This window comes from Papio anubis, chromosome 6, assembly GCF_008728515.1.
Source record: "Papio anubis isolate 15944 chromosome 6, Panubis1.0, whole genome shotgun sequence".
NCBI classification, from domain to species: Eukaryota; Metazoa; Chordata; class Mammalia; order Primates; family Cercopithecidae; genus Papio; species Papio anubis.
In genome coordinates this window covers 32,773,774-32,895,669 of record NC_044981.1, presented here as the reverse complement: position 1 = coordinate 32,895,669, position 121,896 = coordinate 32,773,774, and the positions used below count along the sequence as shown (strand labels likewise).

At 52.6% G+C, this 121,896-nt stretch overlaps 2 protein-coding genes and 1 long non-coding RNA gene across 5 annotated transcripts; 1 reads left to right on the top strand and 2 right to left on the bottom strand.

Annotated features, from left to right (window-relative positions):
• The first annotated feature begins 8,066 nt into the window (after positions 1-8,066).
• Positions 8,067-28,160, top strand: SPDEF (SAM pointed domain containing ETS transcription factor). The gene is made up of 6 exons (XM_003897474.5): positions 8,067-10,019; positions 21,336-21,800; positions 24,740-24,937; positions 26,379-26,426; positions 26,545-26,691; positions 27,497-28,160. Exons 2-6 carry the CDS (start codon positions 21,365-21,367, stop codon positions 27,673-27,675), a joined length of 1,008 nt encoding a protein of 335 aa, XP_003897523.1. The 5' UTR covers positions 8,067-10,019; positions 21,336-21,364; the 3' UTR covers positions 27,676-28,160.
• Positions 28,161-30,709: 2,549 nt separating this feature from the next.
• On the bottom strand, positions 30,710-97,514 carry PACSIN1 (protein kinase C and casein kinase substrate in neurons 1). 3 transcript variants are annotated; one of them, XM_003897473.3, is made up of 10 exons: positions 97,306-97,514; positions 39,757-39,882; positions 38,668-38,824; positions 37,277-37,512; positions 36,605-36,760; positions 36,275-36,450; positions 35,752-35,872; positions 35,528-35,655; positions 34,366-34,553; positions 30,710-33,723 (listed from the first exon to the last, which is right to left on the bottom strand). In XM_003897473.3, the coding sequence occupies exons 2-10, from the start codon at positions 39,817-39,819 to the stop codon at positions 33,614-33,616; spliced, it is 1,335 nt and encodes a 444-aa protein (XP_003897522.1). In that variant the 5' UTR covers positions 39,820-39,882; positions 97,306-97,514; the 3' UTR covers positions 30,710-33,613. The 3 variants fall into 3 exon arrangements, with proteins under 3 accessions (XP_003897522.1, XP_017813304.1, XP_009203219.1); XM_017957815.2 differs by lacking the exon at positions 97,306-97,514 and adding an exon at positions 77,234-77,305; XM_009204955.4 differs by lacking the exon at positions 97,306-97,514 and adding an exon at positions 51,119-51,315.
• A 6,214-nt stretch (positions 97,515-103,728) lies between these two features.
• LOC103883623 lies at positions 103,729-106,643 on the bottom strand. The gene is made up of 2 exons (XR_645921.4): positions 104,558-106,643; positions 103,729-104,023 (listed from the first exon to the last, which is right to left on the bottom strand). It is a non-coding gene; the product is annotated as an uncharacterized LOC103883623 (long non-coding RNA).
• Between the last annotated feature and the right edge of the window lie 15,253 nt (positions 106,644-121,896).

Genomic DNA, 121,896 nt, shown 5'->3' with positions numbered 1-121,896 from the left:
TGTGATCTTGGGGCCGGGCGCGGTGGCTCAAGCCTGTAATCCCAGCACTTTGGGAGGCCGAGATGGGCGGATCACGAGGTCAGGAGATCGAGACCATCCTGGCTAACACGGTGAAACCCCGTCTCTACTAAAAATACAAAAAAAAATAAGCCGGGTGAGGTGGCGGGCGCCTGTAGTCCCAGCTGCTCAGGAGGCTGAGGCAGGAGAATTGCGCGAACCCGGGAGGCGAAGCTTGCAGTGAGCGGAGATCTGGCCACTGCACTCCAGCCTGGGCGACAGAGCCAGACTCCGTCTCAAAAAAAAAAATTGTGATCTTGGGCTGCCAGTGGGTTCCCAGTATTCATTATATTATTAAAAATTAAGAGGTGGCCACACGTGGATCCTGGGGAGTGTGTGTCATAAACCAAGGGTTACGGTGAATCCAGTGTGCACCCGAGGTCCTGAAAAAAGCCTCTGAAGTGCTTGTCACCTGCTGAGTGCCCGTCTGCATGGCCCTAAACTCCAGCCGTAATCAGTTGAGGGTGAGACAGAGGTCCCTGAGGGGAGAGAGCCCGCTGTTGACAGAGTCCCGGCTGCGTGCCAGGCGCTGCACTTCTCCTCATTCCCTCCTTACAGTATCCCTTTGAAGAAGGGATCCTTGATCCTCTTTCACCAATAAAGGAAACTAAGGCTGAGAGGGGAAGTGACTTGCCTGAGGACACTCAGCAAGAACACAGCAGAACTGGGACTTGAACTCAGTCTCCACACTCAGTGCTCTTTCCCCAACAGCCTAACTACCTTAGGCTTCTCCAACTCCATAGGAACATTGCCCTGAGGGCCTCTGAACACCACCACCTCCCCAGGGCCCAGAGGTGACAGCGCGCACAGGAGCCTATTAGCGAGCTCCCTTTAGCACCCACTTCTCATCTGTCTCCTGAAAGCTCATCCAGCAGGAGCCAGGCCCCTGGGGAGTGCCCATCCATCCTGGCTCATGACCCCACCCTCCACCATGCCCAAGGCTGCTCCCTTCTCCCCTCCAGACAATTCATCCCTTCACAGAAGGGCAGGTACATACTGGGAGTGAGAGGGTGGGAGACAGGAGGAAGGGGCCATAGAAAGGAGCTTCTCCTGGAAGAACAAGCCCTCGAGGTCAGGCCACTGGTGGACCAGAAGTGAGGGGAACAGAGGACTGACACTGGGCAGGGACTGCTGAGACTCTGAGGGAGCTGGGGTGCTGAAGCCAGGCCTCCCAGGTTGTAACGCCATCCATGTGCACTCTGCAGTCCCTGCACCAGCACCTGAGCCCCAACTCTCAGCTCCAAACAAGTCCTGCCCACCCCGCTAGGCTGCAAAAGGCGGGCAAATGGCTGTGGACATTTGTACCCCCATGCTCAATTCCCCCACCCCTCATCCCGAGATAGCCAGAACTGTCTTGCCCAGGGCCCTGACACTGCCCCAGCCTGGGGGTAGCAGGAATAGGGGGAAGAGTCCTGTCTGGGCCACTGAGGTCCTGGGCTCTAACTTCTGCTTGGTTCTGCTGCCATCATGCTGTGTGGCCTCGGGCAGCTCGCTGCACTCTCTGAGCCTCACTAAAAAAAAGAAGAAAGGAAGCATGTTAGACTGGTGGATCTCCATCTCTTGGCTCTTCCCTCCTGTGTTTGTGATTCTAACTCCACAGTGGGACAGGGCTAGACTCCTTCGGGTCTTGAATCAAACGTCACCTGAAGGCCAGCGCGGTGACTTATGCCTGTAATCCCAGCCCTCTGGGAGGCAGGTGGACCACCTGAGGTCAGGACTTCGAGACCAGCCTGGCCAACATGGTAAAACCCCGTCTCTACTAAAAATACAAAAAAAAAAAAAAATCAGCTAGGCGTGGTGGCTTAGCTGGGCGTGGTGGCGGGCACCTGTAATCCCAGCTACTCGGGAGCCTGAGGCAGGAGAATCGCTTGAACCCAGGAGGCGGAGGCGGCGGTGAACTGAGACTGAGATGGCACCACTGTACTTCAGCCTGGGCAACAGAGCAAGACTCTGTCTCAAAAAAACAAAACAAAACAAATGTCACCCCCACGCTCCACCCAACACACTTAAAATTGCCCTCAACACTTCCCACACTCCTTTCCTGCTTCATTCTGGCCCTACCGCAGCAGTTCCCACCTCCCAACAAGCAATATCCACTTCTTTGTGTTTATTTACCCCGTTTCCAGCACTAGCACGTCAGCTCCATGGGAGAGCAAGATTGGTCTGTCCTGTTCACTGCTGTGTCCCCCGTGCCCGGAGTGTAGTAGGTGCTCAATAAACATTTGCTGAAGGTGTGACGGGGGTGAGGGGGGCGAGGGGTGCTAGAATCAGGCCTGAGTTTCTGAGCAAGCTGGATAGGGGCATGAGGAGGGGGAGGAAGGTGTGCTCACCGCTTGGCTGAGAGAAGGATGAGAGTTGGGGGTGCTGCAGGCTTAGGGTGGGTGTGTGTTGTTCAGGGTAAGGAGGGAAGGAGTGTCCGGGAAGTGCCCACGTGGCAGTGATGGGGCTGCCGAAGTCCATGTGTGTGAGTGCAGGGGCCCCCTTAGGGGTTGGAGGGCCAGGCCTTCCTTCCCTGTAAGTTCCCACCACTTCTACCCCACTACCCTCCCTACCCCCAGACGTAGTCCTCTCTGAGCTGAGGCGGAAGGCAGCGGCTGGACACAAAGGCATAACAGCCCTCCCTCCGAAAGCTGGAAAGCTCGCACCTCTGATAAGTTGGGTAAATTTCAAAGGGGCTAATGGGCGGGGGGAGAAGGCTACTGATAACGGGGCCAGAGTGCTGCCAGCAGCCTCCCCCCAAACTTCCCACCACCCGGCGGGCCCAGCCCCCTAGCCGGCCTGTGAGCAAAACAGGTTCCGATTGTGCTCTTATCTGGGCCTGCGGTTTTGTAAGGCCTGGCTGGCTGTGCATTAATGGGGGAAAGGCAGCGGTCAGCTCTAGGGTGTGAGCAGTGATGTGGGGCCCCTCCACCCCCCACGACGGGCCTGCTGGGCTGGGGGTGCACCTGGTGCTCTGTTGAGGGGGGTGGGTCAGGGAGGGGCAGCAGACACACCAGACCCTATGCAGTGGTGGCTAAGAGTGGGGCTTTGCACCAGATCCTGGCTCCTCCCCTCATTGTGCAAAGTACTAAGCCCCACCCCCGGGTCTCAGTTTCCTCCCTGAGGTTAAAATAGGGATGCTAACGATAGGGGTGCTACCTCAAAGGTCCGTTAAGATAATTAAATAAGCTAACTGCTCTGAAGCAACCAGCATGGCGCTTGGCTCCCAGTGAGCACGGAGAGGTGAGATGCTTGGCCAGGGGACCCGGGAAATGCGCGGCCAGGGCTTCAAGGCCGCCACAATCTAACTCCACGGTGCCTCCTCACTTCACCTCCCGCCACCTGGAATGCACACAGAGACCTGCAGAGCTCACACCCTCGCCTCCTTTGTGCCTCGCTCAAATCCCACCTCCCCAAAGGGATCTGCCCTGACCACGGTATTCAGCGCTGCTCCCACAGCCCACCCACCGCTCCAGGCATCCTAGGCCCTTCCTGTCATGCACACATCACCCTCCAGTGTGCTATGCAATTTACTCATTTTACTCATTTGCACCTTTCCTGTTGACAGTCCTTCTCTAGAATGTAAGCCCAGTGAGGCTCTGCTGTATGCAGTGAACTGTGCCTGGCCCCCAGTAGCCCTCCAGCACATGCCTGTGGAGGGAATGGATTCATGCGGGCAGGCGCAGGCCACCCTGCTCCCCATCATAGGGTGGAGGTGGTAAAGACGATGCCATCTGTGTGTCCTGTCTGTCCCCCAAGCTAGGGCTGCAGGGTTCTCAGGCTTGGCGCCTAACTCTGGCAGGAGCCCTGCCTGGCTGTGTCCACACGGGAACTCTGAGGACCCCAAGGGCTGAGGCCCTGGCATGGGATGAGGCCTCTTCAGATGGCCTCCCAGGTGTGAAATGGCAATGGGGGTGGGTACAGTTAGCCCTTGGCTACTGGAAGAAACGGTCCATTTGCTCAGCCCCTATCAGAAGCTTGGGGTCCATTCGCTCAGCCCCCGTCAGGAGCTTGGGGTCGCTCTCTGAGGAGTCAGTCTGTGGAAGGGTAGGAGATGGCATTGATGGAACGAGGCCTGAAGCCCTTCCACCTGTCATTTTTCCCTAGAACGGAGAGGGTCACTCACTGGGACTGCATCTAGTAGGTGTTCATGAAACTAGTAAGCCCGCAGATGGCTACCCTTGGGAGTCACCACTGCCCTCCGAGGCAAGAAGACCCTGAGCAGTTGTGGCCACCAGGCCTTGAACTATCCTCAAAGGCAGGCTGTGCCCAGCCACTGTGCCTGGCCACCCTGGCCCCAGTGCCTATATAGGGCCTGGCGGCACAGAGTAGGTGCTGGTCTGGGCAGAGCAACGTGTCGTGGCCCAAGTGTGCCCAAGGGGAGCCCTGGCATGCTGCAGTTGCTGCAAGTACCTCATTGTATGGCCCTGAGAACACAGCCACCACCTCCTGGGCTATTTCCCAGTCCTTGTTCACCATCCAGCTGCAACATGGTGTCCTGGAAAGAGGATTCCAACAGATCCAGCCTGAATCCTTCCTCTGCCCTTATCCAGGCTTGATTGGGAATGTCAGTGAGCCTCTTTTCCCTGTCTGTGAGTGAGACAGGCAGTGAACCCCTCTGGCAGTAGACTCGCTAGGATTGAATGAGATAACGCATGCCATGTGGGAGCACAGATTGGGGTCTGGATTCAGATCCCAGCCCTGCTGTGTGTCCTTGGGCCTGGTGCCTGGCCTCTCTGGTCCCAAGGTCTTTGTACCACAAGACAGCTGGGTGGTTTCTGGGATCCCACCAACCAAGCTTCCTGCCCATCCTGTCCCCTCTGACCCTGTCTAGGTGACCAGCCTCAGGCTCTCCACACCCCAGCAGTGGGCACTCTCCCCCAAGCTGTCCAGCCTTTTCGCAGCTAGAGCCTGGGTCTGGGGGTGGGGCCTTGTGTCAGTCGGGAACTAACTGGCAGCTGCATGTCCCTGTGGCTGGCATGCGTCCCAGCTTTGTCTCTGCCACCATTCCCAGTCTGGCTCATCAGAGAGCAGGACGCAGCGAGGACGGGAGCGCAGACAGATGGAGGCAGAAAGAAAGCTAGGAAGGCAGGAATCCGACCAACAGACTGCCTCAGACAGACTGCCCTTTCCAAAGCGTGTCCACTTCTGCTGCCAGTTGACATTCGCTCATCACAGTGCTCCACCCGCAAGGTCAGCAGGGCAAGTGTTGTTATCGCCATTCACAGAGGAGGCGAGGGAGGCCCAGAGTGCTTGAGACTCGCTCGTGATCCCACCGCTCGTCAATGACAGCGCTGCACAGAAACCGAGACGTGGGCCTGAGTTCCACGTGGTGCTCTCCACACTGGCCTCTGATGGGCCAGTGGCCAGAGAGGACCAATGTGGGGAGGAAGCTCAGGCCAACCGCTCCAGAAATTGGTGTGTTGGGTCTGCTGCTGCCAGCTGCCCTAGAATCCCTGCCTTCAAGGAGTTAGAATCTTGGGAAGAAAGAAATAAGAAATACTGGGAAAAGAATTAGAGAGCAAAGACTTGGGACATGTGAGGTCTGCAAGGACTCGGGGGACAGGGAAAGGTTTTCTGGAGGAGAGGGCTCTTGAAACGGGCCTCTGAAGGATGGGGAGTCTCTCCACCAAAATAGGAGGGACTCAAGTCCATTTGAACGACAGAAAAAGGGAATGGCTGCTTCGTCCAGGTGTTCCCACAGCGACGTCAGGAGGGTGTCTGGCTCCCGCTGGCTCCTCCTCTTCTGGGCTGTCCATATTCTCCCTGGGGGTAACAGCTCCTGACTTAACACGTCAAGGCTTGGAAACTCTAGTGGCAAGAGAGAATTTGTTATCTAAGATTGGAGAAAAGTTCCAGGACAGAGTCACACTGGGCCAACTGGGGTTGTGTACTGGACCCCAGATCTGGAAGGGGTGGACACGGAGCAGGCATCGCCCACAACAGATGAGTGGGATCTGGATGGAGGGCAAACAGGAGGGGGCACATTTAACCAGCTGAGAGCTGGCCAGAGGAGGATTAGAGAGGAGTCCAGCCCAGGGAGCTGGAGGCAGGAAGCCTAGTGGACCCAGTGACCTGTTCCAGGGACCCTGGACTTGGCCCTGAGAGGACGTGAGAGTAGCAACAGGGTTTTACTGGGCATGGGGCAGTCATGGAAATTAGGGATTTGAGTTTGAATCTGCTTCCCAGCTATGACCTTGGGCATGTACAAGCCTGAATTTCTTCACTTGAAAAATGGGCATATGCCTGGCCCAGTGGCTCATGCTTTTGGAGGCTGAGGCAGGCGGATAGCTTGAGGTCAGGAGCTCAAGACCAGCCTGGTCAACATGGCAAAACCCCGTCTCTACTAAAAGTACAAAAATTAGCCAGGCGTGGTGGTGCGTGCCTGTAATCCCAGCTACTCGAGAGGCTGAGGCAAGAGAATCGCTTGAATCCGGGAGGTGGAGGTGGCAGTGAGCTCAGACCGGGCCACTGCACTCCAGCCTGGGTGACAGAGTGAGACTCTGTCTTAAAAAAAAAAAAAAAAAAAGAACAAAAGAAAAGAAAAATGGGCATAGCAACATCTACCTGTAAATGTTGCTGTGAAGAGTAAGATGGCATTTATCAAACACGTGGCCGGGTTCGTGGTCAGCAAGGCACTGGAACAGGGCAGCCAGGCTCATGGAGCACTTTGACCAGCATTGTCTCCCTCCTCACAGTAGCTTCAGGGTTCTCTGGATATGGGAGGTGACTGTTCAGCAGATTTCAGACACTTTCCTCAAGTCACAAAGCTGGAAAATGACAGAACCAGGACATGTACTTGATCAAATCCCAAGCTGGTGCCAAGACACCATGCCCAGTGGATCAGGGTATCAAGAGGATGTGTCACCCAGAGTTCCCTCATTGGGAAAGTTGGTCTTTCCTCCCCTGAAGCACACCAGCATTGCCTTAGATGGGCACCCAACCCACCTTGGGCACATCACTGACGTCCACCCCAGGCAGCCTCTTGGAGGCTGGGCCTGTGTGAGCCCAGCTGAGCAGATGGAGGAGCCCTCCCTTGCTCCCTCTTGGTGGACCTTTTCCAGCTTTCAGAGGCAACATTTGTTTCCCTACTCCAGGCTTAAATGGGTAGAGACCCTGTCCACAGCTGGTACAGCTTAGCTGGGCCCATCCATTCAGGAGACCCCTGTGAAGTGCTCCCTTGGGCCTTGAGTGAGGCCACACCAATAAGAATTCCCACTTAATAAAAGTGAAAAGTCCATTTATCTCATAAAAGTCCTGAGGCAGGCAGTCTGCAGCTGGTATGGAGGTTTTACATAATCCTGAGAGGCCCAGGCTCCTTCTAGCTCGCTGCTCTACTATCTTGTCCTCATGGTCTAAGATGGGCAGCCAGAATGCCAGCTATCACAGCTGCATTCCACCTAGCAAGACAGAGGAAAGATAAATAAGAATGGAGTAAATGGTACATGCCAGCTTACTTTTAAGAAAGATTCCTAGAAATCTTGGCACATAACATTCTGCTTGGTCATATAGTCACATCTAGCTGCAAGGGAGGCTGGGATAGTCTTAATTCTAGGCAGGCTTGTGCCCAGTTAAAAACCAGGCCTTGGCCAGGTACAGTGGCTCATGCTTGTAATTCCAGCACTTTAGGAGGCCAAGGTACAAGGATTGCTTGAGGCCAGGAGTTTGAGACCAGCCTGGGCAACATAGGGAGACCCTGTCTCTACAAAAATAAATAAAATACAAAATAAAAATCAAGCCTTGTTTACTGAGGAAAAGGGGAGAATGGACAGCTATGTCTGACACCTTATCCACTCAATAAACAATTTTTTTTTTTTTTGAGCTTTGCTGTGTTGCCCAGACTGGAGTACAGTGGCACGATCTTGGCTCACTGCAACCTCTGCCTGCTGGGTTCAAGCGATTCTCCTGCTTCAGCCTCCCAAGTAGCTGGGATTACAGGCACCCACCACCACGCCCAGCTAATTTTTTTGTATGTTTAGTAGAGACGGAGTTTCACCACGTTGGACAGGCTGGTTTTGAACTCCTGATCTCAAGTGATCTGCCCGCCTTGGCCTCCCAAAGTGTTAGGATTACAGGCATGAGCCACTGCGCCCGGCCTCAATAAACATTTAATTAGGTATTCATCGTACTTACGCACATTATAGTGCTTATAGTCTGATTAACAGCTTAGCATCTCATGAGTACCAAACAGTGCCAGGCATACAGTAGGTGCCTGTTAAGCAGTGGCCATTATTATTAATGCATCAGAATGCTGTGATATAAGCCAGGCTTCTGTGAGAAGAGGGAGGAGGGAGGCCTGGCCGGCAGAGAAGCAGGCACAAAAACGCACTCTAGGGGAAGGAGGTCCGCCTGGAAACATAGCGTGTCTTTCTTTATTGACCCTGGAGGGCTGGACCACTGGGGATTAGGAATGGTCGAGTGTACCATTTCAGGACCTTGTCTTACCTCCCCTTCCTCCACTCCGTCCTGCCTCAGACTTCTCTGGGGAGTGACTGATAACTGATCCTCAACCAAGGTGCCAGTGACGATAACAGCCAAGTACAGGGCACCCTGGGGGTGCAAAGTGCAACCTTACGTTGGAGAATGTGGATATTGGTGAAGGTGAGGGGCTAGTTCTAAAGGCCTTGGGATCCCCTGCAGCCCCAGAATCCTCATGCTGTGGGCAGTTACACAGTTACTCCTGAAACAAGAGAAGAATCAGCATTATCTAGAACTTTCTCCCCTGTCAGAATGGAGGTAGCAGGTACATGGAGCCCTTCTGAGATGATTTGGAGAAAGGAAGGCCCACCCTCCAGGGACAGCCCTCAGCCCACCTGGCAGGACATGGAAGAAGCCAAAAGCTGGAATGTGTGGCCCCTGCTGGGCTCAGGGAGGTGGAGGGGCTAGGGCAGCAAGCACTTGGTGGTGGGTACCTCTGTCCTGCGTGGCGTCCCTGCCATCACCCTTTGGGGCGGTGGGAGAGTAAGTTGCTGCTGGCTGGCCCCCCACTGTGGGCCTCGGAAAGCGAGCTAGGAGTCCTTCCTCACCACCACTGTGTGATAGGTCTGCATGAGGACCCTGTGGGGCATGGAGAACACAGTTCCCACCAGGTCATGGTTGGCCCACAAGCCTCGGGACCCCTCCCCAGGGTTCTCTGAAGCTCTCTCCATCCCTGGCCTGAGTAGCCAGACAGTACCTCCTCCAGGAAGCCCTCACTGATTTCCCTGGTTGGTGCCCACCCTCAGAGTCCCCTCAGCCCTCCATCAGGGCATGGGTGGCTCTGAATCTCCACTGCTGTTCGCTTCTCTGTCCCTGGCCCTCAGCTGATCCATCTTAGAACTCCAGCCCTGGACCCACTTGACGTATCTCCGGCACCTTGCACATAATATGAGCTGAGTGGCTATGCAGCAACCAATGAACGAGTGAAAGAGCAAGTGAATGAATGAGTCCGCTGGCTGTCAGGGCATGAATCCCCCAGCAAGGAGGGGGAGACCTGCAAGGGTTAACCGGGAGCCTGCCTGTGGTCTGAGGTAAGCAAGGAGTGTATTTGTTCAGGTAAATAAGGAAGGATTACTTATAATGGGAAATCAGGCCCTGGCCAACTCTTCATCTCGCGGCTGTCTGACTTCCTCCCAGCACATTCCTGCACTGTGCCGCGTCCACACTGCCCCACAGACCCAGTCCTCCAAGCCTGCTGCCAGCCCCCTGCAAACCCCTCAGGTTGGCCTTGCCACCGTGCCAGCAGGCAGCCCTGGGCTAGGAGTAGGGGACTCTCTACAGGCACGCAGCCCTGAGACCTCAGAGTGCCACCCTTTAAGGGTGGCCAGGCCCTCAGTGGCCAATCTGAGTGCTGCCTCTGCCACCAGCCCTGCTGGCCCCTGGTTCCGCTGGCCCCCCAGATGCCTGGCTGAGACACACCAGTGGCCTCAGCTGCCCACACCTCTTCCCAGTCCCTGAAGTTGGCACTGCAGCAGACAGCTCCCTGGGCACCAGGCAGCTAACAGGTGAGTCTGACGGGAGGTGTGGGTACCCTGGCATGGGGTCTTTCCCTGCCACCTTAGGGGTGGGTGACTGCAGGCAGGACTTGGAGGGGGCGCACTTTGCCAGCTCAGAGCTCATCTCCCTGTCATCAGTGACACTGTGACCTGGGTCCCTTTACCCTCAGAATTCCCTGCCCCCTTCTCATGCTCCCCAGACTGCTTCCCTGGGCCAACTCTACATGCTGGGTGAGCCCCCTTGCCTGGCAAGGCCTGGGGTACCCCACACTGAGCCCAGTGTGCCCAGCTTGAGGGGAGGCCGCTATGCAAATGCAGAGCCGCAGCCCCTGAGACCCAGCCGGTTCTGCTTGGCTGGCAAAACACAAGCGGCTTTCCTGCTGCTGCCAGCCCAGCTGCCCTGCTGAGGGAAGGGTCTTCCTGGTGCCAGGCCACCAGTGGGCAGGGGCTTGCTGGAGCCTGATGGGTCAGCGCTGAGGCTAAGGCCGGGTCCAGGTCGGGGCAGGGGAGACAGGTCCAGAGTCCAGGAGCTAGGCTGGGCAGAGACGGGCACAGGAAACGGGGCGGGGGTCACCGCCGAGCACACCGTCTGAGCCCTTGGACACCGGGGGAAGCTGAGAGCCTTGGGTCCCGGTCTTGGCACACAAGGAAAGCAACAGTAGCGGTCCCTCGAAGGTGCTCATTTATAAAATTTGCCAGATTCCTGCAGTAGAGAGAGGAAGTGGGTGGTGGGATGACAGAGTGGCAAGCTGAAGGGCTGGGGCGACTGGGTGCCCCCGAGGCTGGCCAAGGTGTGTGTGCGCATGTGCGTGTGTGTGCATGTGCATATGTGTGTGTGTGTGTGTGTGTGTGTGAATGCATGTTGGGGATGGGCAGACCCAGATCCCTCACCTCACCTATCAGCTGGGGCCACCCAGCAGCCCACACCCAGGCCATGAGCCCCGCGTAGCCTGTGTCCTTTATGATGGCCATGGGCTTTCTCCTCCTCCTCAGCCAGGGCTGGGACTTGCCTCATTTCCTGCCCCAACCTCCCCAATAAAGCTCCATCTCCCCATCACCAGCTGCTCAGCTGAGTAACAAAGCAAACAGGCGTCCAGGCTGCCCCAGGCCCAAGCTGGTGGGCAGGGATGGGGAGGAGACGCCCCACCAGGCAGGTAGGCCCAGGACATGGTTCAGCCAGGCCAGCTGGGCTGAGCTTCACTCCACCCACCTGCAAGAAGGGCCAGAGCCAAGGACCCCCAACTTGGATTCCCACCACCCCAAATTCACAAACAAATGGTGGGGGGCATCCTTGGAGCTCCCAGGCAGGTGGGGCTGTGTGGAGGAGGTGGTCTCACTGCGTAGGGGACCCACCCTCGCCTTTGAGAGGCTGACAGTGCATGTTCAAACATTTCCTCTGAGCGAGGCCCCATGAGGGGGATCCAGAGCTGAAAACTACCAGACTTGCTTATTGCACACTGTCAGCTGTAAAACACTTCGGTTTTCACAAGGACCCTCTGAATTAGTCGGACTTCTCTGTCAACCAAGTCTGAGGGAATAGGGCTGCACTCAGTAGTGCTCAGTCAATGCTCAGAAAGTGTGATGCTGGCAGGAGCAAAAACCGGGAGAACCCACTTTTTACCACTGAGGTCGTTGCAAGTATGAAGTGAATAGCCCTGAAACCATTAGAGCAGTTTTGTGCTAAATGACTTGTTGCAGCCTGAGTGTAACCTGGGGAAGTTAATTTAGGCTGACAGGGGGACAAAGACCCTCTAGGTGGAGGGCAAGAAGAAACAGGTGAGGTCCCGCCATGTGGGACCATGGGTGGGTCACTTTTCCTCACTGTACTTGCAACACCTTGTCTGTGAAACAAGAAGGTTAGACAAGGCTATTGTCTATTAAAGCAGGCTTCATGGAGGAGACAGCCTGGAGCAGGACCTTGAAGGCTGTGTAGGAGTTGGATTTGCCAGCCTGTCTCCTGGGCATTGGGCGGTGGGGGAAATGGGTGGGGCAAGAATTCTTGGTTCTGGCTCCTCCTAGAGGGCAGGGAGGGTGGGTGAAGCCTGCAGCTGCCTGGACTGGGCTAGAGAGCAGGACAGGGCCCCAGCCTCTCTCATCACCATCCTCAGCTCCCCCCGGACTCCACCCTCTGGCCCACCCCCTCTACTCTCCATCACTTCCTGCTTCTTCCTTTGCTCCCCAGTTTCCTCACCCCATTCCCTCTGTTTCCTCTTCTCCAGCTGATCCCCTCACCTGCGCCCAGGGCCCCCCTCACATACGCTCAGCCCATCATAAATGATTTCCATTCACCCTCCATCTCAATCTCCACAACCCCTTTAAGACATGCTCTTGACACCCCATTTAACAGACAAGACAACTGAGCCTCAGAGGGGGCCGAGTCACTGGCCCCAGCCCCAGAGCTAGAGAGCAGTCAGGGATCAAACCTGGGCTGGGACCCTCTCCTCGTCCCCACCCCCACCCCGTTCATGCCCCACCCTGTGCCCCCAGCCAAGCGAGTGGCCTGTCAGGTGGAACAACTCTTCCCAAAGCAAACTTTGCACAAGCCGAGTTGCCCTGGGCTCTTCCTGACATTTAATGCCAAGCTCCTTCTGCTGGCTAGTTTGCATGTTTTCAGCCTGGGAGGCGCCCCCTGCCAGATTCTGCTCTCCCACCTCTCAGCGGCTGGGGTTGGGGTGGGTAGAAGGGGGCCTCCAGACTTGGGGAGGTAGAGGCTCATCCTTCCTCCCCAGCCAGGGACCTTAGTGTGACTCTGCTGGGGGTCGGATGGGACCAGGACCTCCCCAGGATTATAACGGGGCACCACCAGGATAAAGACCCCCCTCCTTCTCCCTCTAGGTCTGGCACAGGGGAGACGTGGCTGGAGGGACTGCCCAGCCCGGGGCTCCAGCACCTGAGACTGGTTGGGGCAAGACCCAGGCCTCTCTGCTGCTGGGGTAGCAAGTTGCTCTGAGGGCTGCTGGGACCTGGCTCCTTCTGCCCCACCCCACCCTCTGTGCCAGGACAAAAGGGGGATGTGTCTCTGCTGACACTTCACAGGTGGGAACCAGTCCTGATAGCCCCTTAATAACCCACTCCCGCCCATCTCAACCTTGTTTGAAGCAATTTCTGTTCTTAGCCTGTCAGGACAGTTCTTTCTGGACTTTTCTCTTCTGTAATGTTGGAGTCCTTCACTTTGTCCTAACAACCCTCTCCAAGCCTGGAGGTGTGCTCCAGGGCCTGAGGATCAGGGCACAGGAATGTTTTTTCCCTTCAGCCCATCAAGATTTTACTGATCAACAACCAGGTGTGTGGAGGGCCTCTGCCTTCCCTAGCCTGTGCTGGGTCTGGAGGGGGCCGCAGAAACACACAAGATAGACAGCAGTCACCACTGTGGACACACACCTCTTGGGAGATGGTGAAGCCTTCTCACATCGCTGTCCTGCCTGGTGACTTCAAAATCCAGACACACAGCTGTCTTTATGAGTCCCCATTTCGCTGTTGAAGAGGCTGAGGCCGAGAGGATTGGCCAAGGTGCCTCAGGCAGGAGCAGCAGAGCTCTGGTGACATCCATGTGTTCTTATGCCCTCAATGACCCGGCTGCCTGGCTGGGCAGGGCTGTGGGGAGCAAGAGATCCAGGAAACCTCACGGCCCCTGTCCGATGGCAAGCTGGGAGGTACGGCATATGCGGGGCTGGAGGAGGGTAGGGAAGAGGGAAGGTGTTGTGGCCGGCCCTTCGAGGAGTGGGGATGTGCAGGTAGTGGGGGTGTGGCAGCCTTGGTGGGGCCAAGAGGCCTGACTGGGGCGCTGAGAAGTGAAATGTGTTTACATACACATGGGCTCAACCAGGGCTGAAGGAAGACATGAATGGCAATTTCTGGAAAGCCCTGAAAGTTGAGCAGAATTGTACTTGCTATGGTGGGAAACTGGGTTCTGTCCCCGCCCCATCAGCACGACTCACTGCAAGCCCCAGGTTTGTCTGGGCCGGGGTCCCTGCTGGCTGGAGGAGGCGGGGAGGTGCTGCTGCTGGGGTGGGAGCCAGGCCTGACGGCAGCTCGTGAGGTGCAGGACAGCCTGAAGCTGGCTCTGCTTCTTCGGAAGGGTGGGCTGAGTCTTTCAGAGCCTCCAGACACCAACTCCAGGGACAGTGGGGGACACCCAGCCACACCCCTCATCCTGCCAAAAGTGTCGGCTGTAAATGGAGTATGCCTCTGCTTACAAGGGGAGCCCCAGGTGTCCACCTCTGTGTCCCCACCATCCTTCTTTAAGTCCCCAAAGCCAGGCTGATGGCAAGATTCATGGATCATAGAATCCAGACGGTGCCCGGGCTAGAAAAGTCCTCACAGATGACTTGGCCTACAGAGCAGGAGACTGAGGGCTGAAGGGACCAGGGACTCACCCAGGGTCTCGCCTACAGAGGGAATAGGGCTGGGTGTCACCGAATCTCCTGAAGTGGAGGTCTTCAGTTCTTTCCAGTCCACATCCCCCTTTGGAGCAAACTCAGCCACGATGGTCCACTTGGGGCTGCATTGGGCCTCTGTACCTCCAGGCTGCGGGCACCTGTGCCACCCACACCCCACCAAGGCGACCGCTGTGGGGCTGGGTTGGCAGGTGGCCTGAGCAGAGGCAAAGGGGATGGTCAACAGGGGCGACCTTAGGAGCCAGAAGGTGCCGGGTCTGTCAGCACCAGCAGAAAGGAAGGTGGAGCCGAGTCTTGAGTTCGAGTCCCTGCTCGCTCACGCATGGACAGGTGCCCCATAGCAGGTCACAGCGCCCTTGTCCGTCAAGTGGGAATAATGCTGGCTGCCCCAGCTGGGAGGGCCTGGCAAAGCAGTTTATTCAGTTTGACCTTCCTCCTGTCCCAGAAAGCGCTGGACGTGGTGTCAGTGAGGGTGTGTGTGGACACCCGGGCTGCCCACGCAGCACGGCACAGGGGAGGCTTCACCGATGCAGATGTGTTCCTGTTGCCCGTGGGAACTGTGGGAAGAGCAAAACCACTGGGGTCCCCTGGCCCTCCACTTTGGCTTCCTGTGCCCCGTCCTCCTGCCACGTGGCCCCGCCCCCAGCTTCCCACCCCACAAAGCCTCACCCACTCCCCTGTACTTCCCCCCACAGAACCCAACTCCTGGGCCCACTAGCTAGCTCCCCAAGGTGAAACTCACACAGATCAGGGCTCCTGCAAAAGTTAGGGGGACAGGTGGCCTGGACAGGCCTGTGCCCAGAGGAGGTGGGGAAAGCCAGGAGGTCTAGAAGAAACCCACCTCCTCTACTCTCATGCTGAGTCCAAGACAGCAAGGTCTCTCTCACTCAGCCACCGCCCCGCTCCCTTCTTCTGCCCTGGGAGACCCTGGGGAAGCAGGCGCTTGGAGATGGCCACAATGCAGTGCTTGACAGGGCAGGAGCTGCTGGCCCAGAGGTGGCAGCCTGGGCCCCCTTCCTGGGCAGAGGAGTGGTCTGTCCAGTGGGCAGAGGCGGTGCTCTGGGCAGTGAATGGTGAGCCATGAGGAGGGGGTCTGGCGCTTCTCTTGGGTCCAGCTAGTTTGAAGAGCAGTTTGAAGGGCGAGGTTGCGGCGAGGTCCTCCCTATGGGAGGGTTGGAGGAGGAGAGAAGGGGTGGGAGGAACGACAGGGCAAGAGAGAGGCGGGGGCCCTGAGGGGATGGGGTAGGGCAGGGGTCAGGGGGTTCAGAGAAGCCAGATATGCTGCTGTGGCTGGGCCTGGTCGTGGCCTTGGCTGGGACTTCCTGCGGCCTGGGTAGCCCAGGTCTTCTCCAAGGTGCTGACCGGGGAAGGCCCGTGTGGCCCCTGCCCACTCTGCATGGCTCCTGGTCAAGTCCTGGCCCCACCTCCATGGCCCCTGACTCCAGCCCATTTAAGGGGGCCCAGAGGCTTGGATGGGTGGAGGGAGGGGCTGACAGCCAGCTCAGCAGGCCACGTGGGAAAGCCAGAGGAGGTCTGTTCCCCATCAGACCTCTTCCTCCTGGAGTGACGCTGGCTGGGGGCTGAGCACCAGGGCCAGAGTGACCATCTCTGTCATTCCCTCAGCGCTCTTCTCAGTGGGGACTAAAGCCGGGGTCCTGGGCTCTGGGTGGGCTGGCATTGGGTCTCAGGATTGAGGTGGAGGCGAGGGTACATTTACCCCACACCACCCCGCCAGGAGGTAGGGCCTGAGAGCTGGGACCAAGCAGGATGTGGAAGACAGGCTCCAACCCCCACAGCAACCTGGGTCCTTAGCAAAGGCCTCCCAGGTGACTCCATTCCCGGAAACCATGTTTCGGGAGCTGTCAGGGAGGGCATCTTTTGCTAGTGCCACTTGGGGTGTGGGAGTGAAAACCTGGGAGGCAAAGGGTTCAAGGGGCACATTCCTAGCCCTGAGGGGTGAGAGTAGGCAGAGGGTAGTGGCAGGAAAAGCTGCACTAAATCTCTCATTTTGGGTCCCTCTGCTCTCTTTCCTTAATCTTCCTTCCTGGGGGAATGGAAGGCGCTGAGAGAAGGGGCCCAAGGTGGCTAATCCCCCTGGCCGCCACCCCACCAATCTGCTCCTGTCTCTGGGCCTTGGCCTCCACCAGCTGTTACCAAACTTTCTTTGTCTGGAGTGGGATCTGGGGCCTCTGGAGCAGGAGGGAGCCAGGACACGCTGAGCCTTAATCCAGACATGTGGCTTAATCCAGAAGAGATCAACTCGAGGTTTGGGAGCTGGAGGCATCGCTCAGGAGACGGCAGCCCATGGGGCTGGCAGGCCAAGGCTGTAGGAACGCTGGGGCCTGCCATCTGAGGACCATGGACATGGCAGACGCCTGGCACGTCCCAGGACCCTCGGCCTACGGAGCAGTGGCCTGAGTGTCAGGAGGCCTCTGGTCTGGCCTTGGCTGTGCTGTGTGACTATGGGCACCTCCCTGCCATTCTTTGAGCCTCAGCTTTTCCAGTGCACATGTGTCCCCATGGGCAGACCGTCACTGATGGATTTAATCCTGGGCTGAATTGCATGGCACAGATGAGGTGAGCCTGGAAAGTCGCAGGAAGGAGCTGTTAGGAAGGGCTTGCTGGGACAGGAGGGCTTTGGGATGAATTGTGATGAGAAGGAAGGGGCGTCTTACAAAATAGCCATGTTGTGCCCACAGCACAGGGGCGGATATGAAATGCCATTCTCGTTAGAGCTTGGATTTGTGGTCACTATGTCAATCCCTGGTTCTGGTCTGGACCCTGCTGCTAAGAAGCACATGAATCGCTTCCCCACTCTGAGCTTCCTTGTTCCCATTCTATGAAACAATCACATAATATATGGCCCCTTCCAGCTCTGATTATCTGGGCTAGGTAGGAGGTGGACTCAGAGGTGGGCACCAGCCACTGGGATGGGGCAGGGGAGGCAGTGGGGAGCCATGCGAGGTTCTTGAGCACAGGGGGGTCTGATGAAAGGGTGCTGCAGGGAAGTGAACAGTGGGGTGGAATGAATAGCCAAGAGCTGGGGACAGACTTTAGAGCATCAAGGAACCCAGTCAGGAGGTGGGCAGATCCCCTAGGAAGATGGGACTGGCCAGAGCATGCGCCTCAGAGAGAGTGTGGTCCAGTGAGCAGAACCCACGCCTGGTCAGGAAGAACCCCGGGCAAGCTGCACAGACTCCCTGAGCCTCACTGTCAGCATCTATAAAGCAGGGCTCTGGAGTCCATGTCACGCTGGGGCTGTGGGTAGGAAAGCGGGTGATGTGGGTGAAAGCCCTGGACATGGCACTGGTGCTCACTGCCAGGGGCTCGCAATGCTGTCCTCTCTTCCCTCCAGAGGCCAGCCCAGAACCTGGAGATGCCTAGTTGTAGGTTGGGCACACCAGCCCTGGCTCCCTGACCAGTAAACTGAGCCCCCCTACTCCAGGCCTGGGCTGCCCTGGGGACGGAGCATTCCCCACCACCCCCAATCTGCGGAGAGTCGAACCTTTCCTCCGACCACACAGTTAACCATTAACTTATTTTTCATCAGGGAAGTGTTGGAGCTAGGACTGAGGCTTGGTGGGGAGTAGATTCCTTGGCATTTAGGTACAGGGCAAGGTCAAGCTGGAATGTGGGGTGTAGAGGGGGAAGCAGCCTGAGCCAGGAGTCAGAAGACCTGGATTTGGGGATTTACCTCTCTGCACCTTGACTTCCCCGTTAGCAGAATAGGGATGAGAATAAGAGCTGGGCCAGACGAGGTAGCTTGTGCCTGTAGTCCCAGCACTTTGGGAGGCTGAAGTGGGGGGATCCCTTGAGCCCAGGAGTTCGAGACCAGCCTGGGCAACATAGTGAGACCATGTCTCTACAACAGATTTAAAAAATTAGCCAGGCATGATGGCGCACGCCTGTAGTCCCAGCTACTTGGGAGGCTGAAACAGGAGGATCACTTGAGCCCAGGAGGTCAAGGCTGCAGTGAGCCATGATTGCACCCCTGCATTCTAGCCTGGGCAGCAGAGCGAGATCCTGTCTCAAATAAAAGAGAATAAGGCCTGTGCTGCCTTTCTACTGGTGAGGGGACGGATGTGAGGGCTTCGCACGCACTCAGCAAATGTGTCAAAGATGTGTCATTATATCCCTTCCTGGCAAATGCTGCCACCTGCCCTGCCCATTCATCCCCACCGACCCCTCACACAACCATGCCTGAAACACAGAAGCTGCCTCCCGTCCTACCTGTGGCTGAGGCCAAGCAAACAGGAGGGCCGCAAGGGAAGCGAGTTCTGCTTCTTGGAAAAGCTTCTGTCTCCCTGGCATGGCGCCCAGGGTGTTGGCAGAGACTGTCCTAACGTGGCAGGCATGGGGGCTCTGGGGATGTGGACGGGGCGGGAGGCAGGCAGGGGGTGATGAAGGAGGGGTGGGGGGCTGCAGGGGGGAGTCCCCAGGGGTGGAGCCACCTAGCGGGTAGGGCATGGGCACCGGCCAGGGTGGGGCCCAGGGGCAGAGTGAGCTGTTGGCACTGCCTGAGTCAATAATGTGAGCCCACAGCACACACGAGTGTTTGCACAGAAGGACTTGACATGATTCCAGGTCTGCCCTCTGTCCCCCACATCCCCAGCCCCGCCTCGGTCTCTGCCCACCCCACCCCACCCTGACCTTTCCTTCCTTGTCACTTAAAGGAGCCCTTGAATGGGAGAGTTGAAATCAAAGGGAACACCCTTCCCTCCTGCTGGCATTTTCTCCCCCACAGGAAGCTGCAGGGCTGCCATGTAACACTGGGAAGGTTGCACTGTACAAGGAGGGTGGGCAGAGGGAGCTGAAACTCTACCCGGGCTCCATTCGTCAAGCTATGCTATCCAGGGGGAAGGGATGTCATTTTCTCAGTTGTGTCAAATTAAATGGGTTAGCTGTGGCCCTACCAAAGGGGAGGTGTCTTCCAAACTGGCTTCTTTCCCTTGTCCCACCTGCAGAAGCAAATGCCAGCTGCATACGGAGGCTGTGCGGGTCAGTCCCACAGGGTAACTGGAGATGGATCGGGGAGCCCCCTTCCCCGCCCGCTGTCCCAGTAGGGCACCATAAATGTCACCGTTAGAGAGGATTTCAGTGTTTTGATTAAAGCCTTCCCCGACACTGGCCAGTTGCCTTTAAAGCAGAGATCCTTAAATTTGAACATGCGTGAGAATCACCCAGAGGCCAGTTAAACCAGACTGCGGAGTCTCCCCCAGAGCTGCTGATTCAGTGGTTCTGAAGTACCTGAGAATCCAGGTTTCTAGCAAGCTCCCAGGTGGCGCTGGTTCTGCTGGCCCAGACAGCACATTTTGGGAACCACCGCTTGAAAATATAAATAACCCTTGAGAAAGGACACAAATTAACTTGCCCTTAACAGGTTGATCTGCTCCTTTCCTCCTCCCTAACTGGTTCTCTGTATTATTAGGAGTGTATATCTGCTGGTAATCGTCTGCCTCTGGCTTGATGTATTCTTTGTTTTGTTGTTGTTGTTGTTGTTGTTGTTGTTGTTGTTGAGACAGAGTTTTGCTCTGTCGCCCAGGCTGGAGTGCAGTGGCACGATCTCGCCTTACTGCAGCCACCTCCTGCGTTCAAGCCTCCGGAGTAGCTGAGACAGGAGAATCAGGCACCCACCACCTGCCCAGCTAATTTTTGTATTTTTAGTAGGGACGGGGTTTCACCACGTTGGCCAGGCTGGTCTCAAACTCCTGGCCTCAGGTGATCCGCCCGCCTCTGCCTCCCAAACTGCTGGGCTTACAGGCGTGAGCTACTGCGCCGGGCCTGTCTTGATGTATTCTTAAGTCTCAGGTCCCCACATCATTACCATCCCAGAATATCCTGGGGTATCAGTGCTTGCGCACCTCTCCAGTCCCCCTTCTCACCCAAACTGTGCACTCTGATGGGGGTTCAGGGAAAAGGGCTTGGGCAGCCCTTGGGGAACCCGTGGGGAGCAAGGCCTCTGACTGCTTGTGTTGAGGCCAGATGGTTCCCCCTGGAGGGCCTTGGGGCAGCAGTGAGGAGCAGGTGACTGAGTTGCTAAGGGTTTTAGGTGTTTCCTGGAGCCCTGCCCCATCTCGCCACCACCGCTGCTCCCCCTGGAAAGCCTGGCATGTGGCACTGCCTCCGGGTGGCCACATGCTCCTCCAGGCTTCGGGGATAGTAGAGGGCTCTGGGAGCTGGAAGGGGCCCTGGGGGCAGCACCTTCCAAGGGAGGATAAGGGGAGGTGGGTACCATGCACCAACCCGGGGTATGGGGAGACGCACACCCGTGAGCTCTTGCTCAGAGGCCACCTCGAGAGTGCTGAGTTTACTTAGATCCCCCAGATAGCCCCGTGGGAGGGCAAGGGCTGGCCAACTGCCCGGCATGTGGGAGGGTTTCTACCTCATCACACCCCCGCCTTGTTCCTCTCTTCTTTCCCCTGCTGGTGAAGATGATGGCCACCTTTAGGATGGTGGCCTCTGCCTGCCACCTCCACTCCTATCCTTGTCAAGGGCAGAAGAAAAACAAGCTTTGCTACAGCAGGAAAGATGTGGACATTGAGGGCCCCTTGTCCCCACCTCAGTTTGCTCATCTGCCAAATGGGGCAATCATGCCTTCCATTGTGAGGGCTGAATGAGGTCAGGAACCTCAGAAGGCTGTTTTAAGCACAGTATGTGTGGAGCTTTGCTGTTCCCAGCCAGCCTGGCTTCCTTGGGGATCGAGGGAGCGATCCATTTCCAGTCCTGCGCCCACTCCTACCTCGCTGTCTTTCCCAGACAGAAGGCCTGTCTGCCCAACCATGTCCTGGCTGCCCAGTGACCCGGAAGCCCCGAACTCTGTCCCAGGCCCAGCCTACTGTCCACAGGGCCCCTCATCCCCATAACCAGCTTAGCGGCCCCCACAGGGATGGAGAAGCCGTCAAACCTGAGTCCTCTTTCATTTCCGTAGACACAGCCGCCAGCCCGAACAGCAGCGGCATGGGCAGCGCCAGCCCGGGTCTGAGCAGCGTGTCCCCCAGCCACCTCCTGCTGCCCCCCGACACAGTGTCGCGGACAGGCTTGGAGAAGGTGGCAGCGGGGGCAGTGGGTCTCGAGAGACGGGACTGGAGTCCCAGTCCACCCGCCACGCCCGAGCAGGGCCTGTCCGCCTTCTACCTCTCCTACTTTGACATGCTGTACTCCGAGGACAGCAGCTGGGCAGCCAAGGTGCCTGGGACCAGCAGTAGGGAGGAGCCACCTGAGGAGCCTGAGCAGTGCCCGGTCATTGACAGCCAAGCCCCAGGGGGCAGCCTGGACTTGGCGCCCGGCGGGCTGACTTTGGAGGAGCACTCGCTGGAGCAGGTGCAGTCCATGGTGGTGGGCGAAGTGCTCAAGGACATCGAGACGGCCTGCAAGCTGCTCAACATCACCGCAGGTGAGGCCCCTCCCTGTGCCCGCTTTCACCGCAGGTGAGCCCCCTCCCTGTGCCCGCTTTCACGCGGGTGAAGCCTCTCCTGTGCCGCTTTCACGCCCAGGTGAGCGCCTCTCCACTGTGCCGGCTTCCGTGGAGAATTAGGCAGGCAAGGCTGAGGTTGCTGGGGTGGGTCGGGGTACTGCTGGATGGACTCTGGCCACCTCTGGCCCAGCCACGGGCAACTTCAGGGATGCTGGCACTTCTACACACAGTCAGCTGTGAGCCAGGGCTGGGAAGGTTTCTATCCATCTCTAGTGTCCCAACCATGCCAGCCTAGTGTCCCCACTTGTAGGTGCTGAATGATATGAATTCAAGCTCTGTGCCCCCCCCACCTCCTCTTGGACTCTGCTCTCCCCTCATTCACTCTGCTCCAGCCACACTGGCCTCTTTGTTCCCACAACACTCACTACGCTGCTGCTGCTTCAGCCTAGAACGCTCTTCCCCCAAATATCTGCGTGGCTCACTTCCTTCAGGTCTTGGCTCAGATGGCACCATCCGCCTGAGGCCTTCCCTGACCCCTCCATTAAAATTGCTGCCCAGGACATGGTAAAGAAAACAAACAAAAAATGGAAAAAAAAAAAGAGAAAAGAAAGAAGAAAAATTTCTAAAATTTCTGCCCACACCCCTACCTCCTGTTCCCACCTGCTTCCTCTCATAGCACTTACTCTCCTCAGTCGTGCTGCACCATATCTATTGACCTCGCTCACTCTCTGTGTCCTCTACTGGAATGTACACTCCACAAAGGCAGGGATTTTCATGTGTTTTGTTCATCACTCCATCCCCAGATGCTAGGATAGCACCTTGAACATAATTGATGCTCAATAAACAGTTGTTCAATAAGAAGCATTTCTTCCTCCTTCTTCCTTCTTCCTTCTTCCGTCTTTCTGAGACAGAGTCTCGCTCTGTCGCCCAGGCTGGAGTGCAATGGTGCAATCTCGGCTCACTGCAAACTCTGCCTCCGGGGTTCATGCAGTTCTCCTGCCTCAGCCTCCCGAATAGCTGGGACTACAGGCGCCCACCACCACGCCCAGTTAATTTTTGTATTTTTAGTAGAGACGAGGTTTCACCGTGTTAGCCAGGATGGTCTCCATCCCCTGACCTCATGATCCGCCCACCTCGGCCTCCCAGAGTGCTGGGATTACAGGCCTGAGCTACCGCGCCCGGCCTCTTTTTTTTTTTTTTGACAGGATCTCGCTCTATCACCAAGGCTGGAGTGCAGTGGCGTGATCTCAGTTCACTGCCACCTCCGCCTCTGGGTTCAAGCGATTCTCCTGCCTCAGCCTCCTGAGTAGCTGGGATTACAGGTGCCCACCACCACACCCAGCTAATTTTTGTATTTTTAGTAGAGACGGGGGTATCACCATGTTGGCCAGGCTGGTCTCAAACTTCTGACCTCAGGTGATCTGTCTGCCTTGACCTCCCAAAGTGCTGGGATTACAGGCATGAGCTACCTCTCTGGGCCAAAAAGCAGTTCCTAATATGTCAAGCCTTATTCTAGGACTGGGGAATTGAGTGGTGAACAGAACACAAAGTCCCTGTGTTTGTAGGGCTGACATTATAGTGAGGGAAATAGATCACAAATAAATAGAGAAATGTGTCACTGGTCTGGTGGGGTGGAAGGCCCTGATGAGGAGGGGACCTCCCAGGGCCTGGCATACATGTGTCTATCAGCCAGACCTGGAAGGTGTGATTATGGAGCTGATGCTGTGGGCGGCGGGGCTGCTGAGTCTCTAGTCCTCTGTCCTGCCGTCACCTCTCCAGCTTCAGGCAGGCCTGACCCATGTCTCTCGGTCTTCAGGCCCTGACATTGCAGCACTCAACTCTGTGCACCTTTCCCTGGGAAGCAGGGGTCTTCACACATTCCTCAGGCCTGGCCCCTGTCCCCAAAGCTGCCCCGTTGATGTCCTCATTTGAAGCTGCTCCTGCCGATGCCCCAGTCCTCCAGTTTCCCAATGCCCATGCCAGGCCGGCTCCAGGAGTTCTCCCACAGACCTCCTCCCCACCCACAGGGCTAGGGAGGGGAGGGCCCTGCTCCCTGAACAATGGGAACAGGAACAAATGGCTTTGACCTCGGGGAGGAAAATGGGCTTATTAAGTGGGGGCAGCCCAGCCTGCAGGTCACTCAGCTGGGACACTGGCTGGACCATGGTGTTCACTTGGAGGCCCTATTGTGACCATGCCCACCAGCCTATCCCCCACCTGTAGGCCTATGAGGCTCACCCCAGGGGAGCACCCCAGGGGGATATCTAGGACCTAGCCGAGGGCTCCCCTCCTGGCCTCTGGGGCCTGTGGCTGCCCCATGACCATCCTGTGCCCTGCCATTTACTTATTTAACACGTGCACGGAGCAGCTCCTGTGCGTCCAGCCCTTTATTCCGTGGAGGACAAGGGGATAGAGTGCCCTGTGCCTCAGTTTCCTCATCTGTAAGATACAGGGGCTGGAGGGAATGGTGGGGCTCTAAGACTAATTCCCAGATAGGTGTTTCTCTGGTTCCTTGAGGGGTTTGGGAAAGGCAAGAAGTACCTGAGGGAGAAGCCCAGGTGTTTCCGGTAGAGTGTCACTGTCCCTCCGGGGCTGGGGCTCCCTCGAAAGGTCCTTTGGAGAGGCTGGAGGGATCTGGGAGGACCCAAGGCCTGAGTGAGGCGGGCAGTACAGATGCACCAGGTTACCCTGCCCTGAACCAAGTTCATTTTTTAGGGCCCTGGTTCCTTCCTCTCGCCCCACTCTCTTCTTGGGTACCCACTTCCACAGGGGCCCTCAGGGGCTGACCTACCCCCACCCCCAGGAGCACAAGGTCTCAGGCCACAGGTTCCCGTGGGTGCCCCATCACAGCAGGGGGGGCCATATTTGGGGTGGTGCTCTCAGGCCGCCCCTGAGCTGAGGGGATGCCTCTTGCCCAGATCCCGTGGACTGGAGTCCCGGCAATGTGCAGAAGTGGCTCCTGTGGACAGAACACCAATACCGGCTGCCCCCCGTGGGCAAGGCATTCCAGGAGCTGGCGGGCAAGGAGCTGTGCGCCATGTCGGAGGAGCAGTTCCGCCAGCGCTCGCCCCTGGGTGGGGATGTGCTGCACGCCCACCTGGACATCTGGAAGTCAGGTAGGATGTGGCGTGGGTGGGAGCAGCCCCTCCCAGGCTCCAAGCCAGGGACAGGATGCTGGCCAGGAGTTTGCCCTCTGCTGGGGCAGCAGCCCCTTGGCCCCCAGCTGGACTCCACTCTGAATCTCAGCCCCAGTTTCAGCTGCCTCCTGGATCCCAGTGCACTCTTCACCCCAACCCACTCCCAGTCCTGGTCAAGGCCCCAGAGCTTTGGGACAGAGCACCTGGGAGGTTAAAAGGTAGAAGTCAGACTGTGAGGATGCAGGATGTCAGAGCTGGGGACAACCGTGGACACTAGGAAGTCCTTTTTCCTTTTAAAATTTTGTTTTTCCTTGTTTTTGTTTGTTTGTTTGTTTTTTTATTAAATAAGTAATAAACGTGCATGTTATAAAATAGACTATAGTGAAAACTAGTGTACCATAAACAGTTTCTCCCTCCTGCTCCTGACCCCCAGCTTCCAACCCCCTCCCTAGAGGCAACCACTCTTACCAGTTTCTTGAGTATCTCTCCAGGGAAAGTCTATGAATATTCAAGCACATACACATATATGCAGTTCTTCTTCTTCTTATTTTTTTTTTTTTTTGACATAAATAGTAGCAGAGTATTATACTGCTCTGCACACCACAGTATGTCTTGGGTATTGCCCCTGTCAGTCTGTACACAGCGGCCCTGCTTTAATTTTAGTTTTTGTTTTTTGAGACAGGGTCTTACTCTGTTGCCCAGGCTGGAGTACAGTGGCACAGTTACAGCTCACTGTAGCCTCGACTTCCTGGTTTCACTGGATCCTCCCACCCCAATCTCCTGAGTAGCTGAGTCTACAGGTGCACCACCACACTGCTCACTTTTGTATTTTTTGGTAGAGACGGGTTTTCACCATGTTGGCCAGGCTGGTCTCAAACTCCTGGGCTCGAGCAGTCCACCCACCTCGGCCTCCTGAAGTGCTGGGACTACAGGCGTGAGCCTCCGCGCCCGGCCTGCCCTAAGTTTCTAATGGCTGCGTGTCAGCCCCTGAGTGTCTAAATTGTCTCAATCTCACTGGGCACCCACTGCTGCCTGCACAGGGCCGGGTGCTTTGGAGGAGATAGTGCCTGCTGGATGAGTCAAGGAGTAAGAAGCAGGGCCCACTCATATGACCCTGTCAGAGACGAGTGCCCTGCCCCAGCCCCGGCAAGCCCTCATGTCAGATGTCCTCATCTGAACAAGCGGATGCGTGCAAGCCCTCTACGGCCCCTCCCAGCTCTGAAATCCTGAATTTTCTTCCAGGAAGCAGCTTCTTGTAACCAGCTTGCCTCCCCAGGTTGGCAGGAGGCAGGGACTGTGGCAGGGAGCCTCAGGGGCAACCCCCAGCCACAAAGGGGCTCCTGTGGCCCCACAGTCCCACCCAAACGCCTCCCCTCCTCCACCTCTCCTGGGTCCCCAACCCCCTCTCCTTGCCCTGCAGCGGCCTGGATGAAAGAGCGGACTTCACCTGGGGCGATTCACTACTGCGGTGAGCCAGGCAGGGGCAGGGCGGGGGCGGGGGCTCGGGTAGGGTGGAGGGGTGGCTGCCACTGAAGCAGGGACTGGCCTCCCCTTCCCACTCACTGCCCCCCTCCCTGGCCACCCAGCCTCGACCAGTGAGGAGAGCTGGACCGACAGCGAGGTGGACTCGTCATGCTCCGGGCAGCCCATCCACCTGTGGCAGTTCCTCAAGGAGCTGCTACTCAAGCCCCACAGCTATGGCCGCTTCATTAGGTGGCTCAACAAGGAGAAGGGTGAGCAGGGTGCCCAAGGGGCACTGCAGGGCCAGTGAGCATGGAGGTTGTGGGGGCTCCTGCCAGGCACTGTGCATGGGGGCAGGGGCGGGCAGAGGGGTGAAGCTGATCTCCACCTTTGTCCTGGATGCCAAATACACAGCTTTCATGAGATGGCCCTGGGGGGTCTGTGTGCAATTTGTGTCCATATCTGTCTCCTGCTAGACTCTGTCTCACTTAGGAGCTTAGTACAGCACAGCTCCTGGAACAAGCTCCAAATCGACTCTCCCTCCACCGTCTCGTATTAATTAATCCCACCAGAAAGGGCTGCGCAGGCCAAAACTGCCTGGGAATAGCAAAGATGTTGTTTCAGGCTTGGGAACTACAGGGACACCTGTAATGGGGGAGGAGTGCTCTTGCCAAGTGAGCTGTGGGCACTGCTGGGAGCCACACAGGACTTTGGATTAGGGCATGCAAACCCCACACAGGAGCAGGGGCTGGCAAGAGCCAGGCCTGCAGGGCCCCAGGGAACCCACTAAGGTACACAGACTCACCTGTGCCGGGAGGTTTGTGACTCCAGAGTATTCTCTGCCATTCACTGGGGCCTGTGGCACCTGCTTTGCACACATCTCTTTAACCCTAACCGCAACTGCACCTTGGGAGTAAGCATTCGGGTCCCTGGTCACCCCGCCCCACCCGAGCAGAAGGAGGCCTCTGCACGGGGTCTCTTGGTTCGCCATGAGGCTGACCTGGTGGTCTGCGTCTTTCTCCTTCCTGCCGACTCACTCATACCGCTGGCTCTCTCGGGGCCCTCCTACTCTTCCAGGCATCTTCAAAATTGAGGACTCAGCCCAGGTGGCCCGGCTGTGGGGCATCCGCAAGAACCGTCCCGCCATGAACTATGACAAGCTAAGCCGCTCCATCCGCCAGTATTACAAGAAGGGCATCATCCGGAAGCCAGACATCTCCCAGCGCCTCGTCTACCAGTTCGTGCACCCCATCTGAGTGCCCGGCCCAGGGCCTAAAACCCGCCCTCCGGGGCCTCCCTCCTGCCTGTCCTGCCTCAGCCAGGCCCTGAGCTGGGGGAAACGGGCAGTCTGCTCTGCTGCTCTGACCTTCCAGAGCCCAAGGTCAGGGAGGGGCGGCCCGCTGCTCTCAGGGGGAGATGGGCCTTCTGGGGCCTTCGGGACCCCAGGGCAGGGGTGCTTCCTCCTCAGGCCCAGCTGCTCCCCTGGAGGACAGAGGGAGCCAGGGCTGCTCCCCAACAAAGGATCCCTCCACCTGCCTCTGACCCCAGCATTTCCAGAGCAGAGCCTACAGAAGGGCAGTGACTCAGCGAAGGCCACAGGCAGTCCAGGGCTCTCTCTGCTCCATCCCCCTGCCTCCCAATCCTCACCACACCTGGCATGGTGCAGGGAGACATCTGCACCCCTGAGTTAGGGAGCCAGGAGTGCCCCCGGGAATGGATAATAAAGATACTAGAGAACTGACATGTCCCCAGTGTCTGCGCAGTGAATGGCACAGCCCCGAGGTCATCAATGGTCAAATGTGGTTGTGGTCACAGGGCCTGGAGTAGTCAAGGGAGGCTTTCTGGAGGAGGCGGCTTTGGGCTGAGCCTAAAGGGAAAGGGATAATTGACTGGTAGATGCTTCTGGGAGAGAGAGAGTGAGCCTTCAAAGTCAAGGAGGGGCTAGAACAGCCACCTTATCTTCCCTATCCCTGTTCGGGCTGAGAGGCGGGTGGTAAGGCTGGTGCTAAAGAGGTTCTTCATGCAGGACCCGAATGGGGAAGGTATCTTTCGCATCCTTTTGCTCTGTTGCAGAGCAGGGCTTTGCAGCTAACAGGGTGGAAGAGAGGTTGGTCGGCTCCCGTTTCTGTTTCCTGAAGGCCTCAGCAGTACCGTCTGTGAAGATGTGAGCTCCTGTGAGTGGGTGTGAGACCCCCGTGCGTGATGGAAGAGGGTGTGCATTGGTGTCTGTGGGCATGCTGGGGGTGACCAGGACCCGCCACCCACTCTCCTGGGCAAAGCAACTCATCCAGCTTCCTCCCACTTCCCTCACATTTATCATCCGGCTCAGTGTCCTTATGGTCTACTGTGTGCCAGGTGCTTTGTCATTTATCTTCCCAACAAAACTATGAAGTAGGGGCTACTCCCCCATTTTGCAGATGATGAAACCGAGGCTCAGAGTGCTGCAGTGACTTGCTGATGGTCACACAGCTGATTGACAGAGTAACTCATACCTGTCTTTCCACAAGAACAGGGCTCTCTCTGCCCCTCCAGCCCTCCGGCTTCCTGACTGGTCAGCACCCTTGGTCCTCTTTCACCCTTATCCTCTGAGGCCTGGCTTCCAGGAAACAGCAGGGGAGCCAGCACCACCCAGACCACCAAGGGTTAATTGCTACCCTGTACTGCTGCCTTCCGCCCTCAGCAATTTTGTTGTCCAGAAGAAAGTTTGCTCCTAGCAGTGAGCAAATAGCACCTTGGCATCTGTCAGCTGGGCTTGCACTGCAGGGAGGAGGGGGCCCTGCCCCAGGCCTGTGCCTCGCTGGGCCCCTGCTGTCTCTCACTCCCTTGGAGGGAGGAGTGCCAGGGGGAGCCTGGGACCCTGGCCAGAACCAGGCTCTGCTGAACTGGTTTTGTCTCCAGCCAGCCTGGCCTGCTCCTGACTGAGTCCCTGGAGCCACTTGCTTGTATGTCCCCAGCTGGGCCTGGGCCTGGGCCTGGAAAGGCCTCAGATCTCAGTCAGGGTTTGGACAGGAGGATAGGTATGGGCAGTGGATGCTAGGAGTACAAAGCTGGAGCAGCTCTGGAAAGGGTAGATGTGGGGGCCCGGGTGAGGCAGCTCCCTGCCCATGAACCTTGGCAGGCACACGCCCATCCAGTGACACCTTGTGAGCTGGCAGCGATCTGCAGATTCCTCTCCCTCCTCCAAACACCTCCCCAGCAGAACCCCACCTGGCTGGGGATTCTCTGACCCTTCTCCATGGGGGGCCCACCCTCAGGGCCCCCCATCACTAAATGGAACAGCCTGTGCAGGTAAGACAATACAACAACCTTTTGTCTTTATTTGAAGATTTCTCTGTTTGGCTAAAACCGGGCTTCACATGGAGGTAGGTTTGGAGGAGTAAGGAAGATGGGGTGGCTGATAGATTCAATCTCCATCTCAACCTTTTTCCCTGCCTGGCACACCCTGAGGCTGGGGCACGGGGTGTCAGGGAGGGGCTGGGGTATATTTGCCCTGAGTCATGGGCTTGTGTGACGGCCCTGCCAGGCTGCCAGGGCCAGAGGACCCTCGGAGAGACATCTCACCCGACTGGGGAAGCTGAGACCCGGGTGAGGGTGGGAACACAGTGAGCTGATGGCAGAACTGGGACTGGCCCTTGGACTCCTGCGCTGCCCCAGAAGAGATCCCCAGAGGCTGGGGTGCAGGGGGAGTCAGGGAGCCGGAGCAAGAGCTGGGCCTGGGGCTGGAAGAACAGCCGAGAACCCAGAGCTCTGGTCCTGCCTATGCCCCTGAGAAATTCTCCCCAAGGAGCCCTCCCACGGGTCCCACACAGAAATGCCTTCAGAGCCAGGCTGGGTGCAGGAAGGTGTGGCACGGCCCAACGTCACCACACAGGGAGCTTGGCACTGTGGACAACCAGGAACCATGGGCCTCAGCGGTCACTTTTAGAATTCTGCTTTAAAAAGCAAAACCTATTTGAGAGCTTCATTCACTCTTAATCCATGAGTGTGGAAACCTGAACGCCCCAGCTCTCCTGGTCAGGGCCTGTCACCAGGCACCCGGAACCTGAATGGGCCAGAGCTCTAGGAGCCTCCAGTATCACCCTCCCCAGTCCAGACAAGACCCAGGCCCCTGCAGGGTGAAGGGACCAGGCCTCAGTGGCCCAGTCTATGGATGGTCGGCCAGGACAGCACCCAGCCCTGCTCAGGCACCACCCCTGCCCTCCTGCATCCCAACCACAAATAGCTCTCAGAGGGCTCAGAAACCCCCAGGACTGAAGAAGGCGCACAAGACTCAAGATGACAATGCGCAGCCAGGTTGACACAGTTCTGGATTTTATCCACAGTCATACAATCACAACTGATATATATATATATTTGTATTTATATACCTTTAAATTACACAATCATGTACAAAACAGGTGCATTGCTGAGACCACAGCACTTCTCGGAGTTTCACAAGTGTCGGAACTAATGGGTTCAGGAAGCCTAGGGTGGCAGACGGCGGGTGGTGGGGCAGCCCCGGTTCCTTACAGAACCAGGCCGCAGAATGGTGGTTAACTCGGGACAAAACACATTACTCGCCAAGCCCCGCCAGGGCGGGCCCGTGCAGCATCGAGGATGCGGGCAGGGGCTACAGGAGGAGGCCGTGGGCATGGCAAGGGGCGCGGCCCCCACCCTCGGTGTTGAGTGCCCTGACACCAGCACTGGCAGGTAGGGCTGGGCCCTGGAGCTCAAGGGGACTTCCAGGTAGGAGACCCTCCTGCTCTGGAGCCCTGAGGAGCCTGGGGACTGAGAGAGTGGTCCCAAACAGGGCCCTGGAGGTGGCTGCTCAGGATGGAGGGGGTTTCGAGTCCCTGTCCTGGAGTGGGCAGCTAGAGTGCTAAGAGGGACAGGGTGGAGTCCAGCTGGGGCTGCAGCCCCTCCCCAGGTGCTGGGAAGCTGCTGGCACAGAGAGGGGGAGCCCAGGCCCCAAGATGCAGATTGCCAGCTTCCCACCTTTCCAAGGTAAGTGATGAGGGACAGATGCCCCCTACCCCAGCTCCTGCCTGGGGAAAGGCTGGAGAGACTTCCGCGCTGGAGCCGGGAGGACTGCAGGCTTCCAAAAGCTTTCTTCAGGCGCTGAGGAGCCCAGGACACATCTCAGGCTTCCAAAAGCTTGCTTCAGGCACTGAGGAGCCCAGGACACATCTCAGGCTTCCAAAAGCTTGCTTCAGGCTTTGAGGAGCCCAGGACACATCTCAGGCTTCCAACAGCTTGCTTCAGGCTCTGAGGAGCCCAGGACACATCTCAGGCTTCCAAAAGCTTGCTTCAGGCGCTGAGGAGGCTCATCTTGGCTTCAGGCTCATCTCAGGCTGCAGCCAAGGCCCAGAGACCAGACAGTTATAAGGAAGGGGGTGCTGGCAGCAGGAAGGAGGTCTGCCTGTCCCTGGGATGCCATTGCCCCTGGCCCTGAGGGAGGCCTGCCCCAGCTCAGGCCCCTGCCAGAGTGTCAGGACCCTCCGTGCCCACACGGAGGTCAGAACCTTGAGGCTGGGGTCTACTACCTCCTAACAGTGGGCTGTTGGGAGAAGCAGCAAGAGCAAAGGAGGACTGAGGGGGAACAGGGCTGGGCTGGCTCTCTCTCTTTACCTGGAGGCCCAGGAGGCCAGGTGTGCAGGAGGAAGGAGGGCATCTGCGGTCCAGAGGCCTAGAAGTGGCATCCACCGTAAGCAAGTCTCACCTGGTGCTGCAGGACTTCTCAGCTCCTTGCTCCAGAGGTCCCCAAGAGACTTTTCTTCCAGCTCCCCTCCCTCATGGGGTTTTGTCCAACCCTGGTCTGCTTCCCAAGCCCCCGTACCCTCTCGTGCGGGAGAGGCTGGTACCTAGCACTCCGGCACTACTGCTCACCAACCAGCAGCTGGGCCCTTTGCTTCCACCCACCCCTGAAGGTCCTTTCACTCTGACCCAGGCTTGGAGAGATGGAAGGGCTGCCAGCAGGGGGAATGTTGTTCCGGTGGCTGCGGGGACAAGGAAGAAATACATGATGTGACTATCTTCCTCTTGAGGGCCAGGGTTCCTCCTTTCTGCCAAACTCAGCTGCAGGTTCTCCCCTGATGTCTCAGGCTGGAGGCACCCATGGGGCCCTTGCAGGCTCCCCAGGCAGGTCAGAGAAGAGGAGAGATGGTTAGGCCAAGAGCTTTGCAGGTACAAGGCTTGGCCTCATGGAGGCTGATGTGGAACCCAGTGATTTTATGGTTTTTGGATGGACATGGAGGGAGCGTGGGGGGCCAGGGGGACAAGATGACCTCCTCCCCAGCAAATAGGAGGAGGCTGCTACTGTTGCTGGCTTTGCCATCAGTTTGGGGGTCCCCACCCTAGGCCAGGGGACTTATGAGAGGGGACAGGTCCTCTGCAAGTTGCTGAGGGGGTTTGGATCTGCTGAAGAGCCGATGCTCAAAGTGCTGATGGCTGGAAAGAAGGGCGTGGGTAACAGGGTCTTGGTCCCTCAGATGGGCCTGGGGCTGGGAGGGCTGGCACAACCCGGGCTGAGAGCCTGCATGCCCTTCATTCACCCTCCTGTACCCCAGTGACACCATGACTTCCTCCAGCTCACCCCTCTTTCATGTCTGGGGGACCCCTGGGAACCTCCAGCGGGGAGGAGGGTGACTGTTCCTCCTCCAGTCCCACTGGGCCCAAGGGACGCAGCTAGGAGTAGAAGGATGCTCCCCAGGGTAGAGTGGAAGACTAAAGATGGGGAAGCCTCCCTTCCTGGGGTCTGGAGAGGAGGCCTTTGAGGGCAGGGTGGTGGAGGAAGGGAAGCAGGGCAGGGGAGGAAGAAAAGGTTAGGAAACCAGGCCAGGGAATGGGGCAGGTGCCGGCAGCCTGGAGTGGAGTGGGACAGAGGGAGTGAGGCAGGGTGGAAGGGTCAGGAGACATCTCTCAGGGCTCAGGAGTCTCTTTGGTGGAACCTAAAGAGCAGATGTTGTGATGTTGGGCTAAGTCCTAAGCCTGTTACCTACCCTGGGACCATCATCCCAAGCCCCAGCACCGCAGCCTCCAGGTGGCCCTGCAAATGCTCTGTCTCTGTATACTTTGTTTTGTTCTGTTTTGACTTTTAAAAAAATAAAAGCTTGATCGGAAAATATGTCTGGAACTCTATGGCGAGGGGAAGGAGACGAGAGTGGGAGGGGAGGGGAGGCAGTGGGGAGGAGTGAGGGGAGTATGGAGGGAGGGCCTCTAGATAGCCTCCACGTAGTTGGCAGGGTAGAGGCCCAGCTGCCCGCTGTCCAGCCGCCCACGGCACCAGCCCTGTTCATCCTCCTCGCCCAGCTTCGTGAGTTCGTCTCCTAGGAAAAAGAACACGGGGCGGTGGGGGGAGGGCTCAGAGAGAAGGCTGCCCCTCCCTCAACACACCAGTTGCAAAGGGAGCCCTCCAATACCCCCCTCCCGGTTACTGCACTGGGTCTTAGATTCTTAGGCCCTGCCCCTGGAGACCAGCCCCAGTTCCATGCCAACATTCACATGCCACCCTTGGCATAGGGGTCCTGGCCTACTTCAGCCACTCACCTAATCTGGGTGTCGGGTCCGCCCCCAAAATCAGACCTCGCATCCACACTATTCTCAGGTTCTGACTCCGCCCCTGGCACCAACCAATCTAAATCTTGCTCCCACTCCCATCCTGGGCCCAGGTCACGCCCACAACCCAGGCCACGCCCCATTTAGTTCCCTGCAAATCCTCGTAACCCGTCTTCAAATCCTGCCTCTGCCCCACCACATACCCAGTCCAGGCCCAAGCCTCTCTTTCAGGCACCGCCCCTGCCCCACTACACACCCAATCCAGGCCCAGGCCTCTATTTCAGGCACCGCCCCTGGCCCACCACATACCCAATCCAGGCCCAAGCCTCTCTTTCAGGCACCGCCCCTGCCCCACCACACACCCAATCCAGGCCCAAGCCTCGCTCAGGCACTGTCCCGCCCAGCCGCCCTACCGGCCTTAAAGCTGAGCTCATCCTGCTCCTGGCCGTCATAGTCGTAGAGTGCCCGCACGCGCACTCCCTTGGAGTCGTCCTCAAAGGGGTTGGCACCCCCGTTGGCCTCACTGCCCCCAAAGGGGTTCCCACTCTCGTCGTCTGACCACTCGGTGGCGTAGGGTTGGCCTCTGTCGTAGCTGCTAACACTGAGACGCGGAGGGAGGACCCAGCTTCAATGTCTCCCCGCACCACACCCCGAGGGCTAACCACTCCTAATCAGAGCTCTGACCCTGAATTCTACCAAGTCTAGAGCAAGGATTGGCCACATAGGAGGGGTGACCCTCATGAGCTCTTTAAACAGATGTTTAAATGCAGGGCCATTTGCGTTATTATTCAGCCCAAGAGGGAGAGGGCATTTAAGGGGACCCCAGGGCAAGTCTGAGTCTTCATCCGGGAGGAGGAGTACCACCTATGATTAAGAGCAAGGATCCTGGAGTCAGACCTCCTGGGCATCATATCTGGCTCTGAGGTTTATTAACTAGCAATGTGACCTTGGGCAAGTCACTTAACCTCTCTGGGTTTCAGTTTCTCCATCTGTAAAACGGGAATATTTACGCACTTGAACCGCGCCACACACAGCAGGTGCTCTAGAAGGATCCGCTACCACTATCTTTTAGAGAGGAGGCTTGGTTCCTATGATCTAGACCAGGGATCCCTAATCCTGGGGCTGCAGACAGTCCGTGGCCTGTTAGGAACCAGGCAGCGCAGCAGGAGATGAGTGACAGGCAAGGGAGCATTATCGCCCGAGTTCCACCTCCTGTTAGATCAGCCGCGCCGTTAGATTCTCATAAGAGCGCAAACCCCTATCGTGAACTGCACATTCGAGGGATCCAGGTTGCACGTTCCTTATGATAATCTAATGCCTGATGATCTGAGGTGGAACAGTTTCATCCCAAAACCACCCCGCTCCCATCGGTGGAAAAATTGTCTTCCACAAAACTGGTCCCTGGTCCCAAAAAGATTGGGGACTGCTGCTTTAGAGTGATGAACTACCACTCTCCTTTAGAGAGGAGACATAGTTGCTATGATCTAGATCATTTCTTGTCTTCTGAAGCACAACTCAGCTGCCCCAGAGTGTGGGTCCCTCTTGGCCCCAGGAAGCTCCACAGGAGGCACTCACCTGCCGCGGTCCCCAGCCTGGGATGTGGACTCTACTGCCCCAGTGGCATTGGTCAGCGCCACTCCCTCTGCCTTCTTGGACTGTTTCTCCTTCTTGGTGGTGGTGTGAGGGAGGTCTGGGTTCCACTCCTGGTGGGGCCAGTGGAGCAGTCAGGCTGGGGGACTATGCCCTGAGGCACCTTTCAGCCTCTTCAGGCTCCCCTTCCCATCCCCACATATCCTCACCTCAAACTGGGGCCAGTTCATGGGCATGCCGGGGCCACTGGTGCTGCGGAACCATCTGAGGTCTTCCTGGGCGTCAGCCCCCCGGATGGCCTGCTCCAGCTCACGGTACACATGGATGTAGCTGTGCTCAGGGAAATGGGGGAGGTGGAGGGCACAGATTCACCATGGCCCCTTCTCATCCTTGGTGAGGGGCCGGAGTCCACTCAGGGAAGCAGGGTGCTGGGCATGCTGCCCAGCCAGGAATCATGTGGGCTTTGCAAGAAGAAGCTCCGGGCATGCTCAGTGAACTCCCTTCTCCCTCCCACCTTAGCCATTCACCCATCACCCTGCATGTATTTCTAGAGTACGCAGTGTGCGTCATCTTGCACCCAACAGCCGCTGTGTTTGAAGCCTCATCCCTCTTGACCCCTGCAGCTCTGCCTCCCCTTTCCGTCACTATGATGTAGGGCTGGGATGCCCTGCATGCCAGTCACACCATCTGCTGGCTGTGCCTGTGCCCTCGGTGCTTGCCATGCCCAGGTACCTGCTGTTCTCAGCCAGGTTGAGGTGCCGTTTGATATCCAGCAGCACCTCCTTGAGGAAGACCAGCCGCTTTTCCTCGAATTGCTGGCACTGCTCAAACACCTGCTCCATGTTCTCCATGTACTGGGGTGTGGTCTTGCCCACATCTTCCAGCACTTTCTCGTACTTCTCCTGTGTCTGTGGGCACCAGAATGGAGAGAAGGTGACACCTAACCAGGCCTGCAGCTCCCAGCCACCATCCTTTGCAAGGGGACCCCCCAGACCCCCTGCTGCCATCCCTGCCCGGCCAGCACCTTCTGTACATCCTGCTGCCATCCCCGCCCGCCAGCACCTTCTGCACATCCTGCTTGCACTTGTCCACTTTGTCCTGCAGCTTCTTTTGTTGCTCAGGTGTGACCGATTGCTCTGTCTTGCTGTTCATCTCCCGTGTCATGGCCAGCTTCTCCTCTTTGCAAGCCAAATGGTAGGCCTTCTTGGCTGCCTCCAGCTGTGGGGAGGGGGGAATAGGGAGTAGGGTTTTCATCTGTGACCAGCAGCAAACATGGTCATCCATCAACTCCTCCCCTGCCCACTCCCTGGGAGCTGTGAGCCCACACTCTTAAGAGCCAGAAGGGATGCAAGCCCTGGCTCCAGATGTTCAGGAGCAGCACTCCTCCATTTGTGGCTGTGTCTCTGCTTAGCACTGCCTGCTCCCCTGCAGATACCCTCCTGTCAGGCAGTGCAGTGCCCACCCCATCTGGGGAGCCAGGGGCCAATGTGCCCGTCTGCGCTGCTGGTATCTTTCCTGGGGACAGTGCCCTTTTGCCCATGGGTCTCCTTACCCAGTGGGCACTGCCCACCCATCTGTGAATATTTCTTCCTGGAAGGCAGTGCTGCTCCCCTGTGGGCACAATCCCGGAGGGCAGTGCCCAGCCCACCCATCCATAGATGCCCTCCTTGGGATCAGCACCCTCTGATCAGACGGGCCCACCCCACCCCACCCGTGGCAGCACCCACTGAGCACCTCTTTCATCTTCTTGGCCCAAGGCTTCTGGGCCTTGCGGAAGCCATCTTCAGCCTCCTTTGTTTCCTTGAAGCCACCCATGATCTGCTTGTGATAGGCGTCCTTCTGCCAGTTCTTCACCTTCTCCAGGTCCTCATTCAGCAGGTTGTTCTTCACCTCCTGGTGCAGCTCGCTCACCTTGTCTGCCTCCGTCATTATGGCACCCCAGGCCCGCTCCAGGCTGCCATACTGTGGGCCTGAGGGAGTGGCAATAGGTCACAGGAACCTCACTGCCCCCTGCCCAGAGGCCCCCCTCACACCTCCCTTCTCTGAGGCTTTCCCCTTCCTGCCATAGCAACAGAAATGCCCTCTTCTGCTCTACATGGCCCCATCCTCTAGGGCCCACATCAACCACTATCTCCAGGAAGCCTTCCCTGACTGCTCTACCCAACTGCCACGGCCTGCAGCCCTTGCTGCATTCTTCTCACAGTATCTGCAGCTGTACCTCCCTCCTCTTTATCTCTCCCGTCAACGTGTGAGCCCCACAGAGTGGGGTCAGAGGGGGGCAGCCTGGACCCTGTGAGCTCTGACAAGCCCAGCACAGCGCCAAGCACACAGTAGGTGCTCTAGGAATGTTAGCTGAAGCTTGTGACAGATGCCAGGAGGCCACTGGGGACCAGTCATTCCACATTGACTTGTTGTTTGTGTACTGGCACCAGCTCTGTGCAGGGCACTGTGCTAGGTGGTGCAGGCCCAGCCCCTGCTCTCATGGGGTTTAGAGTATACTGCAAGAGAATAACATGAACAAGTATATGTAAACCGCAACTTGAAACTGTTCTAGATTAAAGGAACCTGAAGACACGATGCATAGATGCAATGTGCGACTGCGCTAGATCCTGGACTAGCAAGCACAATTGTTATGGTAAATGTGTGTATGAGTTGTATTCATGTCCCAAATTTGGTAGTTGGACTCTGGTTACATAAGCAAATGCTCTTGTTCTTAGAAGATAATGAAGAATTTAGAGGTAAACGGATAATGGCTCCAGCTTACTCTCAAAAGGTTCGGAACATATGCATATCAATAAACAGTCGGTGAGAAAACAAACGTGGGGCCAGTGAGTCTGAGGGAAGGGTGTGTAGGAATTCTCTGTGCTACTGTTGCAGCTTTCACAAAGTTTGAATTATTTCAAGATAAAAAGTGTTTTGCTTTTTTTTTAATCCAACCTAAAGTTGTACAAAATACAGATGAACAGGTAAGCCTGGTTTGATCTAGGAGGGAACAGAGCCTGAAAAGGTCCTATGGCTGGTAGATGCAGGGCATGGTGCATGCAAGTATCCAGGGCTCCCAGGACCCAGACCGAGCGGGTGGGTGATGGCCTGGGGGCGCGCACGATGTGAGCCTGGGGGAGCACCTTTCTCGATGAGCTGGCGCCAACGCTTGGCCCAGTCCGTGAGCTGCTGCCCGTACGCCTTCTCGATCTTGGCGCGCTCCTGCACGCAGTTCATCAGGTCGTTGCATAGACGGTGGCCGTCATCGATGCGCTTCACGGTCCGCTTGTAGTTCCCCACCTGGCGGCCAAGCAGCGAGCACCACTCCCGCGGGTTCCTAGCGTCCCCTGCCCCGTCCGCCGCAACCAGCACGGCCACGCCCACTGTCTCCCGCCCCGCCGTCCCGCCCACGGCCTCCGGCCCCGCGGCCCAGCCGCAACGCAGCAGGGAAACTGACTTTCGGAGGCTCCAGCACCCTGCGTCAGGCCCCACCGTCTACACGCACCCTCACCCCAATTTAAACATGATTTCCTCGCTGCCACAAAATGCAGAAGGATTTTTAGAATTTGGACTTGGGCTGGAATGAATTACTCATTTTGTTTTTGCGAGTTAAATCTATTATATTTATATAGAGTCATATAAGCGTTGAGTTGAGCTGCAGCTTCTTGACATAATATTATGTTTTGTAGACATCTCATTAAACGCTTATTAATTTAGGTTTGGCAGTTTTCGTCTTGGGTTTCAGGAGCCAATAGCAATTTTTTTCCTCCAGGTCTCAAATATTTCCGAAGGCTCTGAAAATGCTGGCTTCTGGCCGCGCCTGAAGGGGCCCCGTGGGGCCCTGGGAGCTCACTCCCTCTCTCTGTGTCCAGCGCTCCACCCCTGCCCACCTCAGCATCGGGGGAGAGCAAGGGAAACAGGAACAGCTGGGAAAGGCTGTGCTGTACCTGCCTGATGGAAGTGCCAGAGTCACAAAGGGCCTGTTCCCACATTGTGAAATGCCACAGGCTCTCTCTGGGGGCAGCTGTGGGGAGAGAGGGGCTCCTGGCTCAGTGGGCAGTGCTCTTGGGCCACTTCATGGCTACCGCTGCCTGTTGGACACCCAGGGCTTTGGAGGGGCCTGGGGGACTGGGGAGTGGGGCCTGAGGTCATGGGGTGAGTAATAGGGGAACCTGGCCTCCAAACAGCCAGGCTGTCTGGTCCCCAGAACCTGGAGATCATGAGAGCCTCACCTCCCAGAAGCTGTCGGTGGTCTCCTCTGGAGCCAGTGAGGCCTCATCGTAGGAGCCGGACATGGTGTAGCCGCAGGGGGATGGACAAGTGTGGAGCTGCGGTTAGCAGGCTCAGCTGCTCATGCACTGGGAGGGCAGGAGAGAGATCCATGGAGATGAGAGAAGGGCCTTCCACCCTTTGCCCCATTCCAGTCCTGGGTCCCCAACCCGATGGGATAGGGGCTCCATGGGAGGAGGCTTGCATTAGGATGTCAGCTTCCTGTCCAGAAACTAGCTCACCAGACCTAGGGTAACCCCAAGAGTCGCCCTGTAGCACCTTCATGCCCAACTCCCCATCCCTCCTCCTTCCCCCTCCCTCGAATCCATCCTCTAGCTCCAGTATGAGCACCGCCACTCAGAAGCCAGCCCCAGCCCCAGCCCCCAGAGCTGGTTCTGTCTCCTGAACTGTTGGAGCCCAGGCTCAGCGCCTCCTCAGTTATCTGAGCCCCGGGACCCTGTAAATGCCCTTCTGGCTGCCCTTGCTGCCAACCTCAGCAGCCCCCATTAGCTCCTTACAAATCTCCTGGGAATCCCAATGTGTGGCGTCCTGGCCCACAGGTCACACCACCGAGATCTCACAGGTCACACCACCGAGATCTATGGGAGCATCTAGGGTGGCTGTGTCTGCCCTGGATCTGTCAGCAGGCATCACGGTTATCCAATCTAGGCCGTGCGCTGCCCCAGGGCCAAGGTGGGTACTCCCCTCCTCCCCTCCCCCAGCCAGCCCTCGCTGTTACCCCAGGCAAGAATGGCTCAGTAGTCAGGAGCCAGGACTCAAGAGGGCCAGGGGCCTGGTTTTCAAAGAGGCAGCAGAGTCCAGGCTGGGCCTGGCCCGGCTGTGAGCTGCCAGCCTCTAGCTGGATCCAGGCACCAGGGGACACCTTCTTGCTTCTGCACTGCAGTCCCAGGACTATGAACCCTGATAGTGTGGATGCTCAGGGAGGGCTGGCCTCTGCAAGATTCAGCCCAACCTGGGGGTCCAGGGAACCCCCAGCCGTTACCAGCAGCTGGCTCTCAGGCTCAGGGCAGGGGCAATAACATGTAAGAATGGTTGGCTGAGGATGTCCCTTCCCCTAGAGTTCCCCATCTGTCCAGGGCCTGGGGCTCTTTCCCAGTAATAACCCCGTATTGCCTCTTGCACCCCTCATGCATCTAAACATATTTTGTTCCCTCCCTTTTAGAAGAACCACAGACAGACTTTCCCATAAACTCGCGCACAGTGGGGGTGGGTGAGAGGGAGGACGGCTGGATTTCATCAAGGGACAAATAAATGAGTCTGAATTTTTCTTTTCTTAACTTGGCACTTTTCACTTATAAAGCAGTACTTGCTTCATAAGGAACATTTTAAATTTAGATACAGAGAAGTAAAAAGCAGGGATGTTTAAGGAAGCATGGTCAGCCAGGTGAGCTAGGTATCCCTGGGGCCACAGTCCCTTCTAGAACCCTTAATGTCACACAGAACTCTGCCCCGACCCCTGGTAATGCATAGCTGCCAGGGGGCTGGTGGGGGGTGGGCAGGAGTTGGGTGGAGGGTACAGGCATTCCCTTGTGGGAACAAAGGTAGAACCTGAGCCATTTGTCTCTCACCCACGGTAATGGGAAAGTAACTTAATACCATGCAATTGTCATTGATACAATTATGGGGTACACACCCTTCACCCAGCAACACCACTTCTAGGAATTTACTTCCAGTCAGTCAGCCAGATGATGCACAAGATTATTTACTACAGTACTGCTTGTAAACGCAAAAGGCTAGAAACAGCCCAAATACCCGTCCACAGAGGGCCGGGTCAGTAAGGTATGGTGCAGGGCTGTCTAGGAAGCTCTATTCCCGAATGGAACCTTCCCCAGACCACATCACTAAAGCAAAAAGAGCAAGGTGTTGACCCGTGTGGCTGGGGAAAAGACATAGGTAGGGAGTGTTTTGGGAGGACCACAAGAGAAACTGGTGATGGCAATCGTCTTCAGGGAATGGGGTGGCCAGGGTACGCAGGGGGAGGGAAACTTTTCTCTGTAGGTCCTTTCGTGCCCTTTTAATTTTGCCTCATGTGCATGAATTTTTTAATGTGCCTCGTGTGTATATTTTTGAAACCCTCCGGCCTGTGTTGGGGGAGAGCTGAGGGAGCTGGGAACCAGGATGGAGGGTGCTGTCAGCATGGAGGGAAGGGACAGTGCAGCTGAGACCTGGTATGTCAGGCCAAAATGCCCGATGGCTGAGACCACTCTCCACCTCGTGCAGAACGGGCCAGGCCCAGGGCTCTTGGAACTTGCTGGGGTCCACCCTTGGTGTTGGCAGGTAATGTGTCTCTCCAGCTTCCAGCTGAGGGAGCATGCGTAGTGGAACAGCTCCAACCTCGGGGTCCCTGCTCTGCTACCAACCTGCTGTGTGGCCATGGGCAATTCGCAGGCCTTTCTGGGCCTTGCTGGGAAATGAGGTTGATATGACTGACTTAAGGATTAGATGAGGTGGTTAGTGTCCAGCCCATGGCAGACTCCAGGCCCTCCCAACTCCAGCCTCAGTTCTGACCCACACAGGGGTGGGCTCAGGAACAAAAGCCAGGAGACAGTGTGTGAACCCCCTATCATGTGGCTAGACACACGTTCCCACCCCGCCTCTGCCTCTTCCAAACTAGCCTCACACCCCCACCCTGGGGACAGGCAGGAGGCTCAACTCGGGACAAATGCCATGTCCTTCTTGAAGGGCAGTCGGTACCTGCTGTCACTAAAAAGGCTGCATCTCTCACCATCAGAAAGGGATGTGGCTGGCACCTGGCACTCCCTGTGGGCAAACTCGACATGCTCTTAACCTTCCTCAACCTTTCAAAGGGGCACGAGGCCCATCTGCCTTCTCTCACCAGTGGCTATGAGGCTAACTCAGCCCTGAAGACCCTTTAGTGTCTCAATAAATGACAGCTGGCATTGATTGGGCACGTACCATTCACATGTCGAATCTACCTCCTGTAATCCTCACCACAATCTGACCAGGCAGATTCTGCTGTCACCCCACACTGTAGCTGAGAATCCAGGGACTCAGGGATGTAACAGGGACAGAGCTTGTCCAGGTACCAAGAGGAGAAGTGAGCCCAGGGCATCACAGCATCCATCCCTGCGTGATCTTATGATTTAAGGCTGTCACAGCAATGACAGTGGCCAGCAGGCAGTGAGGGCCGAATGTCCCACACACGGTGCACAGCACTGCGTGTGGGAGCTCAATGAATAGACAACGGCCATGTGACATGGGAACTGCTGTTACACTGAGCAGCGAGGTAACCTGCCAGAGGTTGCTAAGTGTGATGATTAATTTCAGGGGTCAGCTTGATGGGATTAGGGGATACCTGGAGAGCTGGTGAAGAATTATTTCTGGGTATGCCTGTGAGGGTGTTTTGGAAAGAGGATGGCATTGCAATCAGTGGACTGAGGAAGGAAGATCTGCCCTCATGCAGTGTGGGTGGGCACCACCCAGTTGGCTGAGGGCCCAGAGAGAAGGAAGAGGCAGAGGAAAGGTGAGTTCTGACTCTCTTCTGGAGCTGACACGCTCCTCCTGCCCCTGGACATCAGATCTCCAGGTTCTGTGGCCTTTGGACTCAGGGACTTTGCATGAGCAGCCCCTGAGGTCCTCAGGCCTTTGGCCGCAGATTGAGAGTTACCCCACTGGCCCCCCGGTTCTCAGGCCTTTGGACTTGGAGCCATGGTACTGGCTCACCTGGCTCAGCAGCTCACAGACGGCGTAACATGGGACTTCTTCACAATCATGTGAGTCAGCTCCCCTACCAAATCCCCTCTCATCCATCCTTTTCTACCTACCTATCTATCCATCTATCATCCATCCATCCATCCATCCACCCATCCATCCAATTGGTTCTGTCTCTCTGGGGAGCCTAATACACACAGCTAGGGAAAGGTGCAACTGGGATTTGAGCCAAGCGTCCAGATCCAGTGCGCACACTCCTGACCACCATACTATCATTACATAGAGAGGTGTTGACATTAACATTGGCTATCACTAGCTAGTGTTTACCGAGTGCCTACTGTGTGCTAGGTACTGCTCTAGATGCTTTATGTGTGCCTTATTTTCAGTTACAGATGGGGAAACTGAGGCACGGAGTGATTAAAATAGTGCACCCATGGCCTTTGAGACAGTAAACAGCGGAGCTGGGATTCAATCCTCGCTCCAGCCAAAGCCCCTGCTGCATGGCCACTGCTGAGCCTCATTCCCCGGGAGCCCTGCGGGAGAGCAGAAGCAAGGCTTACTGAGCACTTCCTCAGGACAGGCCCTCGCACCAGCACCGCATTCATTCTCGCAGCAGTCCTCACAGGGAGGGGCTTCCTCTTTTTCTTCTTGCGGAGACCAACACTCAGAGAGGTAAACCAAGATCACACGGCTACAGGGTGGCAGAGTGAGGACTGACCCTGGGGCCTGTGCAGCACAAAATAGGATTACAACCCAGACTCTGGAGCCAAATAACCTGGATTCGAACCCTGGCTGTCTCATGTATGGGCTGTGAGACTGTGCGTGGATCTCTTCCTCTTCCCAGGCCCCGGCGCCCTCATTGGTAAAATGGGCTGTTGCAAGGATTAAACGGAGCACTAGACCTTGGGCCACCGGACCGCGCCTGACACACGGTGAGCTTTCCACAAGTGTCGGCGCTCACTATCCATCCACCACTGCCGTTGCCTGTGGGCAACAGCTCCATCTCAGGGGTAGCCCTCTCTTTCTGTGGAGGCAGGAAGGATCTTGCCTTTCTTGTCCATGAGGATGATGCAGCCTGTGAAGTGCAGAATGGGGGGGTGCAGGGCTCTGGAGCCAGCAACCCCAACTACTACCAGTGAGATGTGGGCCAAGTCTGTAATGGAGGCCTCAGTGACAAAGGAGCCCCAGGGTGAAAAGCGTCTCTCCTCAGGCCCAGGCATCTCCTGACAGCTGCCTCTAGGAGAACCTGGAAGGCAGGGCCCTCAGCTGTGTTCCACCTACTCCTGGCTTGAGGAAGGGAGAGAGGAATTAAGAGCATGAGCCTGGAGAGGCCAGGCCTGGTGTGGACCAAGGCGCTGTGTGGATTCCTACCTCAGTGGTCACCAACCACAGGCCTGGGAGTCACCCAGCTGCTCCCAGACACCGGCAGGTCCTGAGCCTCCACCTCCTCCCTGTCCTTGCTATATTATTCTCCACAGCCCTCGTCACCACCAGACACGCCATCCACAGCACGGCATTCATCACGTTGTGTGTCCTCCTTCCTACAGGAATGTCACTCAGTCTGGTCAGCGGTGTTTATCTGTCTGGTTCTCTGCCGTATTCCCAGCATCCAGTGCAGTGCTGGTCACAGAGTACGTGCGCAGTGCACTTTTGTTGAATGAATGAATGAATAAATGTCAAGGACCTTCTGAACATTGACTTAATAAACCGCAGAAATGATGAATTTTCTATCCCAGAGCCAGACACAGCTACCTGCACACGGTGGGCACCCAGCCAATGTTGACAATGATGATGATGACACAACCAGAGCCAGGAGCCAGGAGGAGGTCCTGAGTCCCACCCACCCTCTGTCTCCAGGCCGGGCTTCTCCTGGAGATCCCTTCCCTCCTCTTGGCCAGCCCTCAGGGTCCGGTTCCAGGGTCTCCTCCTCCCTGTGGTCCCAGGACCATCCTGCCCTCAGCATGGCGCCCTCCGTCCTCAGGGGTGCTGCAGCACGCAGGCAGCATCAACGACACAGCAATTTTGAGTGCCTACTGTGTGCTATTGTGAGCACCTCCTCACACGCTTTATCTCCAAACCTCACAGCCCACTGAGATGGCTGTTGCCTTCCCTAGTCTACAGACGAGTACCTGAGTCTTAGAGAAGTTAGATAACTTGTCCAAGGTCACACAGCAGGGAGGAGTCAGAGCCAGACTCAGACACAGGGGTGGTCCTTCCCCTGCCCCTGCTCCCAGCTCTCTGTGGGTGTCACTCCAGCCCTCCTGGCCTAAGGCCTTCTCCCCTGCCTGGAACAGGCTCAGCTCAGGGACAGGGCCATGGAGAAACCAGAGCTGCCTGCCTCTCCCCCAGGGTCTCAGGTCCCACAGACATTCCCAGCAGCGCCCCCCCAACCCACCCCTCGCCTCACCCAGAGATAGACCGACAGGCTCACAGCGCCCGGCCTGGGCCACACAGCGCCTCTGAACCATCTCTGGGAGCTGGGGCTCCGAATGCAGCGGGGAGGATTCAAGTCAGCTGAGACGCACCGCGTCCACTAGAGCCTCTGCCCCTTTCTCATGTCTCCCCATAACCCAGCCTAGGGCATATGCCATCCTCCCTCCTATCACTCACCCCTCCCCCAGAAAAAGCCTGCTTCCCGTCAAGGGCCAGCTCAGTCCCTGTCCCTCCAAGAAGCCTTCCCCAAATACCCCAGCCCTCGCCTACCCCTCCCCTCATCTGACACCAACCGTGTGGTGCCATTCTTAGGCATGCTCTGCCCTAAACAGTCTTGCTGGTTCAGGAGTGGCAACCTGCTGTCCCAAAAAGTCGATTAGCACAATAGCTAACAGCACCAAGGGGCCAGACAGAATGTCTGGAGATGAGGTTCAAATCCCGGCTCTGCCACTGACCTTGGCAAGTTAGTTAAACTCTCTGTGCCTCAGTTTCCTCATCTGCAAAATGGAGGTGACGCTAGCACCTACCCCACGGGATTGGTGTAGGAGGAAATGAGTGCACATAAGGTCCAGAGTTCACCTGCAGTATTATAGGTGTTAACAGGTACAGAGTCTTCATGACAGGAGCCTCATCTCTCTGGATCACCTGGCTCCCCTTCTCCCCTCCTCAGCTAACACCCCCAGAGTCCTTCCAGGACTGTTGGGCCTCACCTGGGACCTTCAGATCTCCAGGTCCCCCATGAAAGGAAGATCTCAGGCCTGGCTTCCTCTTGCTTTCTCTTTGGGTCTGAAAACCAGTCCCCTGGACCTCCATCCCTTCTAACCTGGGGTGTTCCAGGCAGTCCCCAAGGAGCCTGCTCATTAGAAATGATGATCCCAAGGTGAGGAGGAAGGAGGAGGATGGAAACACAAATAGGGAGACTCAGGGAGGCAGAGCTCAAACCTTACTCAAGGTTGGAGGGCTCCAGAGAGGCCCAAGGCAGAGGGGACCAGGTGGACTCATCCCAGCTAGGAAGGGACCCAAGGCATCCCTTGGTGGTCCACCTGTGAGAACAGGCAAGCCTCAGACACAGCCTCAGGCACCCCAGCCTCTGTGGCTGGCCCTTCCTCCTCCCTAGCCCACTCCTGGTCTGACCTTTCACCCTTCACCATCCCTGTGCTCTCCTCCTCTGGCCACCCTCTTAAGAGCCCAGACCCTCTCTCTCTCCTACCGAAAATTACCCCAAAAAGCCCACATCCCTCCCCTGCTTTCAAGTCAAGTAGACAAGACACCATTTTGCACAGCCCACATCTTTAGAGGGCCTCTAAGCCTGTTTCAGGTGGGGCAGGTTCATCAGGGAATAAGACCAGCCCTTCCCTCATGGAGCTTACACTCCAGCACAGGCAAAAAGCCAAGAAGCAAATATAATAAATATCACCACATTAGGTGGTGACAACAGTTCAGAGAAAACTCAGCCAGCGTGAGGGACAGGGCAAAGGGTAGTGGAGAGCCGCTGGAAGGTGGTGTATACATACCCCAGCTCTCCTGCCCTCCTGGACTGAGTCAAAGGTGTGTTCAAAATCTCTCCCAGAGCTCCCCAACTGGAGTGAGCTGAATTACCTGCAGTGGTAACTTGCTTGGTAAAGCACCCTGTTTTGGCCACCTATTTCCCTGTCTCATTTCCCCACCCTCAGTGTTTCTGTGGGCCACCTCCTAAATGAATCATATCCTTGTCTTGGGGTTGGCTTCTGGGGGAACCCAAAGTGAGATGCCCACAGATAGGGAGGCAGGGGCAGGAGCTTGTTGGGAAGGCAGGGCCCCCTCCTGTCTGCTCTGGGGCATCTCTTTTCTCAAGACCAGTCAGCACACACTTGGCCGCTCTGCCGGGGTGTGTCTGTCTGTCCTGAGCCCACTGCCTCTGTGGCTGCCTAGAGAGCAGGGGCCACGCCACCCGCTCTGTGGGCAGCCCTCCTGGTGGGAGCGCAGCACGTTTTTGCAACACAGGGAACACAGGGATGAGTTCCGACCAGGAAGAAGGGGCCGTGGCCCTCCCGCTTCAGTGGCTTGCGTTGGGATGCTTGCAGCTCGCTCTCTTCCCGGGCCTGGCCTGGCACAGCTGCTGTGGCCACAGCTGGAGTGGAGAAAAGGAAGACGTGCGGACCCAGGGCAGGCCCAGCATCCTGTCTGACCCAATGTCCCTGAGGCAATGGCCCAGGTAGGCGGGCATCATCTTCCCCTGTGAGGACGGAATCATAGGCCCCCACGACAGCACAGACGCTGAGCCAGCCCCCAAGGGAGACACTCCTGGCTTTACATTACAGCCCTGATTCTCAGAGTGCGGAGCTGGGCTATAGCAGTGAATAAGACAGAAAACCCCCTTCCTTGTGGGGCTGACATTATAGAGGGGCTGAGCAGGCAAGAAACGAGATAAATAAGTGGTAATCAAGGATGTTAGAAGGTGACAGGCTGTGAAGGAAAGCAAGGCAGGGGAGGGGACAGGGAGGGAAGATGGGGGAGAGGAGTGGTGCTTTTGTTTGCAGGATGGTCACAGAAGGTCATTCTGAGCAGGTGGCCTTGGAGCAAAGGCCTGAGGGAGGTGGGGAGAGAGCCAGGCAGAGCACTCAGGCAGCCTGAACAGCCCGTGCAAAGGCCCTGGGGCAGAAGCTGGCTGCCAGGGTTGAGGAGCAAGGGGGTCATGTGGCCTGCGCAGATGAGGGAAGGGGAGGGGTGAGGCTGAAGAAGTTGAGGGAGGGGACTGGGGAGGGCCTTGTAGGTCAGAAGGAGGCCTTTAGCAGAGTGAGATGGGAGCCACTACAGGGTTTGGGAAGAGGTGGGATGTGATCTGGCTTCTGTTTTAAAGGATCTATGGCTGCTGGGGGAAGAGCAAACCACGGTGGGGCAGAGTGGGCAGGGAAGCTCTAGGAGGTGGCTGCCGTCCCCCAGGAGAGGGAAGATGGGGGCTCAGAATAAGGAGGTAATGTTAGAAGGAGTGGGAAGAGGCTGGAGTCTGGAAGTGCTGTGGCATTCCAGCCAACAGGATCTGCCGATGGTTTTGGATGTGACGGTGAGATGAGAAGTCAAGGATGGCTCCTGCCGGATCAGCTGGCAGATAGAGCTGCTGTTTACTGAGCTGGGGATACTGAGGGAGGAACGGTGTTGGAGGGGATGGGAGCTCAGTTCTGGAGCCCTGAGATGCCCATGGACAGCCAGCTGGAGATACCTCCTCACCCTTGCCAGCTCCTGCACGGGGGTCAAGGGCAGTGAGGAGGGACCAGCCAGGAGCCAGACTGTTCCTGTGTCTCAGGCCCCAGCCCCTGCTGAGCTCTAGGCCTCTCAGTGCTCCTGGGGCCTCTCTCAAGCTCCCTTTCACATGAGAAGGCCTGCCAGGGGAGGTCAAGTCTCAATCCGGCTTCCAGGTGGGTGCCCTGGGCTGTGGGTGCGTTGTGTGCAATGAAGTGGGGCAGGGAAATGTGTCCCAGAAGCCCATCCTGGTGGACTCACTGCCCCAGAATCTGGTGGCAAGAATGTGGGAGAAAGACAGAGCAAGCACAGGCAGCCCCAAGCCGACCTGTGAAGCAGCAACCTGACGGGGAGGGGCTTGGGCCCAGAGGAGGCAGGCCAGGGGCGGGAGGTCGGGGCCAGGCCTGGAGGGCCTGCTGAGTGGACAGACACTCCTTCAGCTCTCACCCGAAGAACCTGCCCTCCAGGCCTCACCAGCCCCTGCTCCATGGAGGTGGGGGCGGCTGCTGACAGGCGACTGAAGCCAGCAGGCCCTGCTGCAGGAGGTGAGGCAGGGCAGATACCAGCTCCCACCCTGGTCGGGGAGGAGGAGAGTGCAGGGTTCGGAGGAGCAGGGGCAGGCAGTGTCAGTGCCACAGGCAAATCTGCATCCCATTTCTGCCAACCCGAGACCTGCCCTTCTCCCTCCTAGGCCCTTGATCCCAAAGTGGGAGCCCCCAAGTCCAGCACTCTGTGGATGTGCATCTAACGTTTGCAGAAGTGAGCAGAGCCACACCAGCTTCTCAGCGTGTATTCCCTTCCCCATCATGCGACCCCCTCCTCAGCCCCTGCACCAGGCCCTCTGACCCGAGTGCCAGGGGAAGGGGTCACCCCACACTGTGGTCCAGCAAAAGACCCAGCTGGGCTCTCAGGGGGTGCGGCAGAGAAAGCAGGTAGAGAAGGGCAGGACCTTAAGCACGCCCATATTTGCACACATCAACCTTCTGCCCCCTCTCAGGCTAGCATCTCCTCCCTATGCCACCCAAGGAGGCTCAGCTCCAACCAGGGCAAACCTGGACCAGGTGTGCCCCACCCATGCACTCCTGTGGGCCCCCTCCTGTCCCCTCCCTGCCCAGAGTTGGGACAGAGGGCCCAGCTCCTCCCCTGCACCCCACCCCGCCCCCTCCTGAGCAGCTGGCAGAGGCTCCTCCGCAGTGGCAGTGCCGGAGAGCTCCCCCAGCAGCAGGAGTCTATCCCCAGGATCACTGCAGCAGAGGGACGGAGAGCGCAGGAGGGAGGGCCACAGGCACTCTCACCCCATCAGAGGCCTGCTCCCTGGTGCCCCAACTTGGAGGCCCTGGGCTTGCTGGGGATGGGCACGGGGGTTCTTTGGGAGATCAAGGGTTGGGGAGAGTTCACTAAGTCTCCAGGGAGAACGAGGAAGGGCAAGGGCCTGAGGATGGGGCAGGAGGTAGATGCCTCTGACCTGCCCAGGGGGCTCTAAGCCCAGTGCCTGAGACCATCCAGGGCCAGCAGGGAGGCTCTGGCGTCATCGGGAGATGGTGGGAGGTGAGTCTGCTTATCCCAAACAGCCAGAGCCTAGCAGTGCCTTGAGTGGGACTGGGGCATCCTTACTCCTCCCTGCCCTCTGCCGCCTACCCTGTCTAGCTTCAGACTGTGGGTCCCTGGAGGCTCCAGCCTCCGTCAGCCTGCTGCCCCAAGGAGGGGGCATGGCTGCAAAGTCAGGACCTGTGGCGGTGGTGGAGACAAGAGGTACAGAGGAGGAAAGGCAACAGGGACAGTCCCCCGATGAGGAAGATGAAGGTTCTGACAAGACCTCTCAGGATGCTGGCTGCACCCCACAGCCCACTCCCCAGCAGGTCCCTGGCCCAGCCCCTCCGGATGGCCTGTTTGGCTCCTACCAGGTGCCGCCGGTAGGAAGGCAGGGCAGTCCCGTTCCCCACTCTCCACACAGCCTCTTCCAGCCATCGAAATGCCTACCTGGGCCCGTGTGGGCACCAAGCTGCGGGCAGGTAGGAGTTTACTGCCCCCGCTGGGCCAGGCCAGGGCTGGAGGGGCTGGCTGTCCTCCTTCTCCTCCGTGGTGGCGGGCGGAGAGGGGGCCTGGCGCCGGGCTGGGGGCTCTGTCCTCTAGGGTTCCCTCCACTGCTCACTCAGGAAGGCAGCAGCGCCAGAACTGCAGGAGCCAGCTCCCTCCACTGCTGCCTCCTCCCCACTCCCCCCTCCCGACCCACCTCCTTCTCCAGCCACCCACCTCCTTCTGCTCGTTTCTATGGCAACTGGGCAATGCTCTGCACAGACAGCCTCCCTCCCATGTACAGCAGGGGACGCCCGCCTCCTGCACGGCGCCGCATCAACATGGGCACACACGCACACACCTCACGGCCACAGACAGGCTGGTGGGTACACAGGCTCAGCCGCCGCCCTCGCCTGGGGAGCCCTGCTCCATCCCCTTTCTCCCCTTTCTCCCCAAGATCCCACCTCCCAACCATCCTTCCAGACAGCTGCACATTTCTATGCACTTCGCTTGGGTCCTTAAAATCTCAGCGCATGCTGCTCTGTGAGGCATTTCTATTTGTTTAATCATTTATTCTCTCATTTGATGAAAACTCAAAATTTTGAGTTTTTTCTAGGCCAGGCTGAGTGTGAGAGACGCTCATGCACAACCTCGTGCCATGAGACTTCATACCCATTTTACAGATTGGAAGCTGAGGGCCACAGCAGTAAAAGAATTTGAGTGTCCAAGGTTCCTGGGCTAGCTGTCGGCACTGAGACCTTGTGATGCCAGTTCCGACGCTTCTCCCACAGGCCATGGCTGCCACACACCAGTCAAGCGCACACAGGGGTGGCCCATACACACTCATGTGTGTCCAGGACATGTGCACCCCAATGACACACTTACAGATACAAACACCCATTACATATATTTGCACACATGCATTTCCACAAGTCTGTGTATCTTCCTACACACGCACCTATAACACACACACGTAACTGTGACACTAATATCAGCATATGCACATCTTGAAGACACGTGCACACACATCTACATGGATTCAGAACCTGTAACACACAAACCCTTCCTACACAAACTCACCGTGGCACACACAAGCCCTGATGCTAGCCTCATGGGCAGGGTTCAGTGATGGGAGTAGAAGTGTCAGGATCAAGGGGCTGAATAACGAGTGGCCTCCCGGGGAGGATTTGCCTGTCCGCTCCGCCCCACCTGGGGATCAGGCACTAATCTGATCTCAGCAGTGTCTCAGCTCTGCTGCTGAAGGGGAATGCAGTGGGGGTGGAGACCGGGCCCACCCTCCCTCACTCTCATTCTGAAAATCCACTCTAGATCCCCCCTAGAGCCCCCTCAGCCTAGGGGGCTCACACATATCCCTACTCACACCTCTAGCATCGGTACTTGGAGTTATGACAGGGCACAGTAAAATGACTCTCCCCAAGAAGAGAATTCCAGGCTTCACACAGGCTTCTAGACTTCTGCCACCCCCCAGGAGGGACAGTGTGGGTGGTGGGTGGCAGGAGACCAGAGTGGGGACTGGGGCCCCGGACACACAGCATGCCCCACAGGACGTGCTGTCCCCAGCCCAGCACCACCGCAGGGCCTCAGGCAACGGTCACTGCAGCCCCTGTGCCCCAGGGTAATTTTCAGGGACCCCACGCTCCCCAGAGAGGGCAGATACAACAGAAAGGAACCAGAAGCCACCACAAAGTAAGAGAAAGGCCCTCTTTTAATAATAATGATAGCTCCTCCGTATTCATCACTTCCAAGACCCCTCTCAGTCACAAGGCTGCTGCTGGTGAAACTCAGACATAATTGCATGACGCATCCCAGTATTAGAGATGTCAAGAGATAAGAGAAAAATCATCTCTGGATAGAGAAATGGGGCATTTCATCCATCCAACAGACACTGACTCGGCATCTACCATGTGTCAGAGATGGTTCTAGACACTGAGATACAGCTGTGAGCAAAACAGAGTCCCTGCCCTTGAGGAGATGACGAACTAGTGGGTTCCCGGAAAGCCTGGGCCTGTCTCAGGGGCTCTCCCACAGTCTTTGGCTGTCACAGGGCCTTGCATGGTGAGGCTACTGGACTGATTAGGAAATAGGCTCTGAGAGATTGAACAGTTTGTCCACAGTGACAAAGGCAGCCAGTGGCTAGGCTGGGATTCAAGCCCTCGGCCTGCCAAGCCTTTTCCAGTGCCTCACGTTGATTCCATTAAGAAAGATCTGATTGGGAAACACGGCACCAGCCACTCAGTTTCTAAAAGTTTCATAGCCAAGTTCGCTTCTATCCTTAGATCAAAGGTAGGATGAGATCGTAAGTACTTGAAGTTCCAATCAAGTGGTGGGCACAAGGACCCCACAATCAACCTCAGAAGGGACTTCCATCCTTGCCTTCCTTGGGCCAGAAGTCTGATGTCAGCCATCCCCAGGCCTGGAGGTCCTTGGCAGGGAGTTCAGGTCAAGGCCTAGGCCAGGAGGGTGGGGACTCCCAGTGCCCAAGAGCAGAGGCTTCCTAGAGAGTGAGGAGGCCTCAGCTGGGGGACAGGGAGGGATTGAGTTCCCAGGTGCTGTAAGCAGAGCCCCCTGCCCACCTGCCGGCCCCCAGCCCTGGATCATCTTTCTCCTAAAGAGCCGGGCTCCATCCAAGGATACCAAAGACAGCTGCCCTCCCACCCACCCCTCCGTCAGCCTGATCCGGCCCCATCTGCTGCCTAGCAGACCCCACGTCCTGTCCTCCCACACTCACGGATTCCAGACAGGCCCTGTGGAAGAAGCTGACCCCTTCTGTCTCCCCCTCCTTCCCCAGCCCAGAGAGGATCCACCCCCACCCCACCCCCACTGGCAGCCTAATCTGGCCCCATCTGCTGCTGGGAATGAAGGCCCTCTACTCTCCCACTTGCAGGTCCCACACTGGCCCAGGGACACCCCCTACATTATGTATACACACACACACACACGTATGCATACACACACACGTACACGCACACACACACTCCATGCCCAACCTCAGCTCCTGTTCCTGAACCTTAGCCATGCTCCTGTCCCATAGGCGAGATCAGAGGAGGGTGTCTGGCCCACACCACAAGGCAGCGGCCCTCATGCCCATGGGAGATGCCTACTCCTTCTGTCAACCCCCTCCTTGCCTCCTTATCCAGCTCCCCAAAAGCATTCATTGCCCCCTCTCCCCAGCTCGGCACAGTTATCCCACGTGTTCCCCAGAGCCAGGGAAAATGCAATCAGTGCTCATTAGCTGCTGCTTTGCATCTCATCTGCATAATATTCCCATGACTGTCAAAATGCCAGAATCCTCCCCAACCCCAGCCCACAATAGGCAGGGCTGGCCAGCTCTAGAGAAAGAAAATGGAAAGGCTTTAGTGGGATTCTGTGTGGGCGGCTGAGCACGTGGAGTGGGTACTTGGGAGGGGGAAGATCAGGGGAGAAAATGTCCAGTGGCCCTGGCAGGCACCCGGAGGAGGAGCAACAAATATTACAATCACTGAGTCCCTGCTACATCTAGGCACTGTGCATGGTGCTTTATACCGTATCCACTGTTTTTTCACAATGAGCCATTTTACAGGTGTGGAAACTGAGGCTCCGGGCAGTTAAGGCCTGGCTATCCAAGGCCCAGCGGCCTGTGCATCACCTGGAAGCTGGTCAGAAATGCGGCATTTCAGGTCCCACCCCAGACTTCCTGCATCAGAATCTGCATTTTCACAAGATCCCAGGTGATTAGAGTGTGAGACTCCTAGGTTAAGGGGCTGGCCCCATACTGTAATACACAGCTGCAAGATGAAGCTGGTGTCAATACTGAGGTGTCTGACTAAATCCCATGCTAGTTTCTTCGTGCATTTAACAAGCATTTCCTGACTGCAGCTATGTGCAGCACTGCTCTAGGGTGGAGCACGGTAGATAAACAGACGACGTCCATGACCTCAGGGAGATTTCATGCCAAAGGGAGACACATCATAAATAAATATGTTCAAATGGTGAGCAGTGCTACCAAGAAAAATAATGTGGGCTGTGTGCAATGGCTCACGCCAGTAATCCCAACATTTTGGGAGGCCGAGGCGGGCAGATTGCCTGAGTTCAGGAGTTCTCGACCAGCCTGGGCAACACGGAGAAACCATGTCTCTACTAAAATACAAAAAATTAGCCAGGCGTGGCGGCATGCACCTGTAGTCCTAGCTACTCGGGAGACTGAGGCAGGAGAATTGCCTGAACCCGGGAGGCAGAGGTTGCAGTGAGCCGAGATCGCACCACTGCACTCCAACTCGGGTGAGAGCGAGACTCTGTCTCAAAATAATAATAACAATAATAATAATATTAATAATGTGGGTTAAAGAGACAGAGAGTATGAGGCAGGAACATTTTAGAATCCCCCTTTGAAGAGATGACATTTGAACAGAGATCTAAATAAAGGGAGAAAGGGAGGTATGTGATGATTTGAAGGAAGAGTATTTCTGGCAGAGGGAACAGCAAGGGCAAATGTCCTAGAGGTGGGAGTAAGCTGAGCACAATGAAAGCAGCCCACAGCTGAATGGTTGGATGGGTGGATGGGAGGATGGATGAATGGATGGTAGGTAGAGCAAACCAGACAGAGAGAGGTGGCAAACGAGGTAGTGATAAAGAAGAGGCAGGCAGGGGCTGGCTCCCAGAGGGCCTTGTAGGCCATTATGAGGACTCTGAATTTTATTCTAAGTATGAAGGGAAGCCACTGGTACTTTTGAGCAAGGGTAGAAAGGGATCTAAATTATGTTTTCAGAAGATCACAGTGGTTTTTACATGGAGAAGTGATTAGAAGAGACCAGAGTGGAGGCAAGGAGACCAGTTAAGAAGCTTTTGCAATATTTAGTGCTAATAGCCATAAAAACGCATGTCCAAGGATGTTCATAGAAGCTTCATTCTTAATATCTCCAAATTGGAAGCAACCCAAATGCCCACCCACAGAGGGGTTGACAAACAAATTGTGCAGTTTACTGCATGTAGTTGAGGTAGTTTGCGTGTGGGATTTCACTGTATAAATTCTACTGTGTGGTTTGTTCACATAGTGAAATACTACACAGCAATGAAAAAAATCCCACTACACATAATCACATGGATAAATCTCAAGACATCATGCTGATTCTGTACACTAATAACAAAGAATTTCTGACAAATTCTGAAAGTTTTCTAAAATTTCTGAATTTCTGAAAAAAATTTAAGAAACCAATTCTATTTATAATAACATCAAAAAGAATCAAACACTTAGGAATAAAGTTAACCTAGGAGATGAAATACTTGTAAACTGAAAACTATAAAATATTGATGAAAGAAATTAAAGAAGACACAAATAAACAAAAACATCTCATGTTCATGGATTGGAAGACTTAATATTCTTTACTTATTTATTTTTTTTTTTTAGAGACGGAGTCTTGCTCTGTCACCCCAGTTGGAGTGCAGTGGCACAATCTCGGCTCATTGCAAGCTCTGCCTCCTGGGTTCCCACCATTCTCCTGCCTCAGCCTCCTGAATAGCTGGGACTACAGGCACCCACCACTGGTTTCACCATGTTAGCCAGGATGGTCTCAATCTCTTGACCCCGTGATCCACCTGCCTCAGCCTCCCAAAGTGCTGGGATTACAGGTGTGAGCCACCACGCCCGGCCCTTAATATTCTTAAAATATCTATACTACCCCAAGCAATCTACAGATTCAATGTAATCCCTCTTAAAATCTTAATGGCATTTGTATAGAAATAGAAAAAAAAAAATCCTAAAATCATAGGAACCACAAAGACCCCCAAAATAGCCAAAAAAAAATTGAGAAGAACAAAGCTGGAGGCCCCATACTTCCTGATTTCAACACATATTACTAAGCTACAGTAATTAAAACAGTATGGTACTGTCATAAAGACAGCCATATATGCATATTATGGTCACTAGCAATAAATAAATAAATAAATAAATAAAGACATACAGACCAATGGAACAGAATGAAGAGCCCAGAAATAAACCCACACATATATGGTCAACAGATCTTCAGTGAGGGTGCCAAGCATACACAGTGGGGAAATGATAGGAAGGATAGTTCTTCAACAAATGGTGATGGGAAAACTGCTTTCTACATGCAAAAGGATGAAACTGAATCATTATCTTATACCATAGACAAAAATCAGCTCAAAGTAGATTAAAAACTTAAACATAAAACCAGAAACCATAAAATTCCTAGAAGAAAACATAGGAAAAAATTTCAGGACATTGACCTTGGCAATGATTTCTTAGATCTGACACCAAAAGCACAGGCAACAAAAACAAAAATAGACAAATAGGACTACCTATCAAACTAAAAAGCCTAAGCACTGCAAAGGAAAAAGCAGAGTGAAAATGTAACCTGCTGAATGGGAAAAAAAAATTGCAAACCACATATCTAACAAGGGACTAGGATCCAAAATATATAAGAAACTCCTATAACTGGATAGCTTTAAAAAGTTTAAAAATGAGCAAAGAGCTTGAACACACATTTCTCCAAAGAAGGCAGACAAATGACCAACTGGTATATTTAAAAATGCTCAGCTGGGGCTGGGCGCAGTGGTTCACGCCTGTAATCCCAGCACTTTGGGAGGCCGAGGCAGGCGGATCATGAGGTCAGGAGATCCAGACCATCCTGGCTAACATGGTGAAACCCCGTCTCTACTAAAAATACAAAAAATTAGCCGGGCGTGGTGGCGAACGCCTGTAGTCCCAGCTACTCGGAGGCTGAGGCAGGAGAATGGCGTGAGGCAGGAGAATGGCGTGAAGCCGGGAGGCGGGGCTTGCAGTGAGCCGAGATCGTGCCACTGCACTCCAGCCTGGGCGACAGAGCGAGACTCCGTCTCAAAAAAAATAAACAAATAAAAATAAAAAAAGCTCAGCCGGGCGTGGTAGCTCACGCTTGTAATCCCAGCACTTTGGGAGGCCGAGGCATGGCAGATCACGAGGTCAAGAGATGGAGAACATCCGGCTAACACGGTGAAACCCCGTCTCTACCAAAACACAAAAAATTAGCCGGGCGTGGTGGCGGGTCCCAGCTACTCGGGAGGCTGAGGCAAGAGAATGGGAGGCTGAGGCAAGAGAATGGCGTGAACCCGGAAGGCGGAGCTTGCAGTGAGGTGAGATCGCGCCACTGCACTCCAGCCTGGGCGACAAAGCAACACTCTGTGTCAAAAAAAAAAAAAAAAAATTAAAAAAAAAAAAAAAAAGCTCAATATCACTAATCGTTGTGGAAAGGCAAATCAAAACCACAATGAGATATCACCTTATACCTGTCAGGATGGCCATTATTTTAAAAGTGTTATTATAATAAAATAACAAGTGTTGGCAAAGATGTGGATAAATTTGAACACTTGTGCATTGTTGGTAGGAATGTGTAATGGTGCAGCTGCTATAAAAAACAGTATGAAGGTTTTTCAAAAAATTAAAAATAGGCTGGGCATGGTGACTCACGCCTGTAATCCCAGCATTTTGAATGGCAGAGGCAAGAGGATTGCTTGAGCTCAGGAGTTCAAGATCAGCCTGGACAACATAATGAGACCTCATCTCTACTAAAAATAAAAATAAAAATAAAAATAAAGAAAACTTAAAAAATAACTACTGCCAGGCATGGTTGCTCACACCTGTAATCCCAGCACTTTGGAAGGCCGAGGTGGTGGATCACCTGAGGTCAGGAGTTCAAGACCAGCCTGGCCAACATGGTGAAACCCCATCTCTACTAAAAATAGAAAAAAATGGCCGGGTGTGGTGGCACATGTCTGTAATCCCAGCTAATTGGGAGGCTGAGGCAGGCGAATTGCTTGAACCCGGGAGGTAGAGGTTGCAGTGAGCTGAGATTGTGTCATTGCACTCCAGCTTGGGCAACAAGTGCGAAACTCCGTTTCAAAAAAAAAAAAAAAAAAAAAAAACTACCATATGATCCATCAATACCACTATACCACTTCTGGGTATTTATCCAAAAGAATTGAAATCAGGGTCTCAAAGACAAATTTGTACTGCTGTGTTCATCACAGCATTACTCACAATAGCCAAGATATGGAAACAATCTAAATGTCCATCAACAGATGAATGGATAAAGAAAATGTGATATATACACACAGTAGAATAGTATTTAGCCTTAAAAAAGGAAATTCTATCTCATGCCACAAAATGGGTGAACCTTGAGGATACTATGATAACTTAAATAAGCCAGTCATAGAAGGACAAATACTGCATTATTCCACTTATTTGAGGTATCTAAAGTAGTCAAATCCATAGAAACAGGAAGGAGAATGGTGGTTGCCAGGGGCCGAGGCGAGGAAGAAATGGGGAGTTGCTATTCAATGGGTATAAAGCTTCATCTTTGCAAAATGAAAAAGTTCTAGAGATCTGTTGCACGACATCGGGCCTATAGTTAATACTGTACATTTAAGATTTTGTTAGAAGGGTAGATCTCATGTTATGTGGGTTTTTTTTTTTTTACCACAATAAAAGTTTTTTTGAAAAGACATCATGCCAAGCAAGAGAAGCCAAACTTAAAAGAGCACACACAGTAGATTCTATTTATGTGAAGCTCAAGAATAGATGAATCTGGACTTCTGATTCTGAACAAGATGGAGTAGACACACTTCTCCCCATTCCTCCTGCTAAAGCCACCCCTATATATAAAACAAACAGAAGAAGACTCTAAAAGGTAGAGAGAAGGCAGACTGACTAGAGACCTCAGGACCAAACAGTGGCACAGCAGTGAGTTCCCTGGGTTTTCTTTTTGCCCAATATATGCCAGATTTGGAGGTGGAAGAAATCAGCAACCCGGAAATACCAATAAACATAGACAAAAACAGCCCCAAGAAAAACCTGCTCTTTGCTTCCTGCTGACGGGTCTAAAACATAATAAAAAAGAACAAAACAAAAATAAAAAAGAGGAAAACCTGCTCTCTTTAGCCAAAGGATCAGCAGAGACCCAGCCTAGCAAGAGGAAAACCTTTAAAACAATGACCTCCCTACTCTAGCCAAACAGCATGGAAGAAACTACAGCCCCAGGCCGGTGCTGCCCTGTGAGGACAGGCCGGGTGGGGAGCCCTGCCTGGCCATAACAACGAGCCCCATCCCCCAGCGCCAGGGCAATAACAGTGAAGAATGAGGGAGAGCCAGGACTTCCACTCCACCCAGCAACAACAAGGTGCCCCTCCCTCTCCATGCTGGGTTGACTTTCACCCCCACCCAAGAGTAATCAGGTCAGTGGAGACCACATAGGAGCAGTAACAAGGCACCCTCCCTTCCCATGCAGGGAAGGATCATTGAAGCCAGACCTCCCACCACTGCCCAGAAGTAAGGAGGTACCCCTGACCCCCACCAGGGTGTCAACCAAGGTCAAGAAGGGGACCTGGATTTCTACCCCCACCTGGCATTAATAAGGCCCAGGGTTAAAGGAGGCCTGCTGAAATAGATTACAAGAGGATCCAGCATCTCAGAACATAATACCCCAAATGTCCAGGGTATAATACAAAAATAATTTGTGGCCATGAGCAATGGCTCACACCTGCAATTCTAGCACTTTAGGAGACCATGGCAGGAGGATCGCTTGAGGCCAGGAGTTTGAGACCAGCCTGGGCAACATAGTGAGACCCTGTCTCTACAAAATGAAAAAATTAGCCTGGCATAGTGGTGCATGCCTGCAGTCCCAGATACTTAAAAGCTTAGGTGGGAGGATTGCTTGCGCCCAGTAGGTTGAGGCAGCAATAAATTGTGATTGTGCCATTGCACTCCAGCCTGGGCAACAGAGCAAGACTGTCTCAAAAAAATAAAAAAGGAAAAACTTCTGTCACACCAAGAACCAGGAAAATCTCAAATTTAATGAGAAAAGGCAACTAACAGATGCCAACAACACCAAGACACAAATACTGGAATTATGTGAGAAGGATTTTAAAGCTGCCATCTTAAAAATGCTTTGGCAAGCAGTTACGAACATGTTTGAAACAAATGAAAAATAGAAAGCCTAAGCAAATAAATAGACACTACAAAGAAGAACCAAATTGATAGAATTTTAGAAAGCTGACTGGATGGGCTCAACATCCAGTGAGCTTTGTAAATAGAGTGGAGGCTGGGTGTGTTGCCTCACGCCTGTAATCCCAGCACTTTGGAAGTCCAAGGCAGGCAGATTGTTTGAGGGCAGGAGTTCGAGACCAGCCTGGGCAACATGGTGAAACCCCATCTTTACTAAAATTACAAAAATCAGCCAGGCACATTGGTGCACACCTGTAATCCCAGCTACCGGGGAGGCTGAGGTACGAAAATCTCTTGAACCAGGGAGGCAGAGGTTGCAGTGAGCTGAGATTGTGCCACTGTACTCCAGCCTGGCGGGTGACAGAGTGAGACTTCATCTCAAAAAAAAAAAAAAAAAAAAAAATAGTACGGAGGTAAGAGATAAAAAAAAAAGTCATTGAATTTGAAGATAGAACAATAGAAATTACCCAATCTGAACAACAGAGAGAAAACAGACAAAAAAAAAAAAAAGAAAAGAAAAGGACAGAACCTCAGGAACCTGTGGAACTAAAATAGAAGCTCTGACATTCATGTTTTTAGAGTCCAAGAGGAAGCGGAGAAAAAGTGGGGGCTGAAAAAATATTCAAAGAAATAGTAGCTGAAAACAATCCTGAACTTGGCAAAAGACAAACAATGGATTTAAGAAGTTAAGTGAACTCTGAAGAGGTAAAACCCCAAGAAATCCACTCCAAGGCACGTCATGGTCAAACTCTTGAAAACGAAAGACAATGAAAAAATCTTGAAAGCAGAGAGAGAGAGAGAAATGACACTTTATTTAAAAGGGAAAAACGGGCCGAGCAACATAGCAAGACACTATCTCTACAAAAAAATTTTTTAAAATCAGCTGGGTGTGGTGGCGTGCACTTGTAGTCCTGACTATTTGGGAGGCTGAGGCCTCCTGGGCCCAAGGATTACTTGAGCCCAGGAGTTCAAGGCTTCAGTGAACTGTGATTATGCCACGACACTCCAACAGAGTGAGACCTCATTCCTAAAAAAAAATCTAAAAATAAAAAATAAATAAAAGGAAAAAACAAATTACAGCAGATTTTTTAAAACTCAGAAACCATAGAAGCCAGCAAGAAGTGGCAAAACAGTTTTCAAGCGCTGAAAGAAAAGAACTGCAGAGCCATATATCCAGAAAAAGTATCCTTCAGGATGAAGGAAAATCAAGGTATTCTCAGATAAAGAAAAACTAAGAGAATTTTTTGTTAGCAGACCTACCCTAAAATAATAATTAAAGGAAGTTCTTGAAACTGAAAGGAAAGATAAAAGAAGGAATCCTCCTGGAACATTGGGGAGGAGGAAAGAAAAATGGAAAGAGTAAAAATAGGGGTAAATATGATCAACTTTCCTTCTCTTGAGCTTTCTAAATTATGTTTGAGGATTGAAGCAAAAATTATAACATTGTGGCCGGGCGTGGTGGCTCACGCCTGTAATCCCAGCACTTGGGGAGCCCAAGGCAGGTGGATCACTTGAGGTCAGGAGTTCAAGATCAGCCAAGCCAACATGGCGAAACCCTGTCTCTACTAAAAATACAAAAATTATCTGGCCTCCCAAAGTGCTGGGATTACCGGTGTGAGCCACGATGCCCGGTCTATAATTAACTTTTTAATGAATCACCAAACTGTTTTCCACAGTGGCTGTACCAGTTTACATTCCCATCAGCAATATACAAGTGTTCCAATTTCTACACTTCCCTGCAACACTCGGTTTTTTATTTTATTTTATTTTTATTTTTATTTGTGAATCAGGCAACCTCTCAAACCAAAGTAGGCTCAGAGACGCCTAACACTTGTTATTTTCTGTTTTTATAGTGGCCATCATAACGGGTGTGAAGTGGTATCTCACTGTGTTTTTTATTTGCATTTCACTAATGATCAGTGATGTTGAACATCTTTTCATGTGCTTATTGACCAACTATACATCTTCTTTGGAGAAAAGTCCTTTACCTGTTTTTTAACTGGGTTGTTTGTGTTTTTTGCTATTGAGTTGCAGAAGTTCTATACATAGTCTGGATATTAACCCCTCATTAGATACATGATTTGCAAATATTTTCTCCCATTTTTTGGGCTGCTTTTCACCCTTTTGATAGTGTCCCCTGATGTACAAAAGTCTTAAATTTTAATGAAGTTCAATTTATTTTTTTCCTTTTGTTGCCTGTGCTTTTGGTGTTATATCCAAGAAACTATTGCCAAATCCAATGTCATAAAGATTCTTCCCTATATTTTCTTCTTTCTTTTTTCTTTTTTTTTTTTTTGAGACAAAGCTTCACTATGTCGCTCAGGCTGGAGTGCAGTGGTACCGTCTCAACTCACTGCAGCCTCCACCTCCCTGGTTAAGCAATTAGCCTCCTGAATACCTGGGATTACAGGCGCCCGTCACTATGCCTGCGTAATTTTTTTGTACTTTTAGTAGGGACGGGGTTTCACCACATTGGCCAGGCTGGTCTCAAACTCCTGACCTCAAGTGATCCTCCCACCTCAGCCTCCCAAAGTGCTGCGAATACAGGCGTGAGCCACTGTGTCCAGCTCGTCCCTGTATTTTCTTCCAAGAATTTAAAAAATTTATTTCTTATATTTATGTCTTTGGTTCATTTTGAGTTAATTTTTGTATGTAGTATAACAAGAGTCCCCAACCCCCTGTTGGAAACCAGGCTGCACACCAGGAGGTAAGTGGTGAGCAAGGAACCTTGTATTTAGCCACTCCCCCTCACTCACATTACCGCCTAAGCTCCGCCTCCTGTCTGGCAGCATTAGATTCTGATGGGAGCGCAAACCCTACTGTGAACTGTGAATGTGAGGGATCTAGGTTGCACGCTCCTTATGAGAATCTAATGCCTCAGGATCTGTCGCTATCTCCCATCACCCCGAGATGGGACTGTCATGTTGCAGGAAAAGCCCAGGGCTCCCACTGATTCTATATTACGGCCAGTTGTATAATTATTTCATTATATATTATAATGTAATAATAATGGAAATAAAGTATCCAATAATTGTAACGTGCTTGAATCATCCCCCAAACCTCCCCCAACCCTGGTCTGTGGAAAACCATCCTCCAACCCCAGTCTGTGGAAAAACTGTTTTCCACAAAATCAGTCCCCGGTGCCAAAAAGGTTGGGAACTGCTGTGGTACAAGGTATGTATCCAATTTCATTCTTCTGCATGTGGATATCCAGTTTTCTTACCTGGGACACTTATTTTTTTTCTTTTTTAGACAAAGTCTTGCTTTGTGGCCTAGGCTGAAGTGCAGTGGTGCAATCACAGCTCACTGCAGCCATGACCTTCCTGGGGTCAGGTGATCCTCCCACCTCAGCCTCCAGAGTAGCTGGGACTACAGGTGTGTGCCACCATGCCTGACTAATTTTTTGTATATTTAGTTAAGACAAGGTTTTGCCATGTTGCCCAGACTGGCAATCCACCCGCCTCGGCCTCCCAAAGTGTTGGGATTACAGGTGTGCCCAGCCAGGACACTTTTAAAACTCCTCAAGACCAGGCTGTTGCATGGGAAAAAGTACTTGCAAATCATATATCTGATGATATATCATATGATGAGGGATTAATACTCAGAATATATACAGAACTTCTACAACTTAATAACAAAATACCAAACAACCCAGTTAAAAAACACGCAAGGCCGGGCATGGTGGCTCAAGCCTGTAATCCCAGCACTTTGGGAGGCCGAGACGGGTGGATCACGAGGTCAGGAGATCGAGACTATCCTGGCTAACACGGTGAAACCCCGTCTCTACTAAAAAATACAAAAAACTAGCCGGGCAAGGTGGCGGGCGCCTGTAGTCCCAGCTACTCGGGAGGCTGAGGCAGGAGAATGGCGTAAACCCAGGAGGCGGAGCTTGCAGTGAGCTGAGATCCGGCCACTGCACTCCAGCCCGGGCGACAGAGCCAGACTCCGTCTCAAAAAAAAAATAAAATAAAATAAAATAAAATAAAAAACACGCAAAAGGGCTGGGTGTGGTGGCTCGTGCCTGTAATCCCAGCACTTTGGGAGGCTGAGGCGGGTGGATCACAAGGTCAGGAGATCGACCAGCCTGGCCAATATTGTGAAACCCCGTCTCTACTAAAAATACAAAAATTAGCCAGGCGTGGCGGCACACACCTGTAGTCCCAGCTACTTGGGAGGCTGAGACAGAAAAATCGCTTGAACCCAGGAGGCAGAGGTTGCAGTGAGCCAAGATCATGCCACTGCACTCCAGCCTGGCGACACAGGGCGACTAAGTCTCCAAAAAAAAAAAAAAAAAACCCCAACAAACAAACAAAAAACAGGCAAAAGACTTTTCTGCACCCCAGAATCTCTGTGGTGGGGCACAGGCATCAGAACTCAAGGTTTCCCAGGTGATTCCCATGGGCAGCCCGGAATAAAACCATTGTCTATGACACTGAAATTTTAGTCCCAATTGTATTGGTCTCTGTATTCTCAGTTTCTAGCATGAGGTGTGGCCCAGGGACACACAGAATAGGGTGTACACTGGGCCCCGTGGGGACTTTGGGAGATTCTATTCCTAGAAATTATCAAATAAATGGGCCCTCCAGCACCATGCCATGCCCACTGCTTTGCCAGGTGCATTCAAGAAGATGAACAAGAACTGACCATGGGTTCAGTCCCAGCAGAGTGTGGGAGGGATCGAGAGAGACTATAGAGTCGGATAGCAACAGAGTGATGGACAGTGTGGGGCAGGGTGTCTGTTCACAGAATCAGAGAGGTGTGGTTGCCTGGGGGCAGGGCTGGGGCACACACACCCTTGGATGGGATTGCAAGAAGGAGGAAGAGCTGGAGGTGAGCCTGCGAGGAGCCTTGTTGGAGAAGCTTCCCAATTGTTGCAGCAGCTAACTTCTGCAAAAGCCTGTCTGCCCATGCTTTCCACGGTGCCTCCTCATCTTTAACCAGGGATGAGAGCAGCACCTACCTCACTGGTCGACTGGGAGGATACCTGAGCTAAGGCATGAAAAGCACCCGGAACGGTGCCTGACACACAGGAAGCACTCAATATTGTCAGTTGTATATTCCATCATTATCTCCTTTAATCTCAACAACCCTAAGAGATACATACCATTGGCTGGGCGTGGGGCTCAGCCTGTAATCCCAGCACTTTGGGAGGCCGAGGCAGGAGGATCACCTGAGCTCAGGAGTTCGAAACCAGCCTGGCCAACATGGTGAAACCCTGTCTCTACTAAAGATAAAAAAAAATTAGCCAGGCATTGTGGTGGGCGCCTGTATTCCCAGCTACTTGGGAGGCTGAACCATGAGAATTGCTTGAACCCGGGAAGTGGAGGATGCAGTGAGTCAAGATTCCACTCCAGCCTGGGCAACAGAGCAAGATCAGACTCTGTCTCAAAAAAAAAAAAAAAAAGAGAGAGAGAGAGATGCATATCATTATCTCTATTTTTTTTTTTTTAAGTTGAAACTGGAGCTCAGAAAGGTGAAGTCAATTGTCCAATGTCACACAGCAGGAATGAGCCAGGATTCAGACTCTATTGTATCCAGCTCCAAAGCCCATGCACAAATCTTCCACAAAACTTGGGGACCAGAGGCTGGAGTCCTGGAATCCAGGAATCCAGAGTTGGAAGGGGTCACTGAAAGCCATTTTGTCTGGTCTAACCATTTCATTTGTAGAGAAAGATGACCAGAGAAGAGAGCATGTCAGATTGAGGAGGGCACAGAGCTCAGGCTTCTAAACAGACTGACAGGCAGGACAAGCCATGGCCTTGGCCTCAGCATCAGTCTCCCCACGAGTCAGCAAGCTCTGCCTCTCCCATCTCCAGCCAACACAGCTGAAGGCATACTAAGGAACTGGGGTACCATCCAGGAGGAGGAGGACGAGCAGCCTCTGCGCCAAGAGCTCACCATCTGCCTCCCGCCTCAGGCTGACAGAGATCACCCCAGAAGCCCCCAGCCCCTATCCCTCTCAGCCTGGGCCTGCAGCCCAGAGACCCTCTGACAGGCCCCCACCGCAGCCTCCTCCCCACTGTGGGGAGGAAGTCAGGCAATTACAGATGACCTTTGCAGGAGAGCAGAATGTAAACTAGAATCCATTTTCCTGTGCAATCTTCATAATTACCACGGCAATTATCCCCAATGAGCCACTGTGACCAAGGCTTCACTCAGCCCAGGTGCTGAGCCTCTCCAGCCAGGTTTTGGTCCCTCACCCTTCCCATCATAGGCTGCCTTTAGTCCCGTGGCACAATCACCTGCACAACTGCTGCCTCTCTGCTCTCCAGCTACAACCACACAGCACACAGGGAGCTGACTTCATCCCCTGTTGTAGGGATGGGGAAACTGAGGCTCGGCCTCACCAAGGATAAGGGGTCTGTAAGCAGTTGAGTTCTGATAGGAGTTAGACCTTAACACCTCACCTACACCCCATTTCTTCCCACTCTACATTCTCCTGGGCCTGGGCGACACAGAGGGACCCTGAGTAATCTCTCCTTCAGAAACACTGGGGAGATGGAAGCACAACTAGGACGATTTAGGAAAGTAGTTTCTAAACCTGTATGTGCAACAAAATCTCCTTTAAAAAATGCACATTCCTGGCCAGGCACGGTGGCTCACACCTGTAATCCCAGCACTTTGGGAGGCCAAGGTGGGTGAATCACCTGAGGTCAGGAATTCAAGACCAGCCTGGCCAACAGGGTGAAACCCTGTCTCTACTAAAAATACAAAAATTAGCCAGGTGTGGTGGCGGCGCCTGTAGTCCCAGCTACTCAGGAGGCTGAGGCAGGGGAATTACTTTAACCCAGGAGGTGGAGGCCGCAGAGAGGCAAGATCGTGCCATTGCACTCCAGCCTAGGTGACAGAGCGAGACTCCGTCTGGAAAAAAAACAAAAAACAAAAAACATATTCCTGATCCCCACGTTGGAGATTCTGATTCTGCTGATCTAGGGTAAAATCCAAGTGTCCCTGTTTTGGTTTTCACTTATAAAGTTCCTTCATGTGATTTCAATCATTAGCCCATATATGGGAAATGTTAGGTGATAAAGGAAAGAATTCCTGAATATTTCTTGTTCTTTCCCTCACTGTCACCATTTCCAACAACCAAAAGCTCCTTCTTTTGCACATCTAAATAACCACTGAGAGAGTTAAGGGAAGAGATGTGAGTCATTCACACTTTAGTATAAATAAGCTCACTCAGCTAGCTTTTTGCCTAATGCCTAGCTGAGATCCTGCCCATTTTGGGGGAGGAGAGGGTAAGAATTAGGAGTGTTGATGGAGGAGGAAAGAGAAGAGAGCCGGAAGAGGGAGGGAATAGAGGTGCTTCTGAGAGAGGTGTTAAGAGTGAGGCGCCTTGCCTTGAACTGAGCCAAATGACTTGAATGGTAAATACCGTAATGGGAAAACCAGAAAGAGGCTTGGACTTACAGCAACTAGCACTAGTGCCAGAGTTCAGACAGCAACTAACCAGTGTTTGCTGGAGCTCTGAGGGAGAGGATGAGCACAGCATAAAAGCCTGCCTATACAGCCGATAGCTGGGGGAGTGATCTAACGCCTCAATACTCAAAGTATGGTCCAAGGACCAGCAGTACTGGCATCACCTGGGAGTTTGTTAGAAATGCGGGCTGTGGCTAGGCTCGGTGGCTCATACCCTAGCACTTTGGGAGGCCAAGGCAGGAGGATTGCTTGAGCCCAGGAGTTCAAGAGCAGCCCGGGCAACACAGCCAAACACCGTCTCTACAAAAAATTTAAAAATTAGCCAGGCATAGTGGTACACACCTGTGGTTCCAGTTATTTGGGAAGCTGAGGTGGGAGGATTGCTGGAGCCCAAGAGGTTTAGGCTGCAGTGAGCTGTGAATGCACCACTGCACTCAGGCCTGGGCAACACAGCAAGACTCTGTCTCAAAAAAGAACAAAGAAAAGAGGTCGGGCTCGGTGGTGGCTCACGCCTGTAATCCCAGCACTTTGGGAGGCCGAGGCGGGCGGATCACGAGGACAGAAGATCAAGACCATCCTGGCTAACATGGTGAAACCCCGTCTCTACCAAAAATACAAAAAAAATTAGCTGGGCATGGTGGCAGGCGCCTGTAGTCCCAGCTACTCGGGAGGCTGAGGCAGGAGAATGGCATGAACCCGGGAGGCGGAGGTTGCAGTGGGCCGCGATAGCGCCACTGCACTCCAGCCTGGGCGACAGCGAGACTCTGTCTCCAAAAAAAAAAAAAAAAAAAAAAAGAACAAAGAAAAGAAATGCAGGCTCTTAGGACCACCAGACCTACTGAATCAGAATCTTTTAAAAAGGTCCCCAGGAGACACCTGTGTGCATTAAGGTTGGAGAAGCTCTGGTCTAACATTTAAGCACAGGGAGCTCTGGGAATGACCTGCTTCGAAGAGGACATTGATGAGCAAGAGGTAGGGGCAGACCATGAAACAAAGAATGGGGGTGGGCACTGGGGAACTGGGCAGAGCAGGTTAACTCTGCCAAGGAGCTAGCCTGAGTTGCTTTCTAAAGGAAGGGGAGGGTAAGATAGGCCAATAAAACTAACAAGTAGCTAAATTTTGTGTCCTGGACTTGGAATCTACAGCTTGGTTTCAGGGTCAGTTTTACTGATTTCTGTGTGACTTTGCCCAAGTAACTGACCTCGGTTTTGTCTTCTGTCAAATAGAGCTGATATTCTATTCTCTTGCTGCCTTTAGAGATATTATGAGAACCAAAGGAGCTAAGATGAGAAAAAGTGCATTGGAGGCCATGAAACGCTGGACAGGGCAAGCCAAGTGGCTGCTTCCTAGTGTCCACAGAAGCCTGACCTCCCAGGCAGCAAAGCTTACCCTTGCTCCCTTCCCACACCTGACAGCTGGAATCCCATGCTGAAAGGAGCTGGACAAGCCTGGGCACTTGAGGATGTTATGATCTCACAATACTTTAATGTGTCTGCTAGGATTTGGTTTGGAAGACCCTTGGGATTAGAATCAGGTAGCCAAGTGAGGGTGGTCCAAGGGCTCCCCATATCTCACATCCTCCTACCCACTGGGGAGCATTGGTTCCCCACCAGGCTGCACGACAGAATCAGTGATGTCTGGACCATCAGGGTGACTAAAATGAAAAGACAGATAATATCAAGCGTTGGTGAGGATGCAGAGTAATCAGAACTCTCAAACACTGCTGGTGGGATTGTAAAATGGGATCAGCCATGTTGAAAACTATGCAGCAATCTCTATTGAAGTTCAGCACACATACCCCTTAGACCAGCACTTCCACCCTTGGGCTTACATGCAGCAGAAGTGAGTGCCCAGGCCACCAAAAGACATGCACATGAATGCCTGCAGCAGCCATATTCATAGTAGCCCCCCAAAATCCACGTGTCCCCCAATAGCTGAAAGACTAAGCAGATACACTGTGTCCAGTGCTATGCCCTGTGCCACCCCAAAGCCCAGCATCAGAGTGAAGACCCTCCATCCCCCAGCTGCAGGGGCTGTTTACTGCTGACAGTTCTGAGAGTTCTTTTCCGAGAATTCCTCTCCTCTTGCTGGCCCCCTCCCAGGGGCAACTCATATCCAACAAGTGCTTGACCCAGGCCTGGATCCCTTGCTTGATTCAGGACAACTCTGAAGCGCCCTCCCAGCCCCAGCACTCCATGTGGGATCAACTGAGGCCTGTGTTAAAAGGGCATCTTAGCTCACCCTCTCGCACTCTCTGCCCTGTCCCACTTCCCTATCCTCTTTTCTCATGTGTGTGGTTTTTATTTATTTGTAACTTTTATTTTAGATACAGGTACATGTGCAGGTTTGTTACATGGGTATATATTGCACCCAGGTAGTGAGCACAGTATCCAATAGGTAGTTTCATGACCCACAGTTCCCTCCTTCCCTCCTCTAGAAGTCCATGATATCTACTATTCCCATGTTTATATTCTTGGATGCTCAATGTTTAGCTCCCACTTATAAGTGAGCATGCACTGTTTGGTTTTCCGTTTATGTGTTAATTTACTTAGAATTATGGCCTCCAGGCCGAGCACAGTGGCTCATGCCTGTAATCCCAGCACTTTGGGAGGCTGAGGTGGGTAGATCACTTGAGGTCAGGAGTTCGAGACCAGCCTGACCAACATGGCAAAACCCCATCTCTACAAAAATACAAAATTAGCCGGGCATGGTGGCGCGTGCCTGTAATCCCAGCTACTTAGGAGGCTGAGGCAGGAGAATCGCTTGGACCCAGGAGGTGGAGGTTGCGGTGAGCTGAGATCGAGCCATTGCACTCCAGCCTGGGCAACAAGAGCGAAACTCTGTCTCAAAATAAATAACAGTAAATAAAAATTAGCTGGGCATAGTGATGCACGCCTGTAGCTACAGCTACTGGGGATGCTGAGGCAGGAGAATTGCTTGAACCCAGGAGGAGGAGGTTGCAATGAGCAGAAATTGCACCACTGCACTACAGCCTGGGCAACAGAGTAAGACTCTGTCCCTAAAAAAAAAAAAAGAATTATGGCCTCCAGCTCCATCCATGTTGCTGCAAAGGACATGATTTTATTCTTTTTCATAGTTGCATAATATTCCACAGTGACATACCATCTCACACCAGTCAGAATGGCTATTATAAAGGTCAAAAAAGAACAGATGCAGGCAAGGCTGAGGACAAAAGGGAACACATATACACTGTTGGTGGGAATGTAAATGAGTTCAGCCACTATGGAGAGCAGTTTAGAGATTTCGTAAAGAACTGAAAACAGAATTACCATCTGACCCGCAACGCCATCACTGGGGCATATACCCAGAGAAAAACACATCATTCTACCAAAAAGAACATGCATTTGTATGTTCATCTCTACACTAGTCACAATAGCAAAAAACAGAATCAACGTGGTGGATTAAAGAAAATGTGGTGCATTTACACCACGGAGCACACAGCCCTCTCCTTTTATATGTGGTGTTCCAACGAGCACTTCCTAGCGACCCTCCTGCACACAAGTCTCCAAGTCAGAACCTAACCTACCCCAGTTGGTATCAGGACTGATTCTAGGAAGCAGCCTCTGAACCCTGGGACCCAGAAGCTGGGTCGCCCACTGTCGCTGGTGCTAGGAGAGCTGGCACCCAGCAGGTAGCAGGGAAGAGACCGCGCTGCAGGGACAAGAGCTCCCGAATTGGAGAGGCCGGGGGAGTGGTAATTAATTATAAAGTCTGTGGAAGGGGATGGCTGTGCTGGGGCCCGCGTGCACTAAAGAAAGACAACGCAAGGCTGAGTGTGACTCAGCACTAATTTAAGGCCAAGTGAGAAAGCCAAGGGCCTCCTTAGCAGCAAATAAATCCTCCTCTCCTGCAGCTGGAGGGGAGGAAAAAGCTGAGGAGCAGGCCAGGGCGTAGTTATGAGTGGAGCGTAAAACAGAAGAAGTTCAGCGCTCAGCCCACGATGAGCTGGCTGCGTCAAGTGCAGAACCTGCTTGGGAAAGAGTGAGGTGCGGAAGGGACCCCCGGCGAGCACTTCCCCTGCTTGAAGACTATGCAGATAGGCTCAGGGGCTGGCCCAAGGCCAGGGTGGGACATCAAGTGGGATAAAGGAGAGTCAATCCCATAATACGAGGATTAACACCCTGGCAAGAGGGCTTAACATGCTGCTTGGAGAAAACGAAAGCCCACAGTAGAAGTCACCAGGGATGCAGTGTCAGGCCGCGGAAGAAAGCATCCAAAGGCCTGGAGAAGAGGGCATGCTTGGGTGTCTGCCGTGTCTGGCCAGAAACCCACTCACTATCCGTCTTCTGCAGGAAGGCCGGGCAGCCACCTCATTTACCAAGGCCAACGGGAAAGCCCTAAGAAGCCCAGGTGAATGTCCTTTGAAGACCTGCTAGTTGGAGCTGCAGTTACAGAACTGGGCGCCCTGACAATAGCGGGGATGACAGGATCCCGAAGAAAGAGGCCAGGTGGCGGCGCCTGGTCATCAGAAGCGCAGGCTCAGGGGTCTTCAGGTGGAGGCAGTTCCCACCGCTAGCAGCCAGGTCAGAGCTGCTGGACCCGCCAAGCCATGGAAATGGTTCATCGACTCCGTGTCCCAGGGCAAGCCAGATGGGCAGCCAACAAGGACACCGCCCACCCGATGCAATCAAAAGAGTCCAAGGACTGGGCATGGTGGCTGACACCTGTAATCCCGGCACTTTGGGAGGCCTAAGTGGGAGGATCCCTTGAGCCTAGGAGTTCAAGATCAGCCTGGGCAACACAGGGAGACCTTGTCTCAAAAAAAAAAAAAAAAAAGTTTTTAAACTAGCCAGGTGTGGTGGTGCATGCCTATGGTCCCAGCTACTCAAGAGGCTGAGGCAGGAGGCTCACTCGAACCCAGAGGTCAAGGCTGCAATCAGTGAGCCCTGATCACACTACTGCACTCCAGCCTGGGTGACAGAGTGAGACCCTGTCCCCCCAAAAAAAACAAAAAAGAGAGAACATCCAAGGCTTGATGATGGGGGTTGAGAGCAGTAACCCAATGAAAAGTCCTGATTCTTTGAGAAGTTTCCAGACCTGAGGAAGGTTTCACATCCAACTGACTGAAGGAGAGACCAGGTCCCCAGAAGGAAGGACCCTGCAACCCCCGAATCAGCACATGTGATGATGATTCCATCGTCCTTCCTGAGAAGGGCGTACATGCCTTTTACTTGAGTAACCATATGTGGGAGAAAGATGAGTACTCAGGCATTTCAAAGACTGTCAGACACAGGGTCCACATGGACATTGGTCTGGGGACCCAAAGAGGCCTCATGGCCCCCTGTTAGGGTGGAAGCATATGGGGGCAGGTGATGAGTGGAGTCCCAGCCCAGCTTTGGCTCACAGGGAGTCCAGTGGATCCACAGGACATCCAGTGGTGGTCTTGCTGGTCCCTGAGTGTATAATTGGAATAGACACACATTGCAGAACCCCCACACTGGTGCTTTGGCCCGTGGGGCAAGAGCTACTATGATAGCTCTTGGAAGCCTCTGAAACTGCCTCTGAAACTACCTGCCATCAAAGGAAGTGTGGCTGTGGGTTTTTGACGTCGAACCTGCCGGTCTCACCACACACAGCACCACCCAGCACTGCCGCTGGATGGGGTGATGTAACAGCCCTTTGGATGCAGCTGACCAAGAGCTCTACTGTACAGGATGGTGACTGTAATTCCTGACAATGTGCTGTATTGTTGAGCATTGCTACAAGAATAGATTTTAAGTGTTCTCACTATAAAAGTATGTGAGGTCATGCATATGTTAATTAGCTTGATTTAGCCATTCCACAATTTCAAAACATCATGTTTCACACCATAAAAATATACTTTTTTTTTTTTTGAGACAAACTCTCACTCTGTCACCCAGGCTGGAGTGCAGTGGCACCATCTCAGCTCACTACAACCTCCACCTCCCTGGCTCCAGCGATTCTCCTGCCTCAGCCCCCCAAGTAGCCGGAACTACAGGCACACGCCACCACACCTGGCTAATTTTTGTATTTTTAGTAGAGACAGGGTTTCATCATGTTGCCCAGGCTGGTCTTGAACTTCTGAGCTCAAGTGATCCGCCTGCCTCGGCCTCCCAAAGTATTAGGTTTATGGATGTGAGCCACTGTGCACAGCCAATACAGACAATTTTTATTTGTCACTTTAAAAAATAATAGGCCAGGTAAGGTGGCTCATGCCTGTAATTCCAGCATTCTGGGAGGCCAAGGCGGGAGGATTGCTTGAGCCCAGGAACTCAAGACCAGCCTGGGCAACAAATCAACCAACCAGTCAATGAAATAAATAATAATAAAAAGATGCAGATGAGGTGTCAGCTTGGAGCTGATCCCCTGCAAGGATGGTGAGCTGTCTTCGTAATGACTACTGCATGGTGCTGAGTCCCTAATGGGACCAGAATAGATGCATCTAAGAACTACAGGGTAGAAGTAGGAGGAGCCCCACTCACCATCACACCCAGGGACAACTCTGGGCACTGCAAGGTTAGAAATCCTGGTTCCCAAAGGGAAAATAGTTCCACCAAGAGACAGCAAGAGTCAGATTAAACTTTCAGCTATAACTACCACCACTTCCCTTCAGGTCCCTTGTGGCAAGAAACCAGCAGGGAAAAAACAACAACAACACAGAGTCACCATCCTGGCAGGAATGACTGGCCCTGATCATCCACAGGCGCCTTCTGTAAAAGCCTCACACTGTTTGTACAGCAAGGGCCAGGGAAGAAGAATAGCATTGGCAGCCAGGCAATTCCCTGGGACATCTCTTGGTGCTCCCTTGCCTGGTATTGATGGGAAATGGGCAAGGGCAATGGTCACGGTTTGAGAAGAGCAGGAAGGTCAGAGACTCAGACTCCCTCAGACATGAGGGGCCGGGTCCCCTCACAAGGTAAGCCACCTAGACCAACAGAGGTGCTAGCCAAGGTCAGGGTCACTGAGGAGGGAGATTGCAAGTGTCTGTTGTGGCCCAGAGTCCTGCTGCAGCAGCAGGACTGTCGCTCGTCTCACTGACCTTCCCCTTATTAGCTTCCCCAGGAAAAGAGACCAACCAGGACTCTGAAGAAGCTGTTCCCAGGTGGGATTAATTATGATAAGGACTCAGATTTCCAAGTAGTGGGAGGGACAGGCTGCGGTGGGTGCTGTAGGTTTGCCACCTCCTCAGGGTGAGGTCGCTTTTGACCCCAGCTGTTGGGGGTGTTGCCTGCTGATGGCCCACGCCTGAGTCCTTCTCTGGGCATTGCCCTGGGCTGAAGGGAGCCCCCTCGTCCAAGGTTATGCCTCCTCCCCAGAGACAGCCTGCACTGACCAGTGACTGCACTGACCAGTGACTGCACTGACCAGCCGCACTGACCAGTGACTGGTCAATGCAGGGGTGCAAAGCCCTGGCCCCTTGCCTTAATATGGTATGATGTTCAAGAGTCACCCCAGCTTCAGGGCTCCATGTGGGGTCAGCTGAGGCCTCTACTGTGACTTCTCCTTCAGCCCAGTCCTCCATCCTTCAATCCTGTTGATTCCAGCAGCAACCTCCTGAATCCAAACCTCCTGCATCCAAACCTTCAGCTCAGACTATTTTTTCCAGAGACTAGACCTACGCCAACTACACAGTGGTGGAGAAGGGCAAACCACTCAGCCCACCGGAGCACGGCGGACTCTCACAGATGGAGCACTGAGCGCCAAACAGCACATTCCACGTGATTCCATGTCTATGAAGTTCCAGAACAGGCAAACCTGGTCCTGACAGGAGAGTGGTTACCAGGGGAGACATGAACTGGGAAGGGGCAGGAGGGAACCTTCCGGGATGCAGGATCCTGTTCTGTGTAGTGGCTCATGTTCACTGACATGCACTTTATACTTTAATTAATTGATTAACTGATGGATTGATCGAGACAGGGTCTCACTCCATCGCCCAGGCTGGAGTACAGTGGTGCAATCATAGCTCACTGCAGCCTCAACCTCCCTGGGCTTAGCTGATCCTCCCACCTCAGCCTCCTAAGCAGCTGGGATTACAGGCGCACACACCCAGCTAATTTTTTTTTTTTTTTTTTGCGGGGGGTACAGACCAGTGCCATGTTGCCCACACTGGTCTCAAACTCCTGAGTTCAAGTAATTTGCCTGCCTCAGCCTCCCAAGGTGCTGGGATTACAGGCGTGAGCCACCACACCCAGCTATATCTCAATTTAAAAAATACCAATGCCCAGGCCCCAGCCCAGTTAAATCAGAAAATTCTAATGTGCGGCCAGGGTCCAGAAGACCCTAGGCTGGGGTCTGCTGCAGCGGAGACAGGCGCTGTCCCGACATGCAGAGCGGCTGTACTGAGGCTCCAAGGCAGGAGGAGAGAGAGGGGCCCACGGAGCAGGGCCCCAGAAGGCAGCCTTACACGGCTGACAGGGTAGCGGTGGGAACAGAGTGGCCCAGGTGTGTTGTGCCCATAGAGCTTAAGGGAGGGAGGAAGAGGACCAGCAATGACAACGTCACCTTCTCGCTGTCTGGCCTTGGGACATCACTTTCCCTGTCTGGACCCCAGTGTGTTCCCTGCTGGTGCAGCACTGGACTGGAATGGGAGGCGGGAGGGACAGGGTGTAGTCGAATCCCAGTTCCATACCCCATGCCCTCCAGGCCCCGTTCAGACCTCAGTCCTGCCCTAGCTGGCAACTTACCTGGCCCCCTTCCTGTTTTCTCATCTGCAGAGCGGGGGTGATGGCGCCTACTTCACCCAGTGGCTGTGAGAACTGCATTGGAGACAAATATTTTACAACACCTCCTCCTCCCTCCCTCTCAGCTGACAGCTGTGCCGCTTATTTCTCTGAGAAAAAGGGAGGCACCTAGAGACACTGCAGCCCCACACCCACCTCACCCCACCCCTAGGCCCTGCCGCCCTCCCCCTGGGTTCCCAGGCCCCCTGTCCCTCCACCCCTTACCCCTTAGGCTGGGCACTCCTGCTGCCGGGCTGGGATGTGCTCTCCCCTCTCCCGAATGATTGGTTTTCCCTCACATAGAATCTGTCCCATCCAGAGAGAATCATGCTGTTGTTTCTCTCATTTAAGAGAAAGTCAAAAGGGTCCCCTAGACCGCCCAGTGCCCCCAACGTTGTGGGCCCATGTGTCTCCTCCCTCCGGTGGCAGAGGACACTCCTGGAAAGGCCCGCCCATCCTCTCCACCTCCACTCCCTCTGAAGCCTTTCCAGTCGGCCTCTGGCCCTCACCAGCCACTGCTGACCCCCATGGCCAGTCTCCAGTCCTCCTCCTTGGCAGCACGCTGTCCGCCCTGGCACCCGTGCCTCCGGGCTCCTCAGACACCACACTCCCACTCTGTGTCGCACCTCCGTCTCCCTGGGTGGGCCCTCACAGGGCCAGGACTCAGGCCTGGGGCCTCTTCTCTTCTCCACTCATGTCTACTCCCTCTGGGATCTCATCAGAGCAGTGGCCTTAGATCTCCCTGAACTCCAGCCTCACACATCCACCCACCTCCTCAACAGCCCCACTTGGATGTAGGCACAGGCCAACTTACCATGTCCCCATCTGACAGCCCCCAGCCTGCCCCAACGCTGGCCTTTGCCATCTCAGGACACAACACCACTGTTCACCCAAGAACTTAGGAATCTCCCTCACCCTACACCCTGTTGACTCTCCCTTCAAAATATACGCAGAATCCAGCCACCTCTCACCTGTCGGCCACAGACGCCAGGGTCTGCCCCAGCCCCCTCTCCCACCAGGAGGGCTGTGTGGCCTTCTAATGAGCCCCCCTGCTTCCACCCTCGCCCCCTACTGTCTATCTGCCAGACGGCAGCTGCAGTCATCTTTTTAAAACATAAATAATGTCACTAAAGTTGATACACAACCCCCCACTGCTAAATTTGACTGGCTTTTTTTAAAATTGAAAAATAAAAACACAAATATAATTTTGACACATCACACCCCTGCTGAAACCCTCCAGCGAGTGACTCACCCATCTGAGAACAGGTTGGCTGTGCCTCCGGGCCCCAACCTGTTGACTCATCCTCCCCCACTCCCCACGACCACTCTCCACGCCTCACTCCACCCCAGACCCCCTGTGCTTCCTCTTCCCTGCCTCGGAGCTAGCACCTGCGGCTTCCTGTCCCGAGATCCTCCTCCCTTGATATCTGCAGGGCACATTTCCTTGCGTTCAGTCTCTGATTCATGATCCTGACCCCCACTTTTGCCCCATCCAGAACAGCCAGCCCATGCCCCACGCCCCTTACTTAAACCCTCACCCTGCTTTATTTTTCCTTTGTAACACTTGTCACTTCCTAATATATTTGTGTGTGTATGTGGATATATATATTTTTTTAATTAATAGATTTTATTTTTTAGAGCAGTTTTAGGCTCACAGAAAAATTGACTAGAAAGTACAGAGAGTTCCCATACACCCCCTCCCACCCACACAGTAGCCACCCTTACTGTCCATACCGTGCATCTGTGTGGTACATTTGTTAGGACTGATGAACCTACATTGACACATCATTATCACCCAGAGTCCATAGTTTACATTAGGGTTCACTCTTGGTGGTGTGTATTCTATAGGTTTGACTATAGATTGATGACAGGTAACTACCATTGTAGTATCATACAGAAAAGTTGCCCTGCCCTAAAAATCCTCTGTGCTTTCTACCTATTTATCTCTCCCTGCCCCACCCCAATCTCTGATAACCACTGATCTTTTCACTATCTCCATAGTTTTTCCTTTTCCAGAATGTCACCTAGTTGGAATCACACAGTATGTGGCCTTTTCAGGTTGGCTTCTTTCACTTAGTAAAACGTATTTAAGGTTCCTCCTTGTCTTTTCATGGCTTGATAGCTCATTTATTTTGAACACTGAATAATATTCCATTGCCAGGATGTGCCACAGTTTATATAACCATTCGCCTACTGAAGGACATCTTGATTGCTTCTAAATGTTGGCAATGAAATGTCTTGACATTCACAGGACACAGCAGCATGATAAAGGCCCTGATGGGCCGGGCACGGTGGCTCACGCCTGTAATCCCAACACTTTGGGAGGCTGAGGCGGGTGGATCACGAGGTCAGGAGTTCGAGGCCAGCCAGACCAAGATGGTGAAACCCCATCTCTACTAAAAATACAAAAATTAGCCAGGCACAGTGGCAGGTGCCTATTATCCCAGCTACTCAGGAGGCTGAAGCAGGAGAATCGCTTGAACCAGGGAGGCAGAGCTTGCAGTGAGGCGAGAATGTGCCACTGCACTCTAGCCTGGGCGACAGAGCAAGACTTCATCTCAAAAAAAAAAAAAAGGCCCTGATGAGGCCTACACTGAAGAGCACCCTTTACTTGGGTTGAACCTAAAAGTAAATTTCCCAAATTTGACCACGGACAATCTGTCCAGGTGCTACCTCCCACCTCCTGGGTGCCACAGGAGCTCACACTAGGATGACAAGTCCCCTCTCTCAGCTGGGGCAGCCCATAAAGTCCTTGAAGGGGCTGAGTGTGGTGGCTCACGCCTGTAATCCCAACACTTTGGGAGGCCGAGGCAGGTGGATCACCTAAGGTTGAGAGTTCGAGACCAGCCTGACCAAAATGGAGAAACCCCGTCTCTACTAAAAATTAAAAATTAGCCTGGCATGGTGGCACATGCCTGTAATCTCAGCTACTCGGGAGGCTGAGGCAGGAGAATCGCTTGAACCCGGGAGGCGGAGGTTGCAGTGAGCCGAGCTCACACCATTGCACTCCAGACTGGGCAACAGGAGTAAAGCTCCGTCTCAAAAAAAAAGAAAGAAAAAAAGTCCTTGAAGGAGAAAGACTGTGGCTAAGAGCCACAGAGCAGGGCGCCAGAACCCACGTAAAGGGAGCGGTGGAATTTGGAGGTTTGGAGCACATGTGCCCAGCTGGGGTGAGGACCCCTAGAGGAGCAGTAGGAACTAAACTGTGACCCAACTCTGGTGCCCACAGGCTATGTGGCCCTGCGCAAGCCACTCCCCTCCTCTGTCCTGCAGCATTACTGCAAGATGAAGGGGCTGAGCAAGGTTGGTCCTACAGCCCAGGGCCCTTTGTCCAGAGCTTCAGAGGCTCTTGGATGGGACCTTAGGTTGACTTCTAGAATTCAAAAAGTCTGGGTCGGGCGTGGTGGCTCACGCCTGTAATCCCAGCACTTTGGGAGGCCAAGGTGGGCAGATCACTTGAGCCCAGGAGTTCGAGATCAGCCTGGATAACATGGCAAAACTCCGTATCTACTGAAAATACAAAACATTAGCCAGGTGTGGTTGCTTACACCTGTAGTCCCAGCTACTTGGAAGGCTGAGGTGGGAGGATCACTTGAACCCAGGAAGTCGAGGCTGCAGGGAGCCATGATTGTGCCACTGCACTCCAGCCTGGGCAACAAGAGTGAGACCCTGTCTCAAAAAAAAAAAAAAGGGTTAAACATGGAGTTGGCCGGGCACTGTGGCTCACAACTGTAATCCCAGCACTGTGGGAGTGGGAGGCCAAAGTGGGCAGACCACCTGAGGTCAGGAGTTCAAGACCAGCCTGGCCAACATGGCGAAACCCTGTATCTACTAAAAAATACAAAAATTAGCCGGGCGTGGTGGCAGGCACATGTAATCCCAGCTACTCAGGAGGCTGAGGTAAGGAGAATTAATTGAACCCGGGAGGCAAGAGAAGGTTGCAGTGAGCCGATTTCATGACATTGCACTCCAGCCTGGGCAACAGAGTGAGACTCCATCTCAAACAAAAAAAACAAAAAAACAAAAACATAGTTACCATACGACCCAGCAATTCTACTCCTAGGTATATATCCAAGAGAAATGAAAACACATGTTCACAGAAAAACACGCATATAAATGCTCTTAGATGCATTATTCATAAAAACCAAAAAGTGGAAACAACTCAAATGTCCATCAATGGATGAATGGATAAACAAAACGTAGTATATTCACACAAGGCAATATGAATCAACCATGAAAAGGAACGCAGTAGTTGCACGCTACAAAGAGGGGTGACCCTTAGAAACATTATACTAAGTGAAAGAAACCAAGGCCGGGCGCGGTGGCTCACGCCTGCAATCCCAGCACTTTGGGAGGCCGAGGCAGGCAGATCAGCTGAGGTCAGGAGTTTAAGACTAGCCTGCCCAACATGGTGAAACCCCATGTCTACTAAAAATACAAAAATTAGCCAGGCAGGGTGGCACGTGCCTGTAATCCCAGCTACTTGGGAGGCTGAGGCAGGAGAATCTCTTGAACCCGGGAGGTGGAGAGATGGCAGTGAGCTGAGATTATGCCACTGCACTCCAGCCTGGGTAACAGAGCAAGACTCCTTCTCAAAAACACAAAAACATAGGCCAGGCGTGGTGGCTCACGCCTGTAACCCCAGCATTTTGGGAGGCCAAGGTGGGCAGATCACCTGAGGTCAGGAGTTCAAGACCATCCTGACCAACCTGGAGAAACCCCATCTCTACTAAAAATACAAAATTGGCCAGGTGTGGTGGTGCATGCCTGTAATCCCAGTTACTCGGGAGGCTGAGGCAGGAGAATCGCTTGAATCCAGGAGGCAGAGCTTGCGGTGAGCCAAGATCACACTATTGCACTCGAGCCTGGGCAACAAGAGCGAAATTCCGTCTCAAAACAAACAAACAAACAAAAAAAGAAGCCAGTGACAAAAGGCTCATATGATTCAATTTATGTGAATCTTCCAGAATAAGCAAATTTATAGAGACAGAAAGTTGTTTGGTGGTTTCCAGAGCTGAGGGAGGGGGAATTAGGAAGTAGCTGTTAATGGATATGGAGTTTTTTTTTGGAGTTATGGAACATTCTGGAATTAGATAGTGGTTACCCAACTTTGTAAATATACTAAAAGCCACTGAAGTGTACATTTGAAAAGGGTAAATATTATAGTATATGAATCATATTTCAATAAAAAAATATGTTTATATAAAAGATCCACAGCTCCTTGGAGAGCTGGCTGAGTCCATCTCTGAGGAACATGGAACATCTTCACACCAGAAAGCACGGGCATTTTCAAAGACTGGTGTTAACGTATGAAAAGGATGTCAGAAGCCGGGCGCGGTGGCTTGCGCATGTAATCCCAGCACTTTGGGAAGCCAAGGTGGCTGGATCATTTGAGATCAGGAGTTTGAGACCACCCTGGCCAACATGGTGAAATCCCATCTAAAGATACTGAAGATACAAAAATTAGCCAGGCATGGTGACGCACACCTGCAGCCCCAGCTACTCGGGGGGCTGAGGCAGAAGAATCACTTGAACCCAGGGAGGTGGAGGTTGCAGTGAGCCGAGATCACACCACTGCACTCCAGCCTGGGCAACAGAGTGAGAACTTGTCTAAAAACAAAGAAAAGAAAGAAAGAAAATGATGTCAGAGTCCACTTGAAGAAGTTCCCACTGGCCAAAGATGAGACAATTTGAGCATTACTGAGAATAATGAGTGCAAGTGCTAAAATGCATCAAATTTATAAAAATCCATAATGATAATGAAAACCAAATTCTAAAAAAAAGAAAAAAAGGCTGCGAGTAACCACATATCTGCAAGAATGTGGGCCACTGGATTCTGCACACACTGCTTTGTGTAGGTGTGATTTGGTACAAGCACTCTGGAAAACAGTTTCACATTATCTATAAGGTTGAAGATCGCACACCCCATGACCTAGTGATTCCATTCCTTTGCATAAACCCTGGAGAGCTGCATGCATATGTTTACCTGGGGATATGTATAGAGCAGAAATTTTTTTTTTAAGTACTTTTTATTTTATCCCTTCATGGAAGCCAGCAGAACTTTTCCTAGTAGACAGAAATCAGAAAAAAACCCTGATGTCTGTAAACAGACTAGACAAGTATATCATGGTTTATTCACATATTAGAAACTATTATATATAAGGAAAAATGAGATGCCAGGTACAGTGGCTCATGCCTGTAATCCCAGCACTTTGGGAGGCCGAGATGGGCAGATTGCTTGAGCCCAGGAGTTGAAGACCAGCCTGGGCAACATAGGGAGAGTCCCATCTCTACAAAAAAAGTTTAAAATTACCTGGGTGTGGTGGTGCACACCTGTGGTCTCAGCCACTTGAGAGGCTGAGGTGGCAGAGGTTTTGAGCCCGGGAGGCAGAGGTTACACTGAGCCGTGATGGCACCACTACACTCCAGCCTGGGTGACAGGGTGAGATCCTTTCTCAAAAAAAAAAAAAGAAAAGAAAAGAAAATGAAAGGACTAATGCTACAAATAACAACCCAGATGCCTGGTAAAAAGAAAATGTTAGTTTAAAAAAAGAACAAACTTTAGATTCCAGGAGTGGAGGCTCATGCCTGTAATCCCAGCACTTTGGGAGGCCGAAGTGGGTGAATCACCTGAGGTCAGGAGTTCGAGACCAGCCTGGCCAACATGGTGAAACCCCATCTCCATTAAAAATATAAAAATTAGCTGGGCGTGGTGGCATGTGCCTGTGGTGCCAGCTACTATAGAGGCTGAGGCAAGAGAATCACTTGGGCCCAGGAGGCGGAGGTTTCAGTGAGCTGAGATTGCGCCACTGCACTCCAGCCTGGGTGACAGAGCAAGACTCTGTCTCAAAAAGTAATAATAATAATAATAAAATTAAAAATAAAATAAAAAAGAACAGACTTTAACGAAATACATAATTCATTACTTAAAATTTAAAAAGACCAAGTGTGGTGGCTCATGCCTATAATCCCAGCACTTTGAGAGGCTGAAGCAGGATGATCACTTGAGCCCAGGAGTTCAAGGCCAGCCTGGGCAACAGAGGGAATCCCCATTTCTCTAAAAAAAAAAAAATGAAAATAAATTAAAAAGACAGCTGGGCATGGTGGTGCACTCCTGTGGCACCAGCTTCTCAGAAGGCTGAGGTGGGAGGATTGCTTGAGCCCAGGAGCTTGAGCCTAAATGGGCCAAGATCACGCTACTGTGCTCCAGCCTGAGCAAGACTCTGTTTCAAAAAAGAAAGAAAGAAAGAAAAATCAGAAAATTCAAAAAGAAACAGAACTCTTTGGTTTTGGATGCATACTTAGGTGATAAAACCAAAAACAAAGCAGTGAATAACCCTAATGATCTAGAATGGCAGGTTCCAATTGGGGAGGCAGGGGCTTGTGATGGGAAAGGGTCTGAGGGGGTCCTTTGGTGCTGTGGCAATGTTCGGATTTGTTTTACCTACATGATGGAGACACTGGCTTTATATTAAATTTGTTAAAATGTTGCTGTGGTTTGAATGTGTCCCCTCCAAAACACATGTTGAAATTTGATTCCCAATGTGGCTGTGTTGGGAGGCAGGGCCTAGTGAGAGGCATTTGGATTACAGGGCACTGTCCTCAGGACTAGATTAATGCCACCTTGCGGGAGCGCTGTGGGAACGGATTAGTTCCCATGAGAGCACGCTGTTATAAAGTGAGCCTAGCCTCTCGTCTGTGTCTCTTTTGCATTCGCTCACTGTCGCTCTGGCACCTGCTCCTGTCATATTAGAATGCAGCCAGGTGGTCCTCACCAGAAGCCACGCAGACCCGACGCCATGCTGCTTGGACTTCTCAGCCTCCAGAATTGTGAGCCAAATAAGCTCCTTGTCCTTTTAAATTACCCAGGCTCAGGTATTCTGTTATAGCAACACAAAAAAGACTAAGACAAATGTACAACTTATTTTATATATGTTTATATTTTTAAAAAGGAAAAAATATTCATTGGTCACCATTGGAGGTTGCTATAGCACCAACTCATTTCTTTAAAAATGGATAAATAGGCTGAGTGCAGTGACTGACACCTGTAATTCCAGCACTTTGGCAGGCCAAGGGGAAGGCCGATCACAAGGTCAGGAGTTCAAGACCAGCCTGGCCAATATAGTGAAACCCCGTCTCTACTAAAAACACAAAAAATTATCCAGGCACAGTGGCACGCACCTGTAGTCCCAGCTACTCGGGAGGCTGAGGTAGGAGAATCACTGGAACCTGGGAGCCAGAGGTTGCAATGAGCCAAGATCACACCACTGCACTCCAACCTGGGCGACAGAGCGAGACTTTGTTTCAAAAAAAAAAAAGGATAAAGGGGCCGGGCTTGGTGGCTCATGCCTGCAATCCTAGCACTTTGGGAGGCTGAGGCGGGAGGATTACTTGGGCCCAGGAGTTCACGACCAGCCTGGGCAACATGGGGAGACCCTGTCTCTACAAAAAAAAAAAAAAAATAGCCAGGCTTGGTGGCACAGAGCTGCAGTTCCAGCTACTGTGGAGGCTGAATTGTGAGGATCACTGAAGCCCAGGAGGTTGAGGCTGTGGTAAGCTAAGATCATGCCACTGCTTTCCAGCCTGGGCAACAGAGTGAGACCCTGTCTCAAAAAGCAAACCAAAAAAAGGATGAAGGGAAGGAATGGAGCTTTTATCCTTCAGTATGCACCATGTTTCAGAATAACAAAATAGGTGAAGAGGAATAGTTCTTTGTAGAAATCTAGCTCATAAATACAAACAAAATGATCAAATTAGAAAAAAAGTAACCATCTGGAGAGGAGAAAGTGTGATGGAAATCGGACTTGAGCTTGCAGTAAAGATGAGATGGCCAGAGCCCTCAGGGGTCCTCATCTTTCTGTGCCCCTGGTCCCCCAGCTGTTGCAGGGAGTGCCTGTTCCCTGCAGACCACAATACCCCAGCAGGCCACACCCACAGTGAGATGGACATGATTCTCTTTCTTTGTTTCTTTCTCTCTCTCTCTCCCTTCCTTCCTTCCTTCCTTCCTTCCTTCCTTCCTTCCTTCCTTCCTTCTCTTTCTTTCTTTCTTTCTTTCTTTCTTTCTTTCTTTCTTTCTTTCTTTCTTTCTTTCTTTCTTTCTCTTCTTTCTTTTCTCTTCTCTTCTCTTCTCTTCTCTTCTCTTTTCTTTTCTTTTCTTAATAGAGACAGCATCTCCCTATGTTGCCCAGGTTGGTCTTAAACTCCTAGGCTCAAGCAATCCTCCTGCTTTGGCCTCCCAAAGTGCTGGAATTACAGGCATGAGCCACCATGCCCGGCCTGGACATGCTCATTTGCCTATGTTTCACATACTATTTCATGTCCAAAATTCACACAAATATTCCTGAAGTTCTGCCAAGAGAGGCACAGTCCCTCAGTGCAGCCCCTGGAGGAAGCCCACAGGGCTGACGTTTGGAACAGAGTGCTGGCGTCCTCTGCCACAGCCCAAATGAGCAACGGTCAGAGAGGCCCGAGGGCCAGGGAACGAGGGGGTCCTCGGGAGAGAAGGGAAATCCCGAGCTGACACAGGCCTGGAGTGCCCATCCCCGAGCTACTGCCTCATAGACGCCCATTACCAAGACAGTCCTGGGGGGTGCCCTCTCCACCCTTACATTCCTCAGGTGGCAATTTTGTGATTTGGTTGCTCCCTGTCCAAATTGTCTTGGCCCTGTTTGGCAGGAAAGAAGGAAGTCCCCTGTGATTTGCCACCCGCCCCCGGCCCTGTCCAGGGGCCCCCAAGCTGAGCCAAGCCAGCTTTGCAGCTTACCAGGACAGCTGGTGCAAGGGGGAGGGGCCGTCAACACCCAGGCCATGCTGGGGCTGGCAGAAAGGTCCACCCAGCTGTCAGGGCCAATGACAAGGGGCTGGCAAGGGGGCAGAGGCAGGGATCCTGGGCCCTGTAGGGTAGGGGAGGCCTCCTATTAGAGGTGCCCCGTCTGGGGCAGGGCCAAGTGGGGCAGGTGAGATGGTGGCCAGTCATCCAACACCTGGGGAGCAGGCAGCAGTGGCAGCCCAGTGTCCGATGAAGCTGATGATAGAGGTGACACCAGATATCCTGCTGGTGGTGGCGGGGGAGCGTGGGGAGGGCTGGGGAAGGGGCTGCAGGAAGCAGGAGAGCCAAATTCAGCCCCATGCTTTCGAATCCCAGCTCTATCACACACTCACCGAGAGACCTTGGCAGGGAGCTGCAAGTCCCTCCGCAGCCTCAGCTTACCCATCTGAAGATGGAGTGCTATGAAGGCAAAGGGGAGCCTGGCACAGTGCTAGCACATAGTTCATGCTCAATAGACATCGTGTTGTCATTATGGAAGCTGGGACTGCTGAGGGCTCAGTAGGGGTAACCACGGTGGTGGCGGCTAAATACTGGGCAGATCCACTGACTGGCAACTCCAGGGACAAGGACACAGTGTATGTCATTCACTGCTGAATGGCCCGACGCCTAGTTCAGCACACAGCACACCACACGCAATACATATTCATTTAACATTCAAAAGGATGAACGCGTGAGAGTAAAACTACAAACCAGCAGCCACTAAGACGGCTTGTCAGCTAATCAGAGGATCCAGAGTAAGAATCTGAGCTTAAATCTAACCGCTTCCTGGCTGTGCAACCTCAAGCAAGTCATTTCAGCCCTGAGAACCTCAGCTTCCTCGTCTAGGAAATGGGAATAATGATCATTAATAAATACCATCCCCACAGGCTTGTGGCAAGGCTCAAAGCAGAAATGGATATGGAAATAGAGGGGGTACTGCCAGTGTCATCCTATCAGGTGGGGTACCCATCTCTCAGCAGCTGTGGGTGCTGGCTGCCAACAGCTCACAGCTGCCCCCTTCCCCTGAGAGCTGCCCTCAGTTTACAGAAGCTGCCTCATCTGGAGATGCAGGGGGAGGCTAGGCCCTTCCCTGGGAGCAGCCTGCAGACAACGACCACCTGCTAAGGGGCAACAAAGGTCTGGCCCCTTGTCTGGAGGAAGGTAACCCTGTGAGACTGGCTGTTCATAATCTAGAGCTCTCCGTGGGATCCTAGCTGTAAGCACATCTTTTCCTGCTCTAATATGAGCATGCCTGCAATAAGTCATTTGCCCGGGAATTCCTGTCTCAGCTCTGCTTCCAGAAGACCAGACCTGAGACAGGAAGTATTTTGTAAACAATGACACACTAGGCACAAATATGTGTTTTTAAATTTTTTTTTTTTTTTAATTTTAGGAAACATTGAAAGTAGAGGAGTTAGCAATGTGAGAGGAGGAGGCAGTCAGCTCTGTGGACAGGGGTGAGGGGCAGGGGAAGGCCAGTCATGCTGCTCTGCCCCCACCCAAACCCTGCCTTCATGGAACGCTTGGGCAGGTAAGGGAAACAGACAAGAAACCAACAAGAGCATAATGTCAGGGATAAGTGCTATGAAGATGATAAAGTAGGATCAGGGGATGGGGGACAACAAGGGCTATTTTTGATGAGACGGTCTGGGAGGCCTCTCTGAGCGGGTGATGTGGGTGGAGATGTGAACATCATGAGCCATGCAGGCCTTTGGGGAAGAGAATTCCAGGCATAGGGAATAGGAGTGCAAAGGCCCTGGGGTAGGGTGTTTGAGGGGCCCAAGAAATGACCTGGGGATCAGTGAGGCTAGGATGTACAAGAGGAGGTCTGAGGTACTGGGCAGCCGGATCACATAGAGCCTTGTAGGCAATTATAGGGCTTTTTTTTTTTTTTTTTTTTTTTCTGAGACAGAGTCTTGCTCTATCACCCAGGCCGGAGTGCAGTGGTACAATCTCAGCTCAGTGCAACCTCCACCTCCCAGGTTTGAGAGATTCTCCTGCCTCAGGCTCCCGAGTAGCTGGGACTACAGCTGTGTGCCACCATGCCCGGCTAATTTTTGTAATTTTAGTACAGATGAGGGTTCACCATGTTGGCCAGGCTGGTCTCGAACTCCTGACCTCAGGTGATCCACCCACCTCGGCCTCCCAAAGTGCTGGGATTACAGGCATGAGCCACTGCGTCTGGCCTATTATAGGACTTTGGGCTTTATTCTGAATGGCAGGGGAGTCATTGAAGAGCTTTAGCAGAGGAAGGATGTGATCTGATTTAAGTTTTAAAGGACCTTTGGCTAGTGAGGCAAGGACAGGGCAGGAAGACCACGTAAAGACTGCTGCAAACATCTAGGAGAGGATAGTGGAGGCTGAGAAGGGAAGGCAGCAATGGAGGTGACAAGAAGTGGGTGGATTCTGGGTGTTTTGAATGTAGAATTGAAGGACTTACTGATGACAAGATGAGGTGTCAGAGACAGACAAATGCAACTCCCAATTTACAGAGAGGACAGAAGAACATACTAAACACCACCAAAGGGATGCAATCAACAAAATCCAGTCTGCAGGAAACACAGCAGGACAAACCACCTGCTTTCTCCCATAGATAAACTGCAAAAGAATAAGAAAAGATGGAGAGGAGAACTGTGGATTGAAAGAGACTAAGACATATCAATCAATCACAATGTGTGAACCTTACCTGGAACTTGATTTAAACAAACTATTTAAAAAACAAGAAGACATATCTCAGACAACAGGGAATGTGAATACTAAGTGAATATTTGACTATATAAAGGAATTAATACTTACTGGGTATAATAATGGTATTGTGATTACGTTAGAAAAAGTCCTTAACTTTTAGAGAAATATCTTGATTGAGATGAGACTGGACATGTGTTGGTATCTGTTGATGCTAAGCCATGAGTCTATGACTGTTATATAACATTTTCTCTACTTCTGTAAATGCTTATAATGTTTCACAATAAAAAGTTTGCAAATAAAAAAGAGGAAACAGAATCCAAGGGAGGGGGTTCAGTGGCCCTAGGCCCCTCAGTGAGTCACTGTCAGGGCCAGGACCTCAGCCTAGACCCCCAACTCCCAGCCCTCCAGCCCCGCCTCGGCTGCCTCTCTTGTCCTCAGTGGCTTGTCAAGGCTAGGCCCCAGGAACCCAGGGATGAAACATGTGACCTCAGGGAAGGCCCAGATTGGGCAGAGTGGGGCTAAGGGATGCAGGGTCTTTGCCAGGCCCTGCAAGGAGAAGCAGGCCCTGGGCCACCTGTCCCAAAAGGTCCAATGAGGTGGACCATTTAAAAAGGCCTGCAGCAGCAATCCAGGCTGGCTGTCCCACCAGCCTCACCGCCCATGTCCGCTCTCGTGTTCCTGTGCTGATTTCCTCCCCAGCCCCTGAGCCCACCACTCACATTCCACCTTTGCATCATTTTCCCTGCTGTCGCTCTGCCTGGAATGTACCCCGCACTCCCCCCATCTCTGGATCTGACCATCCTTTCCTTCCAGGTCTGCCTTCTGCAGAAGACAACCCTCCTTCAGTCTTCCAGAACACACCTGCGTCCAGTCTCTGAGACAAGAGATTATCCCCACTCCTTGACGACAGGTGCCGAGACACAGAGTCTCACAAGCACAGCTTCTGGAGTCAGACTGCATGGCTGTGAATCTGGCTCAGCCACTAACTCACTGTGTGACCTCAGGCAAGTCACTTAACCTCAGTTGCCCCATCTGTAAAATGGGGATAACCGCATGAGGTTACTAAGAGGACTAAATGAGTTAATAAATACGGATAAACAAAAGAGTGCCTGGCACATGTCAGGGATCCCTGGCCCCTCCTTTGTGTCCCTACAGGACTCCCCAGTGGTACGCAACCACCACTTTGCCAGATACCCCACTTCCACCATACTCCTTCTGCAACCCTCCTGATACCCAGATGTTACCTCACCTTACCCCCGTTCCCATCCCGCCAGGTTTCAGGCACCACAGGTCTGGGAGGAGGGAGAGGGGAAACAAGCCCAGGAGGGGACCAGCTAAGAACCAGTCACAAATAAAAACTCTCCAAACATACGTGGCAGTATGTGACTCAAATGCCATCAGATTAAGGGGAATGCAGTTTACGTGCTCATTTTTTTAGCTTTCTAAGAAAAAAATTCCCAGTATCATCAAGTGCAGTTTTAATTTGTTTCCTCATGGGTAATGATATTTGTTTATAAAATGCAGACAGCACAGAATGGGTGAAAGAAAGTGGATGCATTCTCCCTCCATCCCGGCGATAGGCTTCCCCCGCAGGTAAGCTCTAATCACAATCAGGTATGCAGCCTTCTACGCATTGTTATGTAAATATGAACAGAGAGGAACACATGTACATGTACTTTAAACATTGGATCATACTACACACACTGTTCTACAAAGCCACTTGCTTTAACTTATCAGTACGTCGTGACCATCTTTCCACACTGGTAATAAGCTCCGCCCTGTCTTGTCTCAGTGTCCCCAAGCACCTAAAGTGGTGCCTGGCAGGGAGCAGACATCCAGAGAGATCCGCTGACTAAATCCCAGAACGAACAACTGCCTGAAATCACAGCATACAAAGAGGTCTTGACTTTGTCACTGGTCCCCCTGACAGACATCTAGTTTCGCTACACTGACTGTCTCTGCTCAGCTAATCTTTGCACCCTGCTCAGAGTGTACCTGTGGGATAAGTCCCAAAAAGTGGAATTGCCAAGTCAAAACTGTGACCACTGTTGCCAAAAACACAGTGCTAACGTATGCTCCCTGACTGACGTGAGAGTTCCAGTTTCCCACGCCCTCTGCCAGATGAGAGCTTTCTTAGGATGAGGACTTTTATTTCTTAAATGGATTAACCCTATTTAGCAATTCCACCCTTGATCACCACATCTCCCTTTGTCCCACCTGCATAAATGAGAAAAGTACTGTTTTATTATTTCTCAGCATCAGTAAGGAGCCAAAATCCACAAATAAGGGGCTACTCTCTAGCCAGTATAGAAAGTTAACAGATGGGAAATTTGGAACATCTCACCTGTTTCTAAAAGTGGATGTGTTAATGTTTTAAAACTGTCAACTTCAAACAAGTATCTATTGATTCTTCCCCCACACTCAAGAAGAGAAAATTCTCACCCTCTCTCTCCACTCCTCCCTATCCCAGCCTACACTGGCCACATTTAGTCAATAAAAATTCAGGGCCAGGGACGGTGGCTCATGCCTATAATCCCAGCACTTTTGGAGGCTGAGGCGGGCAGATCACTTGAAGTCAGGAGTTTGAGACCAGCCTGGCCAACATGGCGAAACCCCATCTCTACTGAAAATACAAAAATTAGCTGAGTGTGGGCGTGGTGGCAGCCACCTGTAATCCTAGTTACTCAGGAGGCTGAGGCAGGAGAATAGCTTGAACCTGGGAGGCGGAAGTTGCAGTGAGTTGAGATCGTGGCATTGCACTCCAGCCTGGGCAACAAGAGCAAAACTGCGTCTCAAAAATAAATCAATAAAAATAAATAAAATAAAATAAAAATTCAGGACACCTAGTTAAATCTGAATTTCAGATAAATGACGAATATAGTTTTTTTTTTTATTATTAAAAATATGTCCTGTGGAATGTTTGGGACATACTTAGACTAAAAAATAACAAAAACACATCTGTCGTTTTTCTGAAATTTAAAATTCCCTGAGTATCCTGCATTTTATATAGAAAGACTACCCTGGCCCCTACCCAGCATTTTAATATCAAGTGATTTTTAGCCTGGACAATGTAGTAAGACCCCAGCTCTACAATAAAATTGAAAAATTAGCCGGGCATGGTAGCACACCACCTGTAGTTCCAGCTACTCAGGAGGCTAAGGTGGGAGGATCCCTTGGGCCCAGGAGGTCGAGGCTACAGTGAGCTATGATGGTGTCACTCACTCCAGCCTGGGTGACAGAGCAAGACTCTGCCTCTAAAAATAAAATAATAATAACAATATGGAGTGATTTTAAAATAATAGCCAAGGTAGGCCGGGCACAGTGGCTCATGCCTGTAATCCCAGCACTTTGGGAGGCTGAGGCAGGTGGATCACAATGTCAGGAGTTCGAGACCAGCCTGGCCAAGATGGTGAAACCCTGTCTCTACTAAAAATATAAAAATTAGCCGGGTGTGCTGGTGGGCACTTGTAATTCCAGCTACTCAGGAGGCTGAGGCAGAGAATTGCTTGAACCCAGGAGACGGAGGTTGCAGTGAGCCAAGATGGCGCCACTGCACTCCAACCTGGGCAACACAGTGAGACTCCGTCTCAAAATTAATAATAATAATAATAATAATAGCCAAGGCCTCCTCTGCCCTCCCAGTTTTCAGGTATCCTGCAGCCCCTCACACCCAAGGTTGAGGTCTTCAGAGGCAGCACCCAGGGGAGGGTGGAGGGGAGCCCCCACCCCAGTCCCCAGCCCAGCCCTCCCCTCCAGGTCACCCTGCCCCTGGCTGGAAACCAGCCACAAAGTGTCCACAGCAGGTGGGTCTGAAGTGGCTAATGGGTTTTCTTCATTTGGCTTTCCAGTACATTCTAAATTGCTCCCCACAGACACGCTCCCTTTCTGGAAATGGCACCAGCAACTTCCCCGGCATTAGAGGTCCTGTCTCCCCAGAGCCAGCTGAGGCCAGGCTCCAGTTGATCTTGTCCCTTCAGCCCACCTCTGGGTTCCTCCCAACCCATCTTTCCTGGTGGTGAACACTATCTGTTGCCCCATGGGGTGGGTGCTGTCAGCAGGCGACCTCAGTGGGCAGATGCTTCAGGGACTGCTGCTGCCACAGAGTCACCTGCCAGAAGGCATGCCCAAACCCAATGCCTGATGGGCACAGGATGCTGGGGTCTAGGGCCTGACTCTCCCAAGAAAATGGGCATGACCTGAAAGGCTACTCTAGCCCCAGGGCACCCTGTTGCCTGTTGGGACTGCATCAGAGTCCACTTCCCCTTCATCCAGTCCCACTTCCTTCCCTGCTTTCCACAGTGAAGCTCTAGGACTCCTCCCCTACCTGCCTGCCAATCCTCATGGCTACTTCCTGGGACCCTAACCTGCCCCCAGGTCCGCAGCCCAGCCCTCCCCTCCAGTCCACCCTGCCCCTGGCTGGAAACCAGCTATGAAGTGCCCATGGTGGGTGGGTCTGATGTGGCTAATGGGTTTCCTTCATTCAGCTTTCCAGTATATTCTAAATTGCCCACAGCAAACCCATATTATTTTGGTAATAAGAAAAAATAATAAAAGCTACTTTTCTTTAAGAAAAATGTAAAACCAAACCAAGCAGCGTCCTTCTTATCTGGTATACCCACTCCTCCCCCAACTCCTCCACCTGGTTCCCCAGGGAGGGCCCCCCAAATCAGTGAATGCCCACACCCCTAATGTCCTCTCCTGTCCCTTCTGTCCTTCCAGACCTGTAGCCAGTTTCACTTCTCCAGGGAAGGCTTTCTACCACCAACTCATTCTTGCTGTGGGGATACCTGCAAACTTCCGAATGGGTTCCTCATCTCCTGATGGGAGAAGAGTGCAAAATATGTCCTGATATTGGTGAGGAGAGAAAGTAGATGATAGGAGATAGGAGCAACAGTCACTCACTCAGTCCACAAGCCAGAGCTGGGTTTACTCTGTGCCAGGCCATGGGGCCACCGGAAACAGCACACAGACTCTGCCCCCACAGACCCCACAGCCCAGCAGGGAGAGGCCATCAGAAGCCCGAGAGGACACTGTGTGATGGGAGGGTTCCGAGGGGAGGCAGCCAGGGGAGGGGATTCATGGGTGGGGCTCCCAGCCCACTGGGGAAGCCTCTGGAGGGAAAGGAGCCTCAGTGGGCTTCCGAGGGTGAGAGATTTGGGTGGGAAGGAAGAGGGAGAGGAGGAGACAGGAACAGCCTGTGCAACGGCCTGCAGGTGACAGAAGCCCCACTTGCCTGAGGAACTGAAATCAGCTCAGGGCAGCCAGGGGCAGAGGGAGGGCGAGAAGGGAGAAACGGCCTGGCTGTGGGAACGGTGGCAGAGCCATGCTAGGGAGACTGCATGGCTGTCAAATAGTAACGCAGGCCATTGTGGAATGAATGAATGATTGAGTGACTGAATGTGAACTCTGGGAAATAACTGGCAACCTAAAGGAGAGGATTGAGTCCCCTCTTGGGCTTTCCCTCTATTCCCCAGGACCAAAGAGCCACCCAAACCAGACAGTTCTCTTTAGGCCCTTCCTAAGCCTAGAAATGTTGATGTCCTTCACAGACACAGGCCTGTGGCTAGGCCAGAACCCTTGGTGGCAGCCTCTTCCTCTGAAGTGGGTTTGCTCCTCCACACACTAGGGTCATGAGACCCCTGAGAGCTTGCTATGAAGACCCCAGAGGCTGAGGACGGCCTGGCTTGGGCCTTCCCAGCTTCCCTGATGTTGACCTGGATTTTCCCAAGGACTGGGACAGAGGCAGAGACCCTGGTCTAAGGTTGGCACCCCAGGAAGAAAGTGCCAACCCAGCAGCCTGAGGAGAGCCAGACCTTCACATCAGGCCTTCCCCCAAGCCAGGAGCAGGCCTGGACACTCAAACCAGGGGCCCATAAGACTCTCTGGAGCCAGCAGGTTGCAAGACTATCTCCAAAAGCCATAGCTGCCCATCAACTCCAGGCTTAGGAAGGGCCTAGCCAGGCGTGGTGGCTCAGGCCTGTAATCCTAGCACTTTGGGAGGCCGAGGCGGGCAGATCACCTGAGTTCAGGAGTTCAAGACCAGCCTGACCAACATAAATAAACCCTGTCTCTACCAAAAATACAAAATTAGCCAGGTGTGGTGGTGCATGCCTGCAATTCCAGCTACTTGGGAGGCTGAGGCAGGATAATCGCTTGAACCTGGGAGGCAGAGGTTGTGGTGAGCTGAGATCGCGCCATTGCACTCCAGCCTGAGCAACAAGAGCGAAACTCTCTCTCTCAAAAAAAAAAGGAAGGGCCTAAAGAGAACCGCCTGGTTTGAGTGGCTCTTTGGTCCTGGGGAATAGAGAGAAAGCCCAAGAAGGGGCTCGACCCCCTCCCTCAGGTTGCCAGCTATTTCCCAGAGTTCACACTCACTCATTCAATAAGTCATTCATTCCACAAATTATTTACTTGGTGCCAAACCCTGCTTTGGTGCAGGGGCAATGACAGGGATGAATCAGACAGATTCCCAGCCTGTAGGTACTTCCAGTCTAGAAGGAGATGAACAAAACGAATAACGCAGCCACAAGGCAGTCCAAGAACATAGGGCAGGGGGCAAGGATCTCACCTGCAGTATCAGGGAAGCTGCTGGAGGCGGTGGCTTGAGAGTGGTGATTTGGACATGTGATTAAAAGGCCAGGATGGAGGATGGAAGCTAAATCGCTGACAGACAGTGGTGTTTGCACCCCAGCTGTGCCAGGGGCTGGGGCAATGTGGGTTATTTATGGTTGTGCCTAGAAATAAGCGGCCATATGTGTCACTGCCTATGTGGTGCAGAGCTGGGCTGTTGTGGGTAGGGGCAGCTGGGGCTTGAAGCTGGGTCTGGCCAAGCTCCTGGGTTTGCCACCATGTCCCCTACACCCTGATGACCCTTTAACCTTTTCATGGCCTCTTGTAAGGTGAAAATAAGGGGCAGAGACAGCTCCAACAGGCAGTAAGTGACCTGGGGCTTGCAGGGGAGGGCAGTGCCCAGCAGCCCATGGCTTCTGTATCTGCGGGCCTTTTAGCATCATCACCTCCTTCTTGCCTCCTCCTCCCTCCCCGCTCCCATCCCAGCTGTGGGGGAAGGGGTAGGGGACAGAAGGAAATACCTTTAACCATAAGCCAGACAGGCATCATCTGCTGTGTTTCTCCCCAGCCCACTCTGATCCATAAATAGCCTACGCACCAAGCTGACACCAGCCCACCCACCCCTTCTGGTAGCAGCCCAGAGACCCGGACCGCCCGGGCCCAGGCCCCAGCTTCCCAAGGAACCTATTTCCGGCGCTTTTCCTGGGGTAAGGGCCTCCGTTGCCGGCTCGCTCCCCCAAGGGACCCAGCGCAGGGGCATCCTGACACTGCCTGGGTGATGCCCGAGAACTCTGTCCCCTGAAAGCATCCCCGGACGCGCACCCACTTCTCTCCAGGCAACTGCCCAACCCTTCCAGGGCTCTGGCCCAGGGAGATGTCAGTCCCGGCGCCCACTTCCAACACGCACTCCCTAACTGGACACCCACACACACAACCCCCCCGCCCTCTATTCAAGAGCCAGACCCCCTACCTGGGGGCAGGAGAGCCGGGCACCATCGGCGGCGCCTCCGGGCTACGCGGGACGTCTGGGGCTCGGCCTCAAGCCCGGTCGACTTCCCGGGGGAGGAGGGGGCTGGCGCTGCCGCCCGCCGCCACCGCGTCTCTCTGGGATATCGCCGGGGCTGCGGGAAGGAGGAAGGTCAGAGCCGAGGCGGAGAGGGGGGAAGGATGAGGAGGAGGCGTGCACAGAGCAGCGCAGATTAGAGAGGCATTTTTAGCGAGCCAATGGCAGCGCGGCAGGGCGGCGCGGTGGCTGCGCAGGTGGACGCGCGGCTGCTGCCTGGGAGGCAGCAACCAGTTTGGCAGGCGCCGGGGGTGGCGGGTGGCGAGTGGGGTCCGGCTCCCCGCCGCTTCAGCGGACCCCTGCCCCAGCAGTCTTGCTTGGTTCCCTCCTCCGGGGGCTGCCCGCGGCCCCGCGCGTGCTGGGATTCCTCCCGTGCGCCCTCCTCCCTAGCCCTCCCAACTGGCGCGCTCGGAGCCCGGGGTGTTGCTCCCCGCCTCTTTCCCCATCTCCCCACCGCCCTGGCCTTTCCTCCCCTCCCGAGCCTCGGCGTCCCTTGGTGCGTGCGGGTGCCTGCGTGGCGGCTGCGCCACTGCCCCACCGATGCCCACCCCCGCCCGCAGCTTCTGCCCTGTGACCCCATGGGGCAGGGTCGCTAACCCTTATGTCCTAGTTCCAGCAGGACCGTCTGTCGCCATTCAAACTCCAGGCCATGTCCTTGGGGCTCTCTAGGGAGCTTGGGGCCTAACAGGGGACCCTCAACGGCCTTCACTCTTCCGAACTTCAGCCCTGAATGCTGCCTGGAGCCTGGACGCTGCAGGCGGGAGCGGGGCACGTACCTATTGAAGGCCTGTTCTGTATCAGGCACTGATGAGGAACTGGACTGCAGCAGAGGACAGAACAGACCAAAACTCTGCCGTCTCATAGTTCACACATGTGAGGGAAGATAGATATTCAGTATCAGCAGCTAAGAGTGTTTTTTTGTTATGCTTTGTTTTTGAGACGGAGTTTCGCTCTTGTTGCCCAGGCTGGAGTGCAATGGCGCGATCTCGGCTCACCGCAACCTCCGCCTCCCGGGTTCAAGCGATTCTCCTGCCTCAGCCTCCCGAGTAGCTGGGATTACAGGCGTGCGCCACCACGCCCGGCTAATTTTGTATTTTTAGTAGAGATGGGGTTTGTCCATGTTGGTCAGGCCAGTCTCGAACTCCCGACCTCAGGTGATCCGCCCCCTCGGCCTCCCAAAGTGCTGGGATTACAGGGGTGAGCCACTGCGCCCTGCCCAGAGTGTATTTTAAAGTGGTATGCACAGAGTAGAAAAATAGAGCCGGAGGAAGGGAAAGGAAGTGAGATTGCTCAGGACCAGAATGGGTCCCTGCCCTTTACATGTGTAGGGATTGGGGGGTGGGGGTGGTGGCTGAATTTGAATGTGAGCCCCTCAGGTAGGCATGCAGACTCTAGTTTGCCACAGACCTAACTACTCCCTATTGTTTGAGCCTGGAATAGTCACATGTTTGTATTTCCTGACTTCCCTCTCCAGGCACTTCACCAGAGGCACTGAAATTCATGCCCCAGTGACCCAGGGGAATGCCTGAATGCAGTATTTACTCGTGCAATAAGAATTCTCTGAGCACTGATTGCATGTTAGGTGTTGAAGTCTGGGGGAACTCAACACCTAGCTGGGGAAGCCAGATGGTAGTATGTACCTCAAGGCTGACTAGGACGGCCAAGTGAGTGGACAATGTTCTGGAGAAGGTCAGTATAAGATTCTGGTTTAGGGCCATCCAGGAAGGCTTCCTGGAGGAGGCAGCATTCCAACAGGGTGCCAAAGGTTAACTGGGATTCTGATGAGCCAGACAGGGCAGGAGGCAGGGATGAATTGCTGGGAAAGGCCAGCAAGGCCAGGGGACATTTGGCAAGTGGCTAGGGCTGGGTCGTGGAGCACTGCTGGACACCCTCTATGCAAGAGGTATGCTGTTTGTCTTGGGTTGGTGAAGCCCTACCCTGCACTCCCACTCCAGCAGTTCCTGGTCCTAGCTGCCCTTACCCCAACCTAGAATTTCCCAGTAGCCCCAGAAGGAGGTGTGATGAGCATGTGGGTAGCCGTGGGGAGGAACATCAACTTCACTTAGTTGCTTGCTTGCTGGGTGAACATGGACAGGTAACTCAACCCCTTGGGATTCAGCCTTTTCATCTTAATAGCCATGCGGCAAGTTGCTCACTTGATCTGTTCCTTGGTTCCCCGGCTTGGAAAATGGGCATGGCAACAGCACCTACCTCACAAGACAATTAGGTGAACTGCTTAGCACATACATACTCAGTTAATTTTGTTGTATTGATGATGATGATGCTGCTGCTGATGATTACACTTGCCTCATAGGGTTGTTGCAATTAGACAAAGAACGTAAGTCACCTAGCATAGTGCCTGGGACTTAGTAGGTGTGCCAAAATAATGGTATTATTATTATCACCAACTACATGCACCCCAAAATTTCTCCCTTTCTGGTCTACCACAGTGGTATGAAACACCCCTCTTTAGACAGAGCTTTATTTTTATTTTTATTTTTTTCAGACAGGGTCTTACTCTTTCGACCAGGCTGGAATAAAGTGGTGCAATCACAGTTCACTGCAGCATCGACCTCCTAGGCTCAAGCAATCCTCTTCCACCTCAGTTTCCCGGGTAGCTGGGACTACAGGCGCATGCCACCACACCTAGCTAATTTTTAAAAATTATTTGTAGAGACAGGGTCTCGCTATGTTGCCCAGGCTGGTCTCAAACTCCTGGGCTCAAGTGAGCTGCCCACCTCAGCCTCCCAAAGTGCTGGGATTACAGGCATTAGCCACCGTGCTTGGCCTACCAGGACTTTTTTTAATGTAAAGAAGCTAATTCCCCAAGAGGCTCTTAAAGGACAATCTAGGATGGATAGACTAACAATTGGCCCCTCCCCTACTAATACATTAGCCTGGCTCAATGTGTCGTCAGGAGTTTTGATGTAGATGGAATGGAGCCCAGGCCTGGAAGATTTTGAAAAGGCAGTGAAGTCCAGAGCACAGGACACTGACTGAGAGAGGACACGCGATGTTCCTCGGCCGCAGGCAGTCGGTGGAGGATGGCGAGAGCAGGAAGAGGACATTCACAGGGAAGGGGGTGTAATGCAGAGGGCACAGGGAGGACTCTGCCTTCACAGGGGTGGAGCCACTTGGGGACAGTGTGGAAGGGCAATGGCTGGGCAGACCTGATTGGGCAGAGGTAGGGAGAGGGAGGAGGTGGGTGGGGAAAGGGGTGAGAGAGAAGACTGAGCTGGGCTTACTCCTTTAGGAGTTGAGGCTTCCTAAAGCTGAATTCAGGCCTTAGCAGCCTCAAGCCCTGAAAAAATGAGAGTGGAATACACACACATGCACACACACACACCCCTGTCCTGTGTAATCTAAAATAAACTGTTATTTTAGGAATTGACACAACTTCCATGCCTCCTAAAATTAAACTAGCTTTCTTCTAGATTTTCTGTCTGCAAAACTTATGTTCATCAAAGATAAACTTTCTCTCTCTCCATCTCTCTCTCCTCTCACCTCTTTCTCTTATTGTTTTGTGCCCCTGCTCAGAGAATAAGACTTTCTCCCTTTTGCACAGCACTTTTCACTTTTCAAAGTGCTTTTCACATCTTTCTTCTCCTGAATGCACTTTTTTTTCTTTTTTCCGAGACAAAGTCTTGCTCTGTTGCCCAGGCTGGAGTGCAGCAGCACAATCTCGGCTAACGGCAACCTCCGAACAGCAACCTCCGCCTTCCAGGTTCAAGCAATTCTCCTGCCTCAGCCTCTGGAGTAGCTGGGATTACAGGCCCCCGCCACCACGCTTGGCTAATTTTTCAATTTTTAGTAGAGACAGGGTTTCACCATGTTGGCCACGCTGGTCTCTAACTCCTGACCTCATGATCCGCCCACCTTGGCCTCCCAAAGTGCTGGGATTACAGGCGTGAGCCACGGTGCCCGGCCTCAGTGCACTTTTTCTCAGTCCCATTAAGATCTGACCAGCCTCAGTTTCCATGGTACCTTCCTTCCCACTGAGAGCTTCGAGCCCTCCCTCCATCAGCAGCCTCCTCCGTTAGGCTGTCTGTACCATAGAGGGCAATGAGGCAGGCCTACAGACCTCCCCAGAGGATTTTTCACATGCAGACATAACATGTGGAAAGGACAGACCAGCACTGGACAAGCCTGTGAAATCAACCAACCAATAAATGAATAATGGATGCTAATTAATATTGCATGCTTAGACTAGGAGAGCAGGAGGGTGGTGGTAACACTGTGGGTTCCCTTTTGTTCCATCCAATATGAAAGTCTTCAAGGAGGAGGTGGGGTTTTAACGAGTTTCTCTATTCTTACCACATCTCTGGGTAAAAAGAAAGGACACGGATTTTTTCTCCTAATTTAGGCAGAGCAGGACTCTGAAGCCCAGAGAGGGAAAGTGACTCATTCAAGGTCACACAGCACATCCGTGACAGAGCTGGGGCTAAAAACAGATCTCCTGACTTCTGGTCAGGTGCTGTCTTTGCCACATGATTCCTCCCCCACAAACCTGCATGGAGGTGGGCAGGTCAGAGCATGGAAAGCAATTGGCCCAGTCGCCCAGTGTGGTGGTGTATTTTCTGAGCTGCCTTTCTGCAGCACGCAGGGGCGTAAGCAGGACACCCCCAAGGCACAAAAGTACTTTAAAAACAGCCTCACAGCTCCTTCTGCCCTCGCCTTATCCTCCCACCAGCTGGCTTCACACTGGCAAACTGAATGCCATCACCTGCCTGGTGGACAGAGGCTGTTGCCAGCTGTGTCCTGAATCCTGAACCAGGATATCAGGAGCCTCAGAACTGTGCCTTCCTCAGTCCATGACTCATGCCTGGGAGGTTAAAAACTCCCTGAAGATGACGTCTCACCTTGACAAGGCCCTCAGTCTTGGGAGGTGCCCAGAGTTAAGACCCAGACCCAGCCTACTCACCCCAGGACATACAGACACTGTGGCAAACATAGCCCTTTTCCTGGACCAGGTTTCTTTCTCTTTCTTTCTTTCTTTCTTTCTTTCTTTCTTTCTTTCTTTCTTTCTTTCTTTCTTTCTTTTTTTTTGAGATGGAGTTTTGCTCTTGTTGCACAGGCTGGAGTGCAATGTCATGATCTCGGCTCACTGCAATCTCTGCCTCCTGGGTTCAAGCTATTTTCCTGCCTCAGCCTCCTGAGTAGCTGGGATTACAGGCATGTGCCACCATGCCCAGCTAATTTTGTATTTTTAGTAGAGACGGGGTTTCTCCATGTTGGTCAGGCTGGTCTCGAACTCCCAACCTTAGATGATCTGCCCACCCTCAGTTTCTCGAAGTGCTGGGATTACAGGGGTGAGCCACCACACCCGGCCTTGGTACTTTCTAAGCTTTACACATAGAAACTACAGGGATTACCAGCCCCCATTTCACGGACAGGAAAATGGAGGCCCACAGAGGTTAGGTAACTTGCCTGAGGTCACAAAACTGGTAGGTGGTAGAGCTGGGATTCAAACCCAGGCAGTCTGGTTCCAAAAGCCATGTTCCTAATCATACAGGTAGGAAAGAAGCAAATATTTACTAAAGGCATTACTATGCACAGGAAGAGCTTACATACTTGCCCTCATGTAGGTACTCTTATCTTCATTTTACAACTGAGGAAATTGAGGCTCAGTGGGTCCTTCTGGGGTGCCTGTCTCCAAGTATAAAAAGAAAGGACACTTGAGATTGTCCTGAAGGTAATGGCTCTGGAACAAGCCTCTATGGCCCAGATACCATCGCCACCTAGTGGCACTGTACCTTAAACGCAAGCAGAATACCTAAGCGAAGGCTGGCCGTCAGGTTCAACACGTGGCAGATTTTGCAATTTTTGTTTGCTTGTTTGGGATGCCAGGTAATTTTAACTTTCTTTTCTTTTTTTTTTTGAAACGAGGGCCTGCTCTGTCTCCTAGGCTTGAGTGCAGTGGCACAATCGTGGCTCGTTGCAACCTCTGCCTCCCAGGCTCAAGCAATCCTCCCACCTCACCCTCCCGAGTAGCTAGAATTACAGACATGTACCACCATGCCCGGCTAATTTTTGTATTTTTAGTAGAGACGGGGTTTTGCCATGTGGGCCAGACTGGTCTCGAACTGACCTCAAGCCATCCACCTGCCTCAGCCTCCCAAAGTGCTGGGACTACAAGTGCAAGCTACTGCGCCCGGCCAATAATCATCTTTTGTATTTAAGATATGGTCTTGGGCAGAATTCATCATTAGTAATGTCATCCTCAAAATTAATGGTGGGGTTGCAGGGGAGGATCTGTACAAAGTATTGATTTTTCAGTTTTCCAAGAGCCTCCACATGCATTGTTTCATTTGACTCTTATCACGCCAAATATTATTTGACTCCTACTTTTTTTTTTAATGAGAAATTGACTCATCCAAGGAGCATCAATTGAGCTAGTCTTTGAACCCAAGCCTGATGGCCAGAATCTGTATCTTGCAACTGGAGAGGCCCCATTGGGTCAAGCTCCCATGTCCCAGGCCCAGAAAAGCTGGGTGAGTTGCCCAAGGGTTCCAGTGAGTCTGTGGCAGGCTTAGGCCTCAAGCCCTGGTCTCCAGAATTTTAGGGCTGAGTTCCTCTGCAATCCTGGGCTGTGTTTCAGCTTCTATTTCCTCCAAAGCAAATGCACCTAAGAAGAAAACAAGAGTTAAGCAGAGGCACTGCCATGAGGCTGTTGGGCTGAGCAAACAATACCCCAGAGTATGACACATTGGCAGGTTAAGTACTTAGAACTAAAGGGAAGGCCTCCGAAGTAGCCTCAGAAACAAAGTCTCTCACCTTTCTCTCGTGCCTGTGCTCCTGTCTCTCGCCCCTCTTTCTCCCCGAGGGAAGTCATAGAAACCAGAAGTGCTTTTCTCCAAGGTGAGACATAAAAGAAACTAGAACCCCTTTCCCCCAAAGCAAGCCATAAAACCTAGAAAGATCACTCTCTCCCTTCTCTCCTGAAGACCCTCATTGCAGAAAGGTCCTGCCCCAGACCCTGGGGAAAGGAATGCTACACAGAGAGACCACGATGAATCTGAACAGAAGGCCTGGCTGGGCCTTGCTGGTATTACAGGATCTTTGGGGTGTCGATTTTCTGGCCAGACACGGTGCCTTTGCCTGAGTTCTCATCCTGCAGTACACAGACAAGTGAAGGTGAACAAACGAAGATGAGCTTTACCGAGTGTTACAACAGCCCAGAAGAGACCGGCAGTGGGTAGCTCCTCTCTGTAGGCAGGGCATCCCTCAGTCAAGTGTTCAGTTCTCAGCAGAGAGGAGGCCCTGGAGGGGGTAGCAGGTCGTCCAGTTGTCTCCAGCTATGCAGCTTTCAGCAGAGAGAGGAGCACCTCTCTGCAGCTGGTCATCCAGTCGTCTCCAGCTATCAGCAGAGAGGGTAGTTTCTCTTGTCTCCAGCTATAAGTAGAGAGGGTAACTCCTCTATGCAGCTAGTTGTGTCCCATTATCTCTCTGCCCTGTTTGTCCTCTGGCCACCCTCTACCCTGCTCTGGCTGAGCCCAGGGCTTTTATGGACCTCAGAGGGGAGGAAATGTCTGCCGATTGGTCCAAGGGTGGCCATGGGCGGGTCAAAAGAGGCACCATGAGACCCCACTCCAGTTTGCTGGGACTGGCAGCCCAGCCGCCAGCTTTCAGGCCCTCCCTGGCCTGAAGGTAGGGCCTAGGAACCTGCCTCCTTCTGCCCAGGCTTCCTGCATGGCCTGGGCCCTAGGGCTCAGCCCCAACCCTGCTCTGAGATCGGAGCAGGTGCTGGGAGAGGACAGAGGCCAGGCAGTGGAAGCAGCAGACACCCTCGAGCCTGCAGGGACAGGGTGATGTTGGGGGGCCGTCCTGGGGCCCCTGAGGGTGCAGGCTGCAGAGACTCCCAAGTCCTGCACCTGCAGCTGCACCCTGGGGCTCCCACCCCACCAACTCGGAAGGGGCAGGGCTCCTGCTCATCCCCAGCTCCTGCCTGCTCCATGGAGCAGGAGGCCCAGGTCTGCAGCTGTTGGTCGGGGGCGGCAGCTGCACCCAGGAGGGCAGATCTTACCTGCTCCTGGCCCCCTCCAAGAGCACAGGGAGGCTGGCATCCACAGCCGCAGTTTGGGTAACTGCAGCCCTGCTCAGGAGAGCAAGGGCTCCTGCCTGCTCCATAGAGCAGGAGGCCTGGTTCTGCAGCCATGGTTTGGGCAGCTGCAGGGGCACCCAGGAAACTCTCGCCCCAACTCAGAAGGGGTGGGACCCCCACCGGCTCCATAGAATGTGCAGCCCCAGCCGTGCCTCCCTGCTACAGCCAGTGTGAGGGCAGCAGCCACTGCCATCACCAGGCTTCCCCTTTCAGTCTGTTACCACTAGATCATGCCCTTTTGGCCAATTCCATTTCTACATGGCTGTCCATTTTTCAACCTAAGTTTAAAAACAGACCATTTCCCAGGGGTCTTTGGCCCTTCATTTCTGAAGGCTTTGTCACTTTATGTGACAAAGTTTTATGTCACACAAAACCTTGATTAAATAAATGTGGTATGCTTTTGTCTTGTTAACCTGTCTTTTGTTATAGAGTGTTGGCATGATCCCTAGGATGGGTGAGGAAAGAGATCACACCTGTCTGCTCCTACAAGGCTCACAGCTGCAAAGCACCCCTTCCAGCCCACAATCTCTTTGCTGCTTTTCAGTCTAGGAGCACAGGGTCTTCTTTCCTGCTGGGCCTCCTTCATCAAGTAGCCAAGCATTAGCCCAAGGAGGAGAAAACCATAGTTCAGGCAGATCAGCCTGCGTATGCCCTGGCCCTCCTGCCTTCTGTCCCTTTTTCATGCTCCCCTTCTTCTGAGAGCCAGGAGGGCCCAGGCCAGATGAGATGGAATACATCACCGAGTTTAGAGCCAGGGACTGCATCTGATTCTGGTTCCGCCACCAACTCACCATGTGACCCGGGATGGGACATCACCTCTCAGCCTTGGTTTCCTCACCAATGCAGTGAAGATGGTTCGCAGCATGGTGTGTTGGAGCTGAAGCCTGAAAACCACCCAGGGCTGGGTGTGGTGGCTCACACCTGTAATCCCAGCACTTTGGGAGGCCAAGGTGGGCAGGTGACCTGAGTTCAGGAGTTCAAGACCAGCCTGGCCAACATGGTGAAACCCTGTCTCTACTAAAGGTACAAAAATTAGCTGGGCGTGGCGACACACACCTATAATTAATCACAGCTCCTCGGGATGCTGAGGCAGGAGAATTGCTTGAACCCGGGAGGCAGAGGTATTGCAGTGAGCCGAGATCACGCCATTGCACTCCAGACTGGGCAACAAGAGTGAAACTCAGTCTCAAAAATAAATTAATTAAATAAAAATAAAAATGACTCACTTTGGGCTGGGTGTGGTGGCTCACGCCTATAATCCCGGCACTTTGGGAGGCCGAGGTGGGTGGATTACCTCGGGTCAGGAGTTGCAGACCAGGCTGGTCAACATGGCGAGACCCTGTCTCTACTAAAAATACAAAAATCAGCTGGGTGTGGTGGCACACACCTGTAATCCCAGTGACTTGGGAGGCTGAGGCAGGAGAATCACTTGAACCCAGGAGGCGGAGGTTGCAGTGAGCCAAGATTGTGCCACTGCACTCCAGCCTGGGCAACAGAGTGAAACTCCATCTCAAAAAAAAAAGGGGGGGGGGAAGGGTCTGTTCTCCATCTTCTTCTTTCAAGAAGGGTGCTGTTACTACTTTGACCAACAGAAGATGGCAGAGTGATGTGCTAGTTCCCAGCCTAGCCCTTAACCGGCCGGCAGTTTCTGCTTCCTGCCTCGTGTGGATACTCCTCCTTTCAGCAGCTCTCTGACAGCCACCACCAACCCACAGCTGTGACAGAGAGAGGGAAGTCCTAGACTTGCAGCCCCATCAGGCCTTCAGAGACTCCAGCCCCAGCAGTAAACCAACTGCAAAAACACAAGAGACTCCACCCAGCTGAGCTGGGTCAATCCACAGAATCAGAAGAGATACTCATACATTGTTGTTTGATGCCACTAAACTTTGGGGTGATTTGTTATGCAGCAAGGGACAGCCCAGATGGAGGCTTTAAAGTGAAGTGGCTTACCCACCATGGTGGCTCGCACATGTAATCTCAGCTACTCAGGAGGCCGAGGTGGGAGGATCACTTGAGCCCAGGAGTTTGAGACCAGCCTGGGTAACATCATGAGATCTTGTCCCTAATTTTTTTTATTTTTCTTTCTTTTTTTTTTTTTTTTTTTGGAGACAGAGTCTTGCTCTGTCACCCAGACTGGAGTGCAATGGTGCCATCTTGGCTCACTGCAAGCTCCGCCCCCCGGGTTCACACCATTCTCCTGCCTCAGCTTCCCGAGTAGCTGGGACTACAGGCGCCCGCCACCACGCCCAGCTAATTTTTTTATTTTTAGTAGAGATGGGGTTTCACCGTGTTAGTCAGGATGGTCTCGATCTCCTGACCTCGTGATCCTCCGGGCTCAGCCTCCCAAAGTGTGGGGATTACAGGTGTGAGCCACCACGCCCGGCCCCCTAAATTTTTTAAAAAATGAGATCACTCATTGTGGGTCCCAGGTCTTGGCTGTGGTTCTGTTGGTTAATAGTGTTCAACTGGGCAAAATGGTGGGAGAGAAGGCAGAGACCCCAGCCAGGCTGTTCAGTGTCAGCTCCAGCAACAACAGCTATCGTAAGGTGCTGGCTCAAACGCTGTCAAAGCTCCACCTCCTTGTCTGTTTTGGTCTCTCCTTTTGCCCTGATGGTCTGTGTAGCACCATTAACACCATTTCTGATCATACTGACAATGTTCTCTGCTGCCCTTAAGCCATAAGTCACCATTTTTTAGCATCAGTAAATCAAATACAAAAGCCGAGGCTGCTCTGCTGGCTACCTGTGTCTCCCTGGCAAAACTGGAACTCCTAGGAACTTGGCTCATCTTCAGTGTGCAGTGGGATGGCTTGGCCCCATCATTTGGGCCCTGGACTCTTCTCTGTCTGGCATTGTTTCTCTCTGTGTGTCTAAGAAGGTTCCTCATGATTTTACCCATGGACCAACCAAGGGACAAATTCAGACCATCAGTGTTCTATCCAAGCTATACTTCATTCCTTCAGTACATTCTTTCCATGTTGAGAGCCCCCTGTGTCCCGGGCACTGTTCTAAGTGCTGGAAATATGGCCATGAACAAGACAGACAAAATCCCTGCTCTCATGGGGCTCAAAGACTGGAAGGAAAGGAAGATGATAAGCAGATAAACACATAAATATAAAATAACATCAGCTGGTGATAAATGTTACAAAGCATAACAGGGGATTGGAGAGCTAGAGAATATTAAGAGATATTCTTTAGAGGGGAAGTCAGTGAATGCTCCCAAGAAATCATCAATACAACATAAAAATGACTGGAAGAGCCGGGCGTGGCGGCTCACGCCTATAACCCCAGCACTTTGGGAAGCCAAGGAAGGTGGATTGCCTCTGAACTCAGGAGTTCGAGACTAGCCTGGGCAATATGGTGAAACCCTGTCTCTACTAAAATACAAAAAATTAGCGGTGTGTGGTGGCACACACCTGTAATCTGAGCTACTTGGGAAGCTGGGGAACAAGAATCGCTTGAACCTGGGAGGCAGAGGTTGCAGTGACCCAAGGTAGCACCACTGCACTCCAGCCTGGATGACAGCACAAGACTCTGTCCCCAATAAATAAATAAATAAATAAAAGCATTAAAATTGAAAATGGCCAGAAGAAAGAATCAAAACATCTCAAAGAAATTCGAATCTGCAAAATTTGATTGGAGAAATGATACCTGGTAAAAAATAATGGCCACAAAAAAATACTCACAATTAGAGGAAATTTAAACAATGAAACTTGCTGTGTAAGTTTGAAACTCCCCCAGGCCCCCTAAAAAGTCAATAAGTCACATGGGATTTTAAAATTTGTTACAAAAGAATTGATCCCAGTGATAATAATCTCAGCAAGGTAAAAATCAAAATGGCAAAAGAGTTACTGCATGCTATAGAAAATTACTTAAGGAATTATCTTGTTTAATACTATTCACTCCAGAAAAATGCTTTCTTTCTCACGAAAATTGATAACAAAATAAATCTGGTTAAAATTCTATTTTAAAAAATAGGGTCGGCCGGGCGCTGCGGCTCAAGCCCAAAATCTAAGCACTTTGGGAGGCCGAGACGGGCGGATCACGAGGTCAGGAGATCGGTGACCATCCTGGCGTGAAACCCCGCTCTACTAAAAATAGAGTGCCGATGCAGGTGGCGGCGCCGTAGTCCCAGCTACTGGGAGGCTGAGGCAGGAGAATGGCGTGAACCCGGAGGCGGAGCTTGCAGTGAGCCGAGATCCGCCACTGCACTCCAGCCTGGGCGCATAGAGCCAAACTCCGCCTCAAAAAAAAATAGGGTCAATAGAGCCCCGGCGCGGTGGCTCATGCCTGTAATCCCAGCACTTTGGAAGGCCGATGTGGGCGGATCACAACGTCAGGAGTTTGAGATCAGTCTGACCAACATGATGAAACCCCGTTTCTATTAAAAGTACAAAATGGCCGGGCTGCAGGCTCAAGCCTGTAATCCCAGCACTTTGGGAGGCCGACGCATGGATCACGAGGTCAGGAGATCGAGGCTATCCTACAACACGGTGAAACCCCGCTTCTACAAAAAAAAAAAAAAAAAAAAGTACAAAAATTAGCCAGCTGTGGTGATGCGCGCCTCTAATCCCAGCTACTCAGGAGGCTGAGGCAGCAGAATCGCTTGAACCAGGGAGGTGGAGGTTGCAGTGAGCCGAGATTGAGCTACTGCACTCCAGCCTGGGCAACAGAGCGAGACTCCGTCTCAGAAAAAAAAAAAAAAAAAAAAAGGAAGGGGTCAGTAGGCAAATAGGCAAATCCATAGAGACAGAAAGTGGATTCGTAATTGCCAAGGGCTGAAGGGAGGGGTGAATGGGAAATGACTGTGAATATGGGGTTTCTTTTGGGGGGATAGAAATGTTCTGGAATTAGGTAGTGGTCATTGTTGCACAACATTCTCAATGTAATAAACGCTACTGAATTGTACACTTTTTTTTTTTTAAGACTGGACCTCACTCAGTCACCCAAGCTGGAGTGCAGCGGCGCCATCGTGGCTCACTTCAGCCTCAACCTCCCTGGCTCAAGCAATCCTCCTACCTCAGCCTCCTGAGTAACTGGAACTACAGGTGCGTGCCACTACGCCCAGCTAATGTTTTCCTAGTTTTGGTAGAGACGGGGTCTCCCTATGTTGAAGTTTGTGGCCTCAAGAAGTCCTCCCCGTTGGTCCCCCAAAGAGCTGGGATTACAAGTGTAAGCACCATCCTGGGGAATTGTATGCATTTTAATTTAATTAATTTATTTTAATTATTTTTTTATTTTTGAGATGGAGTTTCCTCTGTTGCCCCGGCTGGACTGCAGTGGCACTAATCGTGGCTCACTGCAGCCTTGATTTCCTGGGCTCAAGAAATCTTCCCACCTCAGCCTCCCTAATAGATGGGACCACAGGAGCCTGCCACCATGCCTGGCTAATTTTTTTTATTTTTTATTTTTGTAGATACGGGATCTCCCTTTGTTGCCCAGGCTGGTCTCAAACTCCTGGGCTCAAGTGATCCTCCTGCCTCAGCCTCCCAAAGTACTGAAATTACATGCATTAGTCACCGCACCTGGTCCTGTAGTTTTGAAATCAGGAAGTGCGGTCAGGCGCGGTGGCTCATGTCTGTAATCCCAGCACTTTGGGAGGCTGAGGCGGGCGGACCACAAGCTCAGGAGATAGAGACCATCCTGGCTAACACAGTGAAACCCTGCCTCTACTAGAAATACAAAAAATTAGACGGGCGTGGTGGCACGTGCCTGTAGTCCCAGCTATTCAGGAAGCTGAGGCAGGAGAATTGCTTGAACCCGGGAGGCAGAGGTTGCAGTGAACTGAGATCATGCCACTGCACTCCAGCCTGGGCAATAGAGCCAGACTCCATCTAAAAAAAACAAAACAACAACAACAAAAAAACCAAGCCAGACCAGGGGTGTGCTGTGGCTAAGTTCCCAGACCCATCAGACACCAAGGGGCCAAGACCCGTCAGATCCCACTGTGCTTGACTGTGCCCCCATCACAAGCACCAGCAGCAGGCTTGCAATAACAGTGTCCACCACTCCAGATGCACCTCCAGAAGTGCGGCCTCTGATTCACCCTGTTCCGACCCCATTCCTCCATGCTGTGGAGTGAGCCTCCCTCCTGAGGCCTCCCCTCCTCTGTCCGGGGCATATACTAAGAAGCACAGGGACCTCAGAGTCTGTGCATCATTTCTCAAACTCATGCAACAAATATCCACCGACCATCTTCACCTCTGAATGCAGTTCCCTCATTTGACAGCCTCTATCATTGCCCCTACTTCACAGAGGAGGATGCCGAGACTCAGGGAAGTAAAATGCCTTGCCCAGAATCAATACTAGTTGGCAGTGACCTGAGGCTAGAATATAAAATGACCACCTCTCTCACCCTCCTTTTTGCTAGTTCCTGTGCAGTGGGCCGGAGGGTGACCCCCAAAGATGTCATGTCCGAATCCCCAGAACCTCTGAATGTGTTCTGTTGCATGGTTAAAAAAAAAAAAAAAACTTTTCCAGATGTGATGAAGTGAAGGATTCTGATATGGGGAGATTATCCCAGATTATCGGAGCAGGGGCAGTGTAATCACAAGTGTCCTCATGAAGGGAGCAGGGGGAGATTGAGTACAGAAGAGAGGATGGCAATGTGACAACAGAAGCAGAGATTGGAGTGATGTGGCCTGTGCCCAAGGATGCAAGAGGCCTGTAGAAGCCAGAAAAAAGGGCAAAGAACAGATTCTTCCCTGGAGCTGCCAGAAGGAGCCAGCCCTGCTGATGCCTTGATTTTAGCCCTGTAGGACTTATTTTTGGACGTCTGTCCTCCAGAACTGTATGAGAACGAAGGTATGATGTTTCTAGCCACTGAATTTGTGGTAATTATTGTAGCAGCAGTAGGAAATTAATACCTGCTGCTAGACTCTTAACTGTTGCATCAGCCTTGCAAGGTAATGGTTATTTCCATCTAACAGACGGAGAAACCAAGGCTCAGGGAAGCTAAGTGGCTTTCCCAAGGTCACACGGGTGGTGAGTAACATAGCTGGAGTTTGGACACAGGCCATTCCAATAGACCTCACTGCACCCCTACTCAGGGTAAAGATGGAACCCAAACCCAGGCCTCAGGATGCCGCCCAGGCTTATTGCACTTTACCAGCTTTATGGCTTGGTGTGAATTGGTTAAACTCTTTGTGTCTCAGTTTCACCATCTGTCAAATGAGATTATAAACATAACAGAGCTGGCATATAATAAACAGGAAACCTGTTCTATCTGCTATTGTTCTTAGTGTTATACTAAACCTTTGTTAGGTTGCATTTGTTTGTACAGTTATTCCACAGAACCAGGGACCCTCCCAGAAGGCTGTGCTCTATATACTTCTGTACCTGTGCCATCCCATGCTGCTGACACCATCCCTAGTAGCCAGGACATCAGGCAACATACCCACAGCTCCTCCAGCCCCACCGCCAGTGTCCCTGACTTTTCTAAAGTAAGCCCTTGCCCTGTCTGACAGGGAAATGGGCTAATGCAGCGTTACTTTGGAAACATCCTGGGGAAAGGCAAGTGAGTTCAGTTTGTGTCTTTCTGCAGTTTGTCATTGTCACCACCCAGTCCAGGCTGGGCCCTGAGGGACTGAGGCCCAGGACAGCACACATGGCAGGTGAGCGGGGCACCTGACCTGGGTCTGCGCCCTCCTCTGTCTCTGGCACCACACTGATGAGAGAACTTAGACAGGCACGGCCCCTCTCCCAGCCTCCTCCTTCCGCCTTTGGACAAAACAAAGTGCTTGATCATCATAATTATAATATATGATTGTTATCTACATTTAACCCTCTCCACACTGTGGGTAGGTGCTATTATCATCCCTGTTGTGTAAATTAGAAAACTGATATACAGAAAGAACAAGTTGCTTTTCTTTTTAATATATATATAACTTATTAGTTAATTAATTAATTTATTTGTTTGTTTGTTTTTGAGATGAAGTTTTGCTGTTGTCGCACAGGCTGGAGTGCAGTGGCGCAATCTCAGCTCACGACCAACTCCGCCTCCTGGGTTCAAGTGATTCTCCTGCCTCAGCCTCCTGAATAGCTGGGATTACAGGCATGCACCACCATGCCCAGCTAATTTTGTATTTTTAGTAGAGACGGGGTTTCACCATGTAGGCCAGACTGGTCTCGAACTCCTGACCTCAGGTGATCTGCTCGTCTCGGCCTCTCAAAGTGTTGGAATTACAGGCGTGAGCCACCACACCTGGCCTACTTATAATTATTATTATTATTTTTTTTTTTTTTTGAGACGGAGTTTCGCTATTGTTGCCCAGGCTGGAGTGCAATGGCACAATCTCGGCTCACCGCAACCTCCATCTCCCAGGTTCAAGCAATTCTCCTGTGTCAGCCTCCAGAGTAGCAGGGATTACAGGCTTGCACCACTACGCCTGGACAAGTTTGTATTTTTAATAGAGACAGGGTTTCTCCATGTTGGTCAGGCCGGTCTCGAACTCCCAATCTCAGGTGATCCGCCTGCCCCAGCCTTCCGAAGTGTTGGGATTACAGGCGTGAGCCACTGTACCCAGCCTATTTATTATTTTTTAAATGGAGACAGGGACCTCTGTATGTTGTCTAGGTTTGGCTCAAACTCCTGGGCTCAAGTAGTCCCCCTGCCTTGGCCTTCCAAAGGGCTGGGATTACAGGCATGAGCTACCCGGCCACACAAGTTGCTTTTCTAGGCTCGGTTTGGGTGCTAGGCAGTTTGGTTTCGGAGCCCATTTTCTTTTCTTTTCTTTTTTTTTTTCTTTTTTTTTTTGAGATGGAGTCTCACCCTGTTGCCCAGGCTGGAGTGCAGTGGAGTGATCTCGGCTCACTGCAAGCTCTGTCTCCCGGGTTCACACCATTCTCCTGCCTCAGCCTCCGAGTAGCTGGGACTACAGGCACCTGCCACCACGTCCAGCTAATGTTTTTTGTATTTTTAGTAGAGAAGAGGTTTCACTGAGTTAGTCAGGATGGTCTTGATATCCTGACCTCATGATCCGCCCGCCTCAGCCTCCCAAAGTGCTGAGATTACAGGCTTGAGCTACCACACCCTGCCTCAGAGTCCATTTTCTTAACAACGCCATCAAAGACAAGAAAGGTTAAGAAGGCTGGGCGCGGTGGCTCAAGCCTGTAATCCCAGCACTTTGGGAGGCCGAGACGGGCGGATCACGAGGTCAGGAGATCGAGACCATCCTGGCGAACATGGTGAAACCCCGTCTCTACTAAAAAAAAAAATACAAAAAACTAGCCGGGCAAGGTGGCAGGTGCCTGTAGTCCCAGCTACTCGGGAGGCTGAGGCAGGAGAATGGCGTGAACTCGGGAGGCAGAGCTTGCAGTGAGCTAAGATCTGGCCACTGCACTCCAGCTTGGGAGAGAGAGCAAGACTCCGTCTCAAAAAAAAAAAAAAAAAGAAAAGAAAGGTTAAGGAATCGCCAGAGGGCTCGTTTAAAATGCAGTTTCCAGCGTGCCTCTTCTCTAGGGATTACGATTCGGCAGGTCTTGGCGTAGCCCAGGAACCTGCCATTTTTTAAAGCTTCCCCCAGGTGATTCCCATGGGACTCAAGCTACACTTTGACAATCAGAGCTCTCAAATGTTTCCCTGTTCAAAAAAATGCAGTGACACTGAATGCAGGGAGAATGGGGACCACGAGATGCCAGCAGCACAGAGCTCTCAACTTCCTCCCTCACCCTCTCTCATCTTTGCACCCTCTGATCCGCTCTGGCTCACTGGGAGCCTGACGGCAAAAATATCTGGGGAGTTCTGGCAGGCGGAATTCCCTGTTTCTGGTTCCTATGGATAAAAAGGGCAGCCTGTGGAATTTGACCTGAGGCAGAAAGTCAAATCTCCACCTTAAAGGGAGACAGTCAGGTACAGAAGACAGCAGGAGTGAGGCTCAGCGCCTGCTCTCCAATTTGCAAAGATCCAGTTCCATGGCTGAGGAAGCGGGACCGCCATATGGCATCAGCCTTGCCAGTGCTCCAAGCCAGCCCCAGAAAAACAGCTGAGGCATCAGAGAGGAAAATGCCTGCCCTTCGGTCCATCAGAATGTCAAGGCCCCAGGCAGTGGCTCTTCCCCACGCAGCCAGCCCCATGCACCTCCCCCGCCCGGCCAGGAGGGAACAAAAGAATGGCTTTTGGAGTGGCCCTGATACGTCAGATTATCTGCCTTCCCCTTCAGCTGTCCTCCCCACCGCAGGCTGCAGGGAGCTGTTATGCCAGGCGGATTAAGACTTTCAGGCCAGAGACAGGGAGGGCTGAGGCACTGACACTCCACGGCTGATCAAATGGGCCTGCAGAGCTGCCACCCACACCAAGGAGCATTATTTATGGTGCCGGCCACAGGGCTGATTTGTGCTTTCCTCCTTCTCCATCTGGCCCTCCCTGGCAGGGCTCCCGGCTTGACTTACCACTGACAGGGCCGTATGCCCCGCCAGCCCTGGGAGGGCCTGCAAGCGACAAGGGTGGAGAGGAAAGATGGGAGTTAATTCTTTTCCACAGTGCCAGTCCTGTGCCACCCCCTGTGCTCCCCATAGCCCGAGGTGGAAACTCCATACCTACGTGGAATCCCGTAGTGGAAACAGCAGGAATCCTTTCCCTCCCTCGCCCCACCCTTTAGCGACAGCTAAGGTACAGTGTTCATTTGGCCTGCAGCAAGCTTCCTAAGGGGGATGGCACCTGCTTGGGCTCTGGGTCAGACAAGGCTGAGCTGGCATCTCTGAAGATGACACTATCCACCCCTTTCTGCCTGTGTGCACCTGCAGCTCCTCCCACTGAGAGGCGGAGTCTGTGTCCCTGCCCTTGACTGCGGGCTGGTCTTGCCACTTGCTCTGACTACCAGAAGGTGGAGGGAGTGACGGCCTGACCTTTAGGAGACCTAGAAGCTTCTCCTTTTGTGCTTTCTGGGAAAGCCACTGCCATGCCTTTAAGAAGCTCAGATTACTGCATGATAGGGAAAGCTGAGTGAAGTTTTTGTGGCCCTTGCAGCTTAACCCAACGACCAGCTGAGTGAATGAGCCTAGCTGTCTCCAAAAACCACTGGACAAGGTTTATAACACAACTGGTGACAAGCTATGTCCGTGAAGCCTAAAATAGGAGTGAATGAGGACAAAACACTGACAGTCACAAGACTTGTGGGGGAGGAAGGAGAGGGAGGCAACCAGGGTAGCACCAGGTGGACCTGAAAACAGGAGGATCCTGAAATAGGCAGCAGACATTGAGGAGAAAGCTGGGCAGTGAGTTTGAGAAGAGCAGCTGAAACTGCAACCAAGCGCAGGGAGCTTGGAGGGGCTGAGGCAGCATATGGGGTTGATCAAGCTTCTCCACATCCTGAAACAGACCCTCCAGGGCTCCCTGTTCTGTGCAGACAGGACCCGGCAGAAACTGCCGACCATGGAATAAAATTAAGCAGCAGAACGGGGACCACAGAAATGAAGGCCAGAAAGGCCAGAAAAGAGTGGATGTATCAGTTATTTATTGCCTCTCGGTTTCAACCTCTCCCTCTTCTTCCTCATATCAGATGAGCTCCCAAATAATTACATTATATATGTTTCCTGCTTTTTTTTTTTTTTGAGACAGAGTTGCCCAGGCTGGAGTACGACAGTGTGATCTCAGTTCACTGCAACCTCTGCTCCCCTGGGATTCAAGTGATTCTCCTGCCTCAGCCTCCCAAGTAGCTGGAACTACAGGTGCATGCCATCACATCCCACTAAATTTTGTATTTTTTTTGTAGAGATGGGGTTTCTCCATGTTGACCAGGCTGGTCTCTAACTCCTGACTTGAGGTGATCCTCCCACCTTGGCCTCCCAAAGTGCTGAGATTACAGGCATGAGCCACCATGCCTGGCCTTTTTTCCTACTTTTGTCCACCAAAAAGGCTAATGCAGTGACAGTAGCATCCCCAGAGCCTGGATTGTGGTCTTGAAATATTGTTTCAATTGAGGGCTGGGTACAATGTCACGCCTGTAATTCCAGCACTTTGGGAGGCCCGGGTGAGAGGATTGCTTAAAGCCAGGTATTCAAGTTTGCGGTGAGCTACAATGTCTTAAAGCCAGGGCAACAGAGCAAGATCCCATCTCTTAAGAAAAAAAAAAATCAGGGCTTCTTGGCAAAACGCTTTGCTTCAAGACTAGAGTAGGATCACCTTTACATACCAGCTTACAAGGCAGCTCTCAAAGACTAATAGGATAATGTCAAAAAGACTCAGGAGCCAGTTTGAAGAGGCTCCCACTAGACCATGTGAGCTTTAGTAAGGACAAGAATTGCAATGAGTTCAAATCAATCAAAGAGGTTTAAATCTATGGGTTCATAATACTGTTAAAAAACAACTGGTCACCAATATATTTATCTCAAAAACTGGTAAATAAGTGAATCAAACATTTATCCTTCCTTCCCTATATGAACTAGACTTAAATAATAGATGAAGGAAAGCATCATCTTATGAAAATATTACAGGCTGGGTGCAGTGGCTCATACCTGTAATCCCAGCATTTTGGGAGGCCGAGGCGGTGGATCACCTGAGGTCAGGAGTACAAGACCAGCCTGACCAATATGATGAAACCCCATCTCTACTAAAAATACAAAATTTAGCTAGGCATGGTGGCGTGTACCTGTAGTCTCAGCTACTCGGGAGGCTGAGACAGGAGAATTGCTTGTACCCGGGAGGCAGAGGTTGCAGTGAGCCAAGATCACTCCACTGCACTCCAGCCTGGGTGACAGAGCGAGACTGTATCCCAAAACAAATAAATAAATAAATACAATGAATAAAAGAAAAAGAAAGAATGGAATTAGAATACCATAATTTTGCTGCCCCTAGTTAATTAATTAATGTAGGCATTAAGTCTCAATAGCCAGTAACATCACCAAAAGACAGATGCTATGTGCCTCCTGCGTGAAGACCACACATCACTACCTAAAATGTTGCTAACGGGATCCAACCTGAGCCTGATCAATTCTCTGTGTCCAGCTGCCAATTCACCAGAAATGCAGAGAACAAAGGAACATGCTGAATTGCACCAGGAGTGTACAATTAGCAAAATCCAGACTATAGGAAACTCTGCAGGTTACACAGCCCAGGTACTTTGACAAATTTGTTGTAAAGAATGAAGGGAATGGAGAGTGTGGCCAGCACACCCTAACTGACCCCCAGTGGGTCCTGCCCTTGTGTAATTCCTTCCTCTTGAGTGTGCGCAGGAACTGTGAGTTGCTCCTGGCCCACAGAGTAGGGCATATGTGATGGGATGTGACTCACCTGCTGTTTTTTTATAGATTTCGTCTTAACCAACTGTGGGGAGAGATGCTACTGCTAGTCTTGAAGAAGCAAACAGCCATGCCATGACCAGCTTATGGGGAGGGCCATGCAGCAGGGAACTGTGGATGGCTTCTAGGACTCTGGGACCTGAAGGTAGCCTCCAACCAATAGCCAGCAAACATCTGGCTGTCATCAGTCATCCAACCACAAGGAAATTCATTCTGCCAACAACCTGAATGGGTTTGGAAGTGGATTCTTCCCCTCGTGAAACCTCCAGATGAGAATGCAGCCCAGATAACAGGTTAATTTCAGCCTATAAGCTCCTGAGCAGAGGATCTAGCTAAGTTGTGCCATAGCCTTTTGACCCATGGAAGCTGTGAGATGACAATTGTGGTTTTTTGTTTTTGTTTTTGTTTTTGTTTTAAATTCAAACAGGGTCTTGCTCTTTTGCCCAGGCTGGTCTCCAACTCCCGGGCTCAAGTGATCCTCCCACACAGATCCCACAAAGTGCTGGGATTACAGGCATGCTCGGCCTTGTGAATTTCAAAAACTTTATTTGAACGAGTTGTTTGTTTGTTTGTTTGTTTTGAAACAAGGTCTCTCTCTGTTGCCCAGGTTGGAGTGCAATGGCGTGCTCTCGGCTCACTGCAACCTCTGCCTCCCAGGTTCAAGCGATTCTCCTGCCTCAGCTTCCTGAGCAGCTGGGATTACAGGCATGTGCCCCACACCCAGATACGTTTTGTATTTTTAGTAGAGCCTGTTGGCCAGGCTGTCTCCAACTCCTGACCTCAGGTGATCCACCCGCCTCAGCCTCCCAGAGTGCTGGGATTGTTGTAAAGCCACTGTGCCCAGCCTGAAGTAGTTTTTAAGTTAGAGAAAAGTTGCAAACATAGTAGAGTTTTCTTGTATCTTTCAACCTGCTTGCTTAGTATTAATAATCTTATGTAACCAAAAATAGGAAATTAATATTAGTACATTATTATTGTTATTATCATTTGAGACAGAGTCTTGCTCTGTCGCCCAGGCTGGAGTGCAGTGGTGTGATCTCAGCTCGCTGCAACCTATGCCTTCTGAGTTCAAGTGATTTTCTTGCCTCAGCCTCCCAAGTAGCTGGAATTACAGACGTGTGCCACCACGCCAGGTTAATTTTTGTATTTTTAGTAGAGACAGGGTTTCACCGTATTGGCCAGGCTGGTCTTGAACCCACCCTGACCTCATGATCTGCCTGCCTCGGCCTCCCAAAGTGCTGGGATTACAGGTGTGAGCCACCATGCCGGGCCAATATTATTATTATTATTGCAACAGGATCTCGCTCTGTCGCCCAGACTGGAGTGCAGTAGCATGATCTCAGCCCACTGCAACCTCTACCTCTCAGGCTCAAGCCATCCTCCCATCTCAGCCTCCTGAGTAGCTGGGATTACAGGCATGTGCCACCATGCCCACATACTTTTTATATTTTTTATAGAGATGGGCCCTCTCTATGTTGCCCAGGCTGGTATTGAATTCCCGGGTTCAAGCAATCCTCCTGCCTCAGCTTCCCAAAGTGCTGGGATCACAGGCATGAACCACCTCTTCCGTCCTCAATATTATTTTTATTTTCAAGACAGGTGTGCTCTGTCGCCCAGGCTGGAGTGCACTGGTATGATCTTGGCTCATTGCAACCTCAACCTTGTGGGCTCAAGCAATTCTCTCACCTCAGATTCTCAGGGAGCTGGGACTACAGGCACACACCATCATGCCCAGCTAGTTGTTTTTTTCTATTTTTTTCTAAAAAAGACAGGGTTTCACCATGTTGCTCAGATTGGTCTTGTACTCCTGGACTCTAGCGATCTTCTCCCCTCATCCTCCCAAAGTGTTGGGATTATAGGCATGAGCCACTGCTCCTGGCCAACAATATGATTAATTAAACTGTAGGACTTGAATTTCATGAATTTTTTACTAATGTCCCTTTTTGGTTCCAGGATGTGATCTGGAATCCCATTTTGCATTTAGTTATTATTCCTCATTAGTCTCCTTCAATTGTAAGTCTTCCTTTGTTTCTTATGACACTTAGCAAGCTTTGGGGTTTTGTTTGTTTATTGTTTTGTTTGGTAAGCCAAGCGTTTCTTTGTTCTTAAAAGAACAAAGTTGGAAAGCTTATACCACCTGATTTCAAGATATTCTGTAAAGTTAGTGTTAAGAAACTGTGCTATTAGAAGGCCAGGCAACCCAGGCTCCTGTAATCCCAGCACTTTGAAGACAGGTGGATCCCAAGTTCAGGAGTTTGAGACTCCAACCTAATAACATGGTGAAGCTAATCTACTAAAATACCCAGAGAGTGGCTGGGTGGTGGCGTGCCTGTAATCCCAGCTACTCTCGGGAGGCAGGGCCCGAGGCCATTCCTGAACCTGGGAGGCCGAGGAGGTTGCAGTGAGCAAAGATCACACCATTACATTTCCAGCCTATGGCCAAGCAGGGCGAAACTTCATCTCAAAAAAAAGAAACTGTGCTATTCATGTAAGGATAAGGATAGATCTGTAAATCAATGGAACAGAAAAGAGAATACCAGAAGTAGATTCACAAGTTGTTCATGGTCTTGATTTTCAGCAGAAAGGTGCAAAGATGAATTCGATGTAGTGGCAATTCAGTATCTTTTCAGCAAATGATGCTGGAACTAGGTATCCTTTTTTTTTTTTCTTTTTCTTTTTGAAGAACCAGGATTTTATCTCTTATTGCTGCCTAGAGCTGGATGCAGTGTTTATGATGTTGGCTGGCTGTAACTTCCTGCCTCCTGGGTTCAAGGGGTCCTCAACCAAATGGCGCTGGGATTATAGGCTTGCTCATGCCTGGCTAATTTTTTTTTTTTTTTTTTTTTTTTTTAGACAGTCTCACTCTGTAAGCCCAGGCTGGAATGCGGTGGTGCGAAGTTTTGGCTCACTGCAACCTCCGTCTCCTGGGTTCAGTACCGATTCTCCTGCCTCAGCCTCCCAAGTAGCTGGAATTACAGGTGTGTGCCACCACGCCTGGCTAATTTTTGTATTTTTAGTAGAGGTGGGGTTTCACCATGTTGACCGGGCTGGTCTCGAACTCCTGACGTCAGGTGATCCGCCCTCCTTGACTTCCCAAAGGGCTGGGATTATAGGCGTGAGCCATCCTGCCAGCCTAGATATCAGTTTGAAACAAAAAGCATC

What these genes read in the sequence shown, in the direction of transcription:
- PACSIN1 (XM_003897473.3), bottom strand. Translation starts at nt 39,819, where the DNA reads ATGTCCGGCTCCTACGATGAGGCCTCACTGGCTCCAGAGGAGACCACC. An exon ending in GCGCCAGCTCATCGAGAAAG is followed by an intron (nt 37,513 to 38,667) that starts GTGCTCCCCCAG and finishes CCACTCCCTCAG; the next exon opens with GCCCACAGTATGGCAGCCTG. An exon ending in GCAAGCAGGATGTGCAGAAG is followed by an intron (nt 36,451 to 36,604) that starts GTGCTGGCGGGC and finishes TGGTGCCCACAG; the next exon opens with ACACAGGAGAAGTACGAGAA.
- SPDEF (XM_003897474.5), top strand. Translation starts at nt 21,365, where the DNA reads ATGGGCAGCGCCAGCCCGGGTCTGAGCAGCGTGTCCCCCAGCCACCTC. An exon ending in GCTGCTCAACATCACCGCAG is followed by an intron (nt 21,801 to 24,739) that starts GTGAGGCCCCTC and finishes CCTCTTGCCCAG; the next exon opens with ATCCCGTGGACTGGAGTCCC. An exon ending in CCTGGACATCTGGAAGTCAG is followed by an intron (nt 24,938 to 26,378) that starts GTAGGATGTGGC and finishes CTTGCCCTGCAG; the next exon opens with CGGCCTGGATGAAAGAGCGG.